Source organism: Pongo abelii, chromosome 13, assembly GCF_028885655.2.
Source record: "Pongo abelii isolate AG06213 chromosome 13, NHGRI_mPonAbe1-v2.0_pri, whole genome shotgun sequence".
NCBI lineage: Eukaryota > Metazoa > Chordata > Mammalia > Primates > Hominidae > Pongo > Pongo abelii.
In genome coordinates, this window is record NC_071998.2 from 2738246 (window position 1) to 2880499 (window position 142254).

Genomic DNA, 142254 nt, shown 5'->3' on the forward strand with positions numbered 1-142254 from the left:
CCTCTGGCCTTGGGCCTAGAGCATGATTTTTTGGTAGTTGCTGTTGGGGAAGAGGCCCTTGGGCTTTAACCTGCGGACAGCCTCCCTTAAATGCTTGGGCTGCAGCGGGGGCGTTTCTCCCCACATCTCACACACGTCCAGGGCCTCTTCCACCACCTCTCCAACAAAGACCTTGGCGATTCCAGCCATGGCAATGGCGGCGTTCTCAGACACCGAACTGCCGGTGATAGACTTCATCAGACCTGCAATGCGTGCTTTTGGGAAAGCTGACCGGCGACACACTTCGTAGCGGGCCAGCTGCTCCTCAGACATGGCAGACAGCAGGGCTGTCATCCTCTGAGCCTCCTCTGCATCCACGGTGGGCTTCCTCTCCTTCTTTCCTTTGGTATGTCTTTTCCGTCTTTTGGCGGCAGGAGGAGCTGAGGCTGAGGCCTCCTTGTCCCCTTCTGTGAGGTCCATGACATCCTCACTCCTGAGCTCACCTCCCTGATCCCTGGGTTCTTCCAAGTTCCCACCTAGGTCCTCAGGGATTCCATCCTTCTTGCTGCCCTTCAGACCTCGGGGCATGGCGAACATCTCAGCAGACACACCTGTTTGCCTGCCCGTCTCCACGGGTGAGATTCAAGTCTGCCCCGTGACAGCAGCTGTAGAGGCAGAAGTTCTGGCTGGGGTGGTTTGATTACGGATCTGCAGCGAGAACCTTTCGAAGATTTTAGCTGCCGTGTTTCTGCTGAGCCACTTTAGCCATAACTGGACACAGCTCCCTGCCTCCCCTTCCCACACACAAACACACACGCTGAATTTTCTCACTTCCACAATGTGAAGAAACTTGTGGATGGAGAGTATATTAGTTTTACATCAATGCAGAATAAATTCTCACAAATTTTGGACACTTAAAACAAACCCCAGCTCAGAGGTCAGAAGTTCTACCAGTCCAAGTGACTGCCACCTGCTCAGAGCCACACGAGGGACCTCCGGGATGGGTCTGGCTGTGTGGTCGCTGCCTTCACCTGAGAAGGGTCTGGCTTCGATCTGACTCGAGGTGGTGGCAGAATTCAATGCCTTCGGGTTGTGAGCCCCAGGCCCACTTGTCTGTTCTGCCTGCTGCCGTGAGGACGCTCTCGGCTCCTGCAAGTGTTGCCCAGGTCTGGGCTGTGAGGCTCCCTGGGTCTGCACGGCCAGTGCCGGGGAATCTCCCACAGGGCAATGTCATCTCAGGGAGCTCCAGTCCTCCCTTATAAAGAGCTCGGATGATTGAACTAGACCCAGCCCTTAGCAGCTATTGGCTCAGGATATCCCTAAGGAAATCAGGGATTTGGGCGGGCTCATCAATTCACGCTTCCGCCCACCCCCAAGGGAGGGGCAGACACAGGGCGAGTCTCCGAGGGGCGGAAAATGCAGGGGGTATTTCAGAATTCAGTCTTCCTCACAGAATCGCAAAGTTCACGTTTCACAACCATAAAGAAACTATTTACGCTAAAAATGAGACTTTTTATGAAGTTGCACTTAGAAAACTTCAATGTCTGAGAAAAAAATATCTCTAACGCACAGGGAAACTGGTGGTTTATCCAATACTCTGAAAATAAAATGGGCTGGGTGAGGGGAATATGAAAATATTATTTCAATTTCATCTCATTTTATTTATTTATGTACTTATTGATTTATTTTTGAGACAGAGTGTCCCTCTGTCCCTCAGGCTGGATTACAGGGTCCTGAGCTCAGCTCACTGCAGCCTCCGCATCCTGGGCTCAAGGCATTCTCCTGCCTCAGCCTCCAGAGTAGCTGGGACTAAATGAGCACGCCACCACGCCAGGCAAATTTTTGTCTTGTTTTTTAAAGTGTAGAGGAGGTTTCACCATTTGGGCCAGGGTGGTCTTCAACTGCCGACTTCAGGTGATCTGCCCCAACTTGCCTTCCCAAAGTGAAGGGACTATAGGCATGAGCCACTGCGCCCAGACTATGATAGTTTCACACTGAAGCCTGAAGCTGCTCTGCCTTAGGATTTTTCCTGAGTTTTACTTTCTTGTCATGATGAGTTGCTAGTTCATGTTTTCCCTTGTTTCTTTTCGAAAGGCATTACTGATGAGATTATGGCTTTCTCACAAAGAATACCACTTTGGTGAAACTATATTGAAATCAGGAGTACCTTATGTTTCCGATACTTATCAAGCACAATATTTGAACACGGCGTGGTAGGTGAAAGTGTAGGAAGCAGAATTTGGCAATCCCCATATTTTTTCAATTTCGACGGTTTCAGGTTTTTGGTTTCAGCCAAACTGAAGAATGTCCTTACGAGCTGTCAATTCACAGGCCGTTACAGACAATTTTTGAAACTACATCACGGTGTAATTTAAGGAGTACGATTCTAAAGAAATTTGAACAATCTGGTGGTATTGCTAACACCAAACAAGGTTGTTCAGCTCTTTCATCTTTAAAAGCAAACAAACAAAAACATGATGTGGAATTCTCTCATTTTACCAAACAGCCGTACGCTCCCTTGAATATGTGACTATGAAACCCAAGTAATTGGAAGAAGAAAAATAAAGGAAACACCTCATCAGTCTCATTAATAGTTTTGTTGAGAATAGTTTATTTTTGAAAAACTGCTGGCTATGTCTTGATATTTTTAGACACGGCTAAAGCTGAAATTGCATGAATCCTCTCTCTAACATTCATGCTACTAAAGAAACTTTTCCCAAGATTTGACTGCATTCATTTCATAAAAGCCCTGTCCTCTTCTCCCCTATATATCTATATTAGCACTCTGCCTTCTACCCTCTTCCATAGGAAACACAAATCCGTCAATTGATCACTTAAGCCTTTCCAGTTTGGGTACAACATTTTCTGTAGTTGTACTCCTGAGATTTGTCCTTTATACTTCTAAAGACTAGACCCTAGATAATACATGCTTGGGAATAGTGGAGCTAGCTTGCTTAAACTTTATTTAGGCGTATGCTAATTACTTGTGGGGGGCAAAGGCAGGCAGTGAGGATGTTAAGCTTATCCCAAAATAGTCAATTTTGGAAAAGACACAAGTACAGGCCGGGCGTGGTGGCTCAGACCTGTAATCCCAGCACCTTGGGAGGCCGAGGCGGCCGGTCACGAGGTCAGGAGATCGACACCACCCTGGCTAACACGGTGAAACCCCGTCTCTGCTAAACATGCACAAATTAGCCGGGCGTGGTGGCAGGCGCTTGTAGTCTCAGCTACTCGGGAGGCTGAGGCAGGAGAAGAGCACGAACCCGGGAGGCGGAGCTGGCAGTGAGCCGAGATTGCGCCACTGCACTCCGGCCTGGGCGGCAGAGTGGGATTCTGCCTCAAAACAGAAAGAAAAAAAACATCTTCATATATATGAATGTGTGTGTGTGTGTGTGTGTGTGTGTGTGTGTGTGTGTATAGTCAGGTACACTCACTTTACTTCTGAGTTATCTCGTCACCACTTAACCAGCACCAATCAGAGACCACATTTTTCTAGGCAGTCTCCAAATGTACATTACAAATAGTAACGTACATTAAGGATAGTAATGAAGCTCCGGGAAAAATTGCTTGTCTCCACCTCAGCAGACCAACCTGCCTGGGCCAGCTTCTCTTTTCCTCTACTCTTCAGAAAGTGCTAGACCTGCAACATCTGACAGAATACAGCTTCCATGACTCCTCAGTGCCATGGAAAAGGAACGAGCTGAGAGCAATCTAAAGACTGGGAGATATTAAGTCTCTTGGATCTTACTTCTTTTGGTTGCTCGAGCACTTTAATTCCCGAGAGAGCCCTCCCATCTCCATCAGTTCTTCCAGGAACCTGTACCCTCCTTGTGTCTCTAAGATACTCTGGTCTAACTTGTTACATGCCTTTACAAGAAAGTTGGTAAAAATAAAAGGAAAGCTGAACAACGTCACAATATGGAGGTATGAAACAGAATTTCCCCATACTTGGTAAAGTTTAGAAATTTGTGTAATACCCGAAGGCAGATTCTATGTACAATAAGTCCTAGTTTAAGAACAAGAGCTGAGGGTATGAGGAAATAAAACTATATTTTCCGGGAGTATCTCTGGCTTCAGGAAGAAAGAGCACATGTTACTCTCCATTCAATATTAGGGCTGAACTATGGGGTCTTTTCGATCCTTTTTGCTTACCCTCTGCGATTCAGGGGGCACATGGCAAAGGTAAACAGACTGAAACAGCACCGTGGATAGCTGTGAGCTGTGCTGGGAAGATTCACGGTGATTCCATAATAAATCTCAGGTCTTTATTCTGTAACAAAAAATTCCTCTTTTCCATCATCAAGGTAAAGCCGAGTATGTACAAGTAGAGTATGCGATAACTTTGTCACTCGTGACGAACCTAGTCGGTGCGATACTTTAACAACTTCTCCAATGTCTCTGCACTCAGGTTGGATATTCTGAGTGGGTCATCGGTAGAATGAATGAAATCAAGAATACTCTAAAGCAATGTTTGGAAGTCAATTTCAGTGTCTCCGGAAGCACTGGGAAAATCACCATGTGTAACGAACGTGAAGTATCCGCAGGCTCTCTGTGTGTCTTTGAAACTGCCCATGTGTTCATTAGAAACGGCGGCTTGAGGAAAGGTGGTTTTGGAATTGGTTTCCCTCTAGTCTTACGTGATGCATCTCTACTATATTGCATTATAATAAAGCAAGGGGTCACTTGCTGACATAAAGCACAGGAGGCAGGAATGGAAGAGTCAACTTAGAGAAAAAAAGTGCTTTTCGGTTTTATTTTCATTTCTTCAGTTTGGAAAACAGTTTAACAGTTTAACTGATTTTGTGGCGGCTCACAAAAATACATATGAGCGTTGAAAATGTACAGAAGAACAACAATTGGGAGACATTTCCGGAAGCTTCAGTTTCTGAAACCCAGACATGAGCCTACAAGCTAAGACACGGCTACACCAGGCTTCAGCGTGAAACCATACAACTCCTGGGAAGGGCTTCCCTCTCTGAACGCAGCTACCTGTCCACAGGATGCTCTAGGCCCAGGCACCTTTATTCTTCCAACTAGAGAGACATAGAAAGATGCCTCCATATCCCATGAAGATGCCCAAGCATTTGGCCAAGGCTCCTATGAAACAGTCTGCTGTCTTCATCCAGGTAAGGGCAACTTCACATTTTCAGACACTAAGGTCGTGGGTAAATCCAGGGTGGACTGAGAGGCGGAAGCTCCAGCAAACACAGTCCTGTGGCTGGAAGATGAATGCAGTACTTATTCCTGCACCAACAGACCCTTGCCTCTGGCCTTGGGCCTAGAGCATGATTTTTTGGTAGTTGCTGTTGGGGAAGAGGCCCTTGGGCTTTAACCTGCGGACAGCCTCCCTTAAATGCTTGGGCTGCAGCGGGGGCGTTTCTCCCCACATCTCACACACGTCCAGGGCCTCTTCCACCACCTCTCCAACAAAGACCTTGGCGATTCCAGCCATGGCAATGGCGGCGTTCTCAGACACCGAACTGCCGGTGATAGACTTCATCAGACCTGCAATGCGTGCTTTTGGGAAAGCTGACCGGCGACACACTTCGTAGCGGGCCAGCTGCTCCTCAGACATGGCAGACAGCAGGGCTGTCATCCTCTGAGCCTCCTCTGCATCCACGGTGGGCTTCCTCTCCTTCTTTCCTTTGGTATGTCTTTTCCGTCTTTTGGCGGCAGGAGGAGCTGAGGCTGAGGCCTCCTTGTCCCCTTCTGTGAGGTCCATGACATCCTCACTCCTGAGCTCACCTCCCTGATCCCTGGGTTCTTCCAAGTTCCCACCTAGGTCCTCAGGGATTCCATCCTTCTTGCTGCCCTTCAGACCTCGGGGCATGGCGAACATCTCAGCAGACACACCTGTTTGCCTGCCCGTCTCCACGGGTGAGATTCAAGTCTGCCCCGTGACAGCAGCTGTAGAGGCAGAAGTTCTGGCTGGGGTGGTTTGATTACGGATCTGCAGCGAGAACCTTTCGAAGATTTTAGCTGCCGTGTTTCTGCTGAGCCACTTTAGCCATAACTGGACACAGCTCCCTGCCTCCCCTTCCCACACACAAACACACACGCTGAATTTTCTCACTTCCACAATGTGAAGAAACTTGTGGATGGAGAGTATATTAGTTTTACATCAATGCAGAATAAATTCTCACAAATTTTGGACACTTAAAACAAACCCCAGCTCAGAGGTCAGAAGTTCTACCAGTCCAAGTGACTGCCACCTGCTCAGAGCCACACGAGGGACCTCCGGGATGGGTCTGGCTGTGTGGTCGCTGCCTTCACCTGAGAAGGGTCTGGCTTCGATCTGACTCGAGGTGGTGGCAGAATTCAATGCCTTCGGGTTGTGAGCCCCAGGCCCACTTGTCTGTTCTGCCTGCTGCCGTGAGGACGCTCTCGGCTCCTGCAAGTGTTGCCCAGGTCTGGGCTGTGAGGCTCCCTGGGTCTGCACGGCCAGTGCCGGGGAATCTCCCACAGGGCAATGTCATCTCAGGGAGCTCCAGTCCTCCCTTATAAAGAGCTCGGATGATTGAACTAGACCCAGCCCTTAGCAGCTATTGGCTCAGGATATCCCTAAGGAAATCAGGGATTTGGGCGGGCTCATCAATTCACGCTTCCGCCCACCCCCAAGGGAGGGGCAGACACAGGGCGAGCCTCCGAGGGGCGGAAAATGCAGGGGGTATTTCAGAATTCAGTCTTCCTCACAGAATCGCAAAGTTCACGTTTCACAACCATAAAGAAACTATTTACGCTAAAAATGAGACTTTTTATGAAGTTGCACTTAGAAAACTTCAATGTCTGAGAAAAAAATATCTCTAACGCACAGGGAAACTGGTGGTTTATCCAATACTCTGAAAATAAAATGGGCTGGGTGAGGGGAATATGAAAATATTATTTCAATTTCATCTCATTTTATTTATTTATGTACTTATTGATTTATTTTTGAGACAGAGTGTCCCTCTGTCCCTCAGGCTGGATTACAGGGTCCTGAGCTCAGCTCACTGCAGCCTCCGCATCCTGGGCTCAAGGCATTCTCCTGCCTCAGCCTCCAGAGTAGCTGGGACTAAATGAGCACGCCACCACGCCAGGCAAATTTTTGTCTTGTTTTTTAAAGTGTAGAGGAGGTTTCACCATTTGGGCCAGGGTGGTCTTCAACTGCCGACTTCAGGTGATCTGCCCCAACTTGCCTTCCCAAAGTGAAGGGACTATAGGCGTGAGCCACTGCGCCCAGACTATGATAGTTTCACACTGAAGCCTGAAGCTGCTCTGCCTTAGGATTTTTCCTGAGTTTTACTTTCTTGTCATGATGAGTTGCTAGTTCATGTTTTCCCTTGTTTCTTTTCGAAAGGCATTACTGATGAGATTATGGCTTTCTCACAAAGAATACCACTTTGGTGAAACTATATTGAAATCAGGAGTACCTTATGTTTCCGATACTTATCAAGCACAATATTTGAACACGGCGTGGTAGGTGAAAGTGTAGGAAGCAGAATTTGGCAATCCCCATATTTTTTCAATTTCGACGGTTTCAGGTTTTTGGTTTCAGCCAAACTGAAGAATGTCCTTACGAGCTGTCAATTCACAGGCCGTTACAGACAATTTTTGAAACTACATCACGGTGTAATTTAAGGAGTACGATTCTAAAGAAATTTGAACAATCTGGTGGTATTGCTAACACCAAAGAAGGTTGTTCAGCTCTTTCATCTTTAAAAACAAACAAACAAAAACATGATGTGGAATTCTCTCATTTTACCAAACAGCCGTACGCTCCCTTGAATATGTGACTATGAAACCCAAGTAATTGGAAGAAGAAAAATAAAGGAAACACCTCATCAGTCTCATTAATAGTTTTGTTGAGAATAGTTTATTTTTGAAAAACTGCTGGCTATGTCTTGATATTTTTAGACACGGCTAAAGCTGAAATTGCATGAATCCTCTCTCTAACATTCATGCTACTAAAGAAACTTTTCCCAAGATTTGACTGCATTCATTTCATAAAAGCCCTGTCCTCTTCTCCCCTATATATCTATATTAGCACTCTGCCTTCTACCCTCTTCCATAGGAAACACAAATCCGTCAATTGATCACTTAAGCCTTTCCAGTTTGGGTACAACATTTTCTGTAGTTGTACTCCTGAGATTTGTCCTTTATACTTCTAAAGACTAGACCCTAGATAATACATGCTTGGGAATAGTGGAGCTAGCTTGCTTAAACTTTATTTAGGCGTATGCTAATTACTTGTGGGGGGCAAAGGCAGGCAGTGAGGATGTTAAGCTTATCCCAAAATAGTCAATTTTGGAAAAGACACAAGTACAGGCCGGGCGTGGTGGCTCAGACCTGTAATCCCAGCACCTTGGGAGGCCGAGGCGGCCGGTCACGAGGTCAGGAGATCGACACCACCCTGGCTAACACGGTGAAACCCCGTCTCTGCTAAACATGCACAAATTAGCCGGGCGTGGTGGCAGGCGCTTGTAGTCTCAGCTACTCGGGAGGCTGAGGCAGGAGAAGAGCACGAACCCGGGAGGCGGAGCTGGCAGTGAGCCGAGATTGCGCCACTGCACTCCGGCCTGGGCGGCAGAGTGGGATTCTGCCTCAAAAAAGAAAGAAAAAAAACATCTTCATATATATGAATGTGTGTGTGTGTGTGTGTGTGTGTGTGTGTGTGTGTGTGTGTGTGTGTGTGTGTGTGTTTGTGTGTGTGTTGTGAGGTATGTGCTCCTCAAGAAAATGGAAATAAACCAACCAATGAGACAGACAGACAGACAGACAGACAGACAGACAGACAGACAGAGGTACACTTACCCAAGTGTTCTGTCCTGTCCTCTGAATCCGCTTCCAAGTCGCAAGACGCTGTAAGCTCCAAGTCCACGCAGAGCCCGCAAAACGCTCCGGCCGCTGCTCCGCTCTGCGAAGATCTGAGTACAGGCCCGCCAGGGTGGGTTTAAATAGCCTCGGGCGCAGCCTAGCAGCGGAAAGGGCGGAGCTTCGCTCCTCCTTTCCATCAGTCACCCCCAACTTTCCCAGGCTACACCTCCTAGGAAACTCTTCTCCTGATTTGATTTCATGCGCCACATTTGGGACAATCTAAGAACTTACAAGTTTTCTTGGCCAAATATATTATGAATTAAATGCACTGAAACACTGAAAACCAACTAGTGGTTCTGTGGTTCTCACCTTGTGGTTTTGACACCAGCAGCGTCCTTGCAACCCTCTAACCTCGGAGATCCACAGATCTGTGTTGTAACAAGCCCTCCCCCTGACCCTGATGCATGGCAGTTTAAGAATTACCCGTGGAAGCGAAAAGACTTTGAAGAAAACGTGGAGATACGCCTTGTATAAACATTCCTTTGCTCTGGAACCACGTAGAGACTTGGGAGCCAGTTGGGTGGAGCATTCGTTGGATGAGGGTGCTCGGGTTAGGAACATCAAGGTGTGGCTCCGGATAATTCAATCACCTAATTAAGTTTCCAGCTATGCTAATCTCTTTTAAAATTCCGTTCATGTAAATTCCTTTACTCAGACTGAGAATGGCAAAGCCTCAACCCCAATTTCCAGGGAGGATTGAGAGCCTCAGGTTGAGTTGCTCACCAATAGCCTATGGTTTAACCCATCATGCCTATAGAATGAGGTCTCCATAAAAACCCGAAAGGACTGAGTTTAGAGGGCTTCTGGATAACACTTCCAGGAAGGTAGTGAGCCCCTCCCCACATGCCGGGCCCAAAGTCTTTTTTCTGAACTTTTGGCAACATCCGCTATAATAACATGGTAAATGTAAGTGTTTCCCTGCGTGCTGTGAACTCTTCCAGCAAATTAATGCAACTAAAACTGCGAGTGGTGGAAACCCGATTTATAGCCAGTTGCTAAGAAGCAGAGGTAAAACAACGCTGGGCTTCCCATTGTTATTAGAGTGGGAGGCCAGTCTTGCGGGACTGAGCCCTTTGGAATCGAATGCTGTGTCCCGGTAGATAGCGTCATCCTTGAATTACAAGACACACATAGGTTGAGAATAACTTTTCTAGTCATTTGCTGTATGTCTTATTTACAATATGTAACCAAATTCTTTATCCTGACCTTATGGCACCTGGGTTGAGAACCATGATTTGAACCAAAGTGGGTCCGTCACATTCTGAGTTTGAAACTTTAGTTTGCCGCTAGCCTTTTGTTATTGTTTTTCCGTTTCGTTTCGTTTCGTTTCTAAGTTCTGGGGTATATGTGCAGGATGTGCAGATTTGTTACAAAGGTAAACGTGTGCCATGGTGGTTTGCTGCACCTGTCAACCCATCACCTAGTTATTAAGCCCGGCATGCATTAGCTGTTTTTCCTAATGCTCTGCCTCCCGACAGGCCCCAGTGTGTGTTGTTCCCCTTCCTGTGTCCATGTGATCTCATTTTTCAGCTCCCATGATAAGTGAGAATATGGTGTTTGGTTTTCTTTTCCGGATTACTTTGCTGAGGATAATGACTTCACATCACAAGTGCTTTTTTTTTATTTTAGAAAATCGTATTTTATTGAATAAGATTTATTCGCAGAAAAATAAGCTTTAATCTACAATGAATGCCAGACTCTACAGCAGAAAGTAATTTTCTCAGCTTTCCGCACACAAAGGTTCCTACTAAGTGAAAAAAGCCATAAAATTTCATTCACAAATGTACTACTCTGTCTCAAAACATTTCACATAATCATTCACCGCGCTAATACAATTAGATGAGATATTCAGTCAGGTTAAAGTATCCCTCTAATAACTGTTTTTTAAAATGCTATCAAAATCCACTCCGCAACAGTCTGCCACTGTTAATGGTGTACAGCATTATTGAATACAATGGAATTGATGAAGCCCATATCCACGGACAAACCGTGACTTATGATGGTTTGATTTATGATTTTTCAACTTTGTGATGGGTATATTGGGATATTAGATGAGTTTTTGAGTTACACAGTGATTTTGAGTATGTGATCCTGTACTCCAGAAATGGCTGTATAAAGAAAAACAGGCGTACCTAATTAAAATATACTTAGTGACTTGGGAAAAACCAATAGAGGTTTACAATTGATGGAGAATCATCAATGAGAGACAGCGGTAAATAGTAACAATAACACAATTTTCCGGAAACTGCCGAGGATTTCCCCAAAAAAACGCAGAATGTAGGATGCAGCTAAGGCCTATGAAGCAGAGAGGGCAGAAGGTGTAAGAGAGAAATAGGAGGAAGGAAGGAAGGAAGGAAGGAAGGAAGGAAGGAAGGAAGGAAGGAAGGAGAGAAGGAAGGAAGGAGAAAACACCCGGTGTTACTAAAACCAAAAAGAAAGAAAATGGTTTCCCACTGTGGGTATGGCTACAATGTGGATGAATGTTGAAAATATTGTGCTAAGTGTAAAGTCAGTCACAAAAGCTCACATATTGTGCCATTGTGTTTATATGAAATGCCCACAATATGGAAATCTATGGATATGGGGTTGATCGCTCTATGTAGTTGTTACCTAGGGCTGAGGGTCAGGGAGAGGGTTTGAGAGAGAATGAGGAGTGACCAATGTTTACAGGGTTTTTCTCTGGTCGGTGGTGATAAAATGTTCTAAAATGGATTGCGAATTAAAATGGAATGCGCACAACCAGAAATACAGTAAAAGCCACTCAATTCATGACTTTTAATGGGGGAATCTTATGTGGCACACTCTCATCGAGACCACGGCAGACAGAGTGAAAGAGGAAAAAGGTGAGTAAATATCTGAAACGGAGGCAGAAACAGAGAGAATGAATAGCCCTGTGAACGGAAGAGAGAGAGAAAAGGGGAAATGGCCTTATGTACAAATGACAGATCTGCAAGTGGGGCTCACATCAACAGTGTCACTGCCAGGGAGGAGGGTCATGCTAGCCATGTCACCGGTAGTGTCGCCCGCAGGGACGCCGACATGCTGGAGGTTCGTGTCCGCATGGGCTCTGGCAGCCACGTGGGCCAGCAGGAGGGTCCCGCTGCACAGCTGTGGGGTGAGGATAGCCTGGGTGGTGATATCGGCCAATACAGGGGCCTCTTCTGCTGGCAAGAGTGTGACAGTAGCAAGTAGATGGACAGGCCTGTGTGTGAGGACGGAATGCAGGAGAGGCTCTTCTGCGGCTGGGTGTGGGGCCCGCACCAGAAATGTGGAGAAATGGCCAGGTAACTGCGTCATGTTGGCTAGTAGATTGGCCAGGGCTTCGAACTGAAGGACAATAACGGGGAGTAGCTGTCAGGCCCTGGGAGTGTCTGAGTGTAAGTGGAGATGGGTTTGGGGTCACTGAGGGATAGGTGGGAGCCATCCCTGTATAGATACAGGTCATAGGGAGATCGTCTCGTGAGGCCTGTGAGTGTCTAGGGTTCTCCTGGGTGCCTGGGGCTGACTGCGGCAGAAATCTGGGGAAGGCTGGAGAGAAGCTGGGAGACGCAGGAGAGTCCCTGAAGGCTGGGAGTGAAGAGGTGAAGGAAATGGGGGAGGGATGCAGTAAGGTCCGTGAGTCTGCAGGTGATTCCTGGGTGTGGGAAGCTGACTCCAGGTGAAATCGGGAGATGGTTGGAGAGTAGCTGAGAGAGACAGAAGAGTCCCTGAGGGCTGGAGGTGACAACATGAGCGAGAATGGGGAGTAAGTCAGTGAAATTGGTGAGTTTGGTGTTGTGTCCTGGGTGCCTGGAACCGACTCCAGCTGGAATCCAGAGAACTTTTGAGAGTAGCTGAAAGAGACACAAGAGTCCCTGTGGGCTGAGGGCAAAGACCTGAGAGAGACCAGGGAGGATCTCAGTGAGGTCTGTGAGTCTGTAGGTGACTCCGGAATGCAGGAGGCTGACTCCCGCTGGAATCTGGGCGTGGCAGGAGAGTAGCTGGGACAGACAGGGGAGTCCCAGGGGGCTGGGGGTGAAGACATGAGAGAGACCGGGGAGTAACTCAGTGAAACTGGGGAGTGTGTAGGTGATCCCTGGGTGCCTGGAACTGACTCCCGCTGAAATCTGGGCGTGGTTGGAGAGTAGCGGGGACACACAGGAGAGTCCCTGAGGGCTGGGGGTGAAGACAGGAGAGAGACCGGGGAGTAACTCAGTGAAACTGGTGAGTTTGGTGGTGACTCCGGGGTGCCTGGAACTGATTCCAGCTGACATCTGGGCGTGGCTGGAGAGTAGCTGGGACAGGCAGGAGAGTCCCTGAGGGCTGGTGAAGACATGAGAGAGACTGGAGAGTAATTGAGTGAAAGTGGTGAGTTTGGTGGTGATTCCGGGGTGCCTGGAACTGACTCCCGCTGAAATGTGGGCGTGGTTTGAGAGTAGTTGGGACCCACAGGAGAGTCCCTGAGGGCTGGTGAAGACATGAGGGAGACTGGGGAGTAATTGAGTGAAATTGGTGAGTTTGGTGGTGATTCCGGGGTGCCTGGAAGTGACTCCCGCTGAAATGTGGGCGTGGTTGGAGAGTAGCTGGGACAGGCAGGAGAGTCCCTGTGGGATGGTGAAGACATGAGAGAGACTGGGGAGTAACGCAGTGAAATGGGTGAGTTTGGTGGTGATTTCTGGGTGCCTGCAACTGACTCTCGCTGAAATGTGGGCGTGGTTGGAGAGTAGCTGGGACAGACAGGAGAGTCCCTGAGGGTTGGGGATAAAGACGTGCTAGAGACTGGGGAGTAACTCAGTGAAAGTGGTGAGCTTGCTGGTGATCCCTGGGTTGCTGGAACTGACTCCCGCTGAAATGTGGGCGTGGTTGGATAGTAGTTGAGAGAGACAGGAGGGTCCGTAAGGGCTGGGGGTGAAGACGTGAGAGAGACTGGCGAGGATCTCACTGAAGTCTGTGAGTTTGTAGGTGCTTCTGGGGTGTGGGAGACCGACTCCCGCTGAAATCTGGGCGTAGTTGGAGAGTAGCTGGGACAGACAGGAGAGGCATTGACGGCTGGGGGTGAGCTGCTGGATGATGGCAGTAGGAACATATGGTATATTATTGATGAATGAGGTGACTGTGAAGAATCTCCGGAGGAGGACACGGGAGAGCACAATGACATGAGTGATTGTCCTGCTTGGTTAGGAAAGGGAAATGTAACGTTGTGAAATTCTGTTGATGATGGATGTGAGAGTGGTGAAGCCCTGTGGGATGATGTAGAGTACTTCCACATCCCTGGTGGGGAGCTGACCCTTGGGTCTGAGTTTCTGGGAGGGGAGAGGGAGAAGCTGGGTGAGGCGGGCATGAATCCTGAGGCGTCAGGGATGGGGGACCGCTCACAATCTCCCGAAACCTGTGAGTCTCTGGGGGACTCCTGGGTGCATGGGGCTGACTCCCGCAGAAACCTGGGGATGGCTGGAGAGTAAGTGGGAGACACGGGGGAGTCCCTGAGGCCTGGGGTTGAAGAGAGGAAAGACATAGGGGAGGAGCACCGTGAGGCCCGTGAGTTTGTAGGTGATTCCTGGGTGTGGGGGGCTGACTCCAGCTGAAATCTGGGGTTGTTTGGAGAGTAGCTGGGAGACGCAAGAGTCTCCCCGAGAGCTGGTTGTGAGCTGCTGGGTGATGGCAGTAAGAACATGTGGTATATTATTGATGAACCTGGTGACTCTAAAGAATCCCCAGAGGAGGACACGGGAGAGCCCAAAGGCTTCATTGATTGCCCATCACGGTGAGGAAAGGGAAATGGGAGCTTGTGGGATTCTGGTGATGACAGAGGTGAGTGTGGTGAAGCCCTAGGGGATGGTGAATGGTAGCTCCGGATCCCTGGTGAGGAGCTTCCTCTTAAGTCTGGGTTTCTGAGAGGGGAGAGGGAGAAGCTGGGTGAGGCTAGCATGGATCTTGGGGAGTCCGGGCTGGGGGACCGTTCATAAGAAGAGCCAGACAAGACCCTACCGTTCTTAGGTGCAGACATGACTAGGAAACCTGTAGCTCCCAGGGACCCCTACCAATTTTCTAACCCGCAGAATGAACGAGTGTGTGTGTGTGTGTGTGTGTGTGTGTGTGTGTGTGTGTGTTGTGAGGTATGTGCTCCTCAAGAAAATGGAAATAAACCAACCAATGAGACAGACACACAGACAGACAGACAGACAGACAGAGATACACTTACCCAAGTGTTCTGTCCTGTCCTCTGAATCCGCTTCCAAGTCGCAAGACGCTGTAAGCTCCAAGTCCACGCAGAGCCCGCAAAACGCTCCGGCCGCTGCTCCGCTCTGCGAAGATCTGAGTACAGGCCCGCCAGGGTGGGTTTAAATAGCCTCGGGCGCAGCCTAGCAGCGGAAAGGGCGGAGCTTCGCTCCTCCTTTCCATCAGTCACCCCCAACTTTCCCAGGCTACACCTCCTAGGAAACTCTTCTCCTGATTTGATTTCACGCGCCACATTTGGGACAATCTAAGAACTTACAAGTTTTCTTGGCCAAATAGATTATGAATTAAATGCACTGAAACACTGAAAACCAACTAGTGGTTCTGTGGTTCTCACCTTGTGGTTTTGACACCAGCAGCGTCCTTTCAACCCTCAAACCCCGGAGATCCACAGATCTGTGTTGTAACAAGCCCTCCCCCTGACCCTGATGCATGGCAGTTGAAGAATTACCCGTGGAAGCGAAAAGACTTTGAAGAAAACGTGGAGATATGCCTTGTATAAACATTCCTTTGCTCTGGAACCACGTAGAGACTTGGGAGCCAGTTGGGTGGAGCATTCGTTGGATGAGGGTGCTCGGGTTAGGAACATCAAGGTGTGGCTCCGGATAATTCAATCACCTAATTAAGTTTCCAGCTATGCTAATCTCTTTTAAAATTCCGTTCATGTAAATTCCTTTACCCAGACTGAGAATGGCAAAGCCTCAACCCCAATTTCCAGGGAGGGTTGAGAGCCTCAGGTTGAGTTGCTCACCAATAGCCTATGGTTTAACCCATCATGCCTATAGAATGAGGTCTCCATAAAAACCCGAAAGGACTGGGTTTAGAGGGCTTCTGGATAACACTTCCAGGAAGGTAGTGAGCCCCTCCCCACATGCCGGGCCCAAAGTCTTTTTTCTGAACTTTTGGCAACATCCGCTATAATAACATGGTAAATGTAAGTGTTTCCCTGCGTGCTGTGAACTCTTCCAGCAAATTAATGCAACTAAAACTGCGAGTGGTGGAAACCCGATTTATAGCCAGTTGCTAAGAAGCAGAGGTAAAACAACGCTGGGCTTCCCATTGTTATTAGAGTGGGAGGCCAGTCTTGCGGGACTGAGCCCTTTGGAATCGAATGCTGTGTCCCGGTAGATAGCGTCATCCTTGAATTACAAGACACACATAGGTTGAGAATAACTTTTCTAGTCATTTGCTGTATGTCTTATTTACAATATGTAACCAAATTCTTTATCCTGACCTTATGGCACCTGGGTTGAGAACCATGATTTGAACCAAAGTGGGTCCGTCACATTCTGAGTTTGAAACTTTAGTTTGCCGCTAGCCTTTTGTTATTGTTTTTCCGTTTCGTTTCGTTTCGTTTCTAAGTTCTGGGGTATATGTGCAGGATGTGCAGATTTGTTACAAAGGTAAACGTGTGCCATGGTGGTTTGCTGCACCTGTCAACCCATCACCTAGTTATTAAGCCCGGCATGCATTAGCTGTTTTTCCTAATGCTCTGCCTCCCGACAGGCCCCAGTGTGTGTTGTTCCCCTTCCTGTGTCCATGTGATCTCATTTTTCAGCTCCCATGATAAGTGAGAATATGGTGTTTGGTTTTCTTTTCCGGATTACTTTGCTGAGGATAATGACTTCACATCACAAGTGCTTTTTTTTTATTTTAGAAAATCGTATTTTATTGAATAAGATTTATTCGCAGAAAAATAAGCTTTAATCTACAATGAATGCCAGACTCTACAGCAGAAAGTAATTTTCTCAGCTTTCCGCACACAAAGGTTCCTACTAAGTGAAAAAAGCCATAAAATTTCATTCACAAATGTACTACTCTGTCTCAAAACATTTCACATAATCATTCACCGTGCTAATACAATTAGATCAGATATTCAGTCAGGTTAAAGTATCCCTCTAATAACTGTTTTTTAAAATGCTATCAAAATCCACTCCGCAACAGTCTGCCACTGTTAATGGTGTACAGCATTATTGAATACAATGGAATTGATGAAGCCCATATCCACGGACAAACCGTGACTTATGATGGTTTGATTTATGATTTTTCAACTTTGTGATGGGTATATTGGGATATTAGATGAGTTTTTGAGTTACACAGTGATTTTGAGTATGTGATCCTGTACTCCAGAAATGGCTGTATAAAGAAAAACAGGCGTACCTAATTAAAATATACTTAGTGACTTGGGAAAAACCAATAGAGGTTTACAATTGATGGAGAATCATCAATGAGAGACAGCGGTAAATAGTAACAATAACACAATTTTCCGGAAACTGCCGAGGATTTCCCCAAAAAAACGCAGAATGTAGGATGCAGCTAAGGCCTATGAAGCAGAGAGGGCAGAAGGTGTAAGAGAGAAATAGGAGGAAGGAAGGAAGGAAGGAAGGAAGGAAGGAAGGAAGGAAGGAAGGAGAGAAGGAAGGAAGGAGAAAACACCCGGTGTTACTAAAACCAAAAAGAAAGAAAATGGTTTCCCACTGTGGGTATGGCTACAATGTGGATGAATGTTGAAAATATTGTGCTAAGTGTAAAGTCAGTCACAAAAGCTCACATATTGTGCAATTGTGTTTATATGAAATGCCCACAATATGGAAATCTATGGATATGGGGTTGATCGCTCTATGTAGTTGTTACCTAGGGCTGAGGGTCAGGGAGAGGGTTTGAGAGAGAATGAGGAGTGACCAATGTTTACAGGGTTTTTCTCTGGTCGGTGGTGATAAAATGTTCTAAAATGGATTGCGAATTAAAATGGAATGCGCACAACCAGAAATACAGTAAAAGCCACTCAATTCATGACTTTTAATGGGGGAATCTTATGTGGCACACTCTCATCGAGACCACGGCAGACAGAGTGAAAGAGGAAAAAGGTGAGTAAATATCTGAAACGGAGGCAGAAACAGAGAGAATGAATAGCCCTGTGAACGGAAGAGAGAGAGAAAAGGGGAAATGGCCTTATGTACAAATGACAGATCTGCAAGTGGGGCTCACATCAACAGTGTCACTGCCAGGGAGGAGGGTCATGCTAGCCATGTCACCGGTAGTGTCGCCCGCAGGGACGCCGACATGCTGGAGGTTCGTGTCCGCATGGGCTCTGGCAGCCACGTGGGCCAGCAGGAGGGTCCCGCTGCACAGCTGTGGGGTGAGGATAGCCTGGGTGGTGATATCGGCCAATACAGGGGCCTCTTCTGCTGGCAAGAGTGTGACAGTAGCAAGTAGATGGACAGGCCTGTGTGTGAGGACGGAATGCAGGAGAGGCTCTTCTGCGGCTGGGTGTGGGGCCCGCACCAGAAATGTGGAGAAATGGCCAGGTAACTGCGTCATGTTGGCTAGTAGATTGGCCAGGGCTTCGAACTGAAGGACAATAACGGGGAGTAGCTGTCAGGCCCTGGGAGTGTCTGAGTGTAAGTGGAGATGGGTTTGGGGTCACTGAGGGATAGGTGGGAGCCATCCCTGTATAGATACAGGTCATAGGGAGATCGTCTCGTGAGGCCTGTGAGTGTCTAGGGTTCTCCTGGGTGCCTGGGGCTGACTGCGGCAGAAATCTGGGGAAGGCTGGAGAGAAGCTGGGAGACGCAGGAGAGTCCCTGAAGGCTGGGAGTGAAGAGGTGAAGGAAATGGGGGAGGGATGCAGTAAGGTCCGTGAGTCTGCAGGTGATTCCTGGGTGTGGGAAGCTGACTCCAGGTGAAATCGGGAGATGGTTGGAGAGTAGCTGAGAGAGACAGAAGAGTCCCTGAGGGCTGGAGGTGACAACATGAGCGAGAATGGGGAGTAAGTCAGTGAAATTGGTGAGTTTGGTGTTGTGTCCTGGGTGCCTGGAACCGACTCCAGCTGGAATCCAGAGAACTTTTGAGAGTAGCTGAAAGAGACACAAGAGTCCCTGTGGGCTGAGGGCAAAGACCTGAGAGAGACCAGGGAGGATCTCAGTGAGGTCTGTGAGTCTGTAGGTGACTCCGGAATGCAGGAGGCTGACTCCCGCTGGAATCTGGGCGTGGCAGGAGAGTAGCTGGGACAGACAGGGGAGTCCCAGGGGGCTGGGGGTGAAGACATGAGAGAGACCGGGGAGTAACTCAGTGAAACTGGGGAGTGTGTAGGTGATCCCTGGGTGCCTGGAACTGACTCCCGCTGAAATCTGGGCGTGGTTGGAGAGTAGCGGGGACACACAGGAGAGTCCCTGAGGGCTGGGGGTGAAGACAGGAGAGAGACCGGGGAGTAACTCAGTGAAACTGGTGAGTTTGGTGGTGACTCCGGGGTGCCTGGAACTGATTCCAGCTGACATCTGGGCGTGGCTGGAGAGTAGCTGGGACAGGCAGGAGAGTCCCTGAGGGCTGGTGAAGACATGAGAGAGACTGGAGAGTAATTGAGTGAAAGTGGTGAGTTTGGTGGTGATTCCGGGGTGCCTGGAACTGACTCCCGCTGAAATGTGGGCGTGGTTTGAGAGTAGTTGGGACCCACAGGAGAGTCCCTGAGGGCTGGTGAAGACATGAGGGAGACTGGGGAGTAATTGAGTGAAATTGGTGAGTTTGGTGGTGATTCCGGGGTGCCTGGAAGTGACTCCCGCTGAAATGTGGGCGTGGTTGGAGAGTAGCTGGGACAGGCAGGAGAGTCCCTGTGGGATGGTGAAGACATGAGAGAGACTGGGGAGTAACGCAGTGAAATGGGTGAGTTTGGTGGTGATTTCTGGGTGCCTGCAACTGACTCTCGCTGAAATGTGGGCGTGGTTGGAGAGTAGCTGGGACAGACAGGAGAGTCCCTGAGGGTTGGGGATAAAGACGTGCTAGAGACTGGGGAGTAACTCAGTGAAAGTGGTGAGCTTGCTGGTGATCCCTGGGTTGCTGGAACTGACTCCCGCTGAAATGTGGGCGTGGTTGGATAGTAGTTGAGAGAGACAGGAGGGTCCGTAAGGGCTGGGGGTGAAGACGTGAGAGAGACTGGCGAGGATCTCACTGAAGTCTGTGAGTTTGTAGGTGCTTCTGGGGTGTGGGAGACCGACTCCCGCTGAAATCTGGGCGTAGTTGGAGAGTAGCTGGGACAGACAGGAGAGGCATTGACGGCTGGGGGTGAGCTGCTGGATGATGGCAGTAGGAACATATGGTATATTATTGATGAATGAGGTGACTGTGAAGAATCTCCGGAGGAGGACACGGGAGAGCACAATGACATGAGTGATTGTCCTGCTTGGTTAGGAAAGGGAAATGTAACGTTGTGAAATTCTGTTGATGATGGATGTGAGAGTGGTGAAGCCCTGTGGGATGATGTAGAGTACTTCCACATCCCTGGTGGGGAGCTGACCCTTGGGTCTGAGTTTCTGGGAGGGGAGAGGGAGAAGCTGGGTGAGGCGGGCATGAATCCTGAGGCGTCAGGGATGGGGGACCGCTCACAATCTCCCGAAACCTGTGAGTCTCTGGGGGACTCCTGGGTGCATGGGGCTGACTCCCGCAGAAACCTGGGGATGGCTGGAGAGTAAGTGGGAGACACGGGGGAGTCCCTGAGGCCTGGGGTTGAAGAGAGGAAAGACATAGGGGAGGAGCACCGTGAGGCCCGTGAGTTTGTAGGTGATTCCTGGGTGTGGGGGGCTGACTCCAGCTGAAATCTGGGGTTGTTTGGAGAGTAGCTGGGAGACGCAAGAGTCTCCCCGAGAGCTGGTTGTGAGCTGCTGGGTGATGGCAGTAAGAACATGTGGTATATTATTGATGAACCTGGTGACTCTAAAGAATCCCCAGAGGAGGACACGGGAGAGCCCAAAGGCTTCATTGATTGCCCATCACGGTGAGGAAAGGGAAATGGGAGCTTGTGGGATTCTGGTGATGACAGAGGTGAGTGTGGTGAAGCCCTAGGGGATGGTGAATGGTAGCTCCGGATCCCTGGTGAGGAGCTTCCTCTTAAGTCTGGGTTTCTGAGAGGGGAGAGGGAGAAGCTGGGTGAGGCTAGCATGGATCTTGGGGAGTCCGGGCTGGGGGACCGTTCATAAGAAGAGCCAGACAAGACCCTACCGTTCTTAGGTGCAGACATGACTAGGAAACCTGTAGCTCCCAGGGACCCCTACCAATTTTCTAACCCGCAGAATGAACGAGTGTGTGTGTGTGTGTGTGTGTGTGTGTGTGTGTGTGTGTGTGTGTGTTGTGAGGTATGTGCTCCTCAAGAAAATGGAAATAAACCAACCAATGAGACAGACACACAGACAGACAGACAGACAGACAGAGATACACTTACCCAAGTGTTCTGTCCTGTCCTCTGAATCCGCTTCCAAGTCGCAAGACGCTGTAAGCTCCAAGTCCACGCAGAGCCCGCAAAACGCTCCGGCCGCTGCTCCGCTCTGCGAAGATCTGAGTACAGGCCCGCCAGGGTGGGTTTAAATAGCCTCGGGCGCAGCCTAGCAGCGGAAAGGGCGGAGCTTCGCTCCTCCTTTCCATCAGTCACCCCCAACTTTCCCAGGCTACACCTCCTAGGAAACTCTTCTCCTGATTTGATTTCACGCGCCACATTTGGGACAATCTAAGAACTTACAAGTTTTCTTGGCCAAATAGATTATGAATTAAATGCACTGAAACACTGAAAACCAACTAGTGGTTCTGTGGTTCTCACCTTGTGGTTTTGACACCAGCAGCGTCCTTTCAACCCTCAAACCCCGGAGATCCACAGATCTGTGTTGTAACAAGCCCTCCCCCTGACCCTGATGCATGGCAGTTGAAGAATTACCCGTGGAAGCGAAAAGACTTTGAAGAAAACGTGGAGATATGCCTTGTATAAACATTCCTTTGCTCTGGAACCACGTAGAGACTTGGGAGCCAGTTGGGTGGAGCATTCGTTGGATGAGGGTGCTCGGGTTAGGAACATCAAGGTGTGGCTCCGGATAATTCAATCACCTAATTAAGTTTCCAGCTATGCTAATCTCTTTTAAAATTCCGTTCATGTAAATTCCTTTACCCAGACTGAGAATGGCAAAGCCTCAACCCCAATTTCCAGGGAGGGTTGAGAGCCTCAGGTTGAGTTGCTCACCAATAGCCTATGGTTTAACCCATCATGCCTATAGAATGAGGTCTCCATAAAAACCCGAAAGGACTGGGTTTAGAGGGCTTCTGGATAACACTTCCAGGAAGGTAGTGAGCCCCTCCCCACATGCCGGGCCCAAAGTCTTTTTTCTGAACTTTTGGCAACATCCGCTATAATAACATGGTAAATGTAAGTGTTTCCCTGCGTGCTGTGAACTCTTCCAGCAAATTAATGCAACTAAAACTGCGAGTGGTGGAAACCCGATTTATAGCCAGTTGCTAAGAAGCAGAGGTAAAACAACGCTGGGCTTCCCATTGTTATTAGAGTGGGAGGCCAGTCTTGCGGGACTGAGCCCTTTGGAATCGAATGCTGTGTCCCGGTAGATAGCGTCATCCTTGAATTACAAGACACACATAGGTTGAGAATAACTTTTCTAGTCATTTGCTGTATGTCTTATTTACAATATGTAACCAAATTCTTTATCCTGACCTTATGGCACCTGGGTTGAGAACCATGATTTGAACCAAAGTGGGTCCGTCACATTCTGAGTTTGAAACTTTAGTTTGCCGCTAGCCTTTTGTTATTGTTTTTCCGTTTCGTTTCGTTTCGTTTCTAAGTTCTGGGGTATATGTGCAGGATGTGCAGATTTGTTACAAAGGTAAACGTGTGCCATGGTGGTTTGCTGCACCTGTCAACCCATCACCTAGTTATTAAGCCCGGCATGCATTAGCTGTTTTTCCTAATGCTCTGCCTCCCGACAGGCCCCAGTGTGTGTTGTTCCCCTTCCTGTGTCCATGTGATCTCATTTTTCAGCTCCCATGATAAGTGAGACTATGGTGTTTGGTTTTCTTTTCCGGATTACTTTGCTGAGGATAATGACTTCACAGCACAAGTGCTTTTCTTTTATTTTAGAAAATCGTATTTTATTGAATAAGATTTATTCGCAGAAAAATAAGCTTTAATCTACAATGAATGCCAGACTCTACAGCAGAAAGTAATTTTCTCAGCTTTCCGCACACAAAGGTTCCTACTAAGTGAAAAAAGCCATAAAATTTCATTCACAAATGTACTACTCTGTCTCAAAACATTTCACATAATCATTCACCGTGCTAATACAATTAGATCAGATATTCAGTCAGGTTAAAGTATCCCTCTAATAACTGTTTTTTAAAATGCTATCAAAATCCACTCCCCAACAGTCTGCCACTGTTAATGGTGTACAGCATTATTGAATACAATGGAATTGATGAAGCCCATATCCACGGACAAACCGTGACTTATGATGGTTTGATTTATGATTTTTCAACTTTGTGATGGGTATATTGGGATATTAGATGAGTTTTTGAGTTACACAGTGATTTTGAGTATGTGATCCTGTACTCCAGAAATGGCTGTATAAAGAAAAACAGGCGTACCTAATTAAAATATACTTAGTGACTTGGGAAAAACCAATAGAGGTTTACAATTGATGGAGAATCATCAATGAGAGACAGCGGTAAATAGTAACAATAACACAATTTTCCGGAAACTGCCGAGGATTTCCCCAAAAAAACGCAGAATGTAGGATGCAGCTAAGGCCTATGAAGCAGAGAGGGCAGAAGGTGTAAGAGAGAAATAGGAGGAAGGAAGGAAGGAAGGAAGGAAGGAAGGAAGGAAGGAAGGAAGGAGAGAAGGAAGGAAGGAGAAAACACCCGGTGTTACTAAAACCAAAAAGAAAGAAAATGGTTTCCCACTGTGGGTATGGCTACAATGTGGATGAATGTTGAAAATATTGTGCTAAGTGTAAAGTCAGTCACAAAAGCTCACATATTGTGCAATTGTGTTTATATGAAATGCCCACAATATGGAAATCTATGGATATGGGGTTGATCGCTCTATGTAGTTGTTACCTAGGGCTGAGGGTCAGGGAGAGGGTTTGAGAGAGAATGAGGAGTGACCAATGTTTACAGGGTTTTTCTCTGGTCGGTGGTGATAAAATGTTCTAAAATGGATTGCGAATTAAAATGGAATGCGCACAACCAGAAATACAGTAAAAGCCACTCAATTCATGACTTTTAATGGGGGAATCTTATGTGGCACACTCTCATCGAGACCACGGCAGACAGAGTGAAAGAGGAAAAAGGTGAGTAAATATCTGAAACGGAGGCAGAAACAGAGAGAATGAATAGCCCTGTGAACGGAAGAGAGAGAGAAAAGGGGAAATGGCCTTATGTACAAATGACAGATCTGCAAGTGGGGCTCACATCAACAGTGTCACTGCCAGGGAGGAGGGTCATGCTAGCCATGTCACCGGTAGTGTCGCCCGCAGGGACGCCGACATGCTGGAGGTTCGTGTCCGCATGGGCTCTGGCAGCCACGTGGGCCAGCAGGAGGGTCCCGCTGCACAGCTGTGGGGTGAGGATAGCCTGGGTGGTGATATCGGCCAATACAGGGGCCTCTTCTGCTGGCAAGAGTGTGACAGTAGCAAGTAGATGGACAGGCCTGTGTGTGAGGACGGAATGCAGGAGAGGCTCTTCTGCGGCTGGGTGTGGGGCCCGCACCAGAAATGTGGAGAAATGGCCAGGTAACTGCGTCATGTTGGCTAGTAGATTGGCCAGGGCTTCGAACTGAAGGACAATAACGGGGAGTAGCTGTCAGGCCCTGGGAGTGTCTGAGTGTAAGTGGAGATGGGTTTGGGGTCACTGAGGGATAGGTGGGAGCCATCCCTGTATAGATACAGGTCATAGGGAGATCGTCTCGTGAGGCCTGTGAGTGTCTAGGGTTCTCCTGGGTGCCTGGGGCTGACTGCGGCAGAAATCTGGGGAAGGCTGGAGAGAAGCTGGGAGACGCAGGAGAGTCCCTGAAGGCTGGGAGTGAAGAGGTGAAGGAAATGGGGGAGGGATGCAGTAAGGTCCGTGAGTCTGCAGGTGATTCCTGGGTGTGGGAAGCTGACTCCAGGTGAAATCGGGAGATGGTTGGAGAGTAGCTGAGAGAGACAGAAGAGTCCCTGAGGGCTGGAGGTGACAACATGAGCGAGAATGGGGAGTAAGTCAGTGAAATTGGTGAGTTTGGTGTTGTGTCCTGGGTGCCTGGAACCGACTCCAGCTGGAATCCAGAGAACTTTTGAGAGTAGCTGAAAGAGACACAAGAGTCCCTGTGGGCTGAGGGCAAAGACCTGAGAGAGACCAGGGAGGATCTCAGTGAGGTCTGTGAGTCTGTAGGTGACTCCGGAATGCAGGAGGCTGACTCCCGCTGGAATCTGGGCGTGGCAGGAGAGTAGCTGGGACAGACAGGGGAGTCCCAGGGGGCTGGGGGTGAAGACATGAGAGAGACCGGGGAGTAACTCAGTGAAACTGGGGAGTGTGTAGGTGATCCCTGGGTGCCTGGAACTGACTCCCGCTGAAATCTGGGCGTGGTTGGAGAGTAGCGGGGACACACAGGAGAGTCCCTGAGGGCTGGGGGTGAAGACAGGAGAGAGACCGGGGAGTAACTCAGTGAAACTGGTGAGTTTGGTGGTGACTCCGGGGTGCCTGGAACTGACTCCAGCTGACATCTGGGCGTGGCTGGAGAGTAGCTGGGACAGGCAGGAGAGTCCCTGAGGGCTGGTGAAGACATGAGAGAGACTGGAGAGTAATTGAGTGAAAGTGGTGAGTTTGGTGGTGATTCCGGGGTGCCTGGAACTGACTCCCGCTGAAATGTGGGCGTGGTTTGAGAGTAGTTGGGACCCACAGGAGAGTCCCTGAGGGCTGGTGAAGACATGAGGGAGACTGGGGAGTAATTGAGTGAAATTGGTGAGTTTGGTGGTGATTCCGGGGTGCCTGGAAGTGACTCCCGCTGAAATGTGGGCGTGGTTGGAGAGTAGCTGGGACAGGCAGGAGAGTCCCTGAGGGATGGTGAAGACATGAGAGAGACTGGGGAGTAACGCAGTGAAATGGGTGAGTTTGGTGGTGATTTCTGGGTGCCTGCAACTGACTCTCGCTGAAATGTGGGCGTGGTTGGAGAGTAGCTGGGACAGACAGGAGAGTCCCTGAGGGTTGGGGATAAAGACGTGCTAGAGACTGGGGAGTAACTCAGTGAAAGTGGTGAGCTTGCTGGTGATCCCTGGGTTGCTGGAACTGACTCCCGCTGAAATGTGGGCGTGGTTGGATAGTAGTTGAGAGAGACAGGAGGGTCCGTAAGGGCTGGGGGTGAAGACGTGAGAGAGACTGGCGAGGATCTCACTGAAGTCTGTGAGTTTGTAGGTGCTTCTGGGGTGTGGGAGACCGACTCCCGCTGAAATCTGGGCGTAGTTGGAGAGTAGCTGGGACAGACAGGAGAGGCATTGACGGCTGGGGGTGAGCTGCTGGATGATGGCAGTAGGAACATATGGTATATTATTGATGAATGAGGTGACTGTGAAGAATCTCCGGAGGAGGACACGGGAGAGCACAATGACATGAGTGATTGTCCTGCTTGGTTAGGAAAGGGAAATGTAACGTTGTGAAATTCTGTTGATGACGGATGTGAGAGTGGTGAAGCCCTGTGGGATGATGTAGAGTACTTCCACATCCCTGGTGGGGAGCTGACCCTTGGGTCTGAGTTTCTGGGAGGGGAGAGGGAGAAGCTGGGTGAGGCGGGCATGAATCCTGAGGCGTCAGGGATGGGGGACCGCTCACAATCTCCCGAAACCTGTGAGTCTCTGGGGGACTCCTGGGTGCATGGGGCTGACTCCCGCAGAAACCTGGGGATGGCTGGAGAGTAAGTGGGAGACACGGGGGAGTCCCTGAGGCCTGGGGTTGAAGAGAGGAAAGACATAGGGGAGGAGCACCGTGAGGCCCGTGAGTTTGTAGGTGATTCCTGGGTGTGGGGGGCTGACTCCAGCTGAAATCTGGGGTTGTTTGGAGAGTAGCTGGGAGACGCAAGAGTCTCCCCGAGAGCTGGTTGTGAGCTGCTGGGTGATGGCAGTAAGAACATGTGGTATATTATTGATGAACCTGGTGACTCTAAAGAATCCCCAGAGGAGGACACGGGAGAGCCCAAAGGCTTCATTGATTGCCCATCACGGTGAGGAAAGGGAAATGGGAGCTTGTGGGATTCTGGTGATGACAGAGGTGAGTGTGGTGAAGCCCTAGGGGATGGTGAATGGTAGCTCCGGATCCCTGGTGAGGAGCTTCCTCTTAAGTCTGGGTTTCTGAGAGGGGAGAGGGAGAAGCTGGGTGAGGCTAGCATGGATCTTGGGGAGTCCGGGCTGGGGGACCGTTCATAAGAAGAGCCAGACAAGACCCTACCGTTCTTAGGTGCAGACATGACTAGGAAACCTGTAGCTCCCAGGGACCCCTACCAATTTTCTAACCCGCAGAATGAACGAGTGTGTGTGTGTGTGTGTGTGTGTGTGTGTGTGTGTGTGTGTGTGTGTGTTGTGAGGTATGTGCTCCTCAAGAAAATGGAAATAAACCAACCAATGAGACAGACACACAGACAGACAGACAGACAGACAGAGATACACTTACCCAAGTGTTCTGTCCTGTCCTCTGAATCCGCTTCCAAGTCGCAAGACGCTGTAAGCTCCAAGTCCACGCAGAGCCCGCAAAACGCTCCGGCCGCTGCTCCGCTCTGCGAAGATCTGAGTACAGGCCCGCCAGGGTGGGTTTAAATAGCCTCGGGCGCAGCCTAGCAGCGGAAAGGGCGGAGCTTCGCTCCTCCTTTCCATCAGTCACCCCCAACTTTCCCAGGCTACACCTCCTAGGAAACTCTTCTCCTGATTTGATTTCACGCGCCACATTTGGGACAATCTAAGAACTTACAGGTTTTCTTGGCCAAATAGATTATGAATTAAATGCACTGAAACACTGAAAACCAACTAGTGGTTCTGTGGTTCTCACCTTGTGGTTTTGACACCAGCAGCGTCCTTTCAACCCTCAAACCCCGGAGATCCGCAGATCTGTGTTGTAACAAGCCCTCCCCCTGACCCTGATGCATGGCAGTTGAAGAATTACCCGTGGAAGCGAAAAGACTTTGAAGAAAACGTGGAGATATGCCTTGTATAAACATTCCTTTGCTCTGGAACCACGTAGAGACTTGGGAGCCAGTTGGGTGGAGCATTCGTTGGATGAGGGTGCTCGGGTTAGGAACATCAAGGTGTGGCTCCGGATAATTCAATCACCTAATTAAGTTTCCAGCTATGCTAATCTCTTTTAAAATTCCGTTCATGTAAATTCCTTTACTCAGACTGAGAATGGCAAAGCCTCAACCCCAATTTCCAGGGAGGGTTGAGAGCCTCAGGTTGAGTTGCTCACCAATAGCCTATGGTTTAACCCATCATGCCTATAGAATGAGGTCTCCATAAAAACCCGAAAGGACTGGGTTTAGAGGGCTTCTGGATAACACTTCCAGGAAGGTAGTGAGCCCCTCCCCACATGCCGGGCCCAAAGTCTTTTTTCTGAACTTTTGGCAACATCCGCTATAATAACATGGTAAATGTAAGTGTTTCCCTGCGTGCTGTGAACTCTTCCAGCAAATTAATGCAACTAAAACTGCGAGTGGTGGAAACCCGATTTATAGCCAGTTGCTAAGAAGCAGAGGTAAAACAACGCTGGGCTTCCCATTGTTATTAGAGTGGGAGGCCAGTCTTGCGGGACTGAGCCCTTTGGAATCGAATGCTGTGTCCCGGTAGATAGCGTCATCCTTGAATTACAAGACACACATAGGTTGAGAATAACTTTTCTAGTCATTTGCTGTATGTCTTATTTACAATATGTAACCAAATTCTTTATCCTGACCTTATGGCACCTGGGTTGAGAACCATGATTTGAACCAAAGTGGGTCCGTCACATTCTGAGTTTGAAACTTTAGTTTGCCGCTAGCCTTTTGTTATTGTTTTTCCGTTTCGTTTCGTTTCGTTTCTAAGTTCTGGGGTATATGTGCAGGATGTGCAGATTTGTTACAAAGGTAAACGTGTGCCATGGTGGTTTGCTGCACCTGTCAACCCATCACCTAGTTATTAAGCCCGGCATGCATTAGCTGTTTTTCCTAATGCTCTGCCTCCCGACAGGCCCCAGTGTGTGTTGTTCCCCTTCCTGTGTCCATGTGATCTCATTTTTCAGCTCCCATGATAAGTGAGACTATGGTGTTTGGTTTTCTTTTCCGGATTACTTTGCTGAGGATAATGACTTCACAGCACAAGTGCTTTTCTTTTATTTTAGAAAATCGTATTTTATTGAATAAGATTTATTCGCAGAAAAATAAGCTTTAATCTACAATGAATGCCAGACTCTACAGCAGAAAGTAATTTTCTCAGCTTTCCGCACACAAAGGTTCCTACTAAGTGAAAAAAGCCATAAAATTTCATTCACAAATGTACTACTCTGTCTCAAAACATTTCACATAATCATTCACCGTGCTAATACAATTAGATGAGATATTCAGTCAGGTTAAAGTATCCCTCTAATAACTGTTTTTTAAAATGCTATCAAAATCCACTCCCCAACAGTCTGCCACTGTTAATGGTGTACAGCATTATTGAATACAATGGAATTGATGAAGCCCATATCCACGGACAAACCGTGACTTATGATGGTTTGATTTATGATTTTTCAACTTTGTGATGGGTATATTGGGATATTAGATGAGTTTTTGAGTTACACAGTGATTTTGAGTATGTGATCCTGTACTCCAGAAATGGCTGTATAAAGAAAAACAGGCGTACCTAATTAAAATATACTTAGTGACTTGGGAAAAACCAATAGAGGTTTACAATTGATGGAGAATCATGAATGAGAGACAGCGGTAAATAGTAACAATAACACAATTTTCCGGAAACTGCCGAGGATTTCCCCAAAAAAACGCAGAATGTAGGATGCAGCTAAGGCCTATGAAGCAGAGAGGGCAGAAGGTGTAAGAGAGAAATAGGAGGAAGGAAGGAAGGAAGGAAGGAAGGAAGGAAGGAAGGAAGGAAGGAGAGAAGGAAGGAAGGAGAAAACACCCGGTGTTACTAAAACCAAAAAGAAAGAAAATGGTTTCCCACTGTGGGTATGGCTACAATGTGGATGAATGTTGAAAATATTGTGCTAAGTGTAAAGTCAGTCACAAAAGCTCACATATTGTGCAATTGTGTTTATATGAAATGCCCACAATATGGAAATCTATGGATATGGGGTTGATCGCTCTATGTAGTTGTTACCTAGGGCTGAGGGTCAGGGAGAGGGTTTGAGAGAGAATGAGGAGTGACCAATGTTTACAGGGTTTTTCTCTGGTCGGTGGTGATAAAATGTTCTAAAATGGATTGCGAATTAAAATGGAATGCGCACAACCAGAAATACAGTAAAAGCCACTCAATTCATGACTTTTAATGGGGGAATCTTATGTGGCACACTCTCATCGAGACCACGGCAGACAGAGTGAAAGAGGAAAAAGGTGAGTAAATATCTGAAACGGAGGCAGAAACAGAGAGAATGAATAGCGCTGTGAACGGAAGAGAGAGAGAAAAGGGGAAATGGCCTTATGTACAAATGACAGATCTGCAAGTGGGGCTCACATCAACAGTGTCACTGCCAGGGAGGAGGGTCATGCTAGCCATGTCACCGGTAGTGTCGCCCGCAGGGACGCCGACATGCTGGAGGTTCGTGTCCGCATGGGCTCTGGCAGCCACGTGGGCCAGCAGGAGGGTCCCGCTGCACAGCTGTGGGGTGAGGATAGCCTGGGTGGTGATATCGGCCAATACAGGGGCCTCTTCTGCTGGCAAGAGTGTGACAGTAGCAAGTAGATGGACAGGCCTGTGTGTGAGGACGGAATGCAGGAGAGGCTCTTCTGCGGCTGGGTGTGGGGCCCGCACCAGAAATGTGGAGAAATGGCCAGGTAACTGCGTCATGTTGGCTAGTAGATTGGCCAGGGCTTCGAACTGAAGGACAATAACGGGGAGTAGCTGTCAGGCCCTGGGAGTGTCTGAGTGTAAGTGGAGATGGGTTTGGGGTCACTGAGGGATAGGTGGGAGCCATCCCTGTATAGATACAGGTCATAGGGAGATCGTCTCGTGAGGCCTGTGAGTGTCTAGGGTTCTCCTGGGTGCCTGGGGCTGACTGCGGCAGAAATCTGGGGAAGGCTGGAGAGAAGCTGGGAGACGCAGGAGAGTCCCTGAAGGCTGGGAGTGAAGAGGTGAAGGAAATGGGGGAGGGATGCAGTAAGGTCCGTGAGTCTGCAGGTGATTCCTGGGTGTGGGAAGCTGACTCCAGGTGAAATCGGGAGATGGTTGGAGAGTAGCTGAGAGAGACAGAAGAGTCCCTGAGGGCTGGAGGTGACAACATGAGCGAGAATGGGGAGTAAGTCAGTGAAATTGGTGAGTTTGGTGTTGTGTCCTGGGTGCCTGGAACCGACTCCAGCTGGAATCCAGAGAACTTTTGAGAGTAGCTGAAAGAGACACAAGAGTCCCTGTGGGCTGAGGGCAAAGACCTGAGAGAGACCAGGGAGGATCTCAGTGAGGTCTGTGAGTCTGTAGGTGACTCCGGAATGCAGGAGGCTGACTCCCGCTGGAATCTGGGCGTGGCAGGAGAGTAGCTGGGACAGACAGGGGAGTCTCAGGGGGCTGGGGGTGAAGACATGAGAGAGACCGGGGAGTAACTCAGTGAAACTGGGGAGTGTGTAGGTGATCCCTGGGTGCCTGGAACTGACTCCCGCTGAAATCTGGGCGTGGTTGGAGAGTAGCGGGGACACACAGGAGAGTCCCTGAGGGCTGGGGGTGAAGACAGGAGAGAGACCGGGGAGTAACTCAGTGAAACTGGTGAGTTTGGTGGTGACTCCGGGGTGCCTGGAACTGATTCCAGCTGACATCTGGGCGTGGCTGGAGAGTAGCTGGGACAGGCAGGAGAGTCCCTGAGGGCTGGTGAAGACATGAGAGAGACTGGAGAGTAATTGAGTGAAAGTGGTGAGTTTGGTGGTGATTCCGGGGTGCCTGGAACTGACTCCCGCTGAAATGTGGGCGTGGTTTGAGAGTAGTTGGGACCCACAGGAGAGTCCCTGAGGGCTGGTGAAGACATGAGGGAGACTGGGGAGTAATTGAGTGAAATTGGTGAGTTTGGTGGTGATTCCGGGGTGCCTGGAAGTGACTCCCGCTGAAATGTGGGCGTGGTTGGAGAGTAGCTGGGACAGGCAGGAGAGTCCCTGAGGGATGGTGAAGACATGAGAGAGACTGGGGAGTAACGCAGTGAAATGGGTGAGTTTGGTGGTGATTTCTGGGTGCCTGCAACTGACTCTCGCTGAAATGTGGGCGTGGTTGGAGAGTAGCTGGGACAGACAGGAGAGTCCCTGAGGGTTGGGGATAAAGACGTGCTAGAGACTGGGGAGTAACTCAGTGAAAGTGGTGAGCTTGCTGGTGATCCCTGGGTTGCTGGAACTGACTCCCGCTGAAATGTGGGCGTGGTTGGATAGTAGTTGAGAGAGACAGGAGGGTCCGTAAGGGCTGGGGGTGAAGACGTGAGAGAGACTGGCGAGGATCTCACTGAAGTCTGTGAGTTTGTAGGTGCTTCTGGGGTGTGGGAGACCGACTCCCGCTGAAATCTGGGCGTAGTTGGAGAGTAGCTGGGACAGACAGGAGAGGCATTGACGGCTGGGGGTGAGCTGCTGGATGATGGCAGTAGGAACATATGGTATATTATTGATGAATGAGGTGACTGTGAAGAATCTCCGGAGGAGGACACGGGAGAGCACAATGACATGAGTGATTGTCCTGCTTGGTTAGGAAAGGGAAATGTAACGTTGTGAAATTCTGTTGATGATGGATGTGAGAGTGGTGAAGCCCTGTGGGATGATGTAGAGTACTTCCACATCCCTGGTGGGGAGCTGACCCTTGGGTCTGAGTTTCTGGGAGGGGAGAGGGAGAAGCTGGGTGAGGCGGGCATGAATCCTGAGGCGTCAGGGATGGGGGACCGCTCACAATCTCCCGAAACCTGTGAGTCTCTCGGGGACTCCTGGGTGCATGGGGCTGACTCCCGCAGAAACCTGGGGATGGCTGGAGAGTAAGTGGGAGACACGGGGGAGTCCCTGAGGCCTGGGGTTGAAGAGAGGAAAGACATAGGGGAGGAGCACCGTGAGGCCCGTGAGTTTGTAGGTGATTCCTGGGTGTGGGGGGCTGACTCCAGCTGAAATCTGGGGTTGTTTGGAGAGTAGCTGGGAGACGCAAGAGTCTCCCCGAGAGCTGGTTGTGAGCTGCTGGGTGATGGCAGTAAGAACATGTGGTATATTATTGATGAACCTGGTGACTCTAAAGAATCCCCAGAGGAGGACACGGGAGAGCCCAAAGGCTTCATTGATTGCCCATCACGGTGAGGAAAGGGAAATGGGAGCTTGTGGGATTCTGGTGATGACAGAGGTGAGTGTGGTGAAGCCCTAGGGGATGGTGAATGGTAGCTCCGGATCCCTGGTGAGGAGCTTCCTCTTAAGTCTGGGTTTCTGAGAGGGGAGAGGGAGAAGCTGGGTGAGGCTAGCATGGATCTTGGGGAGTCCGGGCTGGGGGACCGTTCATAAGAAGAGCCAGACAAGACCCTACCGTTCTTAGGTGCAGACATGACTAGGAAACCTGTAGCTCCCAGGGACCCCTACCAATTTTCTAACCCGCAGAATGAACGAGTGTGTGTGTGTGTGTGTGTGTGTGTGTGTGTGTGTGTGTGTGTGTGTGTGTTGTGAGGTATGTGCTCCTCAAGAAAATGGAAATAAACCAACCAATGAGACAGACACACAGACAGACAGACAGACAGACAGAGATACACTTACCCAAGTGTTCTGTCCTGTCCTCTGAATCCGCTTCCAAGTCGCAAGACGCTGTAAGCTCCAAGTCCACGCAGAGCCCGCAAAACGCTCCGGCCGCTGCTCCGCTCTGCGAAGATCTGAGTACAGGCCCGCCAGGGTGGGTTTAAATAGCCTCGGGCGCAGCCTAGCAGCGGAAAGGGCGGAGCTTCGCTCCTCCTTTCCATCAGTCACCCCCAACTTTCCCAGGCTACACCTCCTAGGAAACTCTTCTCCTGATTTGATTTCACGCGCCACATTTGGGACAATCTAAGAACTTACAGGTTTTCTTGGCCAAATAGATTATGAATTAAATGCACTGAAACACTGAAAACCAACTAGTGGTTCTGTGGTTCTCACCTTGTGGTTTTGACACCAGCAGCGTCCTTTCAACCCTCAAACCCCGGAGATCCACAGATCTGTGTTGTAACAAGCCCTCCCCCTGACCCTGATGCATGGCAGTTGAAGAATTACCCGTGGAAGCGAAAAGACTTTGAAGAAAACGTGGAGATATGCCTTGTATAAACATTCCTTTGCTCTGGAACCACGTAGAGACTTGGGAGCCAGTTGGGTGGAGCATTCGTTGGATGAGGGTGCTCGGGTTAGGAACATCAAGGTGTGGCTCCGGATAATTCAATCACCTAATTAAGTTTCCAGCTATGCTAATCTCTTTTAAAATTCCGTTCATGTAAATTCCTTTACTCAGACTGAGAATGGCAAAGCCTCAACCCCAATTTCCAGGGAGGGTTGAGAGCCTCAGGTTGAGTTGCTCACCAATAGCCTATGGTTTAACCCATCATGCCTATAGAATGAGGTCTCCATAAAAACCCGAAAGGACTGGGTTTAGAGGGCTTCTGGATAACACTTCCAGGAAGGTAGTGAGCCCCTCCCCACATGCCGGGCCCAAAGTCTTTTTTCTGAACTTTTGGCAACATCCGCTATAATAACATGGTAAATGTAAGTGTTTCCCTGCGTGCTGTGAACTCTTCCAGCAAATTAATGCAACTAAAACTGCGAGTGGTGGAAACCCGATTTATAGCCAGTTGCTAAGAAGCAGAGGTAAAACAACGCTGGGCTTCCCATTGTTATTAGAGTGGGAGGCCAGTCTTGCGGGACTGAGCCCTTTGGAATCGAATGCTGTGTCCCGGTAGATAGCGTCATCCTTGAGTTACAAGACACACATAGGTTGAGAATAACTTTTCTAGTCATTTGCTGTATGTCTTATTTACAATATGTAACCAAATTCTTTATCCTGACCTTATGGCACCTGGGTTGAGAACCATGATTTGAACCAAAGTGGGTCCGTCACATTCTGAGTTTGAAACTTTAGTTTGCCGCTAGCCTTTTGTTATTGTTTTTCCGTTTCGTTTCGTTTCGTTTCTAAGTTCTGGGGTATATGTGCAGGATGTGCAGATTTGTTACAAAGGTAAACGTGTGCCATGGTGGTTTGCTGCACCTGTCAACCCATCACCTAGTTATTAAGCCCGGCATGCATTAGCTGTTTTTCCTAATGCTCTGCCTCCCGACAGGCCCCAGTGTGTGTTGTTCCCCTTCCTGTGTCCATGTGATCTCATTTTTCAGCTCCCATGATAAGTGAGACTATGGTGTTTGGTTTTCTTTTCCGGATTACTTTGCTGAGGATAATGACTTCACAGCACAAGTGCTTTTCTTTTATTTTAGAAAATCGTATTTTATTGAATAAGATTTATTCGCAGAAAAATAAGCTTTAATCTACAATGAATGCCAGACTCTACAGCAGAAAGTAATTTTCTCAGCTTTCCGCACACAAAGGTTCCTACTAAGTGAAAAAAGCCATAAAATTTCATTCACAAATGTACTACTCTGTCTCAAAACATTTCACATAATCATTCACCGTGCTAATACAATTAGATCAGATATTCAGTCAGGTTAAAGTATCCCTCTAATAACTGTTTTTTAAAATGCTATCAAAATCCACTCCGCAACAGTCTGCCACTGTTAATGGTGTACAGCATTATTGAATACAATGGAATTGATGAAGCCCATATCCACGGACAAACCGTGACTTATGATGGTTTGATTTATGATTTTTCAATTTTGTGATGGGTATATTGGGATATTAGATGAGTTTTTGAGTTACACAGTGATTTTGAGTATGTGACCCTGTACTCCAGAAATGGCTGTATAAAGAAAAACAGGCGTACCTAATTAAAATATACTTAGTGACTCGGGAAAAACCAATAGAGGTTTACAATTGAAGGAGAATCATGAATGAGAGACAGCGGTAAATAGTAACAATAACACAATTTTCCGGAAACTGCCGAGGATTTCCCAAAAAAAACGCAGAACGTAGGATGCAGCTAAGGCCTATGAAGCAGAGAGGGCAGAAGGTGTAAGAGAGAAATAGGAGGAAGGAAGGAAGGAAGGAAGGAAGGAAGGAAGGAAGGAAGGAAGGAAGGAAGGAAGGAAGGAAGGAGAGAAGGAAGGAAGGAGAAAACACCCGGTGTTACTAAAACCAAAAAGAAAGAAAATGGTTTCCCACTGTGGGTATGGCTAGAATGTGGATGAATCTTGAAAATATTGTGCTAAGTGTAAAGTCAGTCACAAAAGTTCACATATTGTGCAATTGTGTTTATATGAAATGCCCACAATATGGAAATCTATGGATATGGGGTTGATCGCTCTATGTAGTTGTTACCTAGGGCTGAGGGTCAGGGAGAGGGTTTGAGAGAGAATGAGGAGTGACCAATGTTTACAGGGTTTTTCTCTGGTCGGGGGTGATAAAATGTTCTAAAATGGATTGCGAATTAAAATGGAATGTGCACAACCAGAAATACAGTAAAAGCCACTCAATTCATGACTTTTAATGGGGGAATCTTATGTGGCACACTCTCATCGAGACCACGGCAGACATAGTGAAAGAGAAAAAGGTGAGTAAATATCTGAAACGGAGGCAGAAACAGAGAGAATGAATAGCCCTGTGAATGGAAGAGAGAGAGAAAAGGGGAAACGGCCTTATGTACAAATGACAGATCTGCGAGTGGGGCTGACATCAACAGTGTCACTGCCAGGGAGGAGGGTCATGCTAGCCATGTCACCGGTAGTGTCGCCCGCAGGGACGCCGACATGCTGGAGGCTCGTGTCCGCATGGGCTCTGGCAGCCAGGTGGGCCAGCAGCAGGGTCCCGCCGCACAGCTGTGGGGTGAGGATAGCCTGGGTGGTGATATCGGCCAATACAGGGGCCTCTTCTGCTGGCAAGAGTGTGACAGTAGCAAGTAGATGGACAGGCCTGTGTGTGAGGACGGAATGCAGGAGAGGCTCTTCTGCGGCTGGGTGTGGGGCCCGCACCAGAAATGTGGAGAAATGGCCAGGTAACTGCGTCATGTTGGCTAGTAGATTGGCCAGGGCTTCGAACTGAAGGACAATAAGGGGGAGTAGCTGTCAGGCCCTGGGAGTGTCTGAGTGTAAGTGGAGATGGGTTTGGGGTCACTGAGGGATAGGTGGGAGCCATCCCTGTATAGATACAGGTCATAGGGAGATGGTCTCGTGAGGCCTGTGAGTGTCTAGGGTTCTCCTGGGTGCCTGGGGCTGACTGCGGCAGAAATCTGGGGAAGGCTGGAGAGAAGCTGGGAGACGCAGGAGAGTCCCTGAGGGCTGGGAGCGAAGAGGTGAAGGGAATGGGGGAGGGATGCAGTAAGGTCCGTGAGTCTGCAGGTGACTCCTGGGTGTGGGAAGCTGACTCCAGGTGAAATCGGGAGATGGTTGGAGAGTAGCTGAGAGAGACAGAAGAGTCCCTGAGGGCTGGAGGTGACAACATGAGCGAGAATGGGGAGTAAGTCAGTGAAATTGGTGAGTTTGGTGTTGTGTCCTGGGTGCCTGGAACCGACTCCAGCTGGAATCTAGAGAACTTTTGAGAGTAGCTGAAAGAGACACAAGAGTCCCTGTGGGCTGAGGGCAAAGACCTGAGAGAGACCAGGGAGGATCTCAGTGAGGTCTGTGAGTCTGTAGGTGACTCCGGAATGCAGGAGGCTGACTCCCGCTGGAATCTGGGCGTGGCAGGAGAGTAGCTGGGACAGACAGGGGAGTCCCAGGGGGCTGGGGGTGAAGACATGAGAGAGACCGGGGAGTAACTCAGTGAAACTGGTGAGTTTGTAGGTGATCCCTGGGTGCCTGGAACTGACTCCCGCTGAAATCTGGGCGTGGTTGGAGAGTAACGGGGACACACAGGAGAGTCCCTGAGGGCTGGGGGTGAAGACATGAGAGAGACCGGGGAGTAACTCAGTGAAACTGGTGAGTTTGGTGGTGACTCCGGGGTGCCTGGAACTGACTCCAGCTGACATCTGGGCGTGGCTGGAGAGTAGCTGGGACAGGCAGGAGAGTCCCTGAGGGCTGGTGAAGACATGAGAGAGACTGGAGAGTAATTGAGTGAAACTGGTGAGTTTGGTGGTGATTCCGGGGTGCCTGGAACTGACTCCCGCTGAAATGTGGGCGTGGTTTGAGAGTAGTTGGGACCCACAGGAGAGTCCCTGAGGGCTGGTGAAGACATGAGGGAGACTGGGGAGTAATTGAGTGAAACTGGTGAGTTTGGTGGTGATTCCGGGGTGCCTGGAAGTGACTCCCGCTGAAATGTGGGCGTGGTTGGAGAGTAGCTGGGACAGGCAGGAGAGTCCCTGAGGGATGGTGAAGACATGAGAGAGACTGGGGAGTAACGCAGTGAAATTGGTGAGTTTGGTGGTGATTTCTGGGTGCCTGCAACTGACTCTCGCTGAAATGTGGGCGTGGTTGGAGAGTAGCTGGGACAGGCAGGAGAGTCCCTGAGGGATGGTGAAGACATGAGAGAGACTGGGGAGTAACGCAGTGAAATTGGTGAGTTTGGTGGTGATTTCTGGGTGCCTGCAACTGACTCTCGCTGAAATGTGGGCGTGGTTGGAGAGTAGCTGGGACAGACAGGAGAGTCCCTGAGGGTTGGGGATAAAGACGTGCTAGAGACTGGGGAGTAACTCAGTGAAAGTGGTGAGCTTGCTGGTGATCCCTGGGTTGCTGGAACTGACTCCCGCTGAAATGTGGGCGTGGTTGGATAGTAGTTGAGAGAGACAGGAGGGTCCGTAAGGGCTGGGGGTGAAGACGTGAGAGAGACTGGCGAGGATCTCACTGAAGTCTGTGAGTTTGTAGGTGCTTCTGGGGTGTGGGAGACCGACTCCCGCTGAAATCTGGGCGTAGTTGGAGAGTAGCTGGGACAGACAGGAGAGTCATTGACGGCTGGTGGTGAGCTGCTGGATGATGGCAGTAGGAACATATGGTATATTATTGATGAATGAGGTGACTGTGAAGAATCTCCGGAGGAGGACACGGGAGAGCACAATGACATGAGTGATTGTTCTGCTTGGTTAGGAAAGGGAAATGTAACGTTGTGAAATTCTGTTGATGATGGATGTGAGAGTGGTGAAGCCCTGCGGGATGATGTAGAGTACTTCCACATCCCTGGTGGGGAGCTGACCCTTGGGTCTGAGTTTCTGGGAGGGGAGAGGGAGAAGCTGGGTGAGGCGGGCATGAATCCTGAGGCGTCAGGGACGGGGGACCGCTCACAATCTCCCGAAACCTGTGAGTCTCTGGGGGACTCCTGGGTGCATGGGGCTGACTCCCGCAGAAACCTGGGGATGGCTGGAGAGCAAGTGTGAGACACGGGAGAGTCCCTGAGGCCTGGGGTTGAAGAGATGAAAGACATAGGGGAGGAGCACCGTGAGGCCCGTGAGTTTGTAGGTGATTCCTGGGTGTGGGGGGCTGACTCCAGCTGAAATCTGGGGTTGTTTGGAGAGTAGCCGGGAGACACAAGAGCCTCCCCGAGAGCTGGTTGTGAGCTGCTGGGTGATGGCAGTAAGAACATGTGGTATATTATTGATGAACCTGGTGACTCTAAAGAATCCCCAGAGGAGGACACGGGAGAGCCCAAAGGCTCCATTGATTGCCCATCACGGTGAGGAAAGGGAAATGGGAGCTTGTGGGATTCTGGTGATGACAGAGGTGAGTGTGGAGAAGCCCTAGGGGATGGTGAATGGTAGCTCCGGATCCCTGGTGAGGAGCTTCCTCTTAAGTCTGAGTTTCTGAGAGGGGAGAGGGAGAAGCTGGGTGAGGCTAGCATGGATCTTGGGGAGTCCGGGCTGGGGGACCTTTCATAAGAAGAGGCAGACAAGACCCTACTGTTCTTAGGTGCAGACATGACTAGGAAACCTGTAGCTCCCAGGGACCCCTACCAAATTTCTAACCCGCAGAATGAACGAGTGTGTGTGTGTGTGTGTGTGTGTTTGTGTGTGTTTGTGTGTGTGTTGTGAGGTATGTGCTCCTCAAGAAAATGGAAATAAACCAACCAATGAGACAGACACACAGACAGACAGACAGACAGACAGACAGACAGAGGTACACTTACCCAAGTGTTCTGTCCTGTCCTCTGAATCCGCTTCCAAGTCGCAAGACGCTGTAAGCTCCAAGTCCACGCAGAGCCCGCAAAACGCTCCGGCCGCTGCTCCGCTCTGCGAAGATCTGAGTACAGGCCCGCCAGGGTGGGTTTAAATAGCCTCGGGCGCAGCCTAGCAGCGGAAAGGGCGGAGCTTCGCTCCTCCTTTCCATCAGTCACCCCCAACTTTCCCAGGCTACACCTCCTAGGAAACTCTTCTCCTGATTTGATTTCATGCGCCACATTTGGGACAATCTAAGAACTTACAAGTTTTCTTGGCCAAATATAGTATGAATTAAATGCACTGAAACACTGAAAACCAACTAGTGGTTCTGTGGTTCTCACCTTGTGGTTTTGACACCAGCAGCGTCCTTGCAACCCTCAAACCCCGGAGATCCACAGATCTGTGTTGTAACAAGCCCTCCCCCTGACCCTGATGCATGGCAGTTGAAGAATTACCCGTGGAAGCGAAAAGACTTCGAAGAAAACGTGGAGATATGCCCTGTATAAACATTCCTTTGCTCTGGAACCACGTAGAGACTTGGGAGCCAGTTGGGTGGAGCATTCGTTGGATGAGGGTGCTCGGGTTAGGAACATCAAGGTGTGGCTCCGGATAATTCAATCACCTAATTAAGTTTCCAGCTATGCTAATCTCTTTTAAAATTCCGTTCATGTAAATTCCCTTACTCAGACTGAGAATGGGAAAGCCTCAACCCCAATTTCCAGGGAGGGTTGAGAGCCTCAGGTTGAGTTGCTCACCAATAGCCTATGGTTTAACCCATCATGCCTATAGAATGAGGTCTCCATAAAAACCCGAAAGGACTGGGTTTAGAGGGCTTCTGGATAACACTTCCTGGAAGGTAGTGCGCCCCTCCCCACATGCCGGGCCCAAAGTCTTTTTTCTGAATTTTTGGCAACATCCGCTATAATAAAATGGTAAATGTAAGTGTTTCCCTGCGTGCTGTGAACTCTTCCAGCAAATTAATGCAACTAAAACTGCGAGTGGTGGAAACCCGATTTATAGCCAGTTGCTAAGAAGCAGAGGTAAAACAACGCTGGGCTTCCCATTGTTATTAGAGTGGGAGGCCAGTCTTGCGGGACTGAGCCCTTTGGAATCTAATGCTGTGTCCCGGTAGATAGCGTCATCCTTGAATTACAAGACACACATATGTTGAGAATAACTTTTCTAGTCATTTGCTGTATGTCTTATTTACAATATGTAACCAAATTCTTTATCCTGACCTTATGGCACCTGGGTTGAGAACCATGATTTGAACCAAAGTGGGTCCGTCACATTCTGAGTTTGAAACTTTAGTTTGCCGCTAGCCTTTTGTTATTGTGTTTCCGTTTCGTTTCGTTTCGTTTCTAAGTTCTGGGGTATATGTGCAGGATGTGCAGATTTGTTACAAAGGTAAACGTGTGCCATGGTGGTTTGCTGCACCTGTCAACCCATCACCTAGGTATTAAGCCCGGCATGCATCAGCTGTTTTTCCTAATGCTCTGCCTCCCGACAGGCCCCAGTGTGTGTTGTTCCCCTTCCTGTGTCCATGTGATCCCATTTTTCAGCTCCCATGATAAGTGAGAATATGGTGTGTGGTTTTCCTTTCCGGATTACTTTGCTGAGGATAATGACTACACATCACAAGTGTTGTTCTTCTTTTTCTTTTAAAAAATAGTATTTTATTGAATAAGATTTATTCGCAGAAAAATAAGCTTTAATCTACAATGAATGCCAGACTCTACAGCAGAAAGTAATTTTCTCAGCTTTCCGCACACAAAGGTTCCTACTAAGTGAAAAAAGCCATAAAATTTCATTCACAAATGTACTACTCTGTCTCAAAACATTTCACATAATCATTCACCGTGCTAATACAATTAGATCAGATATTCAGTCAGGTTAAAGTATCCCTCTAATAACTGTTTTTTAAAATGCTATCAAAATCCACTCCGCAACAGTCTGCCACTGTTAATGGTGTACAGCATTATTGAATACAATGGAATTGATGAAGCCCATATCCACGGACAAACCGTGACTTATGATGGTTTGATTTATGATTTTTCAATTTTGTGATGGGTATATTGGGATATTAGATGAGTTTTTGAGTTACACAGTGTTTTTGAGTATGTGACCCTGTACTCCAGAAATGGCTGTATAAAGAAAAACAGGCGTACCTAATTAAAATATACTTAGTGACTCGGGAAAAACCAATAGAGGTTTACAATTGAAGGAGAATCATGAATGAGAGACAGCGGTAAATAGTAACAATAACACAATTTTCCGGAAACTGCCGAGGATTTCCCAAAAAAAACGCAGAACGTAGGATGCAGCTAAGGCCTATGAAGCAGAGAGGGCAGAAGGTGTAAGAGAGAAATAGGAGGAAGGAAGGAAGGAAGGAAGGAAGGAAGGAAGGAAGGAAGGAAGGAAGGAAGGAAGGAGAGAAGGAAGGAAGGAGAAAACACCCGGTGTTACTAAAACCAAAAAGAAAGAAAATGGTTTCCCACTGTGGGTATGGCTAGAATGTGGATGAATCTTGAAAATATTGTGCTAAGTGTAAAGTCAGTCACAAAAGTTCACATATTGTGCAATTGTGTTTATATGAAATGCCCACAATATGGAAATCTATGGATATGGGGTTGATCGCTCTATGTAGTTGTTACCTAGGGCTGAGGGTCAGGGAGAGGGTTTGAGAGAGAATGAGGAGTGACCAATGTTTACAGGGTTTTTCTCTGGTCGGGGGTGATAAAATGTTCTAAAATGGATTGCGAATTAAAATGGAATGTGCACAACCAGAAATACAGTAAAAGCCACTCAATTCATGACTTTTAATGGGGGAATCTTATGTGGCACACTCTCATCGAGACCACGGCAGACATAGTGAAAGAGAAAAAGGTGAGTAAATATCTGAAACGGAGGCAGAAACAGAGAGAATGAATAGCCCTGTGAATGGAAGAGAGAGAGAAAAGGGGAAACGGCCTTATGTACAAATGACAGATCTGCGAGTGGGGCTGACATCAACAGTGTCACTGCCAGGGAGGAGGGTCATGCTAGCCATGTCACCGGTAGTGTCGCCCGCAGGGACGCCGACATGCTGGAGGCTCGTGTCCGCATGGGCTCTGGCAGCCAGGTGGGCCAGCAGCAGGGTCCCGCCGCACAGCTGTGGGGTGAGGATAGCCTGGGTGGTGATATCGGCCAATACAGGGGCCTCTTCTGCTGGCAAGAGTGTGACAGTAGCAAGTAGATGGACAGGCCTGTGTGTGAGGACGGAATGCAGGAGAGGCTCTTCTGCGGCTGGGTGTGGGGCCCGCACCAGAAATGTGGAGAAATGGCCAGGTAACTGCGTCATGTTGGCTAGTAGATTGGCCAGGGCTTCGAACTGAAGGACAATAAGGGGGAGTAGCTGTCAGGCCCTGGGAGTGTCTGAGTGTAAGTGGAGATGGGTTTGGGGTCACTGAGGGATAGGTGGGAGCCATCCCTGTATAGATACAGGTCATAGGGAGATGGTCTCGTGAGGCCTGTGAGTGTCTAGGGTTCTCCTGGGTGCCTGGGGCTGACTGCGGCAGAAATCTGGGGAAGGCTGGAGAGAAGCTGGGAGACGCAGGAGAGTCCCTGAGGGCTGGGAGCGAAGAGGTGAAGGGAATGGGGGAGGGATGCAGTAAGGTCCGTGAGTCTGCAGGTGACTCCTGGGTGTGGGAAGCTGACTCCAGGTGAAATCGGGAGATGGTTGGAGAGTAGCTGAGAGAGACAGAAGAGTCCCTGAGGGCTGGAGGTGACAACATGAGCGAGAATGGGGAGTAAGTCAGTGAAATTGGTGAGTTTGGTGTTGTGTCCTGGGTGCCTGGAACCGACTCCAGCTGGAATCTAGAGAACTTTTGAGAGTAGCTGAAAGAGACACAAGAGTCCCTGTGGGCTGAGGGCAAAGACCTGAGAGAGACCAGGGAGGATCTCAGTGAGGTCTGTGAGTCTGTAGGTGACTCCGGAATGCAGGAGGCTGACTCCCGCTGGAATCTGGGCGTGGCAGGAGAGTAGCTGGGACAGACAGGGGAGTCCCAGGGGGCTGGGGGTGAAGACATGAGAGAGACCGGGGAGTAACTCAGTGAAACTGGTGAGTTTGTAGGTGATCCCTGGGTGCCTGGAACTGACTCCCGCTGAAATCTGGGCGTGGTTGGAGAGTAACGGGGACACACAGGAGAGTCCCTGAGGGCTGGGGGTGAAGACATGAGAGAGACCGGGGAGTAACTCAGTGAAACTGGTGAGTTTGGTGGTGACTCCGGGGTGCCTGGAACTGACTCCAGCTGACATCTGGGCGTGGCTGGAGAGTAGCTGGGACAGGCAGGAGAGTCCCTGAGGGCTGGTGAAGACATGAGAGAGACTGGAGAGTAATTGAGTGAAACTGGTGAGTTTGGTGGTGATTCCGGGGTGCCTGGAACTGACTCCCGCTGAAATGTGGGCGTGGTTTGAGAGTAGTTGGGACCCACAGGAGAGTCCCTGAGGGCTGGTGAAGACATGAGGGAGACTGGGGAGTAATTGAGTGAAACTGGTGAGTTTGGTGGTGATTCCGGGGTGCCTGGAAGTGACTCCCGCTGAAATGTGGGCGTGGTTGGAGAGTAGCTGGGACAGGCAGGAGAGTCCCTGAGGGATGGTGAAGACATGAGAGAGACTGGGGAGTAACGCAGTGAAATTGGTGAGTTTGGTGGTGATTTCTGGGTGCCTGCAACTGACTCTCGCTGAAATGTGGGCGTGGTTGGAGAGTAGCTGGGACAGACAGGAGAGTCCCTGAGGGTTGGGGATAAAGACGTGCTAGAGACTGGGGAGTAACTCAGTGAAAGTGGTGAGCTTGCTGGTGATCCCTGGGTTGCTGGAACTGACTCCCGCTGAAATGTGGGCGTGGTTGGATAGTAGTTGAGAGAGACAGGAGGGTCCGTAAGGGCTGGGGGTGAAGACGTGAGAGAGACTGGCGAGGATCTCACTGAAGTCTGTGAGTTTGTAGGTGCTTCTGGGGTGTGGGAGACCGACTCCCGCTGAAATCTGGGCGTAGTTGGAGAGTAGCTGGGACAGACAGGAGAGTCATTGACGGCTGGGGGTGAGCTGCTGGATGATGGCAGTAGGAACATATGGTATATTATTGATGAATGAGGTGACTGTGAAGAATCTCCGGAGGAGGACACGGGAGAGCACAATGACATGAGTGATTGTCCTGCTTGGTTAGGAAAGGGAAATGTAACGTTGTGAAATTCTGTTGATGATGGATGTGAGAGTGGTGAAGCCCTGCGGGATGATGTAGAGTACTTCCACATCCCTGGTGGGGAGCTGACCCTTGGGTCTGAGTTTCTGGGAGGGGAGAGGGAGAAGCTGGGTGAGGCGGGCATGAATCCTGAGGCGTCAGGGACGGGGGACCGCTCACAATCTCCCGAAACCTGTGAGTCTCTGGGGGACTCCTGGGTGCATGGGGCTGACTCCCGCAGAAACCTGGGGATGGCTGGAGAGCAAGTGTGAGACACGGGAGAGTCCCTGAGGCCTGGGGTTGAAGAGATGAAAGACATAGGGGAGGAGCACCGTGAGGCCCGTGAGTTTGTAGGTGATTCCTGGGTGTGGGGGGCTGACTCCAGCTGAAATCTGGGGTTGTTTGGAGAGTAGCCGGGAGACACAAGAGCCTCCCCGAGAGCTGGTTGTGAGCTGCTGGGTGATGGCAGTAAGAACATGTGGTATATTATTGATGAACCTGGTGACTCTAAAGAATCCCCAGAGGAGGACACGGGAGAGCCCAAAGGCTCCATTGATTGCCCATCACGGTGAGGAAAGGGAAATGGGAGCTTGTGGGATTCTGGTGATGACAGAGGTGAGTGTGGAGAAGCCCTAGGGGATGGTGAATGGTAGCTCCGGATCCCTGGTGAGGAGCTTCCTCTTAAGTCTGAGTTTCTGAGAGGGGAGAGGGAGAAGCTGGGTGAGGCTAGCATGGATCTTGGGGAGTCCGGGCTGGGGGACCTTTCATAAGAAGAGGCAGACAAGACCCTACTGTTCTTAGGTGCAGACATGACTAGGAAACCTGTAGCTCCCAGGGACCCCTACCAAATTTCTAACCCGCAGAATGAACGAGTGTGTGTGTGTGTGTGTGTGTGTGTGTGTGTTTGTGTGTGTGTTGTGAGGTATGTGCTCCTCAAGAAAATGGAAATAAACCAACCAATGAGACAGACAGACAGACAGACAGACAGACAGACAGACAGACAGACAGACAGAGGTACACTTACCCAAGTGTTCTGTCCTGTCCTCTGAATCCGCTTCCAAGTCGCAAGACGCTGTAAGCTCCAAGTCCACGCAGAGCCCGCAAAACGCTCCGGCCGCTGCTCCGCTCTGCGAAGATCTGAGTACAGGCCCGCCAGGGTGGGTTTAAATAGCCTCGGGCGCAGCCTAGCAGCGGAAAGGGCGGAGCTTCGCTCCTCCTTTCCATCAGTCACCCCCAACTTTCCCAGGCTACACCTCCTAGGAAACTCTTCTCCTGATTTGATTTCATGCGCCACATTTGGGACAATCTAAGAACTTACAAGTTTTCTTGGCCAAATATAGTATGAATTAAATGCACTGAAACACTGAAAACCAACTAGTGGTTCTGTGGTTCTCACCTTGTGGTTTTGACACCAGCAGCGTCCTTGCAACCCTCAAACCCCGGAGATCCACAGATCTGTGTTGTAACAAGCCCTCCCCCTGACCCTGATGCATGGCAGTTGAAGAATTACCCGTGGAAGCGAAAAGACTTCGAAGAAAACGTGGAGATATGCCCTGTATAAACATTCCTTTGCTCTGGAACCACGTAGAGACTTGGGAGCCAGTTGGGTGGAGCATTCGTTGGATGAGGGTGCTCGGGTTAGGAACATCAAGGTGTGGCTCCGGATAATTCAATCACCTAATTAAGTTTCCAGCTATGCTAATCTCTTTTAAAATTCCGTTCATGTAAATTCCCTTACTCAGACTGAGAATGGGAAAGCCTCAACCCCAATTTCCAGGGAGGGTTGAGAGCCTCAGGTTGAGTTGCTCACCAATAGCCTATGGTTTAACCCATCATGCCTATAGAATGAGGTCTCCATAAAAACCCGAAAGGACTGGGTTTAGAGGGCTTCTGGATAACACTTCCTGGAAGGTAGTGCGCCCCTCCCCACATGCCGGGCCCAAAGTCTTTTTTCTGAATTTTTGGCAACATCCGCTATAATAAAATGGTAAATGTAAGTGTTTCCCTGCGTGCTGTGAACTCTTCCAGCAAATTAACGCAACTAAAACTGCGAGTGCTGGAAACCCGATTTATAGCCAGTTGCTAAGAAGCAGAGGTAAAACAACGCTGGGCTTCCCATTGTTAATAGAGTGGGAGGCCAGTCTTGCGGGACTGAGCCCTTTGGAATCTAATGCTGTGTCCCGGTAGATAGCGTCATCCTTGAATTACAAGACACACATATGTTGAGAATAACTTTTCTAGTCATTTGCTGTATGTCTTATTTACAATATGTAACCAAATTCTTTATCCTGACCTTATGGCACCTGGGTTGAGAACCATGATTTGAACCAAAGTGGGTCCGTCACATTCTGAGTTTGAAACTTTAGTTTGCCGCTAGCCTTTTGTTATTGTGTTTCCGTTTCGTTTCGTTTCGTTTCTAAGTTCTGGGGTATATGTGCAGGATGTGCAGATTTGTTACAAAGGTAAACGTGTGCCATGGTGGTTTGCTGCACCTGTCAACCCATCACCTAGTTATTAAGCCCGGCATGCATTAGCTGTTTTTCCTAATGCTCTGCCTCCCGACAGGCCCCAGTGTGTGTTGTTCCCCTTCCTGTGTCCGTGTGATCCCATTTTTCAGATCCCATGATAAGTGAGAATATGGTGTTTGGTTTTCCTTTCCGGATTACGTTGCTGAGGATAATCACTACACATCACAAGTGTTTTTTTTCTTTTTCTTTTAAAAAATAGTATTTTATTGAATAAGATTTATTCGCAGAAAAATAAGCTTTAATCTACAGTGAATGCCAGACTCTACAGCAGAAAGTAATTTTCTCAGCTTTCCGCACACAAAGGTTCCTACTAAGTGAAAAAAGCCATAAAATTTCTTTCACAAATGTACTACTCTGTCTCAAAACATTTCACATAATCATTCACCGTGCTAATACAATTAGATCAGATATTCAGTCAGGTTAAAGTATCCCTCTAATAACTGTTTTTTAAAATGCTATCAAAATCCACTCCCCAACAGTCTGCCACTGTTAATGGTGTACAGCATTATTGAATACAATGGAATTGATGAAGCCCATATCCACGGACAAACCGTGACTTATGATGGTTTGATTTATGATTTTTCAATTTTGTGATGGGTATATTGGGATATTAGATGAGTTTTTGAGTTACACAGTGTTTTTGAGTATGTGACCCTGTACTCCAGAAATGGCTGTATAAAGAAAAACAGGCGTACCTAATTAAAATATACTTAGTGACTCGGGAAAAACCAATAGAGGTTTACAATTGAAGGAGAATCATGAATGAGAGACAGCGGTAAATAGTAACAATAACACAATTTTCCGGAAACTGCCGAGGATTTCCCAAAAAAAACGCAGAACGTAGGATGCAGCTAAGGCCTATGAAGCAGAGAGGGCAGAAGGTGTAAGAGAGAAATAGGAGGAAGGAAGGAAGGAAGGAAGGAAGGAAGGAAGGAAGGAAGGAAGGAAGGAAGGAGAGAAGGAAGGAAGGAGAAAACACCCGGTGTTACTAAAACCAAAAAGAAAGAAAATGGTTTCCCACTGTGGGTATGGCTAGAATGTGGATGAATCTTGAAAATATTGTGCTAAGTGTAAAGTCAGTCACAAAAGTTCACATATTGTGCAATTGTGTTTATATGAAATGCCCACAATATGGAAATCTATGGATATGGGGTTGATCGCTCTATGTAGTTGTTACCTAGGGCTGAGGGTCAGGGAGAGGGTTTGAGAGAGAATGAGGAGTGACCAATGTTTACAGGGTTTTTCTCTGGTCGGTGGTGATAAAATGTTCTAAAATGGATTGCGAATTAAAATGGAATGTGCACAACCAGAAATACAGTAAAAGCCACTCAATTCATGACTTTTAATGGGGGAATCTTATGTGGCACACTCTCATCGAGACCACGGCAGACATAGTGAAAGAGAAAAAGGTGAGTAAATATCTGAAACGGAGGCAGAAACAGAGAGAATGAATAGCCCTGTGAATGGAAGAGAGAGAGAAAAGGGGAAACGGCCTTATGTACAAATGACAGATCTGCGAGTGGGGCTGACATCAACAGTGTCACTGCCAGGGAGGAGGGTCATGCTAGCCATGTCACCGGTAGTGTCGCCCGCAGGGACGCCGACATGCTGGAGTCTCGTGTCCACATGGGCTCTGGCAGCCAGGTGGGCCAGCAGGAGGGTCCCGCTGCACAGCTGTGGGGTGAGGATAGCCTGGGTGGTGATATCGGCCAATACAGGGGCCTCTTCTGCTGGCAAGAGTGTGACAGTAGCAAGGAGATGGACAGGCCTGTGTGTGAGGACGGAATGCAGGAGAGGCTCTTCTGCGGCTGGGTGTGGGGCCCGCACCAGAAATGTGGAGAAATGGCCAGGTAACTGCGTCATGTTGGCTAGTAGATTGGCCAGGGCTTCGAACTGAAGGACAATAAGGGGGAGTAGCTGTCAGGCCCTGGGAGTGTCTGAGTGTAAGTGGAGATGGGTTTGGGGTCACTGAGGGATAGGTGGGAGCCATCCCTGTATAGATACAGGTCATAGGGAGATAGTCTCGTGAGGCCTGTGAGTGTCTAGGGTTCTCCTGGGTGCCTGGGGCTGACTGCGGCAGAAATCTGGGGAAGGCTGGAGAGAAGCTGGGAGACGCAGGAGAGTCCCTGAGGGCTGGGAGTGAAGAGGTGAAGGAAATGGGGGAGGGATGCAGTAATGTCCGTGAGTCTGCAGGTGATTCCTGGGTGTGGGAAGCTGACTCCAGGTGAAATCGGGAGATGGTTGGAGAGTAGCTGAGAGAGACAGAAGAGTATCTGAGGGCTGGAGGTGACAACGTGAGCGAGAATGGGGAGTAAGTCAGTGAAATTGGTGAGTTTGGTGTTGTGTCCTGGGTGCCTGGAACCGACTCCAGCTGGAATCTAGAGAACTTTTGAGAGTAGCTGAAAGAGACACAAGAGTCCCTGTGGGCTGAGGGCAAAGACCTGAGAGAGACCAGGGAGGATCTCAGTGAGGTCTGTGAGTCTGTAGGTGACTCCGGAATGCAGGAGGCTGACTCCCGCTGGAATCTGGGCGTGGCAGGAGAGTAGCTGGGACAGACAGGGGAGTCCCAGGGGGCTGGGGGTGAAGACATGAGAGAGACCGGGGAGTAACTCAGTGAAACTGGTGAGTTTGTAGGTGATCCCTGGGTGCCTGGAACTGACTCCCGCTGAAATCTGGGCGTGGTTGGAGAGTAGCGGGGACACACAGGAGAGTCCCTGAGGGCTGGGGGTGAAGACATGAGAGAGACCGGGGAGTAACTCAGTGAAACTGGTGAGTTTGGTGGTGACTCCGGGGTGCCTGGAACTGACTCCAGCTGACATCTGGGCGTGGCTGGAGAGTAGCTGGGACAGGCAGGAGAGTCCCTGAGGGCTGGTGAAGACATGAGAGAGACTGGAGAGTAATTGAGTGAAACTGGTGAGTTTGGTGGTGATTCCGGGGTGCCTGGAACTGACTCCCGCTGAAATGAGGGCGTGGTTTGAGAGTAGTTGGGACCCACAGGAGAGTCCCTGAGGGCTGGTGAAGACATGAGGGAGACTGGGGAGTAATTGAGTGAAATTGGTGAGTTTCGTGGTGATTCCGGGGTGCCTGGAAGTGACTCCCGCTGAAATGTGGGCGTGGTTGGAGAGTAGCTGGGACAGGCAGGAGAGTCCCTGAGGGATGGTGAAGACATGAGAGAGACTGGGGAGTAACGCAGTGAAATTGGTGAGTTTGGTGGTGATTTCTGGGTGCCTGCAACTGACTCTCGCTGAATTGTGGGCGTGGTTGGAGAGTAGCTGGGACAGACAGGAGAGTCCCTGAGGGATGGTGAAGACATGAGAGAGACTGGGGAGTAACGCAGTGAAATTGGTGAGTTTGGTGGTGATTTCTGGGTGCCTGCAACTGACTCTCGCTGAAATGTGGGCGTGGTTGGAGAGTAGCTGGGACAGACAGGAGAGTCCCTGAGGGTTGGGGATAAAGACGTGCTAGAGACTGGGGAGTAACTCAGTGAAAGTGGTGAGCTTGCTGGTGATCCCTGGGTTGCTGGAACTGACTCCCGCTGAAATGTGGGCGTGGTTGGATAGTAGTTGAGAGAGACAGGAGGGTCCGTAAGGGCTGGGGGTGAAGACGTGAGAGAGACTGGCGAGGATCTCACTGAAGTCTGTGAGCTTGTAGGTGCTTCTGGGGTGTGGGAGACCGACTCCCGCTGAAATCTGGGCGTTGTTGGAGAGTAGCTGGGACAGACAGGAAAGTCATTGACGGCTGGGGGTGAGCTGCTGGATGATGGCAGTAGGAACATATGGTATATTATTGATGAATGAGGTGACTGTGAAGAATCTCCGGAGGAGGACACGGGAGAGCACAATGACATGAGTGATTGTCCTGCTTGGTTAGGAAAGGGAAATGTAACGTTGTGAAATTCTGTTGATGATGGATGTGAGAGTGGTGAAGCCCTGCGGGATGATGTAGAGTACTTCCACATCCCTGGTGGGGAGCTGACCCTTGGGTCTGAGTTTCTGGGAGGGGAGAGGGAGAAGCTGGGTGAGGCGGGCATGAATCCTGAGGCGTCAGGGACGGGGGACCGCTCACAATCTCCCGAAACCTGTGAGTCTCTGGGGGACTCCTGGGTGCATGGGGCTGACTCCCGCAGAAACCTGGGAATGGCTGGAGAGTAAGTGTGAGACACGGGAGAGTCCCTGAGGCCTGGGGTTGAAGAGATGAAAGACATAGGGGGGGAGCACCGTGAGGCCCGTGAGTTTGTAGGTGATTCCTGGGTGTGGGGGGCTGACTCCAGCTGAAATCTGGGGTTGTTTGGAGAGTAGCCGGGAGACACAAGAGTCTCCCCGAGAGCTGGTTGTGAGCTGCTGGGTGATGGCAGTAAGAACATGTGGTATATTATTGATGAACCTGGTGACTCTAAAGAATCCCCAGAGGAGGACACGGGAGAGCCCAAAGGCTTCATTGATTGCCCATCACGGTGAGGAAAGGGAAATGGGAGCTTGTGGGATTCTGGTGATGACAGAGGTGAGTGTGGTGAAGCCCTAGGGGATGGTGAATGGTAGCTCCGGATCCCTGGTGAGGAGCTTCCTCTTAAGTCTGAGTTTCTGAGAGGGGAGAGGGAGAAGCTGGGTGAGGCTAGCATGGATCTTGGGGAGTCCGGGCTGGGGGACCTTTCATAAGAAGAGGCAGACAAGACCCTACTGTTCTTAGGTGCAGACATGACTAGGAAACCTGTAGCTCCCAGGGACCCCTACCAATTTTCTAACCCGCGGAATGAACGAGTGTGTGTGTGTGTGTGTGTGTGTGTGTGTGTGTGTGTGTGTGTCTGTGTGTGTTGTGAGGTATGTGCTCCTCAAGAAAATGGAAATAAACCAACCAATGAGACAGACAGACAGACAGACAGACAGACAGAGATACACTTACCCAAGTGTTCTGTCCTGTCCTCTGAATCCGCTTCCAAGTCGCAAGACGCTGTAATCTCCAAGTCCACGCAGAGACCGTAAAACGCTCCGGCGGCTGCTCTGCTCTGTGAAGATCTGAGTACAGGCCCGCCAGTGTGGGTTTAAATAGCCTCGGGCGCAGCCTAGCAGCGGAAAGGGCGGAGCTTCGCTCCTCCTTTCCATCAGTCACCCCCAAGTTTCCCAGGCTACACCTCCTAGGAAACTCTTCTCCTGAGTTCATTTCATGCGCCACATTTGGGACCATCTAAGAACTTACAAGTTTTCTTGGCCAAATATATTACGAATTAAATGCACTCAAACACTGAAAACCAACTAGTGGTTCTGTGGTTCTCACATTGTGGTTTTGATACCAGCAGTATCCTTGCAACCCTCAAACCCGGAGATCCACAGATCTGTGTTTTAACAATCCCTCTCCCTAACCCTGATGCATGGCAGCTTAAGAATTACCCTTGTAATTGAAAAGGCTTTGAAGAAATATTGGAGATATACATTGTATAAACATTCTTGTACTCTGGATCCCCGTAGAGACTCCGGTGCCAGTTGGGTGGAGCATTCATTGGATGAGTGTGCTCGGGTTAGGAATATCATAGTGTGGCTTCTGATAATTCAATCATCTATTTAAGTTTTCAGTTATGGTAATTTGTTTTAAAATTCAGTTTGTGTAAATTCTTTTACTCAGGCTGAGAATGGCAATTCCTCAACCCCAATTTCCAGGTAGGGTTGAGATCCTCAGCGTGAGTTGTTCACCAATAGCCTATGGTTTAACTCTTGATGCCTGTATAATGAAATCTCCATAATAACTGAAAAGGACTGGCTTTTGAGAGCTTCTAGGTAAAACTTCCTGGAATGTAGTGCGCCCCTTCCCCCATGCCGAGCCCCATGAATCTTTTTTCTGAAATTTTTGCCATTTCCGCTATAATAAAATGGTAAATGTAAGTGTTTTCCTGCTTGCTGTGAGGTGTTCGAGGAAATTAGTGCAGCTAAATCAGGAGTGGTGGAAACCTGATTTATAGCCTGTTGGTCAGAAGCACAGGTAAAACAAACTAGGACTTGCCGGTTGTATTAGAGTGGGTGGCCAGTCTTGTGGAACCGAGCCCTAGGGAATCTAACGCTATGTCCAGGTAGATAGCCTCATAATTGGATTAGAAGACACCCAACTGATGTCGAGAGCAGAATGCATTGTGTGCTTGACTGACCGAGAGAAATCCCCGGACCTGTTGACACAGAAATCTTCTTTGTTAATTGTTGTGATATGAGAGTGGAGGAAATACAGTTTTTGTTTTTTTCACTCAGCCTAAAATGTAAACGGGTCTATTTTCTCACACTATTGAGGTTCACTTGATTTACAATAAAAATGTTTAATCTTTGATATATAAAACGGATTTTTTTTTCATTTTATTGCTAACAATCAAGTTGATCATATTTGATGTCTTTTTCTCATTTTTCTTTTCACTGCCTTGTCACGTCTTTCACCCACTTTTTAATTATTTAATTTTTAATTAAAAAAATCTTTTGTGCCGGGCGCACTGGCTCACACCTGCAATCCCAGCACTTTGGGAGGCCGAGACGGGCGGATCACGAGGTGAAGATATCGAGACCATCCTGGCCAACATTGCGAAACCCCGTCTCTACTAAAAATTCAAAAATTACCTGCGTGGTAGCTTGCGCCTTTTGTCCCAAGTACTCAAGTGGCTGAGGCAGAAGAATAGCTTGAACCTGGTAGGCAGAGGTTGGAGGGAACCGAGATGGCGGAATTGCACTCCAGCCTGGCTACAAAGCTTGACTCCGTCTCAAAAAGAAACAAAAAATTAGAGACAAGGTCTTGCTGTGTCATCCACGCTGAACTGTAGTGGTCCAATCACAGCTTACTATAGCCTCCAATCCCTGGGCTCAAAAAATTCCCCTGCAACAGCCTCTTGAGTAGCTGGGACCACAGGCACCCACCACCAGACCTAGCTGTTCGTCCATTTTCAAGTGTTCATTGTCCCCCATTCATTGTTTTATGACCATTTCCTCTTAAGGAAATTAGCTACTAACCGTCATATGTGTTGAGAATAATTTTTCTAGTCATTTGCTGTATGTCTTAATTGCAATATGTAATCAAATTCTTTGTCTTTACTTTATGACACCTGGGTTGAAAACCATTATTTGAACCAAAAATTGGTCTGTCGCTTTTTCATTTTGAGACTTTATTTTACCACTAGCGTTTTGTTTTATTTTTAAGTTCTGAGGTACATGGGCAGGATGTGCAGATTTGTTACATAGGTAAACGTGTGCCATGGTGGTTTGCTGCACCTGTCAGCCCATCACCTAGGTATTAAGCCCAGCATGCATGAGCTATTTTTCTTAAAGCTCTCCCTCCCCCAACTTCACCCCATGACAGGCCCCAATGTGTGTTGTTCCCTTTCCTGTGTCCATGTGTTCTCATTTTTAAGCTCCCACTATAAGTGAGAACGTGGTGTTTGGTTTTCTGTTCCTGGATTTCTTTGCTGAGGATAATGACTTCACATCAGTAGTGTTTTCTTAAATGTCGGCATATTTCTGGGACTTCATTTCTCTTTTTGCTAATGCAAATTACATGCATGTTTAAGATAATAATTGCTTATGTTTTAATTTTTTTAAGTTAAAATGAATGTCCCCATTGCTATATCAACCTCTTCTATCTTGTTACTTTCTTTTTCCTCCCAAAATCACCGTTATTAACAATTTCACCTCAGTTGTTTCAGATCGGTTTCTATATATTTACACACATATTTGTGTATAGTTAGGAATAGAGCTTGGGGTTTGTGTGTTTGTTTTTGCTTAAGTGGTGGACGCCTGTCATCCCAGCTACTTGGGAGACTGGGGCAGTAGAATTGCCTCAACCTGGGAGGTTGAAGTTGCAGTGAGCCAAGATCACATGCCACTGCACTCTAGCCTGGGTGACAGAGCAAGACTCCATCTCAAAACAAAAACAAACAAACAAAAAAACCTGGCTTTTATTAATCCTTTTAGTCTTTTTCCATCAAGCGAACAATTATGGCATTACGTTATGTTAATTTTTCCAGGTAGGAGATATTGGCCATCCTCTTATTTTTTGAGACAGGATCTCACCCTGTCTCCCAGGCTTGACTACAATGATACAATTGGAGCCTCAGGCGATCCTCAGTCTCTTGAGTAACTAGAACTACAGGTGTGCACCACTGCACCTGATAATTTTCTTTTAAATTTTTTGTAGAGTCGAGGTCTCACTATGTTGCCCAGGCTTGTCTCAAACTCCTGGGCTCAAGCTCTCCTCCTGCCTTGGACTTTCAAAGTGCTGGGATTACAGGTGTGATTCATCTCTCCCTGCCTCTTCATCCTCTTATAAGCTTATTCCTTTGTATTCCCCTTGCTATTTACTCCTTGTTTCTTTCTGTTTAGGTATTCATCTTATTTATGAACTCTTTGTGTGTATTTTTTTCTAGGTTTTGATCTTTTTTCTTCTGTTATATGTATTAACAAGAAATTTACTTTTTACCTGTTGATTGACATTTGTTTCCATGGTGATATGTTTTAGAAAGTAATATTTCTTAATAAGATGAATTATATTGCTAAATGAAGTAATGATGAATTTCCATGCATTACTGTTGTACTGTAATAATTTTAATATGTTGATGGATTTTGTTTGCTGCTTTTCATAAAATTTTTCAGTTCTATTCATTGAGACATTTTCCTTTAGTTTTCTGGCTTTTTTTTTTTGTTGTTGTTGTTATTGTTGTTTTTGTTGTTGCTCTGTTAGGGTATAATTTGCTTATCAAGATTATACTAGGATTTGTGGAAGTAATATAATAAGTTAAGAAGCTCCTAACACGTTCTGCTCTCTGGAAAAATTTATTCTAATAATCACCTCTTTGTAGGTTTGTGTTATTTATCTCTTAGAGCATTCAGAATGGATTTCCTATTTGGGGATGAACCTTAGGTTTCTTCTGAGGTTGTTGTTTTATTTAGCCTTTATACTGATTCTTAAATATATTTGCATTCTCTATATATTCTCTGAGTATTATATTCTTCATTTCACCTCTGTTTCTTCTGTATTATCTGCTTTCCACTTTCTCTGGTTTTGTTTTGCTGCTGTATATCTGAGACATAGACAGTTCTGTGTTAAGAGCATGGGGCCAGATGCAGTGGCTCATGCCTCTAATCCCAGCACTTTGGGAGGCCGAGGCAGGTGGATCACGTGAGATCAGGAGTTCAAGACCAGCCTGACGACCTTGGTGAAACCCCATCTCTACTAAAATCAAAAAATTAGCGGGGCGTGGTGGCTCAGGCCTATAATCACAGCTAATTGGGAGGCTGAGGAAGGAGAATCGCTTGAACCCAGGAGGCAAAGGTTGCAGTGAGCTGAGATAGTGCCATTGCACTCCAGCCTGGGCAAAAAGATCAAAACTCTGTCAAAAAAAAAAAAGCTTGAGCTCTGGAAACTTCCTCTCAGTTTGTTATACTAGATTGTTTAGTAATTGGTCTGTCTTTTACTAGACATGCTGTTCTCTGTACCTCAGTGTCCTCATCGATAACCTAGCAATATAAAAGTGCCCATTTTATAGCGTGACATGAGAATTAAATGAAGTAATACACATGAAAGACTTAGAACACACAAACCCTCAATGCATATCAGCTACCACTGTTATTACCACTTTCTTGAAGTGGAAGTTAAGTTAATTTATTTTCACTCTTGTGTTTCATAAATTTAACCAATGTTACAAGTTTTCCTCCGAGTATGATTTTAAGCTATTTTCCATTGTTTTGGATATGTACTTCTTTTGTTTTTATTTATTTTCAATAGTATGTGACTATTATTTTGATCTCCTCTTTAATCCAAGCCTGCATTTAAAGAGTGTCCTCAGGTTCCTTTCAATCTTGAGGTGAATAAATAACTTACAGACCACTCTTTATGTCCTTTTGTGAATTTAATTGCATTATGATCAATGAATGTGACCTACATGGTTTCTGTTCTGGGACATATGTTATCTATTGCATTCAAAAACTACCATTTGAGCCAGGCGAGTTGGCTCAGGCCTTTAATCCCAGCAGTTTGGGAACTTAGGCAGTGGAGGACGAGACCGGTCTGGGAAACATGGCAAAACCCTGTCTCTACAAAAAATACAAAAATTAGCTGCATATGGTGGCATGCATCTGTAATCCCAGCCACTTAGGAGGCTGAGACAAGAGATTCCTTGTCTCAAAAACAAACAAACAAACAAAAAACAAAACCTACTATGTGTTTAACTCATGATTCTATAAATCAGTAGTTTGAGTGTGCCTCAGCCAGGCTCACGCATGCATCTGAGTCAACTTCTAAGTTAACACTGCATAAAATAGAACTCACGCATCCTTGTCAACTGCACCAGCTGGGTCCTGGGATGGGGTGGGGCCCTCAACTGGGATCTCTGCCCCACTTGGTCTTATTCTCCAGCAGGTTACATGCTCACGAAGTCATAGCAGTCACAATGGCCCAAGAGACTGAACAGAGGTGTGCATTCTGTCAGATAAAGCAAGTCACAATGCCAGCTTTCAAGGGATAGGGGAATAGACTTTAGCTCTTGAAGAAATAAGGGGCTACAATGTCACATTGTCAAGAGTGAAGGATTTCTTCACTTCTGCAATCTCCCACAGAAAATAACTCTTGAGCTGTCATATGTAGTCTATATTTTGTTCTTCATCTTAGTTTCTCAGTGCTTTTTAATGCATGTTTGAAAACTATATTAGTTTCCTCAGGCTGCTGTAACAAAGTACCAGAAACTGGGTGGCTTCAAACACAGGGATTAATTCTCTCACAGTTCTGGAGAATAGAAATCTGAAATCAAGATGTCAGCAGGGCCATGCTCTCCCTAAAAGCTCTAGAGAAGAATTCTTCCCTGTCTCTTCCTAGCCTCAGTTTCCAGCAATCTTTGGCATCCCCTGGCTTGTATCACTGCAGTTTTTGCCTCCATCTTAAAGTGGCAGTTTTCCCTCTGGGTGTGTCTGTGTCCAAAGTTTCTTCTGTTTTTTAGGACAGAAATCATTACATTAAGGTCCACCCTAAGCTAATGTGGTCTCATCTTAACTTGATTATATCTGCAAAGATCCTGTTGGTCAATAAAGTCATGTTCATAGGTACTGGGTGTCAGGACTTGAACATATTTTTGGGATGGGAGGGCACACGATTCAACCCACAACAAAAGCCATACATTTTTTTCTGGTCTTTGTGATATAAAAATTACATATACATGAATATTTACAGCATTTTGTATTTCAAAACCTTTGTATCTTTTCATTTTATGTCAATGTCTCTGTCACTTTTGGAAAGCAAATGATGTTCTTCATTCTATCGCATTCATCCTACTCCACGGCCATTCACTAGTCCTTATTTTAAAAATAAATCAAAACCTCAGTTTCCATGATCAATCTGCAACACCATCCCTGAAGTTTATGCATCCTTCCCTCTAGTATCCCAACTCCAGCAATACCTTGTTCTGAGGGAAACTTCAATTCATAAACCCATGAATTTCTATGACTTTATCACACACCTCATGTTCACATTTTTTTCTCCATACCCAATCCATAGTGCAATATAACCACAACCTTTTATATATCCTGAGTTTTGTTTCCATTATCTCTGTTGCTCTTGTCGCAAAACTCTTATCCTTATTAAATGCAAATTTTTATCACAAACTTGTTGGACATGGTGGCTCATGCCTGTAATCCCAGCACTTCTGGAGGCTGAGGTGGGTGGATCTCCTGAGATCAGGAGTTCGAGAACAGCCTGGCCAAAATGGTGAAATCCCATCTCTACTAAAAATACAAAAATTAGCGGGGCATGGTGGTGGGCACCTGTAACCCCAGCTCCTCAGTAGGCTGAGACAGGAGAATCGCTTGAACCCAGGAGGCAGAGCTTGCAGTGAGCTGAGATCACAGCATTGCACTCCAGCGTGGGCAACAAGAGCAAAACTCTGTCTCAAAAAATCAAAATAAACTATAACAGCAAGAAAATGTATCACAAGCTTACCTGAGAAGTGGCCGGAGAAAAAAACACACAATTGTGCTACCTGGTCTTCCTCTAAATTTCAGGCCACAGACAATGAGCCAGTGCTCACTGCTTCCAGGCAATCTCCCTTCTAGCTCATGACCTTGCTTCTCCTTTCACTGAGAAAGTAAAATCAATCAGGAAAAATATTCCACCTTCTACCAAGAAATCTAGCAAATTTCTTGCACTGAATCCCCATATGCCTTCATGTCACCATGGCTGGGCTGTGCCTCCTTCTAACTGTAATCCCCTCAGCTTGTGCCCAATATCCTATCTCTTCTTGCCTGCTCAAGTACTCTGTTCCTGCTGCTGCCCCTTCGATTCTCCAGCATCAACAGCTTCACTCTCTTTCAGTGCATTTCCATCAACTTAGGAACTTGGTTAACATCTCCAGTCTTGGTAGGCATGGAATGGTATTTGATTCCATTAGCCTTCCTAGCTACCCTCCCTCCTTTCACTGCTGTTCTTGACCACAAGTTGTCAAGAGACACTGCCTCAGCTTCTCTCATCCAATTCTTTTAAAACTCACTCCATTCGTGCTTCCCACAACCTCCGCATCATCTTATCTGGCACACACATTTCCCCATAGCTGCTCTAGTTAAGATTACATCGCCAAATCCAGCAGTCAGTTTTCAGAGTCTCTCATCTTACTTCACCTACGAGTAGCATATGACACCACTTGTATCATTAGTGTGGATGATTGTCTTCATTAGTATAATGCAGCATTGTCTCAATCAGTATAATTATATTAATATGCATTAATATAAATTCTATTAATATTATTCACTATAAAACCATGTGGGAGGTTATGATTCTACTACCACTCATACAGTTTTTGTTTTCCTGGTGTTTCTAAATGCTTTTTGGTACATTATATATACTTATTATTTCTCCGAGTTTTCAGTGTTTCAAATATGCTCTATAATGTATGGAGTCTACTTTTTCCAGATTCCACCTTCCTGGATCCCCCCATCTTTATCCTTCCTTGAGGGCTGATTACCATCTTGGCCTGATTACTGTCTGGTTCAGTCTCCTGGGACTTCCTTTCGCTGTGATCCAGCAAACAATCCAGGGTCGAATTTCCCACTCCCTAGATGCTAAGTCTTCCTCTTTATTAAATTATTACCTCATTTGCTGCAGCACATAATCAAGTAACAGCATGAGGGTTACTTCTCCTAAGAGTACATAAAGAGTACATAGGAAGTACATTTTCTGAATCCCAGTATTTTTCCATTTAGGCAATTTATAGTTTGCATAACTATTACTGGGTCTAAGTTGACAATCATTTTATTTCAGAATTTTAAAGAAAAATATGAATTGATGGGCAGAATAATGGATGCATATTGCTGAAGGTGCAAATTAGTGAGCTGGAAGATTAGGCAAGGGATTATTCCAGAGAGTAATGCAAGAAGATGGCACATTAGTATATATGATGGGTATACGATGGATATAAGGAGACATGAAAAAAGGAACCAACATATTGATAATTAGAGTATCACAAAGGTAGCGAATATACAATAATGGGGAGGAAAACCTCAAAAGAAAAAATAAAATAAAATATCCCATAGCTGGAGGAGAGATTTGAGATTCTTATTGAAATTTCGTGCTGAGTGCTTAACAGGAAGAAGCAAAAACCTCATCAAATTAAATTATGGTAAAATTTCAGCTGATAAAGAAAAAAATCCTAAATGCCTCAAGAAAAAAAGTAAAACCCAAATATTACCTATTAGAGATTGAAGAATTAATTTGGTATCATAGTATTCATCAGTAATAAAAACTAAAAGAGAGAGAGATAATGTTTCAAAGTTATGAAGAACTGTAACTTGTGTCTAACTATTATATGCCCAGGCAAGCCAACATTTGCTGTGAGGGAAGAATGAAGACATAAGACAAAAGGACGCAATGAACTTACCAACTTCAAACTGTCTGAAAAAACTTCTTAAGAATACTGTCCAGAAAAATAAATAAATCCAAGTTAGAGGAAGATGTACAGTATGTACAACAAGCAAGAATACACAGTAAATCTTAAGGTTAAATCTAAATAATTGTTATATGTGAGGAAAAAAGAAAATTTAGTGTTAAGATTCTAGGAGACATAAATATGGGAGATGAGAGGGGAAGAAAGGAAGAAACCTTATTAAAAATAATTTTCTGGGCCAGGCCTGGTGGCTCACACCTGTAATCGCAGCACTTTCTGAGGAGAAGGTGGGCGGATCACGGGGTCAGGAGATTGAGACCATCCTAGCTAACACGGTGAAAACCCATCTCTACTAAAAATACAAAAAATTAGCCGGGCGTGGTGGCAGGCACCTGTAGTCCCAGCTACTCGGGAGGCTGAGACAGGAGAATGGCGTGATCCTGGGAGTCGGAGCTTGCAGTGAGCCAAGATCGTGCAATTGCACTCCAGCCTGGGCAAAAGAGCAAGAGACTCTGTCTCAAAAAAAAAAAAAAAAAAAAAGAAAGAAAGAAAAAAATAAGGAAAAACATTTCTGGCCAGACAGGATGGCTTGTGCCTGTAATGTCAACATTTTTTCAGTCTAAGGTGGGAGGATAGTTTGAACACAGATGTTTCAGACCAGCCTAGGCAACACAGTGAGACTCTGTAAGAAAATTTTTAAAAATCAATTAGGCATGGTGGTGCACACCTGTAGTTCCAGTTACCTGGGTCACTGAGGTGAGAGGATTACTCATGCCCAGGAAGCTGAGGCTGCAGTAAGCAAAAGAGCAAGACCATGCATCAAAACAAACAAACAAAAACCAAAACAACGAACAGAAAACATTTTTTTTTAATTTGGAAAGATGATATCAACACTGATGAACTCTAATAAACTTTTAATTGAGGAATTTTATCACTTATATTTATAAAACATCATATTATGTTGCTATAAACGTGTGTGCAGCTATCTTTTTCATATAATGACTTCTTTTCCTCTGGGTAGATACCCAGTAGTGGGATTGTAGAATCAAATGGTAGTTCTACTTTTAGTTCGTTAAGGAATTACCACACTGTTTTCCATAGTGGTTGCAGTAGTTTACAATCCCAGCAGAAATGTAAAAGTGATCCCTTTTCAGCACATCCCAACTAACATCTATTATTTTTTAAATTTTTTATTATGGCCATTCTTGCAGCTGTAAGGTGGTATTGCATTGTGTTTCTCATTTGCATTTCCTTGATCATTCGTGATGTTGAGCATTTTTTTCATATGTTTGTAGGCATTTGTATATTTTCTTTGTAGAATTGTCTATTCATGTCCTTAGACCATTTTTTGATGGGATTCTTCATATTTTTCTTGCTAATTTGTTTGAGTTCCTTCTAGATTCTGGATATTCATCCTTTTCAGAGGTATGGATGGTGAAGATTTTCTCCCCCTTTGTGGGTTGTCAGTTTAATATGCTCAGTGTTTCTTTTGCTGTGCAGAAACTTTTTACTTAAATTAAGTCTCACCTATTTATCATTTTTTCTATTGAATTTGCTTTTAGGTTATTGGTCAACAAGTCTTTGCCTAAGCTAATGTTTTGAAGGGTTTTTCTGATGTTATCTTCTAGAATTTTTATGGTTTCAAGTTTTAAGTTTTTGTTCCATCTTGAGTTGATTTTTGTATAAGGTGAGAGATGAGGATCCATTCACATTCTTCTACATGTGGCTTGCCAATTACACCAGCAACATTTGTTTGAATAGGGGGCCTTTTTTTTTTTTTTTTTTGAGACGGAGTCTCGCTCTGTCACCCAGGCTGGAGTTCAGTGGTGGGATCTCGGCTCACTGCAGGCTCTGCCTCCTTGGTTCAATCCATTCTCCTGCCTCAGCCTCCCGAGTAGCTGGGACTACAGTCCCACGCCACCACGCCAGTCTAATTTTTTGTATTTTTAGTAGAGACGGGGTTTCACCGTGTTAGCCAGGATGGTCTCCATCTCCTGACCTTGTGATCCACCCACCTCGGCCTTCCAAAGTGCTGAGATTACAGGCCTGAGCTACTGCACACGGCCTGAATAGGGGGTCTTTTCCTTACTTTATGTTTTTGTTTGTTTTGTCAAATATCAGTTGGCTGTAAGTATTTGAATTTATTTCTTGGTTCCGTATTCTGTTCCATTGGTCTTTGGTCTATTTTTATGCCAGTACCATGCTGTTCTTGTGACTATAGCCTTATGGTATAGTTTGAAGTCAGGTAATGTGATGCCTCCAGATTTGTTCTTTTTGCTTATTCTTGCTTTGGCTCTGTGGGCTTTTCTTTGGTTCCATACGAATTTTAGAATTGTCTTTTCTAGTTCTGGGAAAAATGATGGTGTTATTTTGATGGAACTTGCATTGAATTTGTAAACAGCTTTTGGCAGTATGGTCATTTTTACAATGTTGATTTACCCATTCATGAACATGGGATGTGTTTCCATTTGTTTGTGTCATCTGTGATTTCTTTCAACAGTGTTTTATGGTTTTCCTTGTAGAGGCCTTTCACCTCCTTGGTTAGAAATATTCCTAAGTATTTTTTTTTTTTTGCAGCTATTGTAAAAGGCATTGAGTTCTTGATTTCATTCTTAGCTTGGTTGCTGTTGGTGTACAGCAGAGGTATGATTTGTGTACATTAATTTTGTATGCTGAAACTTTGCTGAATTCATTTATGAGTTCTAGAAGCTTTTTGAAGGAGTCTTTAGGGTTTTCTAGGTATACGATCATATCATCAGCAAACAGCAGCAGTTTGACTTTCTCTTTACTGATTCGATCATTTCTTTCCCTCCTTTTATTTGACTGAGGTTGTTGTTTTTCATTTTCTTTCCTTTAGAGCAATGATTTTCAAGGGGTTACTGTTGGGTGTTCTGAATGGATGACTTCTTTGTTGAGAGAATTAATTTACAGATGCAATATGTTTAGCATTCCTTACCTCTGCATACTAAACTCATATCCCAGTCACTGGAGCAAGCAAAGATCACTCACACAATTCAAAGGAGTCTTAGGGAGGCTATTTCCTTCCTCTTTGAGGGTCACTGTCCTACTTTTTCATTTTCTTTTTCTTTTTTTAGACATAAAATCTCATGCTGTCACCCAAGCTGGAGTACAGTGGCACCATCATAGCCCACTGCACCCTGAACCTTCCAGGCTCAAGCCATCCTCCCACCTCAGCTGCTTGATTAGTTAGGATTACAGGCCAGAGTCGCTGTTCTATAGTTGGGAAATAGGAGAAGCTCCTAGATCAATTATACAAGCACTTTCTCTTTTGTTCCTAACACACCCATTTAAGTGTGTATTTTCAGACTAAAGACAAGCTCTTAGATTAGGTAAAAGTAACATTTAAAAATAACTATAATAATAAAGAGTATATAAATAACAAGGTAAAAAATGCTAATTTTAGGACAAAGTGAAAAATAAATACTAGATGAAATCTAATGAAAAGAAAGCACGTACAGTCAGCAATGAAAAGTAAACTCAAGGTGAAAATAAAAAGTACTTAAAATTTTAATGAAATTTTTGGTCCATCAAGAAGATATGACCATTATGAAACTTACACAGGGTCAGCATCACTAAATTTAAAAATCCAAAATATTCCACAATCTGAAACTTTTGAAATGTGAACATGACACCTAAAGAGGAAATTTCCACACCTGAAATATTTGCTTTCTTCCTCTTCTTTTCATTAATTGATTTTTCTTTGATCATACGATGAAGGCAATCTTTGCTTCTGATGGTTCAATGGACACAAAGATTGTATACAAACCTTGTGAACAAAATTAATCAAATAATTCTATAAAATTAATTTCAGGGAAAGTGTATAAGGTGTATAGGAAACACAAATGAATTTTGCTTTAGACTTGGGTCTCATCCTCAAGATATCTCATTGAGCATATGCAAATATTGCAAAATCTGAAAAAAAAAAAATCTGAAACTCTTCTTGTCCCAAGTGTTGCAGATAAGGAACAGGCCACTTCCATACCTAATAACACGACTTTTGAAAAGTAAAGCCGCTTGTATACGTAATAACACGACTTTTGAAAAATGAAGTAGGCTGTGTGCGGTGGCTCAAGCCTGTAATCCCAGCACTTTGGGAGGCAGAGGCGGGCAGATCACAAGGAGATTGAGACCATCCTGACTAACACGGTGAAACCCTGCCTCTACTAAAAATACAAAAAAATTAGCCGGGCATGGTGGCGGGCGCCTGTAGTCCCAGCTACTCGGGAGGCTGAGGCAGGAGAATGGCGTGAACCTGGGAGGTGGAGCTTGCAGTGAGTTGAGATGGCGCCACTGCACTCCAGCCTGGGTAACAGAGCAATACTCAGTCTCAAAAAAAAAATTAAATAAATAAAGCAAATTCTATAGAGAGGAAAATGACAAATTTACCATTATAGACTTTATTTCTTTTTCTTTTTCTTTATTCCTTTTTTTTTTTTTTGAGACAGAGTCTCGCTCTGTCGCCGAGGCTGGAGTGCAGTGGCATGATCTCGGCTCACTGAAACCTCCGCCTCCTGGGTTCACGCGGTTCTCTTGTCTCAGCCTCCCAAGTAGCTGAGACTACATGTGCTTGCCAACATGCCTGGCTAATTTTTGTACTTTGAGTAGAGACAGGGTTTCACCATCCTGGCCAGGGTAGTCTTGAATTCCTCACTGCATGGTCTACCTGCTTCAGCCTCCCAATCTACTGGGATTACAGGCTTGAGCCACCACGCCCAGCCTGGGTGCCTTTTTGACATGAACTTCTCAATCATTGACAGATGCATAATGAAAAAATCTAAGTAAGCACAAATAAGCACGTAGGAAATTTAAATAGAAACAATTAACAAGTCTGGTGAAAATATAAATGTATGCATATCCCTCTGATAGAGAACACACATTGTTTTCCAATAGACACAGATGTCACAAAAATTAAGCTTGTATTATGTCAAAAATAAAAATGTTCCTGAACTCGTTTTTTAAAATTCAAGTATGTCAAATTAAATCAAGTAATCCTTCAACTTAGAGCAATATATAAGAACATCAAACATGTAAACATCAAAAGACAGAGATAAACCAAAAGAATGGCACTGTCCCTTTATGGGCCCTAAGTTGCAATGTCAAGCTATAGTTGGATATTATTCAACCATTTCCTGCCCATTGCCTAGAGGTGGGGGTCTTCACTTCCCTGTCTATTCTAGGACTGGAACTGCCTCACGACCCCTACAGCTTAAGGATGAGTGGAAAACGGAATGCCAGCCAGATATTCCAAGCAGAGCCTCTGCCAGCAGGACCAGGTGACCATTCCTAGGACTGAGATTGTTCTCACCCATTATCAAGGCTTTCCTCCAGGCTAAAACTGTGGGTCTCTAATGGAATTCTTATTCAATTTTCTTACCCCATTAGGGTACCCAAAATTTTCTTTAATAGAAATCTTAAATTTTTAAAATTTTATTATTATTATACTTTAAGTTGTAGGGTACATGTGCACAACGTGCAGGTTTGTTACATATGTATACATGTGCCATGTTGGTGTGCTGCACGCATTTAGCATTAAGTATATCTCCTAATGCTTTCCCTCCCCCTTCCCCCCACCCCACAATATACCCCGCTGTGTTATGGTCCCCTTCCTGTGTCCATGTGTTCTCATTGTTCAATTCCCACCTATGAGTGAGAACATTTGGTGTTTGGTTTTTTGTCCTTGCTATAGTTTGCTGAGAATGATGGTTTACAGCTTCATCCATGCCCCTAAAAAGGGACATGAACTCATCATTTGTTATGGCTGCATTGTATTCCATGGTGCATATGTGCCACATTTTCTTAATCCAGTCTATCGTTGTTGGACATTTGGGTTGGTTCCAAGTCTTTGCCATTGTGAATACTGCCGCAATGAACATACGTGTGCATGTGTCTTTATAGCAGCATGATTCATAATACTTTGGGTATATACCCAGTAATGGAATTGCTGGGTCAAATGGTATTTCTAGTTCTAGATCCCTGAGAAATCGCCACACTGACTTCCACAATGGTTGAACTAGTTTACAGTCCCACCAACAGTGTAAAAGTGTTCCTATTTGTCCACATCCTCTCCAGCTCCTGTTGTTTCCTGACTTTTTAATGATCTTAAATCTTAAATGCAATAACATAAAGTAAAATAAAGCCTAAGTCCCAACAAGGGGAAACTTTCAAAAACAATCTGAAAACTTCCCGCGTTTTCTTGTTATGTTGTAACGAGTACTCCTGTAATTCCCCTATTAAGGATTCAGACAATGGTGGTTAATTCATTCTGCTTCTTCTGAGACTAGGAAACAAATTACAGGGTATGTTATATTGCAAGTGTAGATTATGCAGTCTTCATCAACAGAAACAAAACATGATGGGGGGCGGGGATGGAAATATTTAAGTGAATTTTAATTGAAAACTTTCGTGGTTTTAACATTAAAAGACATGCCTATAAAATAAGAACCTATAAAAGTCTTCATTAAAATGGTAAAGTGCTCATTTCCAAGTAGTAAAATATTGAAACTTTTTCTTTTCATCGTTGATAGTGATTTATTTAACATTTCAATAGTTTATCGTTATTATGATTGTCATTATTTTAGACGAATGCACGGAAGTCAAAGGACTTCCAAATGCACGGAAGTCAAAGGCTACCTTCACCCTGGTAGCCTTGCGAATGTCCACTGCTGCGCGCGGGGCTTTCTGGGGATTGTAGTCCATAGGCCTCCTTGTGCATGCGCCATGGTACCAGACGCTAGTTGCGGGCGACATTGTTTGGGATGCTGGGGTGAGTCCCGCGTGGACCGCGCCCCTCTCGGAAGCGTAGCCAGGAATAGGGCTGCAGGATATGCAGCTGTGACCCGTCCCTGTGGACTGAAGTAGGAGGAGTGGAAGAGGGGACTGGTGACCAATGATAAGGCCTCGTGGGTGGGGTAGGCTGGGGAAGTTCAGCGGCCCCTACCTAGCCGGGGTGGGATGGGAAGCGCGTGGGCTCGGTTTGGGGAGCAGCCCTGGGTTTGACAAAACGTGCATCTTCACGTTTCGTGACAGCAACTTGCGCTGTGCCACCTTGGGTCGAGGCTTAGGGTCCAGTCTTGGAATGTGCATCTCTGGATGAGGGCAGTGGGGCGCTGGCTCAGAGTTTGGGAGTAATGGCTGGGGCTGTGCCTCCCTGAATGGGATGAGGGATTTGCTTAAGCAGCTTTTCTCTGGAGATAGAGGATGGGTTGGGCTATTCTCGCTCAGTTTGGCGCGTGCGATTCTGGCTCAGCACCCCTAGGTTCTTGGATGGGGAGTTGTCTTGGGTCTGAACTCTGGATTTTAGCAGCTCTGACTCCATTGGGGCATTTCTGACTTCAGGGCAGAGGTTCCGGCTTCTGGCAATAAGGAAACAACTCAGACTGTAATAACTCAGGAGTTTAATATCACCGCATACATTTTGAAAAGAACGGTCCCAGGCCTGGCGCGGTGCCTCCCTCCTGTAATCCCAGCACTTTGGGTGGATCACGAGGTCAAGAGATCGAGACCATCCTGGCTAACACGGTGAAACCCTGTCTCTACTAAAAAAAAAAAAATTACAAAAAATTTGCCGGGCGTGGTGGCAGGCGCCTGTAGTCCCAGCTACTCCGGAGGCTGAGGTTGGAGATGCATGGGCAGCATATACATGACCATATTCTAAATGTCACTGGTCTCGTTCAATAAGTAACAAGATTTGAATGGGTATGTATTAGTCAGAGTTCAACCAGCAAGGCGGAAGCACTAAGAGATATATATTAAGCGATTTATCATAAGTAATTGACTTATATGATTACGGGGTCTAACTAGGCAAGTCCAAAATCCACAGGGCAGTCCCTCAGGAAGGATGGCCAGAACTCTTAGACACAGACTGAAGCCGCTGTCTATGGGTGGAATTTCTCCACCTCCCAGGGAAGCCTCAGCTCTGCTCATAAGACCTTTCAGTTTTTTGAATCAGACATACTCAGATTATTTAGAATAATCTCCCTTAAAGTAAACTGATTATGGACTTTAATCACATCTACAATTTATCTTCATAGCAATACCTAGATTAGTGTTTGATTCAATAACTGAGGACTGTAGCTTAGCCAAGTTGTCACATTAAAAACACCATCACAGTGTGGAGGAAGGATTTTCTTTTAATCATGAAAAAAATTAATTATGGAAGTACACAAAAAGAACAAATGGTATTATGAGCCTCCATTTGCAGTACCCATCATGCAGTTTCAATGATTAACTTTTTGCAAAAAGAGATTTGCTTAATCTCTTTTTCATTTTTTTCTTTCCCAGAGTACTTTAAAGAGGCATGTTATTTTACACTGTATTTGTTTTTCTCTGAGCACATCACTTTTGTATAGTACTTTATTATATATGCAACTAAAATGAATGAGCTCACACTTTTATCTTTCTGCCTGGAAACCATCTTGCCCAAGTCCAAGATTCATTAGGTAAATTTTCTATCTTCTAAATTACAGCAACAGTTTACCAAATGTTCACCACTACATCCAGGTCACCATTTTTCCAACCTCCTATAACAGTGTCCTCAATGGTTACGGCCTGGACCTAAAGCCGATGCCATGAATATTTGGTAGCACTCTGCTGGTTTTGGTTAGCTTGGGTGTGCCCTCATAGTGAAGAGAGAGGGAAAAGAGAGCAAGTGAACGCGTGAGATCTGTCAAGGCCCAGGTTAGAACTGGCACATTTTCACTTCTGCTTCATTTTGATAGCCAGAGTAAGTTACATTGCCAAGTCAAAACTAAGTGGTAAGAAAACACACTCTGGTCCTTTAGTGGGATTAGTGAGTATGGAAGAGGATATTTCTAAACAGCAATCTAATTTACCACATTCTCTATGTATTTCAGTATATATTTCCTAAAATATTGACTAATGAGATAATCAATAATTATTTGGTATTATCTAATACCCAGACAATAACCAAATTTTCCTGATTATCTCAAAAATTTTTTTAACAGTTGGTTTGTTCAAATGGGATCTTACCAAGGTCTATACTATCATATAGTTGGCTGTTGTGTCTCATAATCTCTTTTAATCTAGAGAAATTTGCCCCTCTACTTTATTCTCTCCTGCTATTCACTTGTTGTAGAAACCAAGTTTGGTGTTCTGTGTTCTTTCCTATGTTTGGAATGCATTTGTTTGTTTCCTTTTCTTATCTTTCAATGTGTTATCTATTCACAGTATTTCTTGTAAGTGGAAGCACCAGATGCTTAAATAGATTCAGGTTCAAGGTTTTACAAGAATACTTCATAGATGGTTATACAAGAATACTTAAGACAGGAAAAGATTTATAGATTTTTGCAAGTGTTTATTCGTTGATAAATTTGGTTTCTTAATATTTGGGGGCTCTCCTTGTATCTGCATCTTATGACAATCGCTGCCTAGGCTTCCTACAAGGCATCCATCCAGCTACAAGGGTGGTGGAGAAATGAGTGTTTTGTTTTCCCAGGCCCTATAGTTGAGGCAGAGAAGGGAGAATGGGGCGTAGGCTGGGTGAACCTCTATCCCTAACCCCTTCTCCCTACATTTGAACACCCCAAGTAGACTTCAGGGTATCTGTATTTCCTGAATGATTAACTCAAATTCGATTTTGTTGCCTCCCACAGAAGAAGGTATACAGTAGTGTTACTGAGAGAGTGATGCTATTAGGACAGCCGTGCTGACTCCCTTAGATTTTGATTTTAATCATTGTCAGATTTGGGTAATTGGACAATTGTTAGGAACATATTCTTCGTGACGTCCTTTGTAATGGCTTACAACTTTCGTTTGAAAGCTCTGCATTATTTAGAGATGCAGAGTCTATTGAGAGAACATATCTGTAAATACATAACTCTGAGCAGTGTGATATATGCAGTGATAGAAATATTTTATGTAAAAATTGGTTTCTTGATTAGGAGATGGTTATTAATATCAGATTATTCCCCACATCCTTTTATTTTGAGAAATTTCAATTTATCAGGAAAATGAAAGAATAGCATAATGTGTAATATTCACCTAGATTCACCAATTGTTGACAATCACCCACAAACATATGCATAATATACGTATATACACACATATCTATATTGTATTTTGGTGACCCAGTTGGGGATAAATTGCAGGCATTATTATAATTCATCCCTAAATATTTCAGCTTGTATCTCCTAAGAGTAAGAGCATTTTCCTACATTTCCACATTACTGCTAACATACTCAAGAAATTTCACATTGATCCCACTATTTTTTAATACCGAGTTGATATCCAAGTGTTCTTAGTTATCCTAATAATCTCCCTTTTCTCTATTGTGTTTTTTGAATCTAGGAGCCAGGCTTTTAGTTACCCTGTCTTCTTAGTTCCTTTTAACATGATAAAAATACATTAATCTGCCATGAAAAAGTGAAAATACCAAATCTTGGTGTGTGATGAGAAATGAAATCATGGAACAGTACTAGACTTGTGTTTCGCACAACACCTTGGTATAGATTTATCTGTGCCTATTTCCTGGGCTGTATTTAATAATTTGATTAATATTGTCCTTTGGGAAGCCCTGATCCAATAGGATTAATGTCCTTATGAGAGAACCTCAATAGAGCTTGCTCTCATTCTCTCTCTGCCATGTAAGGACACAGTGAGAGGACAGCTGTCTACAAGCCAAGAGAAGAAACCTGAATGAAACCTATCTTGGTGGTACTTGATCTTAGACTTTCCAACCTCCAGAACAGTAAGAAGATAGTTTATTTTGTTTAACCTAATCAGACTGTGGTATTTTATTAAGGCAGCCCAAACAGACTAAGACCAGTCATTTGCGTGGATGATTGACGTGGCATGTGGTTGATGTTTTAGGAAAGGGTGACATTCAAGGACATGGCTGTTGTCTTCACCACGGAAGAGCTTGCTCTATTGGATAAAACCCAGATAAACCTGTACCAAGATGTGATGCTGGAAAACTTCAGGAACCTCATCTCCGTGGGTGAGTAACTGAGCATCAGACCACTGGACCTGTGTCCTGAAATCGTCATTTCATACCAGATAGAAAACTCCAGTTAGATCACAAAGAGAAACTTTGACCACTGGAAAGAAAACTACTAAGAGATGCATGTGCAGGTTAGAACCCTGCAGTTAATGAGTTTTTACAGATCAGTGTGAGGATCTGGCCCCTTGTGATGGATTTGTGAGGGAGCTCTCCCCAAATCTCATACCCCTGGCCTGTGGGCATTCAATGCAGTTAGTAATCACTCCCTCCCCTAATCACACATGTAGGCTCTCATTCTTTCCTCGTATTTCTCAGAATGAGACTTATAAAATTCACACATCACCAAGAGCCTTGATCTATGGGTTGCTTCTGCAGAAAAATCAATGTTTATCCAATGTTTTGGATAAACCAGTGTTAAAGGAACCAAGGGAAAACTTTGGTTTGGTTGGCAGTTACAATAGCCAACACTTATTTGTTCGTAGTAAGTGTAATCTAAGTGTTGGCTTATTTGATTACTTTTTGATAAATATCTAACCTCGTTTTCATTTCTCAGAGGTTCATATACAGTTATGTGTTACCTAAGTTTAGTTTATGAGATAGAGATACGGTTTGGCTATATCCCTACCCAAGTCTCATCTTGAATTTTAGCTCCCATAATTCCCACATGTTGTAGGAGGGGCCTGGTAGGAGGTAACTGAATCATGGGGCACGGTTCTTTCTCGTGCTGTTCTTATGAGAGTGACTACGTCTCATGAGATTTGATGGTTTTATAAATTGGTGTTCCCCTGCACAGGCTTTCTGTTTGCCTGCCGCCATGTAGGATGTCCCTTTGCTCTTCCTTCACCTTCTGCCATGATTGTGAGGCCTCCACAGCCACATGGAACTATGAGTCAATTAAAACTCTTTCCTTTATAAATTATCCAGTCTTGGGTATGTCTTTATTAGCAACATGAGAATGGACTAATACAGATAGTTACTGTTATTATCCCCCTTTTATGGACGTATTACTCTGTTTTCACACTGCTGATAAAGACATACAGGAGACTGGGCAATTTACAAAAGACAGAGAAGTATTAGACTTACAGTTCCACATCCCTGGGGAGGCCTCATAGTCATGGTGCAAGGTGAAAGGCACGTCTCACATGGTGGTAGACAAGAGAAGAGAGTTTGTGCAGGGAAACTACCCCCCCGCTTTTTTTTTTTTTTTGAGTCTGGCTCTGTAGCCAGGCTGCAGTACAGTGATGCTATCTTGGCTCACTGCAACCTCCAACTACCAAGTTCAGGCAATTCTCCTGCCTTAGCCAACCCAGTATCTGGGAATACAGGCATGCGCCACCATGCCCAGATAATTTTTGTATTTTTTAGTAGAGACGGGGTTTCACCATGTTGGCCAGGATTGTCTCAATCTCTTGACCTCCTGATCAACCCACTTTGCCTCCCAAAGTGCTGGGATTACAGGTGTGAGCCACTGCGCCCATTCAGAATCTCCCTTTTAAAAACCATCAGATCTCATGAGACTCATTCACTATCATGAGAATAACACAGGAAAGACCCGCCCCCATAATTCAATCACCTCCTACTGGGTTCTTCCCATGACACATGGGAATTGTGGGAGTTACAATTCAAGATGAGATTTGAGTGGGGACACAGACAAACCATATTATCCCACCCCAGCCCCTCCCAAATCTTATGTCCTTACATTTCAAACAAATCGTGCCTCCCAACAGTCCCACAAAGTCTTAACTCATTTCAACATTAACTCAAAAGTCCACAGTCCAGTGTCTCATCTGAGACAAGCCAAGTCTCTTCCATCTATGAGCCTGTAAAATAAAAAAACAATGTATTTACTTCCTAGATACAGTGCAGGTACAGGCATTGTGTAAATGCAGCTGTTCCAAATGGGAGAACTTGGCCAAAACAAAGGGGCTACAGGCCCCATGCAAGTCTGAAATCCAACGGGGCAGTCAAATCTTAAAGCTCGATAGTGATCTCCTTTGACTCCATGTCTTGCATCCTGATCACGCTGATGTAAGAGATAGGTTTCCATGGTCTTGGGCAGCTCCATCCCTGTGGCTCTGCAGAGTATAGTCTCCCTTCCGGCTGCTTTTGTGGGCTGGTGTTGAGTGTTTGTGGCTTTTCCAGGCACAGGGTGCAAGCTGTCGGATCTAGCATTCTGTTTTCTGAAGGACAGTGGCCCTCGTCTCACAGCTCCACTAGGTAGTGCCCTGGTAGGGACTCTGTGTGGGGGCTGTGACATGTGGGAATTATGGGACATGACACCTGGGAATTATGGGAGTTACAATTCAAGACGAGATTTGGGTGGGGACACAGCCAAACCATATCAATGGATGAAACAACTGAGTCACGGAATTCATAACTTGCCCATGATCACACAGCTTATAAGAAGAACTAGGACTTGAGCCTTCCTAATCTTGCCCTAGGTCCTGTGTTTTTAATAAATAACCTCGTGAAACCAAAGTGTAATCTGTAAACACAGGACCTTCTACATAAATCTGCATATCCCTGCAGTTGTTTCTCAGACTGCAGGATAAAACCCTCTTGGTGAGTCCTGAAATCAAATTACTGTGTCATAACTAGCAATTTTTAAAAAGCAAAATAGATTAATAGAACAGAAAACAAAAGAATTTATCAAAGTTCATTGCACATTGTATGTAAGTATCAGCTGATAAAACTTCTGTTTTAGTGAGCAGTCTGTGTTGATGTTCATGCCTATTCCTACTGGATCACAGTGCTGATTTTATTGTGGGTTACGATCAGAACAATTTGGAAACCACTGCTTAAAGCCCATTTGGGGCTGCTCATGGTCTCCCTTTCCCTGATACTATCTTATAAACTAAAGTCACTTTCAATAAAACAACCCAGAAAGGACCTTAAACCAGAAGCAGTATCCAATGGGACTTGACCATGATATTCATGCCATTTTGAAACCCATCGTAGGGTCCCAAAAATATGATCATCCTCTTCTGCCTCAGCCCCCCGTTTGTTATATACCACAATCTTGCTTCCCTGGGTGCCAGGCCTTTGACAATCCACACTATCTGTTCCCCATTCTCATAGTCATGGCTGTTTGAGATTCTGCAATAACTTAAAAGGTAAGAACTTAAGGAAATGGATTATGGGATCTGAGTGGTCTCTATCTTTTCACGAAGACAAAGAACCTCGGGGAACATAAAAAGGCTGTCTCTTAGAGCTTGTCTCAGAGGTTTACATATGCATCCCCGCACAATGCCAGGACCATGTTTCACAATGTTTATCCCTATTTCAATCCCCATTGCCTTTTTATCCCCATCCCCTTAAGGCTCACCATGTACAGTTGTGCAGGTTGTACACAAACATACATGATAGTCCTCCATATGACAGTGATGTGAAGGAAGGGAAGCCATCAGGAGATAGAACCTGTTTGTTTCTGAAACCTCTTGTGACCCTTTGTGTCCCTTACTCTGCCCAACATATGAAAAACACTCCATCAATATGTATTATTTCTATACACACATACACTACATAAAATGGGAGCCTTTCCCATACCTTTTGTAGCAAGATTATTAAAGGCTTTTTATTGACTACTCTTATAGCGGGGAGGTGAATTTCTTCCTTCATAAATTTTTCCTAAGATTTCCTTTTATTCTTTTTTGCTGTGTGGGGGTTGAAAGGTCTTGCCGTTTCACCCAGGCTGGAATACAGTGGCACAATCTTGGATCACTGCAGCCTCTGCATCACAGGATCAAGCAATCTTCCAACCTCAGATTTCCAAGTAGCTGGGATCATAGGCAAAACCGAGACAATTTTTAATTTTTTTATAGAGATGCGATCTCACCGTACTGCCCAGCCTGGTCTTAATCTCCTGAACTTGAGTGACCCTCCCACCTCAGCCTCTGAAAGTGTTGCTATGACAAGCATAAGCCACTGCACCTGGCCAAGATTTCTGTTAATTTCCCTACAATACTTGATTTCTAATTGGCAGCTCACAGGTTAGAATTATTGTTGCTCTAACTGTTTCACATGTCAATGGAAGCCAGGGACAACTTCCCACCCCATCATATTTCATTTTCTCAAAACCTCTGGACAGGTGATTCACAAATTCTCTTTCTTCTCATGGGAGACGGGATTAAAAAAACATTTTGAATCTTCAGGAAAAGGGGTTAAATTACCTTTCTCAAGAAGTGCTTCATTGCTGGCAGATTTGGAAACAAATGATCCGGGATTTAAGTGTGAGTCAGGATTATATCATGAACCTTCAAGAACAGTGTTCCCCACATTTAGAAGATGTTTACCTCTGTGAAGAGTGGGCAGGCATGTCTCTTCAGATTTCTGAAAACAAAAACTATGTAGTAAATGCCATTATCAAAAATCGAGATATCACAGCATGTCAAAGCCTGACACAGGTTCTTACCGCAGAATCTTGGAAGAAAGCCAACATAATAAACGAGCCCCAGAAATCTCAGGGAAGATATAAGGGAATTTATGTGGAAAAGAAATTGTACAGACGTGCTTGGCATGATGACAGCCTCAATTGGACCTCACGTGATCATCATGAGTCCCAAGAATGTAAAGGAGAGGACCCTGGTAGACACCCAACTGTGGGAAAAACTTGATTATGAAATCAACAGTTGAACAACATGATGCGGCCCATGCTTTACCACAGCCTTTCACATGTAATAACTGTGGGGTGGCCTTTGCAGATGATACAGATCCTCGTGTCCATCACAGCACTCACCTAGGAGAAAAATCTTATAAATGTGACCAGTATGGAAAGAACTTAAGTCAGAGCCAATATCTTATCATTCATTGTAAAACCCACTCAGAAGAGACTCCCTATGAATTCCACGAATGGCCTACAGGCTGCTAACAGAGCTCAGACTTTCCCAGATGTCAGAAAGTCCCCTCAGGAGACAATCCCTACAAATGTAAAGAATATGGCAAGGGCTTCAGGTGCAACTCCTCCCTTCACAACAATCATCGAGTCCACAAAGGGGAGATGCCCTACAAATGCGACTTATGTGGTAAAGCGTTTGGATTTAGGTCACTTCTTTGTATTCATCAGGGAGTACACACAGGGAAAAAGCCCAACAAATGGTGAAGAGTGTGGGAAGGGCTTTGAACAGTACTCCAACCTTCTTATCCATCAGAGAGTCCACACTGGAGAGAAGCCCTACACATCCAGTGAGTGTGGCAAGTGTTTTAGTTCAAGCTCCGTTCTTCAAGTCCACTGGAGGTTTCACACAGGGGAGAAACCTTATAGGTGTGGTGAGTGTGGAAAGGGCTTCAGCCAAAGTACACAGCTTCACATTCACCAGAGAGTCCACACAGGGGAGAAACCATACAAATGCAATGTTTGTGGAAAGGATTTTGCTTATAGCTCTGTTCTTCACACTCATCAGAGAGTTCATACTGGAGAAAAACCATATAAATGTGAAGTGTGTGGAAAGTGCTTTAGTTACAGTTCATATTTTCACTTCCATCAGAGTGATCACACCAGACAGAAATTATATAAATGTGATGAGTGTGGTAAAGGCTTCAGCCGGAATTCAGATCTTCATGTTCATCTCAGATTCCACACAGGACAGAGACCCTATAAGTGTAAGGCATGTGGTAAGGGCTTCAGTCGTAATTCACACCTCCTTGCCCAACAGAGAGTGCATATATATGAGACACAGTACACACATTGTGAGCATGGCAAAGACCTTCTGACTCATCAAAGACTACATGAGCAGAGAGAAACATTATAAACGTAGTAAGTCAGGGCTAAATTAGGAAAACAGAAGCCACACTGTATTCCAGATAATAGAAGCTTACTCAGCCTGTGGGAGGGCTGGGGGAGCAAAAGACAGGGACACTGCCATCGACAATGTCAGCCCGCAGCACTGGGGTGTGCCAGGCAAGTATTGTGGATTTCAAGAACTTCTGTATGCTACAATGGCAAAGTAGGTTACTCTTGACAAATGGGTGGTTTGTGGTAGTGTTTGTAGTTAGAGGTCAAATTTCCATTAAAGGGTGTATCCAGGAAAAAAATTCTAATTGGGATGATTATGGTAAGTTCTTCAGTTTAGCCAAAGTCCCTAGATATTTTTTAGTCCCCAACGGAAAAATACTCTCTGTATGAAGAACATTCAAAAGTGTGCTCGGAAATGAAACCAATGCTCTTACTATGAAAGAATATTAGTACTCAGGTTTTCCATGAGATTCTCTGCACAGGCAAGAAGCTCTGCAGAAGTGACATTTGAAGGATGCGGCAAAGGTAGTGCTGTATTAATCACACTGGTTCCATTTCCTTGCAAATAAGAAGACTCTATTCCTCAGTAACTCTTGCAGTTAAGAGTGTGCCTATGTTTGAGTTCTAGCCAATGGAGTGTGAGCAAAAGTGATACAAGCCACTTTCAGGTCTAGCCTTTATAAACATCCTCAGGCTTCTCTATCCCTGCCAAGGTGACCCTGGAGGCTGCTTATTCCAGACTGGGTCGATAGAAGTTCGCTATCTGATCTGTGTTGGCTTTCTTTTTAGAGTAAGAAATAAAAATTCATTGTGTCTCACCACTGAGATTTTTAGTGGTTTATTTGTTACTGCAGCATTGCCTAGGCCATCCTGACTAGCATGGAGGGATTTTATAGCAATATGTTTCATTGTCATTGGAGTCCACATACAGAAGCAACATTGTAATTCAGAGTTCAAAGCTTTTAAGTCTTTAAGGCTTGATGTGGCAGTGCAACCATCTAAAATGGTATGGATGGGACTTCTCCAGTGATAACCTTCATTCTTTGGTGTGTACACCAAAAAGAAATGTTCAAGATGATATAGCTGTGGTAAAACTTTACTGAAAAGTACAACCCACAGATGTAAGAAATCTCATACAATAGAGAAACTCTGTAGGGTGGGAGCTGAATAAATTTGTCAGCTCACACATTAAATGCGATTAAAAATTAACTAGAATAGGTGTTCTGTGGTTAGTCTTAATAAAATTAATTGAATAAAGCTAACATTTACTAAAGTGAGCAATAACATGTAAAAAACCAACAGTGTTCATTTCAGACTGATGCAGTCTTCTTCTCAGCAGACTTGTATAATAAGGGGTTTTTAAAGGATGCTTTTTCTGTCAGCTTCCTCCCAAAATTGTCATTTAATTGGGGATAACAGATGAAATCGAGAGGCGATCTCTTTGCTCTTTTTTTTTTTTTTTTTGGAAACAGGGTATTGCTCTGTCACCCAGGTGGCTGGAGTGCAGTGGCCTGATCATGGCTCACTGCTGAAGCCTTGAACTCCTGGGCTCAAGTGATCCTCCTGCCTCAGCCTCCTGAGTAGCTGGGACTACAGGCATATACCACCATGTTCAGCTAATGTTTTCTTTAAAAAATTTACTTGTAGAGATGGGGTCTTGCTTTATTTCCCAGGTTAGTCTCATTCTGGTTTCAAGTGATCTTCCTACCTCAGCTTCCCAAAGTGCAGGGATTACAAGTGTGGGCCACTGCACTCAGCCCACAATGTCTTTTATTTTTTCTTCAAAAACAATGTCCTTTTTTGTTTTAATTGACTTATAGGTTTCTTCATTTGGATCATGGTTTATTCCTAGTTTTTCCTTCATTACATTTTCCTGCCAGTTATAGTTTGTAAATAGAATAGCCAGTCAAGTGCAAATAAAACCGTCCCTGAAGTGTCATTTTCTTACTGATCAGGTGGATAAGAGTGAAGTATTTTAAAAATTCTATGTCAGTAGAAATGAGGAAATGAGTGTTCTTACATAAGTTGGTGGGGAAAAAAAACAGGTACAAAGTTGCTGGAGAGGATCTTGTCTATATATATCATATGTACAATTTGCATTGTCTTTGAGCCAATGATCCTCCTTCTCAGAATGTATTTTTAGGATGTAATTACATGAGTGGAAAAATATGGTTTCAGAAAGAAATATATTCTAAGAATTTTGCAATGAGAAGACCGTAAACAATCTGAAGCTTCATGTGTAAGAATTAAGTAAATTAAGGCATCCCATATAATGGAATAACATGGCTCCATCAACAATGATCTAGATCTATAAACATGTCCACATATTATTGTCCATGTCCACTACATACTCCAGTCTTCCTACGCAAACAGTAGGTTAGAGAAAAAATCTGGGATACACATTATCCCAGGAAGCTTTTGGGGTTTACAATGGGTGCTACATTCCCTCATGACCGACTCAGCCCTCAGCCTTGGTGGAGGTGTCCCAGGCAATCCTCCAGTTTGGTCAGGAGCAGCCCTTGCATATCACATTAAGGTTTTTAAATATATGATGCTAACAGGATTGTCTCCCTACTTCATATCATTGTTTGCTTTTCCTCTTGTAACAAAGTAGCATGGAAAAAGCAGAAATTAGTCTAGCACCCAATCAGTGGGAGCCAATCTCATTTACAAATGTAGATGCAGAGATCCTAAATAAATATGAGCATGTCAAATCCAATGATTTGATAAAAGCATAACAGACTCTGCTCATGTATAATTTATCCTAAATATGCTTATCAGCTTCTGCCTCATAACACACACAAGAACTGAGTAGCTCTAAATACAAATTTATTTAGCTCATGATGTGTGAGCTGGCAAGTTCAGTTGGCCTTAGCTGAGCAGTTCTGTTGTGGGACATGCTAGATTACCTTAACTGGGCTTTGTGCATGCATCTGCATTCAGCTGATGGCTCATCTGGGCCTGGCTGTTTTATGATGGTCATAGATGAGACAATGAAGTTCTCTCTGTCATCATGGTCTCTCATCCTCCAGAAGACCAATCTAGGGTTGGTCCCATAGTGCCTGGGTTTCAAGAGCAAAAACTGTGATCTCTTAAGGCCTCATCAGAGAACAGGCTCAATGATACTTCCACCACATTCTAATGATTAAAGCAAGTCACAACACTGGCCCAGATTCATGCGGTGGGATTAAGACGAGATAAAAAATGTTGAGACATAATCATTGGAAGGAAAACGAAGGAACTATTTTTATGTTAGAGAATAATGTTATTTACTCATAAAATTCAAATTCACCTGTAAAATTTGACCAGTTGAAGTCTGTTTTAAAATTATCAGGTCAAAAAATTGGTTTCACACGAAATTGGCACATGAAAATTCATAGCATCACTATGTAAGTGTCTTTTATAAAATGCAGCCAAAATGTTTCATTCACAATAACAATTGTGTGCAAAGACCAGAATTGTCCAAAGGTAATTCTGGGAGTTCCCTTTGGGATGCGTAGGTGAGGAGCTATCTGGAGCCTCCGACTCCCACATTCTTCAGTGGGAAGGGCTTTACATGAGCTCAACTTCCCAGCGGCTTTCTCTTTCTGATGGGAGGTGTTAGAACCTGGCTTTCTCATGCAACTTCTGTGAAGCTCTGACAACTAAAGCCAGATTGTCTGTTTTAGTCAATATGTTGGATCAGTTAGTCATTTGATCTGACAACTAAAGCCAGATTTTCTGCCTTAATTAAGTAGTCCAGATTACCTTCATAGTCAATTTGTTCCCCCACCAACATAGATGCCTTCACAATTGCTCTTTAAGAAGGATAAAAGCATAGGGGTGAGGTGTGGTCTATCTCCTCCTTCACCCAGGCCCTGGTGATTCTTCAAGTGGTGAGAGAAATTGTGGTCCTGTGCGTTCTCTTCCAGATCCTTAGCTTATGTGTTTTCCCTATAAAACTTCGTCCTAATCCCAGCACTTTGGGAGGCCGAGGTGGGTGAATCAAGAGATCAGGAGTTTAAGACCAGCCTGGCCAACATAGTGAAACCCCGTCTCTACTAAAAATACAAAAAATTAGCTGGTCATAGTGGCAGGCACCTGTAATCCCAGCTACTCAGGAGGCTGAGGCTTGAGCCCAGGAGGTGGAGGTTGCAATGAGCCAAGATCGCACCACTGCACTCCAGCCCAGGCGACAGGGAGAGACTCTGTCTCAAAAAAAAAAAAAGAAGTCCCTTATGTGTGATGATAAAATTTGATGAAGAGCAACATTGGTGGACTTACACTACAAGAGATCAACATTTATTATAAATTTTCTGTAATTAATACAGTGTAGTATTAGCTCAGGAGAGAAAAAAATAGATCAATGGAAAAGAATAGGGAGTCCAAAAACAGATCCACATGTATACAGTAAGTCAGTTTATCAGCCTTGAATATGTTGGAGAAATAATAGTCATTTTAATAACTGATGCTGGGTTCACTGGCTACTTAACACTAGTTCTTCATAAAATTGCAGGTAATAAATACAAATAACATGCAGCTGGAAGACTGGGATCAGTGGCTGTGCCTCCACTAGACTGCCCATAGAAACACATAGTAACAGCTACCAAAGGTGTCTGATCTGTCTTGTCATTTTTTTAACCCATTTTGTTCAGGTATAATTTACATAAAGTGCAGATTTTAACTACATTTGTTTTAAAAATGTACATATCCTTGTTAATAATGCACATTCAACATGTTAAACATTTTCTTTACCCCAAAAAGTTCCCTTGTGCCCCTTTCCCTTCATTTCTTTCCAAAAAAGGATATAATCACTGTTTTGGTTTCTATCACCATATGTTGGATTTGTCTGTTCTTGAACTTTATATAAATTAAGTCATACTGTAATATACTCTTGTATTTGGCTTTTTTTCATTCAACATGGTTTTCTAAATTAGTAATTTATAATAAAGAGTGTTGCATATTTTCTATTGTTTATAAATTTTGTTCCAAAAACATTCTATGTTAGTAAAATTTATAGTAAACTTCTATAATGTACATACTTTTCTTTCTGGAGAGCCATTTATTAAACATTTATTAGCATACCACTAACAGAGGAGATGTAACCCCAGAATTGGCCTTTTTCTTCTGAAGTCAACTGGCTTTGAATTAGAATGTAGCATTAGTTATTATTCCTCATTCCCCACTCATTCTCTGTATCTACTTCCCTTATTATTTTCTTTTATTTTTCTGCAGACACTATGGTTACTTAGGTGTCTACTTCTCTTTTTCTGCATGGCTTTGAGTGGAGACACTGGTCACTTTTGTTCCCCACTGCCTTTTCAAAGGTGCATGTTAGGGAACAAAAATATAGTGTCTCCCTCTAGAGCAGTAGATTTGTTTATGGCCCACTCTAGTGAAGACAGTGTCTCCCTCTAGGGTGAAGGGCAGTGGTTTTGTTCCCATGGGCTATCATAAAAGATTCAGGTTTCCTAAGCTTAGGGTTCTATTCCTACAATGTAGCCTGCAAGGCCTGCAGCACCTGGCTTTCCATGTCACTCTATGGGATTAGAATGCCAAAAGTCATTGCAAAGAATGACACTCTGGCTACTGCTGTGGTTGTGACTAAATAAAGTCCTTTGTCTCAGAGCCAGGAGTCTCTCGTCTTGTGCCAGCATCTGTGAGACTGTCAGGCTAACTTGTGAGCTCATAAATTGGTTACTTTCAGATCCTTGGTTTTTGATGGAAATAAATGTCTCTTAATCTTAGATGCAAACTAGAGCTGCCTGGAATGCTTTCAGCTTTTTACAATTTTTTACTGGTGAAATATACATAACATGAAATTTACCATCTTCAACATTTTTTTTTTTTTACACTGAAAAAAAAGTTTTTATTTTTTTATTTTTTTATTTTTTCTTTTATTATTATTATTATTATTATCATTATTATACTTTAGGTTTTATGGTACATGTGCGCAATGTGCAGGTAAGTTACATATGTATACATGTGCCATGCTGGTGCGCTACACCCACCAACTTGTCATCTAGCATTAGGTATATCTCCCAATGCTATCCCTCCCCCCTCCCCCCACCCCACAACAGTCCCCGAAGTGTGATGTTCCCCTTCCTGTGTCCATGTGTTCTCATTGTTCAATTCCCACCTATGAGTGAGAATATGCGGTGTTTGGTTTTTTGTTCTTGCGATAGTTTACTGAGAATGATGATTTCCAGTTTCATCCATGTCCCTACAAAGGACGGGAACTCATCATTTTTTATGGCTGCATAGCATTCCATGGTGTATATGTGCCACATTTTCTTAATCCAGTCTATCATTGTTGGACATTTGGGTTGGTTCCAAGTCTTTGCTATTGTGAATAATGCGGCAATAAACATACGTGTGCATGTGTCTTTATAGCAGCATGATTTATAGTCCCTTGGGTATATACCCAGTAATGGGATGGCTGGGTCGAATGGAATTTCTAATTCTAGATCCCTGAGGAATCGCCACACTGACTTCCACAAGGGTTGAACTAGTTTACAGTCCCACCAACAGTGTAAAAGTGTTCCTATTTCTCCACATCCTCTCCAGCACCTGTTGTTTCCTGACTTTTTAATGATTGCCATTCTAACTGGTGTGAGATGGTATCTCATTGTGGTTTTGATTTGCATTTCTCTGATGGCCAGTGATGGTGAGCATTTTTTCATGTGTTTTTTGGCTGCATAAATGTCTTCTTTTGAGAAGTGTCTGTTCATGTCCTTCGCCCACTTTTTGATGGGGTTGTTTGTTTTTTTCTTGTAAATTTGTTGGAGTTCATTGTAGATTCTGGATATTAGCCCTTTGTCAGATGAGTTGGTTGCGAAAATGTTCTCCCATTTTGTAGGTTGCCTGTTCACTCTGATGGTAGTTTCCTTTGCTGTGCAGAAACTCTTTAGTTTAATTAGATCCCATTTGTCAATTTTGGCTTTTGTTGCCATTGCTTTTGGTGTTTTAGACATGAAGTCCTTGCCCATGCCTATGTCCTGAATGGTAATGCCTAGGTTTTCTTCTAGGGTTTTTATGGTTTTAGGTCTAACATTTAAGTCTTTAATCCATCTTGAATTGATTTTTGTATAAGGTGTAAGGAAGGGATCCAGTTTCAGCTTTCTACATATGGCTAGCCAGTTTTCCCAGCACCATTTATTAAATAGGGAATCCTTTCCCCATTTCTTGTTTTTGTCAGGTTTGTCAAAGATCAGATACTTGTAGATATGTGGCATTATTTCTGACGGCTCTGTTCTGTTCCATTGATGTATATCTCTGTTTTGGTACCAGTACCATGCTGTTTTGGTTACTGTAGCCTTGTAGTATAGTTTGAAGTCAGGTAGTGTGATGCCTCCAGCTTTGTTCTTTTGGCTTAGGATTGACTTGGCGAACCCGGAAGAAGTTGAATCTCTGAATAGACCAATAACAGGAGCTGAAATTGTGGCAATAATCAATAGCTTACCAACCAAAAAAAGTCCAGGACCAGATGGGTTCACAGCCGAATTCTACCAGAGGTACAAGGAGGAACTGGTACCATTCCTTCTGAAACTATTCCAATCAATAGAAAAAGAGGGAATCCTCCCTAACTCATTTTATGAGGCCAGCATCATCCTGATACCAAAGCCTGGCAGAGACACAACAAAAAAAGAGAATTTTAGACCAATATCCTTGATGAACATTGATGCAAAAATCCTCAATAAGATACTGGCAAACAGAATCCAGCAGCACATCAAAAAGCTTATCCACCATGATCAAGTGGGCTTCATCCCTGGGATGCAAGGCTGGTTCAATATACGCAAATCAATAAATGTAATCCAGCATATAAACAGAACCAAAGACAAAAACCACATGATTATCTCAATAGATGCAGAAAAGGCCTTTGACAAAATTCAACAACCCTTCATGCTAAAAACTCTCAATAAATTAGGAATTGATGGGACGTATCTCAAAATAATAAGAGCTATTTATGACAAACCCACAGCCAATATCGTACTGAATGGGCAAAAACTGGAAGCATTCCCTTTGAAAACTGGCACAAGACAGGGATGCCCTCTCTCACCACTTCTATTCAACATAGTGTTGGAAGTTCTGGCCGGGGCAATTAGGCAGGAGAAGGAAATAAAGGGTATTCAATTAGGAAAAGAGGAAGTCAAATTGTCCTTGTTTGCAGATGACATGATAGTATATCTAGAAAACCCCATTGTCTCAGCCCAAAATCTCCTTAAGCTGATAAGCAACTTCAGCAAAGTCTCAGGATACAAAATCAATGTGCAAAAATCACAAGCATTCTTATACATCAATAACAGACAAACAGAGAGCCAAATCATGAGTGAACTCCCATTCACAATTGCTTCAAAGAGAATAAAATACCTAGGAATCCAACTTACAAGGGATGTGAAAGACCTCTTCAAGGAGAACTACAAACCACTGCTCAAGGAAATAAAAGAGGATACAAACAAATGGAAGAACATTCCATGCTCATGGGTAGGAAGAATCAATATCATGAAAATGGCCATCCTTCCCAAGGTAATTTACAGATTCAATGCCATCCCCATCAAGCTACCAATGACTTTCTTCACAGAATTGGAAAAACTACTTTAAAGTTCATATGGAACCATCTTCAACATTTTTAAGTGTATAGCTTAGTAGTGTTAAGTACATTTACATTGTTGTACAACCAATCTCCAAAACCCATTTTATCTTGCAAAACTAAAACTCTATCCCATTCAACAGCAACCCTCAATTTTCCCCTGCTCCCAGCCATTGGCAACCACTATACTTTGTGTCTCTATGCATTTGACTTCTGAGTCACATAAATGGAATCATACAGTATTTGACTTTTTTTTTTTCTTTTGAAATGGAGTCTCGCTCTGTCACCCAGGCTGGAGTGCAGTGGTTCCATCTTGGCTCACTGCAAGCTCCGCCTCCAGGGCTCATGCACGCCATCTTCCTGCCTCAGCCTCCTGAGTATCTGGGACTACAGGCACATTCCGCCACGCCTGGCTAATTTTTTGTATTTTTAATAGAGATGGGGTTTCCCCATGTTAGCCAGGATTGTCTCGATCTCCTGACCTTGTGATCCACCCACCTCGGCCCCCCAAAGTGCTGGGATTACAGGCGTGAGCCACCACACCTGGCCCAGTATTTGCCTTTTTGTGACTGGCTTATTTAACTTACCATAGTGTCCTTAAGATTTATTTGTGTTGTAGAATATGTCAGAATTTTCTTCCTTTGTACACTTGGGTTTCTTCCAATTTTGGCTACTGTGAATAATGCTATTATGAACATAGGAGTACAAATATCTCTTCAAGACCTTGCTTTCAATTCTTTTGAACACACACCCCGAAGTGGAATTACTGGATCATATGGTAATTGTATTTTCAATTTTTTCAGGATCTGCCGTTCTGTTTTCAATAGAAGCTGCCTCCATTTAACATAATGTTTTTAACTTCATTTATACTATTATGCTTGTCAGTCTTCATTTTATGTTCAGAGTAATCAGGAAATTACCACAGTTTTCTCATTCTCACGTTGGTGAACATTTGTTTCCAGGTTTTGGAAATTTTGAATTAAGCTACTAAGAATATACTTGTATTGGCGTTTTTGCAGACATATGCTTTGATTTCTCTTGGGTAAATACCTAAGAGTTGAATTGCTGTCATAGGCTAAGTGTATGTTATCTTTATGAAGAATTGCCTGTCCTTGTCTATTAACATAAAGAATGAGGTACTTTACTGTTCACTTAAATTCTTTATGTGGTTGGGCTGTGTGAGGCGGCACATACCTGTAACATACCTGTAGTCTCAACTACTGGGGAGGCAGAAGGATGACTTGAGGGCAGGAGTTTGAGGCTATTGGGTGCTACAATCGTGCCTGTGAATAGCCACTGCACTCTAGCCTGGGCAACTTAGCTAAAAAAATTTATGTGCTTAAAATTTCAATATGTTTATGAAATTTTTGTATAATGATTTTGTAAAAGAAAACTTTCCCATACTCCTAGGCACTAATTATTTTCAAAACATGAAGAATATATTTTAAATGGTGTCAGGCACAAGTCTAATTTTAATTTTTTCCAATTGGATAGTCAAGGCTTTCAACATTTATTGATGAGTCCCTTTTTTATTTACTGATCTTAAAGGTCACATTTATACTACACTAGGTATATCCATTCCTAGAGTCTCCTATCTTCCATGTTTATTACTGAAATCTCTGACTTTTTTTTTTTTTTTTTTGAGATAGAATCTTGCTCTGTCACCAGGCTGGAATGCAGTGGCACGATCTTGGCTCACTGCAACTTCCGCTTCCTGGGTTCAAGTGATTCTCCTGCCTCAGCCTCCTGAGTAGCTGGCATTACAGGTGCCCGCCAACATGCCCAGCTAATTTTTGTATTTTTAGTAGAGAGGAGGTTTCATCATGCTGGCCAAGATGTTCTCCTGACCTCATCATCCACCCACCTCGGCATCCCAAAGTGCTGGGATTACAAGCATGAGCCACCATACCCAGCCAATTTTTGTTTATTCTCAAACCACTATCTCACATCTTTAAGAATTATACTTTTGGTACAAGGCAAATAACAGTGAATATGCTAAGTGTCTGTTTAACTTTACCATTTCTAAAAGTGACTATACCACTTTATACTTCCATTAGCAATCAAAGAAAGATCAGTTGTTCTACATGCTAACCAACACTTGGGATTTTTAGTCATTGGGATTATTTGTAGTGTTATCTCACTGTGGTTTAATTAGCATTTCCCTGATAAGTAATGATGTGGTTATCAGTCATTTTATCATGTGCTGATTGGTCATTTTATATCTTCTTTGGAAAAGAACTTTTGAAAGTTTTGCTTGTTTTTTGTTGGTTTGTTTCCTTAATGTTGGGTTGTAAGATTTCTTAATATAGCTTAGATACCAATTATTTCTCAGATAAATACATTATGAATATTTTTCCTAGTCTTGGGTTGCCTCTTCATTTTGTTAATGATGTCTTTAAGAGAGGAAGTTAATTTGATGAAGTTCTGGTTTATCGTTTTAAATTAGATTTTGTGCTCTTTTTTGCCTACCTTTGAAATCTTTTTTTGCCTATCCCAAGGTTTTAAAAATTTTCTCTTATATTTTCTTGTAAAATTTGTAGTTTTAGCTTTTCATTTAGGTCCGTTACCTATTTTGAGTTTTTTTGTGTATGATGTGAGGTAAGTGTTGAGGTTCATAATTTTCGAATAGATATCCAGGTGTTCTGTGCTATTTTTTGAAACAACTTTCCCTCATCGAATTATCTTTGTGGCTGCACCGAAAATAAACTGATCATATGTACTTGGCTCTATTTTCTGCAATCACTTCTGTTCCACTGATTTATATAAATATTATTAAGCTATTACTATGTTTTGACTACCGAAGCTTTAGAATAAGTTTTGAAATCTGATACTGTTATTCCTCTAATGATGTTCTTCCTTTTCGAAACAATTTTGAATATTCTAGTTTTTTTAGTTGGCTGTTTTTTGCATTTCAATGTAAATCTTAATATTATTTTCTGCAAAAACCTGCTGTAAATTTGATTGATATTGTGTTGACTTTATAGATCAATTTTGAATTCTGGTTCTGGGTAAGATGGAGTCAGCCAGTGGCTGGGAAATTCTGGCCTAATGGTTAATATGGTATACTGACTGTTTTTGCATACCCCCATGAAATAATAATGGCTTTTGCATTTTTTATTGAGACAGGATCTCACTCCATCGCCCAGACTGGAGTGCAGTGGCATGATATTGGCTCACTGCAGCATCAACCTCCTGGGATCAAAAAATCCTCTTATCTTAACTTCCTGAGTAGCTGGGAGTATAAGCATGCACCACCACGTCCAGCTAATTTTTTGCATTTTTGTAGCGATGGGGTTTTACCATGTTGCTCAGGCTGGTCTCAAACTCCTGAGCTCAAGCATTCGGCCCTCCTCGGCCTGCCAAAGTGCTGGGATTACAGGTGTGAGCTACCATACCCAGCCTACACTTTTAAATACTCAAAAAATCAAAAGAAGAATATTTTATGACATATTATAAGTATATAAAGTTCAAATTTCAAAATTCATAAATTTTGGTTGAAACACAGTCATGCTTATTGGTTTACATATTGTCTGTTACTGTTTTCATATTATATTGGTACAGTTGTGTACTTATGATAGAGACAATATATAATGCTCTCATCACTTCATACTGCTACTCAGTGTATCATAAATCACAGTAACACAGTTATTACAAGTTAACAGATTTTTGAGTGCCATATGTATCACTCTACTATGATATTTTATTTATTTTGCATATTCATCATGTCAAAACAAGAAGAGAAAATCAAATTTTGAATGTTATGCTTTTAAGGTATAGTAAAGTGTAGATTATTTTGTTATAGAATCAGACGGCTGACTATTGTGTTTGTTATGCAGTGACAGCTGCACAAGAAGAAAAATTATAACATTAATACTGCCAGATTAAAACTTTATCCCAATATTTCCAAATCACAGATAATTATGGCCAAAAATAAAAAAATTAAAATGGAATATCTTATGAAAGCAGAATTACTTTTATAAAATAACAAATGAAAATGAGGGTATAACTAAAGTAAGTTTTAGGGCGGCTAATCTGTTAATCAAGAAAAGTTATTTACTGATGATGAGTTAGTTGAATTATATTTTTCAGCAGCTGAATAAATGTGTCATATAAATTTGTCTAAGACTATAAGCCTTTTGACAAGGATAGTTCTGAAAAAGTTGAGAACATTGGGAGCAGCACTGATAGTCACTTTAAAAAGAAGATCATAAAAAATTCCCAATTATTGTTGCCAATGGTGAAAATTTGTCAGCCATAAGTGAACACAAAACAAAACAAAAATGAAAGACAAACTTAGAAGAAAATTAAAATGAGAAAAACAGAGGATCAACAAATTTCTATTGCCACTTTGTATTTACCTCTGGGAGCCAAGAGACAATGCAACTGGGCTTAAGACCATCACTGAGGTGTACTTTTCTGGTGACAAACATCACCTGGATTTGTTACATCTATCTATTTGGCATCTCTGTGGGACCCCCAAAACTGTTAACAAAATAATTTTCAAAAAATAAAATCATAACTCTTACACAGGTATGAAAAGACCAGCTAGGGAGTGATAGACTATTTGCAAATCATATATGTGTAAAACTCGTGTATAGAGAACATATAAAGAACTCTCAAAACTCAATAAGAAAACAATCCAATTTTTTAAGCTAAAAGATTTAAACAAACACTTCACTGAAAAAGATATACGTATGACAAAGGGGCACATGCAAAGATAATCAACATCATTAGTCATTAGGGAAATATAAATCAAGACCACAAGGAAATATCACTACACATCTATTAGAACAGCTAAAATTAAAAATAGCAACAATGTCAAACTCTGGCAAGGACGTAAAGAGACTGGAAGTCTCATAAGTTTCTGTTGGGAATGTAAAGTAGTAGAGCCACTCCGGAAAACAATTTAGAGTTCCTTAAAAAATTAAACATATCCTTACCATAGAACTCCATAACTTCAATACTGGACATGTACTCCAGAGAAATGAAAACTTACATACACAAACAAATGTACACAAACCTGTACATGAATGTTCATAGTAGCTTTATTCATAATGGCAAAAGACTGGAAACAACCAAAATGTTCCCTAATAGGTAAATGTTAAACAAATCGTGGTACATCCATACCGTGGAATACTACTCAGCAATAAAAAGGAATGGACTATTGATACACACACAACTTAGAGGGATCTTAAGATAATTATGCTAAGTGAAAAATGTGAATCTATTTTATGGTTCTAGTTGTATAACACTCTTGAAATGACCAAATTATAGAGATAGAAAGCAGATTAGTTGTTTCTAGATATCAGGAATGGTGGAAGGGAGGGGAGTGGGTGTGACTATCAAGATGTAGCAAGAAGGAGGGCTTTGCAGTGATGGAATAGTTATTTATCTTGATTGTGGTAGTAGCTATATCAGTCTACAAGTGATAATATACAACTACACATATTCATGGTATCAATATAATTCCCTGGTTTTGATATTGTATTTTAATTAAGGACAGTATAATCATTGGGTGAAACTGGGTGAAGGGTACATGGGACCTCTTTCTACTATCTTTTCAATTTCATATGAATCTGTGATTATTTTAAAATTAAAGGTTAAAAAAATTGGATGCTTAGGATCTCTATAGAGGATTTTATTTATTTCTGCCAGATTTACAAGCAATACAGGGTCAGGGATTGAGTTGACTTGGATTTGGATTTGAATACCTGCCAGGTTGGGCCTACTTCCCATTCAACTTTACTCCTACGATGCAGCCCTTTGGTGCTCCATACACAAAACCCAAGTGATTTTTTTTTTTTTTTTTTTTGAGACGGAGTCACCCTCTGTAGCCCAGTCTGGAGTGCAGTAGTACGATCTCAGCTCACTGCAACCTCTGCTTCCCGGGTTCAAGTGATTCTCCTGCCTCAGCCTCCTGAGTAGCTGGGACTACAGGTGTGTGCCAACACAACCGGCTAATTTTTGTATTTTTAGTAGAGACAGTGTTTCACCGTGTTAGCCAGCATGGTCTCAATCTTCTGACCTCGTGATCTGCCCACCTTGGCCTCTCAAAGTGCTGGTATTACAGGCGTGAGCCACCGCACCCCAAGTGATTTTTTAAACCATGGTTATCCACTCCATCTTTGGCAGCTCCTAGAATCCAACTATCAGCTTCTCAGGTTTTTACCTTAAGGAATTGGCAAATTCCACCTCAAACTTTTTTTGAGATAAAAGTGGTCTCAAATACCTAGCTTACCTTAATGGATTTTTTGCAGAGACAAGGTTTCACAGTATTGCCCAGGCTGGTGTCAAACTCCTTGGCTCAAGCAATCCTCCCACCTCAGCCTCCCAAAATGCTGGAGATTACAGGTATGAGCCATTGTACTCAGTCTAGAATCTGATTTCTTATGATGGTTTCCATATTTTAATCTGTCTCTTTTTGCATATTTGCTGTTATTTATTTTTGTCTTTCTCTTCAGAGGGAAACTTGCTGAGGATTTGCATTGACTTTAGTTGGAGAGAATATGGTTTCTGTTTCAAATATTTCCAGTCCCTTCTATGAAGTATTGCAAAAACCAGTAACTTGTATTTTATCTAGACTTTACATCAAATTTCTACTTTACAGAACATTTAAAAGAGCAGAGGAGAAAATATGGGGATGCCTTTAGACAAATCCAGAATTTAGACACCTAATTTGACATTTTTATTTCCCCAACAGTTCAAGGAAATAAAAAATGGTGGTGGTGGTGCAGTGTGTGTGTGGGTCGGGGTGGGGGCATAGTTTTAGAGTAAATGACTTCCTGGTGAGATAAAAATCAAATACAATGGATCAAAATATTCGGATAATGACTGGAATAAACCAGCTGTAAAAGTATTTCTTCCCCAAAAAAACAGGATTCAAATTGGGATGCATATTAGATAACACTAAGAATTGCTAATTTTATTTCATAAGGTAACGATTTTGTGGTTATGTTAAAACATCATTATTTTTAAGTGATACAGATAGTATTGGGAAGGGACAAGGCCAGGGATCTGCTTTAAAATATTTCAGTAACAAAATTCAATAGTCATAGATATTGCCTGTATGGCAAAATGCTGGGAAGTGTTCAATTTAGGGAAGGCGTATTTGGTGTTTCATGTTATCATTTTCTTTTTTTTCTTTTTCTTTTTTGTTTTTGAGATGGAGTCTCCTCTGTCGCCCAGGCTGAAGTGCAGTGGCGCGATCTCAGCTCACTGCAAGCTCTGCCTTTTTGTGTTAATATCGAAAGTTTCATTAAAAAATTTTTTTTCCTGCCCAGAAGGAAAGTGGTAAGCACATATTTCCTGTAGGTTGACTTCTTATAGTTATCTGGAGTCCGTCTCCCATCTCAACCTACCCACCTCTTCCTGAATAACAATAAATTCACATGGCTTAAACAGATTTGTAGAAAAGATACATTCATGTTAAATATATGAGGTCAACAGGCAACAGAGGAATAGCCAATTCCAAGCCTGATTTGAACGCGAAAAATTTCAAGACAGGAGCCATTTTCCATATCATATTTTCTAAATTTCCTGCCGGTACAGCTTCCTTCATTTTTCAGATACAACTTGCTCTTTCTGTGCTTGATTTCAAGACTGATTTGTCCTCGGAATTCATTGTGGATTCTTGACATCTTGAAATAAATTGTCCATGCCAGATAGCATAAGCAGAGGTCTAGATGACTACAGGCACATATAAAGAGGCAACGGAGTTAAACCACGTCTGAGATTCCGTATTCCTTAAGATTATGTCCAGTGGACAGCCCAACTCCCTTTTAGAATCTTGTTTTTTTCTCATACTCATCACTTTTCCGCTAAACTGTGTTTCCTTTCATACTAAAACCTTCACTTTTATCCCCAAATAGTTATATTTTCTTTATATTTTCACATATTCATTTTTTCTTGAGAAAAAAAAATTACAAAAATAAAAAGCCCAAGGGCTAATCGCGATGCAGCAGTGACCTTCAGTTTGAACGCACTTAACCAACAGAATGAGCTGTAGGAAAGCAGAAACACTAGAGTGCTGGGTGTTCTGGGAACTGTAGTCGGAAGTATTTTCGCCCAGGCTGGTGGAGTCCTTGTCGTCGTCCTGCTTAAACATTCTGGGAAGTGTGGGTCAGACATTTCATATAGTCGACAACACTTCCTCTTCGGGAGTACAGGGTGTGGCCCTCTCGTGTGACTCCGGACTCTGGGAAGTGAGTTGCAGGAACTTCCGCTCCAGGGAAAGTTGCGGCCATCATGCTGCATGCGAGACTTGGGCCCCAGCGAGGCTTCTGCGCTTCCTCAGCCTGGGTGAGGGACCAAAGATGGTCAAGACCCTCTGTCTTGAGGAGGAAAAGTGGCAGCCGACGGAGGATTAGGATTGGAAGTGTTTGCATTTCCCTCAACTCAGTAGAGCTTTCTAGTGTTAGGGGAGGTTCCTGAGTCCCGGTTTGGGGAATGAGGCAGGGTCTTGCATCATTGGGTTTGATGGTCTCTTGGGTCCTGTACTCCCGTAGCCCTTGTGTTGGACCCACCAATCAGCATTGCTGCTTCCTAGGGAAGTTTTTGAGGCGTTGGAAATATTCTGTAACTTGATTGTGTTGGTAGTTACCTGTCTGTACATATTTCTTAAAACTCATTGAACTATATACTTAACAGTAGTAGACTTTATAATGTATGTATATTGCACTTCAATAAATGTGACTTTTTAAAAGTGTCTGGAACTTTATTTTTTTTAAGTGGCAGGACCTCATTACAAGTAAGTTCAGAAGTAAGTTAGGACTTACTATAATCCTACTAGCACCACCCTCATGTAAACATTTTCATTTTGGTTTATTTTATACTTATGTACATATTTGCTTTTTATTAAATGTGTAAATTTTAAATTAGTATTTCAGTTAGTAATATACAATAAGTTAATTTTGCTGTTTCCCACATTCTTCATAAAGTTCATCTTTAATGATTGTGTTATATTCTATTGAGTGAATGTGCACTTGTTAAACCTGGACATCTGGGATGTGTTTAAAAATTATTCTCATAATTTTATGTATATATGAAATGTTTTACAATTTAAGAGATACATGCTGACTTCCATGCCTCTGGTCATCTTTTTTGTCTATCCTACTTGGGGTACTCATTTCCATGGTCATACTATAGGCCTTAAATTAGCAATAGCTGCAATCCCTCCATAGTCTCCATTTAAGGCATTACACTCTGCCCTACATATTCTCTTGCCAGATCTTCCTATGGTTTACTGTGATATTGACCTCATCAATTTCTACAATTCATTGATCCTATTGCATTTTCAATATCCCTTATCCATCTCATATCCTCAATACCAACCAAATCTTTTCTCTTCTTTCTAGTATAAACAGAAGACTTACACTTACACCTAATTGTTCAAAATATTGTCCCATGACAAACGTAGACTTAAGGAACATTAAAAAAGTATTTTGATTTTCCCCCCTGATTTTATAGAAGAGACATGCAGGGTCAAAGGGATTATGAATGGATGCTCTGTGAGCCAGTCAATAGCATATCTCCCAAAGGCTACAAGTTAAATATATTACCTGGCCCAGCAGCTTTAAAATCATCTTTGGGTCTCCTACTCTAGACAGCAAACCAGTTCAGGTGCCGGTGATGCTATTATGTGAGGAATATTGACTTGCCTCTGTTTTTGTTTTTGAATAACATCAGATTTAGTATCAGTTATCACTTAAAAGTTATTTGTGAGACACTTTCTCAGTGTATGTGACCTTGGCTGGGAAGCATTGCTTTATAGGTACAGAGATCAGAGATCGGATAACTTTGATAAGTCGGTATGTGCAATGGTAGAAGTATTTTAAACATGCCATGCAAGGAGATATTTCAATTCATAGCATCTATTTTTGGGGAAAAGGTTCCCAAATACTATTGGCTCAGTCAATCATGTCACTTGTTTGGGGATAAGGTTGGTAATATGACTCTATGCACTATGCATACTCTTAGATTCAAGGGTCCCCATTCAAGGAATTATATTATGGTAACACTCATTTAAAGATCAAAAACAAATGGACATGGGTGTTCACTAAAGCATACTTTTGTGAACGCTAAAGTATGTGAGACAGGTCTCAATCAATTTAGAACATTTAGTTTGCCAAGGTTAAGTACGCACCTGTGACACAGACTTAGGAGGTTCTGACGATATGTGCCAAAAGTGTTCAGGGCACAGCTTGATTTTATACCTTTTAGGAGAAATCAGGCAACAAACAGTATGTGCAAGTTATACATTGCTTAAGTCCAGAAAGGCAGGACAATCTCGAATGGGAGTGGGAGCATCTACATCATAGGTAGATAAGAGAGAAACTGTGGCATTATTTTGAGGCTCTGATTAGCCTTTTACTGAATACAAAACTCACACGTGAGAGGTGGGTAGACGAATAGTGACTTAGATCTTAATGTTGCTTAGTGAATATGCATTATTACAGAAAAAATAGGGAAGAGGAAGCAATCAGATATGCGTTTGTTTCAGGTGAACAGAGGAATGACTTTTTCTGTCTGTCCTTTGTCCCACACCTGTGAATATAAGCTATCAATTTACATTACCAGTGTGAAATTCAACAGAAATGCTTTTGGATAAAGACGTTCAGGCCCACAAGGAATTTCCTTGTCGACAAATTGTGAAGGAGGTATGTAGCTTTTTCTTCTTTATAGCTTTCTTATTAAGTAATAAAATGGAAGGTTTGCCTGACACAGTTCCTAGCTTGACTTTTCCCTCTGGCTTAGTGATTTGGGGATTCTGAGATTTATTTTTCTTTCACACTTTGCAAGACTATGGATGCTTAATAGGATGAGATTAGCAATTGGAAGAGAAAACATTTTGATTCTTAAAATCTTCACCTTTTCCCTCAAAGTCTTTGAATCTTGTTCTTCTTGTAATGGACATTTGTGTGCATGATTGAGGTGTAGTATCTTAGGTGCTGTAGGAAACAGTAATATTGAAGAATGTGGTGTGATCTGCACTAAGGAGAAGGTGATGCTACTGAACAAGGACAGAATAAACCTACCTATGGGGAAGTGTTCTTGCCGAAAACAATGAACCTTAATCTCATCTTCTCTCTAAATCTAAATTGTAGTTTACCAGAGCCACAGGAGATATTCAAGAAAATGTTAACTGGCAGCATAATGAAACATTTTTAAAAATCCAGAATTTGGGACATCTTACTTGACAACTGACCTGATGTCTTCTATAGGCCAAAAGCATGAATTTAAAGAGGATCAAAGGGGAGATACTCTTCCAGATTGAAAGAGACTCAAGAGAGAAAGCAGTCACATGCAAAGAATGGGTAATTTTGAGATGACTGGAAATTTTGAAGTTTTGTTTTGTACGGTATAAAATAAAACTAAGGAATTATTAACTTTCTTCAGTGTGATAGTTGTATTTTTGTTATATTAGAAAATGTAATTCTTTGAAGTATGCATGGGAGTGTTTAGGGGGAAAATAATACAGTGTCATGATTTTGTTTTAAAATTACAATAACAAAAAGGGCAGAAAGACAATATTGATAGATAAAGGAAGTGTGCTGCCACTTGAAAATTGCTGAATCTGGGTGATGAGGTGATGGAATACTTCACTCTTTACTTCTATCAATGTTTGAAATTTTTCATAATATAAAGGTATGGAAATGTTTAGTTCTTGTCCAGAAGAAAAGTGTTAAGCAGACCCTTCGGGTATTTTTATTTGTTGGATTTTCTGGATTTGCGTCCAACTCTCAATCGACTCACTTGAATGAAATAGTTATTATTGTATTTATGATAATAAGAATAGGCTGGAAGTGGGTGATGTGATATTTGAACTTGAACAAAAAGAAATTTTAAATTTTTATATATTTATCTCTTTTCATATAATAATTCCTCCACATGAACACACCTCCTTTCATTTGCCTCATGAGCCATGTTTTACAATGAACAATTAAACTCAAGGAACACCCAAAAGCTTTTGCTGCTTCTGCTTTATACTTTAATAAACTTTGCATGACCTTCTTGTGGGTTCTTGTATCATGGAATGAATAGCTGATATCAGATAACACCGCCAAGAGTTCTAGATGCATCCAACACACATGAATGAAAGTAGAAAATCCAGTCAAAGTAGGTTTCAGATCGTGTGTTCCTTACCTTCGTGCCCAGTTTCTAAGTTCTGCATTTTTAGCTCACACATATCTTCCCTTTTATAATTTATGCCTCCTTTTCATTTTAAACTGTGTTCTCTACTAAAGGGAAATGGGTGGGGGACAGGGTGGGAGGGGCGTTCAAATACATTTGTTTTGTCACCTGTGAAAGAAAAAAAAATGAGAATAAGGAAAAAGAATGCTGAGCTTGACCAGTGAGATAGAATGATTCGGACTGAACCTAGTTATTCAAAATAAAAAGGGAAACGCTGGTGAGAAGCGCTACCTGAAGAGGATTCTGGGAAATGGTCCAAAGGTTTCACGGCGTCAAAAACACTTTTGTTCCAGGAAAGGTAGCTTTAATGATTGGGCTTCTGGGGGAAATATTAAATAAAAATTAGAATCCTGTTTTTGGGGACATTTTGGTTCAAAGAGGACAGTGCTGACTTTGCATTCTGCTCTAGAATTGTATGACATACATTCCAAATTCAAAGAGTAGTAGCCAGCCTTCCACCAGAGAAAGGCAACGACATTGCCAATTCTTTGCGAGGATTCTGGGAGCAGTAACCTTGGAGCTCTGTGTAGGCAGCCGGGCTTCCTCTACAGGAGGGCGTGGCTGTGACGATTATCTCATTGGGAATTCTGAGGTTATAATCCAGGAATTGTGGGTAACTACAGTCACTTCTGCTCCATGAAAGTGAGGTCAGCATTCCTTTCAGGAAGTTGAGTGAGTCCTGAGACAGCAATGTTTTCTTTAGCCTGGCGGTGGCCCTCCTTGTCTTCAAGAAGAGCATCCGTGGCTAGCAGTGGAAGATGGGGTTAGGCCCCAGGTGAGTGCGCCTTTGTCGAGTTTGCAGCATTTGGTCTTGGTGGGTTGAGGATCTCTTGTATTTTGTGCGCTGTCTTCCTACTCCAGGACTGACCAGGAAGTTCTGCCACCTTCTAGGGGTGTGAAATTGGGAAGTAATTCAAACTGTATGTGCCTAGCATTCCTTTTATGTAACATGAGGGGAATAGAAGTATCAAACCAACGCAGTTCAGTGGAGAATTAAATGAGATAGTCACAAGTAAAAGGTGGTAAGTGTGGTTCATTTTATTAATTTTTTTTTAATTTCCCGAGAAGCCCCAGTTACCTGAAAGCTTCTGTGAGCCTGGGAAGGGATCAGAGTTCCACCTGCAGTGCTATTTTGCCCCTTCTTTCTGACCCCTACAGGAAGCAGGACGATTCCTGGATTCCCTTTTTAAAAAAGTGGTGGTGGGGATGGGGGTGCGGGGGTGGGGCGGGAATCACTCCAGGCTATTGTATGGGGATGTCCTCTGTGATTCATGCAGGAGGGAGACACAGTTCTGATTTCTCGCAGATGGTCACAGGAATGAGGAAAGAATGACTCTTCAGCTCCTAGCAGCAGAACCTTAACTGAGTATGACTTAGCATCCTTCTTCTTGCCGTGTCATCTCTCTTCTCAGGGCAGAAGATATTTACTAATTAGCACATTCTGCTGGAACATCTGTGGGAAAATGTAGGAAGGAAGGAGGGAGGGTGGGAAGGAGGAAAGAAGATCCACTCCTTATACTAGAAAAAAGGAGCAATATACATTTCCTCAAAATGAGAAGTCAAGCCCAAAAGAATTCTGTACAGACCACCTTAAAATAACATCTTTCAAGCCTGTCCACATGATTTAGTTGCTTCTTTAAAAAAAATTCATTTATTTTTATTTTGTAGAGATGCGATCTTACTGTGTTGCCCAGGATGGTCTCAAACTCCTGGCTACAGGCTATCCTCCTGCCTCTGTCTCCCAAAGTGCTGGGATTACAAGCATGAGCCACCAGGCCCGGCCTAATTGCTTCTTAACAACTTACTATTCTTTGTTCACTACAGTGTATACAAAACTGACTGTTTCTTTGGAGCTTCATTTTGTAATGAAGGCTCTGATCACATGTAAAACTTGTATTAAATAAATTTGCCTGCTATTGTCCTGTTAATCTGTGTTATGTTAATTTAATTCTTGAGCCCAGCTGGGTCCTGGGTCCTGGAGAGGATACAGTGAAGTTTTGTGGCAGCTACACAAGTCAATGAAATTGGAATCACAAAAACAATCTCTAAAAATCAACAAAATCATAACCTTATTCTTTGAGAAGGTCAATATAGTTTATAAACCTTTCAACTGACTCACCCACAGGGAAAAGAAGAAAACAAAAATCAGGAGGGAGGGAACGTTATTACAGATTTTGCAGATATTAAAAGGATTATAAGGGAACATTACAAACAACACTTTGTCCATAAATTCATCAATTTACATGGCATAGAATATTACTCGAAAGGCACAAACTACCAAAGCTCTCTCAGAATGGATAATCTAGATAGTTGCATGTATGTATGGGTGTGTACATACAATTTTTACACACACACATATATATATATATGCGCAGTTAATTTTTTCTATATTTTGTAGAGATGGGTTTTTACCATGTTGCCTGGGCTGGTCTTGAACTCCTGGGCTCAAGTGCTCTGCCCACCTTGGTCTCCCAATGTGCTGGGATTACAGGCTTGAGACACTGCACCTGCCTGGCCTGATATATATTTCAAAACTGATTTAATAGATAAAGCCTTCCGACAACAACAGCAATACTGAGACTAATTCATTGGTGGATTCCACTAAACATTTAAAGAGTAAAGATGTGAATTTTAAATAAACCCAGAAACAAAAAGAGAAGGGAACACCTACCCACCCCCAGCTTGTCTCATGAGGCCAGCATTAATCTGATAATACCAAACAAGACAAAGAAATTATAAGGAAAGAAAACTACAGATGAATATCCTTCATGAACCAGGTGAAAAAATCCTGAATACATTTGTCCCTTGGTATCGGTGGAGAATTGATTCAGGGACCCTTATGGAAATGAAAATCCTTGGATGCTCAAGTCTGTTATGTAAAATGGCCATAATATTCTCATGTAACCTTTTCATATCACCCTGCATACTTCAAATTATTTCTATCCCTGTACAATAAACATGCCCTGTAAATAGTTGTCATACTGTATTTCGTTTTTCATTTGTGTTATTTTTATTGTTGTGTTGCTAATTTGTATTTTTTCCTGAATATTTTTGATCCCTTTTTCATTGAATCTGTGGATGCTTCTGTAGTATCCACTGGCATGAAGATCTAGACGACAGAGATTGAGGTAACCACAGGACCTGGAAAGTGAGGGAATAAATCCTGAGAACAAGATGTCAAGCAAAGAATTGCCCCTTATTCTACATTAAACTCTGCCCAAATTTCAGACTGACTGACACCCAGAATATATAAAGACTTGTACAATAAAATATTAAAGAGCCCAACATCTCAATTATAATGGGCAAAATTTGAACAGTTACTTTACAAAGGAAGACATACAAATTGTTAATATAGCCCGTGAAGAAGTGTAACATTATTGCTCATCAGGAAAAAGCAAATGAAAACTGCAGACAGATACAACTACACAACCACCAGAATGGCAGATATTAAAAATACTGATAACAGGCCAGGCGCAGTGGCTCACACCTGTAATCCCAGTATTTTGGGAGGCCAAGGTGGGCAGATCATCCAAGGTCAGGAGTTCGAGACAAGCCTGGCCAACGTGGAGAAACCCCATCTCTACTAAAAATACAAAAATTAGCCAGCCAGGCATGGTGGCAGGTGCCTGTAATCCCAGCTACTCAGGAGGCTGAGGCAGGAGGATCGTTTGAACCCAGGAGGCAGAGGTGGCAGTGAGTCAAGATCATGCCACTGCACTCCAGCCTGCATGACAAGAGTGAAACTCTGTCTCAAAAAAGAAATACTAATAACAGCAAAAGCTTCTTAGGATTCAAAACAATCAGAAATTGCATATATTTTGGGAGACAGTGTAAAATTAATCTTTTGGGAGATGATCTGGTGTTTTCTTAAGCAGTTAAACACATCAAGCAATTCTAATCATAGATATTTATTCCAGAGAAAAGAAAGCGTATGCCCACAAAAAGACTTTTATAAGTATGCTGCAGGATCTTTATTCATAAAAATATTTAGACAATTAAAATGTGAGCAAGTTGCCAAAGACATATATTCATGCAATAGAACATCACTCAGTAATAAAAAGGATCAAATGACTGATATGTGCATCAACATGGATGGATCAGAAAAACACTATATTCAAAGAATTGTAATGCAGAAGAGTTCTTACCATATGGTTCCATATATTTCATATTCTAAAATTAGTAAAATTTATGGTGAAAAAGTGGAACAGTGGTTGCCACTGGGAGAAGGGGTCAGAGACTGACTGGTAAGTGTCATGAGGGAATCTGTTGGGTAATGCTAATGTTCTGATGGATAAGTAATAAGTAAGATATCTAGATGGATAACTAAGACATAAATGCTGCTAATTTTAGCATCTAAGCTGAGAATATATGGTTGACTACTGTATAATTCTTCCAACTCTTCTTTATGTCATAAAATTTCAGAGCTAGGTACAGTGGCTCCTGCCTATAATGCCAGCACATTTGGAGGCCAAGGTGGGAGGATCACTTGAGGCCAGGAGTTTGAGACCAGCGTGGGCAACATAATGGGACTCTATCTTAGGAAAAAAACAAAAATCCAGGTGTGGTTGGGCACACCTATAGTCCCAGCTACTTTGGAGGCTGAGGTGGGAAGATGGCTTGAGCCCAGGTGGTCAAGACTGCAGTGAACTGTGATCATGCCACTGCACTCTAGCCTAGGTGACAAGGTAAGACCCTGTTTCAAAAAAAATATTTTTTCGTAAAATATTGAGAAAAACATTGCTTTGAGTGACAAATTTTAACAGTCTTATAACACAAGGTATATATATGCATCCGAAATTCCACACACTTTGCCAAAAAGACATACCAACAACAGGCACACATTAAACAGATCGACCTGGCTACTGATGCTACAGGAGAGAAATTGAGAGTGGGTAGTGGGGGATATAAAGGAACAAATAAATAATGTTTTTTTTTCTTTTTAATATGTATGCCCTCAAACATTCCCGTATTCAAATAAATATTTTTATGTTCACATTTTATTCAGTATTTCTATGTAATAAACTAGGAAGATGGTCTGTGGAAGCTTTATCTGTGTTGTTGCCAAAGGCCTGTAATACGTCTTGAAGAATATTTTCCAGAAAGAATTTAGAAGTGATTCGCCACTGAATCTTGTATGCCAAGAATAGTAGACATGAACAAAACATTCTCTGACCATAGAAGGATCAATCTTTTCATCTCAAAATCCCATAGATTATTTTTATATTTTATTACTGCTTTTAATGTTGCAGACAATAATTCAAATGAAAAGCTTATTTTTTCATTCGTTTGAAATTGACTCAATTCTTTAGTCTTCGGCCTTACCATTAAAAAAATTTCTCAGTGTCTACAAGTGCATCTCTAGGAGTCTCTTCCTTCTTTTTCTCTTACTCTTCCTCCTCCTACTTCTCCTCCTACACACCCTGGCCTTCCACCCACTTCTCCTCCATCTTCTTCTCCTCCTTCCAATATGCGATTTTGCCCATTTGGATAAATTGTTTATTCTCTCTTAATGATTTATTTATTACAATCTGCTTCTTTCTCTAATCCTTATTTTTTCTCATTAGCTTATAAGATACACCTGATCAATATGTTCCTATTCATTACAGAGTTCCTTATTATTTTTAGCCCTTCCCTCTAAGTTCTGAATAAATGTCTATGCCATATATTCAGTTTCCTTTGAAATATATCATTGATTTTTTAAAATAGACTTTATTTTAAGAGCTGTTTTAGGGTTACAGAAAAAATTCTAGAGAAAATATTAATATTTCCCATATACTCTCCTTTCCCTTGCCCAGTTTCTCCAATTGTTTGCATCTTGCATGTGTGTGGCATATTTGTTACAACTAATGAACCAATATCGATACATTATTATTAACTAAAGTCTGTGGTTGACATTAGGGCTTACTCTTTGTGTTGTACATTCCATGGGTTTTGACAAAGCATAACTTCATATATCCACCATACCGTATCATACAGAATAGTGTCACTGCTCAAAAATACCCTGTGCTCTGCCAATTAATCTCCCTGAACCTCTAACAACCACTGATCACTTTACTGACCTTTAGTTTTGCCTTTTCCAGATTATCATATAGTTGAATTACAGTATGTAGCTCTGACAGACTGGCTTCTTTCCATTAACAATATGAATTTAAGGTTATTCTATGTGTTTTCATAACTTCATATCTCATTTCTTTTTATGGTTGAATAATACTCTATTGTATTGATGTACCACAGTTTGTTTGTCATATATCATTGATTTTTACGGATTGAAATATCACTTACATTCAGAAAAGTGTCCAAATCATAAATATACATGTGAGAGTATGAACATAAAATGAACAGCTGTATAATCACCACCCACAACCAAAAATGGAGCATGGTAGAATTGCACACACCCCACTCTCACAGCATCATGATGCTTTCTTCCCCATGAAAAGAGACCACTACCCTAAGTTTTAAGGTTCCCCTGCTTTTCTTTATATTTTTACTATTTAAGTGTCCAAAATCCTCCTACTGATGAATTTTGCATGTCTAATGAACTTGGTACAAGTGGAATCACTCTGCATCTACTGGGTTTGTCTAGTTATTTTGCTCAACATATTTATGGGAGTCATCATGGTATTGCATGTACAGCTAAAGTTTGTTCAATGTCCTTGCTCTTACCTTGTGTAAATAACAAAAAATATTTATCCATACTATCATCGATAGACATCTGGAGTATTCTCAGCATGTCATTGTGATGAATGATCCTGCTATGAACATTCTTATATGTGTATTTTGGTACACATTTCTTATGGGTTTATATACTGAGTAGATTTAAGTGTCATAAGAAATGCTTTTCAAATTGGGCTCTACAATACACCAGCCTTAGATTGTTGCATATAGTGGCAGGTATAGGTCAATTTCAGTTTTATTTCACAATACTCAATTTAACAGCAACATGTATTGAATATTTGCCGTGTTCCTATGGTGCTGCAGTGCCACATTTGTTGCAGATCTGCAGTCAACATGAGCATGCATATAAAATTCAAAAGATCTACACATAAAATATAAAAATTAATTAGATTAGTTGGCAAGATTGCAGGATAAAGGAGCAAATGTGGTATTTAGTAGAAATGGTTGGAGTGGACATCATTATTTTGTTACCCATCGTAGAGGAAATGTTTTCAATATTTCACTATTCCTTTTGATATTTGTTGCCATTTTTGTAGATCTTTACTATCGCTTAGTTGCCTAAATTTTCTTATGACAAATGGGTGATTAAGTAAACTTTCTTTTTCTGTTTCTGATACCTAGATCATGATGTGTTGCCCTTTTATATATCATTGGCAACATTTTGTTTAGTATTTTTGAAAGTATATTTATGACGAGATAGACCTGTCATTTTCTTTTCCTTTCTTTTTTCTTTTCTTTTATTTTCTTGAGATGGAGTCGCACTCTGTCACCCAGGCTGGAGAGCAGAGGCACGATCTCAGCTCACTGCAATCTCCATCTCCCAGGTTCAAGCGATTCTCCTGCCTCAGCCTCCCAAGTAGCTGGGAATACAGGCGCGTGCCTCCACACCTGGCTTTTTTTTTTTTTTTTTGTATTTTTAGTAGAAACGGGGTTTCACTGTGTTAGCCAGAATGGTCTGGATCTCCTGATCTCATGATCTGCTCGCCTTAGCTCCCCAAAGTGCTGGGATTACAGGCATGAGCCACCATGCCCAGCCAGACCTGTCATTTTCTATTCTAATGAAGCCTCTCACAAATTTTGTCAGTGTTATTATAGTGGCCTCATGAAGTTAGTTGGAAAGTGCTTCCTACTTTGTTATTCTAAGGAATAATTTTGAGACTAACATGATTTCTTCTTTAAATATTTGGTAGAATTCACTGATGACACCAAATTTCAATGCCATACTTTTTATCTATGGATTACTTAAAAGTGGTTTGATTAATTTCCAAACACGTTTATAATTTAGGATCCACTGAAACCTTACCAATTATTTGAAAAGAAAAATTAGCATATTGTAGAGTTGGTAGCTAGATTTCTGAAAGAGCAGAAAAAGAACTCTAGGCCAGATGCAGTGGCTCACGCCTGTAATCCCAGCACTTTCGGAGGCTGAGGTAGGTGGATCAAGAGGTCAGGAGTTCAAGAGCAGCCTGGCCAACATGGTGAAACCTCATCTCTACTGATAATACAAAAATTAGTTGGGCGTGGTTGTGCATGTCTGTAATCCCAGCTACTTGGGAGGCTGAGGCAGGAGAATTGCTTGGAGCCGAGATGCAGGGGTTGCAGTGAGCCAAGATGGCACCACTGCACTTCAGCCTGGGGAACTGAGTGACCCCCTGTCAAAAAAAAGAAAACCTCTAATATATGATGGAAGTAACAACTGCAGGAAGTAGCAACTGCAGCAAGCAGCAACCACCTGAGGTCTGAGGAAACAAAAAGTGAAGAGACAGGAATTACTAAAACTTAGAAGCTTGGAGGAAGGTCATGCTCACCTGAAACTCAGATCTCTAAGGAGAGGCCAGTGTTCAGCTGGTTCTGCTGTCTCTGAGCTCAGAAACAGGGCCCTGCAGTTTTAGGACTTAGACATCTAAGGGTCAGTCTTTGGGAAGTTGTTTAAAAATGTTTATAAAGGGCCATGATGAAATAGGTATTTAAGTGTTAGAAAAACTGAAAATTAGGGAGTTGCTACAAGGAAAAGTACTGCTGGCTGGAAGGCACAGGATATAGTATATCTCCCTGCCCCCACCACCCCTATACTCTTCAGCTAATAGTTGCCGAACACAGAACCAGATTGGGGGTGTGGAGGTCGGGAAAGATTGGCTGCAGATTCCCCCATTCCAGCCCCATGAAGCAGAGTGAAGAATGGTGAGTTTGGAGATGAGACAATATTTATTAAATGCACACATGAATCATTTAGTTGTATTTTTATTGATTTCTAGCCAAATTTCACTGTATTCGAAAACATAGTATTTCAGTATTTTGAAATCCCATATCATTTTACTCATTTGTACAAATCTTATGTGCGCTTGAAAAGATGTGCATTTTAGTTTTTGCTAGAATCTTTTGTTCCCCCAGCTTCATATAGGTGTCAAAAGCGCTGCAGAACTTCTAGGCTTTTCAGATCCTAGACTAGACCAGCATCCCCAGGAGAAAAGTAGCCCCAAATGCATGACCCTCTCAACCGTTTCTGAATTTTGGCCCACCATTTCTCCATTATCTTGTCTTTTGATGACTTTTGACATTTTAAAAGTTTGCTCACCTTTCCTCTGCTAGATGTTTGTTCCAAATCACTCATTTTATTATTACTGGAAGTGGAAGTATACAAAGTATTATTCTGTCACTTTTATTTTCAAATTTTCCTTTCATTTTATCAAAAAAATCACCTATTATCAGATTGATCCTCTTTAATATGTAAACCGTGTGGATTTTCAAAAACATTTCCTTGGAAAGGAGTTAAATAAAGAATCAAATAGTCTCATCTCTTAATACTCTCTTAAGCCACTGAGCATTTTCACAGATTGGTCGTTATGTCTTTTTATTCTCCTCTTCCTTTTCTGGATTGAGTCAACCCATTCACCGTCCTCCCTGAATCATCCTCCATAAGACAACGTACAATATTTGCTATATCAAGAGCAGGGTGAAAATAGGTGATAGATTTTTCTCAAAGAAGAAAAAAAATTCAAGGTTTTACAAGGGACTTATCCCTTCCCATAATAATAACATTTTGTCTGTATCAGTACAGCCCTACTATTTGCCTTATTAAAGCAGAGAAAACGTGGGAAACACTTGCTGTTTCTGCTTATGGCCTTATCAATGGTTGCATCTGTTTTTTTGTGGATTCTTGGCATCCACGTTCTTGTGGATCTTGCAACACACACATTATGGTAGGTAGCAGCAGCACTATCAGTTTCAGACGCGTCCACACCAAAATGGAATAAAAAAGCAATCCAGTCAAAGAAAGGTTGAGGTCCTGTATTCCTCAAATTCGGTGTCCAGTACAAATCAGCCCAATTTCCTTTAAGTGCCTGCATTTTTAGCACACACATCGCTTCCATTCTGTAATTCTTTTTTTTTTCTTCCTGTATTGCAAGCTTCTCCGTTCTCTCCTTTATGGGATATTTTCTTGGTAGGTAGGTAGGAAGGTAGGTAAAGTCCGCTTTGGTTGAGTTTATTTGGTTTTCTGTAGCCTTTGAAGAAAAATAAATTCAAACTCTAGGGAGAAGGTAGTAGAGCTGGACTAGCAGTATAAAATTAGAGGGCTAACCAAAAGAGAATAGTGACTATACAAATACTGACTATCCAAACGAGAAAGAGACGACTTAAGGGGAAGTGCTGCCCTGCAAGAAATTCCGGGAATTGTCCAGAAGATCTAGAGGGTCAGAGACACACGCGCCAGGAAAGGCGCCTTTCATGCACGATCCTCTGGGGAAAACAGAGAAATATATATAGGGGCTCTCTGTCTTTGGAAGCATTTCGGTTCCAGGAAGGGGGAGTTAAGGAATTCCTTTGGGACCGGCACATGTGAAATATGATCCAGGCTCTCAGCTTGGCACCAGGAACTTGCGTCCTAGGCAGGCAGAGAAGTGAACAGTTTTCCTAGGAATTCTGGGAAGTGTAGTTTGGGAGCCCCATGTAGTCGGGTAACTTCCGCTCTAGGAGGCTGAGGCCGTCTCCCTGATCCCGTCGGGAATTCTGGGAAGCGTAGTCCAGGAGGTCTCTGTAGGCAGAGCCACTTCCACCCAAGATACGCTAGGCCACGGCCTTCTTTCCTCCCAGAATGGTGACCCTCCCCGCTCTGCGTCCTGCTCCTTCCGTCCATACTGATATTCGTTTTGCTGGGGGCCAGTAGCAACTGGGCAGTAGCTCTAGGGGAGGAGAATCCACTTGCGGCGAAGGGTGGGATTTGTTTTCTTTGAATGAGCCTTCTGCAGTGTGGGGCAGCTGGCCCAACCCCACTTAGAGCCAGGGGTCCAGGATCCTACATCGCAGGGACTGGGGATCTCCTGGGTTCTGTACACCCCCAACCCTTTCCCCTGACCATCAGCCAGCTCTGCGATTTCCTAGCAGTATAATAAAAGGCGAGTATCTTAATCTCTCTGCCTATGTTTCTTTTTCTTTAAAATGGTGCTAGTATCTATCTAATGGAGTTCTTTTGAGAGTTAAATAAAAAGATTTGGAACAGAGCCTGACAGGTGGTAGAAGATGGACCTCTTGTTTTTAGCAGTTTTTAATTTTCTGAGAAGGACTCAGTTCCCTGAAAGCTTCTGTGAACCCAGGATGGGGTCAGAGCTCCAGCTGGAGAGTATCCCTGGCCCTTTTCTGATCACTGAGAGATTTTTCTTTAGGAGAGGATCACTCCGGGCTGTCTGGGCAGTCCACTGTAATTCATGCAGGAGTTCTGATTTCTTCCATCCTCCTTTCCTTCTTTAGCCTTGACTTCTTGTAAAAGGCTGCAGGGAGAAGGAGGGAATGACCCTTTGGCACTTGGCAGTGGAGTCTCACTTGAGTAGTACTTATCATCCTTTCTTCCCAGGGGAGACGATATTTCCTTCATTCATTAGCAAATTCTGCTCGAAGATACCCTGATATTTGTTCAATAAATGCAGAAATGGATGAGGGAGTACTTGGGCATGAGTAATAACGATAGTATTTAAACATTGAGTGCTGTTCATTCTAAGCGTTTGATATTAATTAACATATTTAATCCTCACAAGAGCCCTTTGAGGCTGGGTTGGGTGCCACCATTCCCATCTTAAAGATAATCAAACAGTCACACAGCATAGGTGGTTTACCTTTAGGTCACCCAGGTGGTAAGAGCCTGAGCTGGGATTTGAATTCAGATAGTTTCCATCCATTGCCTTAGTTCTTGATGTGTTTAGTGTCAGCTTCAGAAGACATGTTTGGATTTTTCTAGAGGACAGTAAAAGCGAGATTAATGAGCTTTGAATTTTTTATTTTTTTTTTAGTTATCTGTAATTTAATTTTATTTGAAATATTTACAGTTCATATTCTGATTATATAAATGATTGCATATTGTAAAAGATTAAGGAAGTATAGAAAGATTAAAAGAAAAAATTTAATTATGCTAACCACAAGATATAACAATAACAATATTAATTCAATATTTTCCTCTTCCAGTAGACTTCTTTTTGGATTTTTACCCGTGTTTAACCAAATAGGCTTCATAGCTTTTATTTTTCCCTTAAGTTTTTACTATGGAAATGTATAAGCATAGCCAAATGTAATATGACTAAAATAATTCTGTGGAAGCATCTCCCAGCTTCAAGCTTTGTTAATATTTGCCAGTCTCTGATCAACTCTCTGCCCCTTTTTTTTGTTTCAGTATTTTAAACCAAATCTCTAACATTGACTTAGAATAATATTGTTTGACTGATTGTCATAATTGTCAAACATTGATGATCATAAATTGCTTGTATCCAAGACCGTGAAAGGGAAATGCCAGCAGCTACTCTAAGGTTTTCATTCGTTGCAGCTTACAGAATGGTCCTTACTTGAGGACGCTAGGGGACGCAAGAGAGTTTTACCTTGGAGAAGGATGGTGATGAATTTTTTGTTCCAGTGTAGAGTTTGCCTTGCTTAAGTTTTATAGCTCCTTGTTTCTTATTTCTCTTTATCTAAATTCATACTCTGAAAGTTCTTCTATTTCTGGGACCATGTCATATTTTTCTCTATGTGTCCAGCACATCGTACAAAGTTGTTAAGTGTTTATGGTTAGAGTAGCTACTCAACAGACAGCTGGCATCAAGGATTTGCAGTGTAGAATTGGAGCTAGGTATCAAAATAGAATAGAAATAACCCCTGGATAGATTCCTTAATCTCACTTAATATTGGTAGGTTATATAATCCACCAACTATTTCAGAATATTGAAGAGTTGAAGAGCAATGATTGGTTATGTTTTGATAATCTAAAAAAGATTCCTAAGAAACAAGTTGTTAGAAATGATAGCAACATTGATAGACCATGCCTTATAACTGAGATTCTGATTCCAGGTTTTTAAAACAGGTTTTTAAAAATTGTTTCCACAGTAAAATTGACTATTTTGTTATTTTTGGGGTACAATTCTTTACAACACAGGCATAGTTTGTGTAACGACTATGATAGTCAGAAAAAGAACATTTCCATTACCCCAAAAACTCTGCTCATGTCTTCCCTCATAATTACCCCTCACCATACCTGTAACCACTGGCAACTACCATAAGCACTAAAACTCTATAGCTTTGTCTTTTCGAGAATGTCATATAAATGGACTGACGCTATATGTAAGATTGAGACCGGATTCTTTTACATAGCAAATTGCTCTTGACATTCATCCAAGTTGTTATACGTATCAATGCTTCATTTCTGTTTACTTCTGGTTAACAGAAGTATCCAGTTTATGGATATATCATAGTTCATCTACTCACTGGCTGATCGACATTTTCCCCCACTTTTTGGCATTTCTGAATAGAGCTGATATAAACATTCATGTAAGGTTTTTTTTGCTTATTTCTGTAGGATACGAAGCCAGGAGTAGGGTTACTGGGTCATATGGGAAATGCATGTTTAACTTTATAAGAAACTGCCAAACTCTAGTAACTGTACCATTTTGCATTCTCACCAATGATGTAGAAAGTTCCAGTTTATTTACATCTTCATCAGCACTTAGTATTTTCCTTATTTTTTTATTTTAGCCATTCTAAGCATTGTGAGTTTAATTTACATTTCCCTAATGGCTAATGGTGGTCAGCAGATATTACTTTTTTGTTGTTGTTTCTTTGCCATCCTTATATCTTCCTTGCGGAAGTGTCTGTATGCATGCTTTGCCCAGTTTTACAATGGGTTATATTTTTCCCATTGTTGATTTTTGAGAGCTATTTATATATTCTGACTATAAGTCCTTTGTTGGATGAGTGATTTGCAAATGTTTCTTCTCAGCCTGCAGCTTTTCTTTTCATTCTCTTAATAGTGTATTTTGCAGAACAAAATTTCTAATTTTAATGACATCTGATTTATCAATGTTATCTTTTTTGAATTGTGCTTTTGATGTCATATCTAAGAAGTCTGCCTAGCCCCAGGTCATGAAGATTTTCTCTTGTTCTTGCAGTTTTATGGTTTTACACTTAAATCTGTGATCCATTGTGAGTTAACATTTTAACAATATGCGATGGTTAAGTTGGGGTTTATTTCTTTACATATGAATGACCAACCATCCCAACACTACTTATTTGGGTTTATTTTTGTACCAAGTTCTGCTAAATTGATCTATGTGTGTCTCTCTTCACCACTACCAAGATATCATTTTTACTGTAGCTTGATAGTAAATCTTAAGAAAGGATAGTTTGATTCCTCCAAATTTATTCTTTTTTTTCCAAAATTGTTTTTAGCTATTCTGGTTCCTTTGCCTTTCCATATGCATATTAGAATCGGCTTATTTATATCTACCAAAAATTCAGCTGGCATTTTCATTGACATTATGTTAAATCAGTAGATCTGTCTTTATCTCATTGAGTTTTCCAGTTCATTAATATAACAAGTCCCTTCATTTAAGTGTTCTTTATTTTCCTGCAATAGTGTTTCATGATTTTCTGCATACAGATTTATACATGTCTTGTTTAAGTATAGTCAGCCAACTGATCTTCGACAAAGTAAACAAAAACGTAAAGTGGGGAACGGACACCCTTTTCAACACATGATGTAGGGATAATTGGCGAGCCACATGTAGGGGAATAAAACTGCATTCTCATCTCTTACCTTATACAAAAATCTACTCAAGGTAGATTAAGAACTTAAACCCAATTCCTGAACTATAAAAATTCTAGAAGATAACACGGGATAAACCCTTCTAGACATTGGCATAGGAAAGGATTTCAAGACCAAGAACCCAAATGCAAATGTAATAAAAACAAAGATAAATAACTGGGACTTAATAAAACTAAAGAGCTCTTGCATGGCAAAGGGAGCAGTCAGCAGAGTAAATAGCCAACCCACAGAGTGGGACCCCTGACCCTGACCCCTAATCACTGACCCTAACCCTAACCCCTATCCCTAACCCTTAACCCTAACACCTAACCACAACCCTTATCCTCACCCTAACCTAACCCTAACTCCTAATCCCTAACCCCTAACCTCTCTTAACCCCTAACTCTAAACGTTGACTCCTAACCCCTAACTCTGACCCCAACCCCTATCTCCAACCCCTAACCCTAAACTTAACCCCTAACCCCTAACCCTAACACCAACTTTAACCCTAGGTTCGTTACTACGTTTGTATTGACTATGTCAATGTTGATTATTATGATTGCTGTCTTAGGACTGCACGGCAGCGAGGGAATTGCGGATCTTATATTAATATTTTCGTATTGAGGCAGTGCATTAGCATTACAGGTGCTTGTTACATGAGCAATGGGGGTGTCATATTTTGGGTGTCATGTCTGCATTAAGAATGCTGCATTTGTCTTCCGAGGCAGCGGTGTGGATCTCGCACTGCGGCCGCCTCGCCTTGGCTGGGGAGAATCTCGGTGGGCAGGATTCAGAGGGGCTTTTGGTTTCCCGTTTTCCATACTGAACCCTTCTAACTGGTCTCTGACGCTGATTATTCAGGGCTACAAACAAGAAGGGTTTTATTCACCGTCGATGCGGCCCCGAGTTGTCCCAAAGCGAGGCAGTGCCCCCAAGGTCTGTGCTGAGCAGAACGCAGCTCCGCCCTCGCGGTGCCCCCGGCCCGCCCGCCCATATCTGTGCTGAGGAGAACACCGCTCCGCCTTCGCTGTATCTCCCAAGTATGTGCAGAGGAGAACTCCGCTCCGCCCTCGCGATGTTCTCCAGGTCTGTGCTGAGAAGAAAGCAGCTCCGCCCTCGCGAAGACCCAGCGCCGGCGCAGGTGCAGGGAGGCGCCCAGCAGCGGGGCAGGTGGCACCACCAGGGGGGTCCTCAGTCCTGGAGCGTACGCATTCCAGAGGCCACCCAGACCATTCCCCGCCGCCTGGGCGCCCAAGCAGCAGTCGCTCTCTGTGTGCAGGCAGCAGCTGCCTGACAACCCCCGAGCCGGCTCGCGCTCCCAGCATCGCAGAACCAGGGCCAGGTGTCCCAGTGGCTGCGACCAAACCAGGCATTCTGCCCAGCGGCAGCGGCTGCACAGGAGCGAGAACTGAGAACCCGCCGCTCAACTCCGCATGGGGTGACTGCCGGGTGCCCGTGCCAGCGGCCCCGATTTCCCTCAGGTGGAGGAGTGGGCGAGAGGCACGGCCTTGGGGCCCTCAGGCTGGGTGCGCTGGCGATCAAAATTAGATTTTGATTAAATCTAATTTACATGTATTTTATTTTGTTATCTGTGCTTTTCTGTCATATTTCAAAATACATTTAAAACTCAAAGGTCATAAAGGTTAACCTTGTGTTTTCTTCTAAGAGTTACATATTTTTAGTCCTTACATTTAAGTCTTTTATTAATTTAAAATTAATTTTTGTATATACTGCAAGGTAGGGGTCTAACTTCTCTCTTGTGCACTGACATCCAGCTGTTGAAGAGACTGTTCTTTCCTCCCTTGACTAGATTTGGCCACCTTGTTGAACAGTCATTGACCGTATATGTGAGGACTAATTTGTAGAATCTCAAATCTGTTCTATTCTATTGGTCTAAAAGTCTATTGGTCTCATGCCAGTACCACACTCTCCTAACTACTGTAGATTTGTAGTAGGCTGTGAAACTGAAAAATGTAAGTTTTCCAATACTCTTTTTCAAGACTGTTTTGTCTGTCAGATCCTTTGAATTTTTGTATGATTTTAGAATGAGTTTCTTTGTTTCTGCAAAAATGCCTTTGGAATTTTGATGGTATTACATTGAATCTGTAGATTACTTTCGATGGTTTTGTAATTTTAACAATATTGTCTTACAACCCGTGAACATAGAATGTCTTTCGAGTTATTTCCATTCTCTTTTCCTCATTTGCCTATGTTTGTTTTGCATCCTGCCTCTTTTATTAGTTATAATCGGTTTTGTGTTTTGTTTGGAGCTTTATACACATAAGATCATGTGTAGATATAATTTTACTCCTATTTTTTATTTCTAATTTAGATGCTTTTTATTTCTTTGTCTTGCCTAATTACTCTGGCTAGAACTGCCAGTGCTACGTTGAATACAGGTGGCAAATGCACCATCCTCATCTTGTTCTAGATGTTAGGAAAACAGCTTTCAGTGTTTCATCATTGATCATGATATTAACTGTTGGTTTTTTATACATCCCATCGTCATGTTGCAGAAGTTCCCTTCTATGCCTAGTTTATTGAGTATTTTTATTATAGAAAGGTGTTGTATTTCATCAATGTTTTTTCTGCATCAATTGAAATAATAACGTGCTTATTCATTTTACTGTTACAGTATATTACTCTGATTGATTTTTTATATGTTGAGCCACCCTTGCATTTTGGGGATAGATCTCCTAGGGTGATAGTTTACAATCCTTTGATTACATAGTATTGCTGCTAGTATTTTGCTGGTATTGCTAGTATTTTGCTGAGATTTTTGCTTATATATTCATAAGGGATATTGTGCTGTAGTTCTCTCTTTTGTGCTCTCTTTGGCTTTGGTATAAGGATAATGCTGTTATCAAAAAATGAATTAGCAAGTATTCCTTCTTCATATATTTTGTCAGAAGAGTTTGAGAAGAAATGGGATTAATTCTTCTTTTAATGTTAGGTTGACTCACCAGTTAATGCAGCCATTTGGTCATAAATATTTCTTTGTTAATCCCTTTCAATTACTAATTCAATCTCATAGATTATAGGTCTATTCAGATTTTCTCTTTCTTCTTGAGCCACTTTGGTAGATTGTGTCTTTCTAGCGATTCGTCCATTTCATCCAGGGCACCTAATTTGTTGTTAGACATTTATTCACAGTATACTCCTGTAATCCTTTTGTATTTCTGTAAAGTTGATAGTAATGGCTCAGCTTTCATTTATTATTTTAATAATTAGTCTTCCATCTTTTTCTAAGTCAATATAGTGAAAGGCTTGATCTTTCAAAGAATGTTTCTTGGGTCAAACAAATGTATACCTTTTGTGTATTGATTTATGTATTTCCCTATAATTTCTCCCTCTCTAAAATGGAAAATCAACTGTAATTCAACTGCTGTGCATGCAATTTCTCAGGACTCCTTAAACCTGTGATTCACTGGGCCACAGTAATTCATGTAAGCTCAAAATAAACCTCTTAAAATCCCTCAAAGGGTTTGGTTTTTCTTCTAAAATTTTGTAATGTAAATTATATGTAAATCTTGATAGTTGGCATTTTCCCACGCATCAGTAAGTTGTCTCATAGTGACCAAATGCAACTTGCAGAAAATAATTTGATATTATCTTCAAAATAATAGCAATCTCACTTCAGATGTTCTTTATCCAACGTAGATTTAATACCTAAGAGATAACCTATAACATAAAGACTCATTATTTATGTCATCTTCTCCACCATTACCCATGATGATCACATACTTTGGAACTTATTCTATGGAGAATAGCCTAAAGTGAAGTCATAATAGTGATCACATTGATATGCATTATCTGTCTTCTTCTTCTTTTTTTTTTTTTTTTTTTTGAGACGGAATCTTGCTCTTGTTGCCCAGGCTGGAGTGCAATGGTGTGATCTCAGCTCACTGCAACCTCTGCCTCTGGTGTTCAAGTGATTCTCCTGCCTCAGCCTCTCAAGTAGCTGGGATTGCAGGTGCACATCACCATACCTGGCTAATTTTTATATTTTTAGTAGAGACGTGGTTTTGCCATGTTGGCCAGGCTGGTCTCGAATGCATTATGTGTCTTTTGAGAGTGGTCAGGGGATTCACTCTAGCTTAATTGTCACTTCTTACAGTGAGTGCTGAGGTTTGTATTCAGATTTTACATTTTGAATGTATGTATTAGGACCTGATTACACTCTTTTACACTCTGACCAAACTATATGAATTCTATAAATTTTAATTCTATATCACTTCTCCTGGTACATATCATATTTTCCAAGACCCATGATTATTTTCATGGTGGATCTACAAGATTCAGCAAATAGTCATATAGAATATACTTAAGTTCAAGATTTTGAAAAAAGTAATAATTTTCTATTATGAAAATTCAGCAAATAGTCATATAGAATATACTTAAGTTCAAGATTTTGACAAAAGTAATAATTTTCTATTATGATATCTGCATACTTGTATGCAATATGTTTATGCAATACTTTAAATGTAAATACACTGAATTTTATCTATTATTTATCTCAAGTTCAAATTTAATTGTGTCTTTTGTTATCTCTCAACTCCAATCCATGGGAACCTTGGTGCTCTTCTGTCCAAGATTAGCTCCAACTACCTCCAGAGACCCATTGGAGAAACACACTAATTTTTGACCCAACTACTACAATTCTTATAATGTGGATACCATTGTGTTTTAAAGTTAATTTTTTTCTTACTATTCTTGTGTCCAAAATGACAGAAAACACAAACAATATGACTGTGCCGATACGTGTTGGTGGCACCAATTAATTATTTGGTTCTGGCACTGAAGATAAATATGTGTATTTAAGAGATTAATCTTTTAGCTCGAGAATAACAACCACTTAATAAAATATACAATTTTCCTTTTCTAAACTCAAATTTAGATTAAATTTTTTTTCAAGTTGATGGATTAGAGACTTTAAGCATGCTTCAGCCACATGGATGTAGCACAATAGTGCATAAATGTCAACTCTCTGAGCTTTAATTTAAGAAGAAGAATAGGAATCCACCAGAATCATGAAGGAGACACCAGATCCCGGGAAGGAGAATGGAGGCAAACTGCCCCCATGATGGCATCCAGCTAATAAAAGTGAGTGAAGCACCAGTAAGTAAAATATATTTTGATATATTCTAAATATATATGCAATATATATATACATTCTAAATATATATGCAGCCAACATTGGAGCACACAGATTGGAACACACCCCAATGACAGTGTTAGACAGATCATTGATGCAGAAAACTAATAAATAAATTCCGCATTTAAATTCAATGCTTGACCATTTGGAATTATAATACACTTCACTCATCAACCACAGAACATACACTGGAGTATCATCTGCGTGTAGATGAGTATACTGCTCAAAGCGGTTTACAGATTCAATGCTTTTCCTATCCAACTACTAATGTCATTTTTCACAAAATAGAGAACATCTAAAATTTATATGGAACCTAAAAGGAGTCTGAATAGCCAAGCCAAAGCAATACTAAGGCTAGAGACATAGGCTAGAGACATAATATTACATGACTTCAAACTATAATAGAAGATTATAGTAATCAAAACAACATGGTACTGGTAGAAAAACAGACACATAGACCAATGGAACAGACTAGAGTACTAGAAACTAAGTCCCCATGACTGCAACCATCACATCTTTAACAAAGTTGAAAAAGCAAGCAATGGGAAAAAGACTTTTTATTTAATAAATAATGCGAGGATAACTGGCTACTCATATGCAGAAGAATAAATCTAGACTCCCATATTTCACCAAATACAAAAATTAACTTAAGATGGATAAAAGAGTTAAATGTAAAATCTCAAGCTATAAAAAACCTAGGGAATACTTTTCTTGATAATGGCCTTGGCAAATAATTTATGTCTAAGTCCTCAAAAGCAATTGCAACTAAAACAAAAATTGGCAAGTGGGATTTAATTAAACTGAAAAACTTTTGTACAACAAGAGAAACTATCAAGATAGTAAAGAGATAACCCACAGAATGAAAGAAAATATTCACAAACTATGCATCTAACAGAGGTCTTTAATTCAGAACCTATAAGGAACTTAAACAAACCAACAAACAAGCAGCAAGTAACTCCATTAAAAAGTGGGCAACAGGACATAAACAGGCACTTCTCAAAAGAAGACATAACCACAAGCACCCAACAAACATATGTAAAAGTGCTCATCATCATTATTTATTAAAGAAATGCAAATCAAAACCGAAATGAAATACCATTTCACACCAGTCAGAATGGCTTTTTTTGAAAAGTCAAAAGAAAAACACATATCGGTGAAGATTTAAAGAATAGAGAACACTCATACACTTTATGAAGGAATGTAAATTAGTTCAGCCACTGTGGAAAGCAGGTTGGGGATTTCTTAAAGAACTGAGAGTTGAACTACCATTCAACCAAGTAACCCCATTAGTGGGTATATACCCGAAAGAAAATAAATATCCTACCAAAAAGACACATATAGCCATATTTTTATCACAGCAGTATTCACAATCACAAAGACATTGACTTAACCCAGGCGTCCATCAGTGGTGGTCTGGATAAAGATTCATGGAATACTATACAGCCATAAAAAAACTCAAAATTATGCCATTTGAAGCAACATGGATGCATTGTTTCCAGCAAACAAATGAAAAGCAAAAAACAAAATACCGCATGTTCTTTCTCATAAGTGGGAGCTAAATGCTGGGTACACATGGTCATAATGTAGAGGGGCGGGAGGGGCCGGGACTGGTGGCTCACTCCTGTAATGCCAACATTTTGGGAGGCCAAGGTGAGCGGATCACCCGAGGTCAGGAGTTTGAGACTAGCCTGGTCAACGTGGGGAAACCCCGCCTCTAATGAAAACACAAAAATTAACTGGGCATGGTGGCTGGCGCCTGTTGTCCCAGCTACACGCGGGTCTGAGGCAGAGAGTCGCTTGAACCCGGGGGGGCGGAGGTTGTAGTGAGTCAAGATCGCGTCACATCACTCCAGCATGGGCGACTGAGCAAAACTCTGTCTCAAAAACAAACAAATAAACAAAAATACAAAGAGGGAGGAGGGAGGGAACACAGATTTATTAAAACTACCGATTGGTTAGTGTCCTCTCTACCTTCGTAATGAATTCATTCATTTAATTCATAGTTAATTCATTCAATTCATAATTCAGTTCCCCCTGAGAAAAAAATATTCACTTGTCATTAAAATCTCTCTGCATCTTATGGTTTTCAGATAGAAGTTAAATTTCACCTTAATAATAGAAACAAGAGAACTACTTAAACTGACAAAAACTAATAAAAGTTTGCTCAAATTTACTGACAGAGTCATGGGTACTTCATATAATAGTAACATTCTACCAGTTTTAAGTAAAATAAATAAGGAAACAATCTTAATTCCATCGCCTACCGGGAGGGACGTGTCCCCGCTCCCAGGTGAGTGGGACCTTGCGCTCTGGGCGGGTTACGCCGCAGCCTCTGGCACCTCTTGTTGGCAGCCTCGCCATTGCAGGCACAGGGCAGGCATTGGGGGGCGGGAAGCTGGCCAGGCCCAGGCGATTCCTTTGCCAGGGGCTGGGCAGGTGCGGAGAGGGGCGGAGCGGTGCTGCCCTGGGCGAGGGAGCCTCCCACTCTGGACGGTTCGCCGCCCCTGCCTCAGGAGGGCGCTGCAGGAGCTGGGTGGGGAAGCGGAGTGACGAGGGGACGCAGGCCAGGCCAGGTGGCCCCTTAGACCTGGTGATGCAGGAGGGGCTGTGGGAGACCAGAGAGGACCCGGAGCAGAAACCGGGAACTGATACCTCTGGCTGAATATTTGTCCTCTTGCGGAAGTTTGAAAGTCAGTTATTTCATTAAAGTTTAATTTTATTATAAACATAACAACTATTAAAAATTCCCTGTAGTCACTGGAATGATGAATTTTGGTACAGTTTCAGCATAACAATCTTTGGAGATTTTAGATATTCTAATTATTCAAATTGCGGCCATGCTTCAAAATATATGCCGTATATTTTTATGGCATCCACTCCTGTGTCCCTGTGTCCCGCATCTGCCTCTGTGTCCCTGCTGGCTCAGGAAACGAGCTTCTTCCTCCTTCCGCAGACTCGGATCAAGCTGTCCTCCCTCCGGCGCCTGAGGCGGTCATGGGGACAGCCTGCCCTCCAATAGCCCGAGAAAGCCCGGCCTGTGCCCTGTGCTCGGCGTGCTGTCCTGGCTCGTGCCCCTCAGAGCCCCGCACAAAGCAGTGTGACAGGTGGGGAAGGACCCAGCACCAGGCAGCGGTGAGCGGATGGATGATCCAGGGATGTGGGGCTGCTGGCAGCCAAGAACCCAATGCCAAATTCCATGGCATAATTTTGGATATTTTTCCCTTAAATTTTTGTGTAAGGCTTTCAGACTTACACATTTTGAGTTTTTAAAAAAATATAGTATAAACTACAATTCTGACTTCTATATTTTACCTGTTGATAGCAAGTCTTCATACAGTTTTTTTGTTAAAGGGGGCTATTCCCTCTCCATAGGTTGGCCTTTGCACCCTTGTTGAAGATCATTTTGACCATATATACAAGGCTTTTGTGGAGAGAGGTGTCTCTATTATTTACTATGTCCACATGTCTTGATTTAATACATTTCTTTTTAGATTTTCTCCTTTTTACTTTTTGAGACAGGTTCTCTGTCATCCATGCTGGGGTGCACTGGTGCGACCATGGCTCACTGCAGCCTTGCTCTCCCAGGCTTAAACAATCCTCTCACCTCAGCCTCTGGAATAGCTGAGACTACAGGGTCATGTCACATTGCCAGGTTAATTTTAATTTTTTTTTATAGCGATGGGTGTTCACACTATGATGCCCAGTGTGGTTTGAACTCCTGGGTTCAAGGAATCCTCCTACCTCAGCCTCACAAAGTGCTGAGGTTACACGTGTAAGTCATAGAACCTGGCCTCAAAATACCACATTTGAAAAGAGTTCACCAGCACTGCAATTAGTTTTTGATTTAAAAATTTTCAGGGCTCCCCACTTGACATTATTTTACAAGTTTAATTGGCTATTTTCAGTCATGAGATTTCATAGGTTTTAGAATTTTGTATTTCTGCAAGTAAATATTGTTATGATTTATATAGCTATTGCATTTAATCTGTTGTTGATTTCATTAGTATAGACTAAAAAAATTGTTTTCTAATTTATGAATATGGGATATCTTTTCAATTGTCTAATCTATAAATATAGAATATCTTCCCCATTGTTTGTGACTTTTCTTCAGCAACATCTTGTAACTTCTAGTATACTAGTCTTACATCTCTTTGCTTGTTTATTCCAAAGTATATTCTTCTTAATGCTGTTTTCAAAGGAATTTTAAAAACATGGATTGTACATTGTAATAAAGAGAAACACACTTAATTTTGTATTCTGCAATTTTGCTAAATGCAACTATTAGTTCTAACAGGTATTGTTTTCAGCATATAGGATTTTTTGTATCTAACATCATATCATAAGTAACAGGTAATTTTACTTCTTCCTTTATAATGTGGATCTTTTCTTTCTTTCATTGCCTGGTTGTTTTGCCAGGACCTTCACTGCTATTTTTGAATATATGTGGCAACAGTGAATATCTTGCCTTATTATTAATCTTAGAGGATAAACTTTCCACACTTCAGAATTCAGTATAATATTAGTGATGATTTTTTTTGTTTTGTTTTTGTTGTTGTTTTGGTTTTTTTGAGATAGGATCTTCCTCTGTTACCCAGGCTGGAGTGCAGTGGCATGATCTGGGCTCACTGCAACCTCCACCTCCTGAGTTCAAGCTGTTCTCATGCCTCAGCCTCCCTGATAGCTGGGACTGCAGGCCTACACCACAACGTCCAGCTAATGTTAACATTTTTTGTAGATACAGGGATTCACCATGTTGGTCAGGCTGGTCTGGAACTCCTGACCTAAAATCATCCACCCACCTCAGCCACCCAAACTGTTGGGACTATAGGCATGAGCTGTTGAACCCAGTTGCTGATGAGTTATTTATATATCTTTTGTTATGTTAGTTTCCTTTTATTTCTAGTATATTGAGTGTTTTTTTATCTTGAAAAGATGGTTAATATTGTCAATTGACTTTTATGCATTGTTTGAGATGATTGTGTGGTTTATATCTTTTACTCTGTTAATATGATATATTAAATTGATTGATTTAAACTCTCATTCGAATATGGCCAAATAGGAAGAGCTCTGGTCTGCAGCTCCCAGTGTGATCAATGGAAGATGGGTGATTTCTGCATTTCCAACTGAGGTACCTGATTCATCTCATTGGGACTGATTGGACAGTGAGTTCATCCCATGGAGGGTGAGCTGAAGCAGGAGAGGGCATCAACTCACCCAGGAAGTGCAAGGGGTTTGGGGGATTTTCCTTTCCTAGCCAAGGGAAGGCATGACAGACTGTACCTGGAAAACCAGGACACTCTCACCCAAATACTGCACTTTTCACACAGTCTTAGCACCTGGCAGACCAGGAGATTCCCTCCTGTGCCTGGTTCATTGGGTCCCACACCCATGGAACCTTGCTCACTGCTAGCACAGCAGTCTGAGTTTAACCTTCATGCTGCAGCTGAGCATGTGGAGCTGAATTCGCAATTTTTGAGGTTTCAGTAGGTAAACAAAGTGGCCAGGAAGCTTGAACAGGGTAGAGCCACTCACAGCTCAGCAAAGCGTACTGCCTTTATAAACTCCACCTCTGTGGGCAGGGCATAGCTGAATAAAAGGCAGCAGAAACTTCTGCAGACTTAAACATCCCATCTGACAGCTCTGAAGAGAGCAGTGGTTCTCCTGGCATGGTGTTTGAGCTCTGAGAATGGACATACTGCCTCCTCAATTGGGTCCCTGAACCCCATGTAACCTAACTGGGAGACACCTCCTACTAAGGGCCAAAAGACACCTCATACAGGTGGGAAATCCTCTTCGATGAAACTTCCAGGGAAGGATCAAGCAGCAATATTTGCTGTTCTGCAGCCTCCTCTGTTGATACCCAGGCAAACAGGTCTGGAGTGGACCTCCAGCAAACTCCAACAGACCTGCAGCTGAGGGACCTCACTGTTAGAAGGAAAACTAACTAACAGAAAGGAATAGCATCAGCATAAACAAAAAGGACTTCCACATCAAAACCCCATCTGTAGGTTACCAACATCAAAGACCAAAAGTAGATGAAACCACAAAGATGGGAAGAAACCAGAACAGAAAAGTGGAAAATCCTAAAAACCAGAGCACTTCTTTTCCTCCAAAGGATTGCAGCTCCTCACCAGCAACGGAACAAAGCTGGAGGGTGAATGACTTTGACGAGTTGACAGAAGGAGGCTTCAGAAGGCTGGTAATAACAAACTTCTCCGAGCTAAAGTAGCATGTTCGAACACATCGCAAGGAAGCTAAAAACCTTGAAAAAAGGTCAGACAATGGCTAACTAGAATAAGCAGTGTAGAGAATACCTTAAATGACCTTATGGAGCTCATAACCATGGCACAAGAACTGTGTGACACATGCACAATCTTCAATAGCTAATTCAATCCAGTGGAAGAAAGGATATCAGTGATTGAAGATCAAATTAATAAAATAAAGTGAGAGGAAAAGTTTAGAGTAAAAAGAGTGAAAAGAAATGAACAAAGCCTCCAGGAAAAATGGGACTGTGTGAAAACACCAAATCTAAGTTTTCTTGGTGTACCTAAATGTGACAGAGAGAATAGAACCAGCTGGAAAGCACTCCTTAGGATATTACTCAGGAGAATTTTCCCAACGTAGCAAGGCAGGCCAACCTTCAAATTCAGGAAATACAGAGAACACCACAAAGATACTTCTGGATAAGAGCAACCCCAAGATATTAATCGTTAGATTCACCAGGGTTGAAATGAAGGAAAAAAAGTTAAGGGCAGCCAGAGAGAAAGGTCGGGTTACCCACAAGTGGACACTCATCAGACTAACAGCAGATCTCTCAGCAGAAACCCTAGAAGCCAGAAGAAAGTGGGGACCAATATTCAACATTCTTAAAGAAAAGAATTTTCAGCCCAGAATTTCATATCCAGCTAAACTAAGCTTCATAAGTGAAGGAGAAATAAAATCCTTTACAGACAAGCAAGTTCTGAGAGATTTTTGACACCACCTGGCCTGCCTTAAAAGAGCTCCTGGAGGAAGCACTAAGCATGGAAAGGAACTACTGGTACCAGCCACTGCAAAAAATATGCCAAATTGTAAAGACCGTCGATACTATGAAAAAGCTGCATCAATTAACGGGAAAAACAGTGAGCTAACATAACAATGACAGGATCAAATTCACACATAACAATATTGACATTAAATGTAAATGGTCTAAATGCCTCAATAAAAAGACATAGACTATCAAATTGGATAAAGAGTCAAGACCCATCAGAGTGCTGTATTCAGGAGACCCATCTCACATGCAGAGACACACATAGGCTCAAAATAAAGGGATGGAGGAAGATCGACCAAGCAAATGGAAAGCAAAACAAATTAAAAATTTTAAAAAAGCAGGGATTGCAATCCTAGTCTCTGATAAAACAGAATTTAAACCAACAAAGATCAAAAGACGCAAAGAAGGCCATCACATAGTGGTGAAAGGATCAATTCAGCAAGAAGAGCTAACTACCCTAAATATATATGCACCCAGTATAGGAGCACCCAGATTCATAAAGTAAGTCCTTAGATACCTACAAACAGACTTAGACTCCCACACAATAATAATGGGAGACTTTAACACTCCACTGTCAATATTAGATAGATCAACAAGACAGAAGGTTAACAAGGATATCCAGGACTTGAACTCAGCTCTGCAACAAGCTGACCTAATAGAAATCTACAGAACTCTCCACCCCATATCAACAGAATAAACATTCTTCTCAGCACCACATCGCACTTATTCTAAAATTGATCACATAATTGGAAGTAAGCCCTCCTCATCAAATCTAAAAGAATAGATGTCACAACAAACTGTCTCTCAGATCACAGTGCAATGAAAATAGAACTGATGATTAAGAAACTCACTCAAAATGGCACAAATACATGGAAACAGAACAACCTGCTCCTGAATGGCTACTGGGTAAATAAGGAAATGAAGACAAAAATAAAGATGTTCTTTGAAACCAGTGAGAACAAAGACAAAAAAACACCAGAATCTCTGGGACACATGTAAAGCAGTGTGTAGAGGGAAATTTATAGCACTAAATGCCAACAAGAGAAAGGAGGAATGATCTAAAATCGACAGCCCCACATCACAATTAAAAGAACTAGAGAAACAAGAGCAAACACACTCAAAAGTAAGCAAAAGGCAAGAAAGATCAGAGCAGAACTAAAGGAGATAGAGACACAAAAAACCCTTTAAAAAAATCAATGAATGTAGGAGCTGATTTTTTGAAAATATCAACAAAATTGATAGACCACTAGCAAGAATAATAAAGAGGAGAAAAGACAAGAATCAAATAGACACAATAAAAAAAAGATAAATGGTATATCATCACTGATCCCACAGAAATACAAACTACCATCAGAGAATACAATAAACTCCTCTACACAAATAAACTAGAAAATCTAGAAGAAATGGATAAATTCCTGGACACATACACCCTCCTAAGACTAAACCAGGAAGAAGTTGAATCTCTGAATAGACCAATAACAGGTTCTGAAACTGAGGCAATAATTAATAGCATACCAACAAAAAAATATCCAGGACCAGATGGATTCACAGCTGAATCCTACCAGAGGTACAAAAAGGAGCTGGTACCATACCATTCCTTCTGAAACTATTCCAATCATTAGAAAAATAGGAAATCCTCCCAGTTCATTTTATGGGACCAGTATCATCCTGACACCAAACCCTGGCAGAGACAAAACAAAAAAAGAGAATTTTAGACCAATATCCTTGATGAACATCAATGTGAAAATCCTCAATAAAATGCTGGCAAATGGAATCCAGCAACACATCAAAAAGCTTATCCACCATGATCAAGTAGTCTTCATCCCTGGAATGCAAAGCTGGTGCAACATACAGAAATTAATAAATTTAATTCATCACACAAACAGAATCAATGACAAAAACCACATGAGTATCTCCATAGATATAGAAAAGTCCTTTGACAAAATTCAACAGTCTTTCCTGCTAAAAACTCTCAATAAACTACATATTGATGAAATGTATCTCAAAATAAAAACTATTTATGACAAACCCATAGCCAATATCATACTACATCAGTAAAACTGGAACCATTCTCTTTCAAAAATGACAGAAGACAAGAATGCCCTCTCTCATCTCTCCTATTCAAAATAGTGTTGGAAATTCTGGCCAGGGCAATCAAGCAAGAGAAAGAAACAGAGGTATTCAATTAGGAAGTCAAATTATCTCTGTTTGCAGATGACATGATTGTATATTTAGAAAACCTCATCATCTCAGCCCAAAATCTCCTTAAGCTGATAAGTGACTTTAGCAAAGTCTCAAGATAAGAAAACAATATGCAAAAATCACAAGCATTTCTATACACCAATAACAGACAAACAGAGAGGCAAATCATGAGTGAACTCCCATTCACAATTGCTACAAAGAGAATAAAATAACTTGGAATATATCTTACAAGGGATGTGAAGGACCTCTTCAAGGAAAACTACAAATCACTGCTCAACGAAATAAAAGAGGACACAAACAAACGGAAGAACACTCCATGCTCATGGATGGGAAGAATCAATATTGTGAAAATGGTCATACTGCCCTAGGTAATTTACAGATTCAATGCCATCCCCATCAAGCTACCAATGACTTTCTTCACAGAATTAGAAAATACTACTTTAAAGTTCATATGGAACCAAAAAAGAGCCCATATCGCCAAGACAATCTGAGCAAAAAGAACAAAGCTGGAGGCATCATACTACCTGACTTCAATCTATACTTCAAGGCTACAGTAAACAAATAGCATGGTACTGATATCAAAACAGATATATAGACCAATGGAACAGAACAGAGGCCTCAGAAATAACACCAAACATCTACAACCATCTGATCTTTAACAAACCTGACAAAAACAAGCAACGGAGAAAGGACTCCCTATTTAATAAATGGTGCTGGGAAAACTGGCTAGCCATATGTAGAAAGCTGAAACTGGATTCCTTCCTTACACCTTATACACAAATTAATTCAACAGGGATTAAAGCATTAAATGTTAGGCCTAAAACCATAAAAACCCTAGAATAAATCCTAGGCTACACCATTCAGGACACAGACATGGGCAAAGACTTCATGACTAAAACACCAAAAGCAATGGCAACAAAAGCCAGAATAGACAAATCAGATCTAATTAAACTAAAGCGCTTCTGCACAGCAAGAGAAACTACCAAGAGCGTGAACAGACAACCTACAGAATGGGAGAAAATTGTTGGCAATCTATCCATCTGACAAAGGGCTAATATCCAGAATCTTCAAAAAACTTAAACAAATTTACAAGAAAAAAACACCATCAAAAAGTGGGCAAAGGATATGGACAGATAATTCTAAAAAAAGACATCTATGCAGCCAACAAACACATGAGAAAATGCTCATCATCACTGGTCATCAGAGAAATGCAAATCAAAACTACAATGAGATGCAATCTCATGCCAGTTAGAATGGCGATTATTTGAAAGTCAGGAAACAACAGACGCTGGAGAGGATGTGGAAAAATAGGAAGGCTTTTACACTGTTGGTGGGATTGTAAATTAGTTCCACCATTGTGGAAGAGAGTGTTGCCATTCCTCCAGGATCTAGAACTAGGAATACCATCTGACCCAGCGATCTCATCACTGGGTATATACCCAAAGGATTATAAATCATGCCACTATAAAGACACATGCACACGTATGTTTATTGCAGCACTATTTACAATAGCAAATACTTGGAACCAACCCAAATGTCCATCAATGATAGAACTGATTAAGAAAATGCAGCAAGTATATACCATGGAATAGTACGCAGCCATAAAAACGGATGAGTTTTTGTCCTTTGCGGGGACTTGGATGAAGCCGGAAACCATCATTTTCAGCAAACTATCACAAGGACAGATAACCAAACACCACATGTTCTCACTCATAGATGGGAATTTACCAATGAGAACACTTGGACACAAGGCAGGTAACATCACACAACGGGGCCTGTCAGGGGCTGGAAGGGCTAGAAGAGAGATAGCAGTAGGAGAAATATCTAATGTAAATGATGAGTTGATGGGTGCAGCAAAACAACATGGCACATGTAAACCTATGTAACAAACCCGCACGTTGTCCACATGTACCCTAGAACTTAAAGTATAATAAAAATAAAAAACAATTAGATTGATTTACATGTGTTGAACAATACTTACATTGGAGAGATAACTCCTTCTTCGTCACGGTGTATAATCCTCGCAATATGTTATTGAATTTGGTGTTCTAATGTTCTGAGGAGAATTTTTACATCAATAGTCAACAGGAAAATTGATTTGTAGTTGTATTTTTTTTTTCCTTAGTGTCTTTGTGGGGTTCGGTGTTGTGTTAATGCTGGGCTCATAAAATAAGTTGGAAATTGTTTTGTCTTTTTCATTTTTCTGAAGTAGTTTAAGAAGAGTTGGTGTTAAACCTGCTTTAACATTTTGAAAAAAAAAAATTTAATGAAGTGATCCGGGCCTGGGCTTTTTGAGGGGAGGTTGTTGTTACTACTTATATGCCTATTCAGATCTTTTTATGGTTTATTTTTAGTATAATCTATATTTCTAAACACTTGTCTATATCTCTTAGCTTATCACATTTTTTGGCGTATAGTTGGAATTAAACTTTTATAATCTCTTCTTTTCCTACTTTTGTGGCATCAGTAGAAATAGCTACTCTTTTATTTCTGAATTTAATTAATTGAGATATCTTCTTTTTTCTTTTAATCTAACTGTTTGTCAGTTTTCTTAATCTTTTCAATAAAACCAAATTTTAATTGATTTTTCTATGGCTTTTAATTGTTATTTATAACTGCTGAAATTTTTATTCTTTACTTATGTTTGGTTATATTTACTGGTTGATTTAGACAGATTTTTTTAATGTACACATTTACTACTACAATTGAATACAAGCTTTAGATGCATTCAATAATTTTGTTATGCTTTGTCTCCAGTTATGTTGAAATTTTCACTGTGATTTCTTCTTTAACCCATAATGTTGTTTAGGAGCATGTTACTTGATTTTTATGTATTTGCAAATTTTAAAATTTTTCTTCTGGTATTCACTTCTAGTTCCATTCCATTTTAGTCGTAAATGATATTTTGTATGATTTTAATTTTCTTGAATTGATTTCTTTGTGGTCCGATTTGTGATATAGTCTCAAGAATGTTCCATGTGCGCAGCAGAAGCATGTTCATTCTGTTGTTGAGAAGACCCTTTCTAAAAGTCTGTTGGATTTGGTTGAATCACTCCCTGCTCAATCCTCTGTCTTCATTTGGTCTGCCAGGTTGTCCTCTCCGTTATTAAAATCTCCTATCATTTTGGTGGTGGTCTCTATTCCTCCCTTTATTTTTATTTATAATTTTGTTTTTTACACAGACGAAGTGTTGCTATCTTGTCCAGGTTAGTCTCAACTCCTGGGCTCAAGCCATCCTCCTGCCTCAGCCCCCGCCAAGAGGCAGGGATTACAAGCAGGCGTGAGCCACTGTACTCAGGCTATTTCTCCTTTTAATTCTGTAATTATTTGTGTTATGTGTTTGGAATAGTTGCTGATACATGTGCATATTTTAATTATGATATCTTCTTCGAGATTTATTTTTATTATATAATGTCCTTGTTTGTCTTTATGACAGTTTTTTGCTTAAAGTCTAATCATCTAATGTAAGTGTGACCAACTTTTTTCTATTTTGGTTGCTATTTAGGATGATTTGGTTACCATATAGAATATAATTTTCCATCCCTGCATTTTCAATCCATGTTTATGCTTAACTAAACAGAATTTATTTGATTTTATATTTTTAGTTTTAGAAACAGTTTATAAACAGAATTTATTTGATTTTATATTTTTAATTTTTCAGTGACCTTGTGTCTGTTATTGGAGAATTTAACATTGTTACCTATAAGGTTATTATTTGCAGTTAAGGAGTTACTACCACCATTTTGTTAATTGTATTGTGTTTCTTTTGTAGTTCTTTTATTTATTTATTTTATTTCTTGCTGTCTTCCTTTTTGTCTAGTTAATTTTTGTACTAATATGTTTTTATTTCTTTTTCTTTTGTATACATTCTACATGTATTATCTTTGTGATTACTATACAGATTACATGAAACGTCTCAAAGTTATAACAATCTAGTTTAATCTGATGTTATCTCCAGTAGCATATAAAAACTCCTGTCTTTTACATGACTGTCTTTCCCAACACACACGTTGTTCTTGATGTCATAAATTAGGCCTTTTTATATGATGTATTCTTTAACATACATACAAAATATTTTTGTGTATTTTGTGTCAAATTCCATAAGGGAATTAAAATTACTTACCAACATCACAATAATACAGGATGCTATATTTCTCTATATATTTGCTTTACAATAGAGTTTTATACTATTGTATGGCTTTTTTGGTACTCTCATTTTTTAATCTTAAAGGACTTTCTGGCATTTCTTGAAGAACAAACTTAGTGGTCATAAACTCCTTCGGCTTCAGTTTATCTGAAAAAATCTTAATTTCACCTTCATGTTTCAATGAGAGTTTTCCCATATATAATGTTCCTGGTTGGTAATTTTTCTCTTTTTTTTTTTGAACTTGAATATATCATCCCACACTCTGAACTGCAAAATATCTTTAAATACATCTGTTGATAGTATTAGTGGGCCTAAATTTTATGTGTTTAATCTTTTTTCTCTTGAAATTTTTGAAGTTTTTTCTATGAGATATTTAAGTTTTATATTGTGTCTCACTTTGGTTTTCTTTAAATTTTATGCTGGTCAAAGTCCACTAAAGTTCTTGAGTGTGTTTGTCCATTTCTTTTTTCAAATTTGAGCAGTTTTTGTCCGTTAATTTTGTTTGTTTATTTATTTATTTTGAGATGGATTCTCACTCTGTTGCCCAGACTAGAGTTCAGTGGTGTGATCTCAGCTCATTGCCACCCGGGCTAGAGTGATTCTCTTGCCTCAGCCTCCCAAGTAGCTGGGACCAAAAGTGAGTGCTACCAGGCTTGGCTAATTTTTGTATTTTTGTATTTTTTTTAGTAGAGATGGGGTTTCACCATCTTGCCAGGTGGATTTGAACTCTTGACCTCAAGTGATCCACCTGCCTTGGCCTCCCAAACTGCTGGGATTACAGGTATGAGATACCGTGCATGGCCTGTCTTCTTTTTTTAAATAACACACTTGGGACTTATTATTTATTTCTTCTTGCCTATTTCTCCCTTTTGAAACAGCAATGTCTGTCCTTTGCCTTTCCCACTTTTGTATTTCAAAAACACATAACATGTTAGATTTCATAGATCCACAGCTAAAGAAAATCTTGCATTAGAATGAATTATACCTTGACTTTCACCCATATGAGGTTTGGACAAGACTTTGAAGTTAGATTTTAAAGTTGAATCTGGAGTGACTTTAGAATTATAGAGTCTAGTAGATGGAATGATTGTATTTTGTGTGGAATTAAAAATGAATTGGGGACATGAGGCATGGTTTTCATGTTTTTGTTTCCCTTAAAACTTTATGTTGAAAATTAATCCCCAAAGCAGCAGTATTGGGAGGTGTGGTCTTTCGGGATGTGTTTAGGTCAGGAGTGCTCTATCCTCATAAATAGATTACTGCTCTTATTAAAACGTTTGATGAAGAAAGTTTGGTCAATTACACATTACAAATTCTCTCCACCTCATATTAATTCGTAGAGTGAAAAAAAATGACCCATGGATTGTCTACTTATCTCCAGTCATTCACCTTTTTATAAAATTTAACCTAACACTGTACCAAGTGTGCAGATACAAATGTTCATATGTCATTGTCCATGATCTTGTGTAATTTAACAGAAGATATAAAAATAAACTAAAAAATTCCAGGAAACATGGTACTTATAACTGTTCAGGAAATGTGAAGATAATAAAAGCACAAAAGGAGGGGGCTTCAGTGGCATCATTGCATATTTGATGTTTATGGGAAGTGAAGGAAAGAGCAGGCTAGGAGAATGGTTCACATGGGATTGCTAGGGATGACTCAGGACTTTTTGATTGAGGTAACCATGATGGTCGGCACTGAGGAGAGTGGTGGTCTTGGTTGACATAATCACAGAGATTTTCTAAGAAGAGACTTTGTTGTCCTGTTTGTTTTTCCAGATATGCATTTACTTTTCTGATAAAGGACACATCTTCAAATAATAGTGCCATAAAAGTGCTTTTTATTCCATAGAATTGGAATCTCTGTCATGTTCCTTCCTGTCTTCTGGATTTTTGCCTCCTTTTTGGGTTGCAGGCCCAGGTCCTGTGACCAGAGCATCCGTAACTAGGCCTTCATCTACATAGTGATGCTCCTACCATGACAAACTTGTTCTCTACAGACATAGATTGGCAAGATGGTCTCTAGAGTGGCCTCAAATAGAAGCCTACTGTCTATCTTAACATGACAATGAGCAGCTTCTTCCCATGCACCACCTACTCTTTGAGCATACTACAAGCCATTGCCATTAATCCCAGAACGTACTGGTTGGTGAATTTCAAACTCACTCATTTTAGTTATACACTATGTGTTGTCTTTCTCTCACGGATTCTCAACTTCTGTATTAGTAGTGACTGGCTCTACCCCACTAAAGCTAAACCAAATGTAACCTGCGCAAGAATTATTTTTCTTATTTACTCATTTATTACCAAATTTACTCTTTTATTTAATATAACACTTGGGATAATATTTTCTTTTATTCTTCCATAAATGTGCTTCATATGGATATATCACACATTGTGTATAGTTTGACACAGTGTTAATATAGTTTCGATCTATTTGGATATTTGTACATTTATTTTATCTCAATATTTGTTCTCAGGAAGAGTATTTTTCTTCATAATCTGAAGTTTCAATAAATTTTAAATGCATTTTACTGAGGTAAATATACTCAGTTTACATTGCTTTTTTGTATTAAGGCACATTTTTCCTCAATCCTGAAAATAACTTTTGAAATATATGTAATTTTAAATTTACATGTCTTTCCCTCAGAACTTTGAAGACCATAATCAACTGGATTCTTGATCTTATTCACATATTGAGAAATAGGTTTGTTTTCATTGCTTTATAATTAATTTGAATTTTATCTTAGATGGCTTTATGTGATTTTCTCTATTTTGTTATTATGCTTTTAACTATTGTATTTCTTTTAATAGTTATGCCTTTAAGCTATTGTAATTAATTATTTTAATAATTACATATTTTTATTCTCTATTTGACATTCACTCCATTTTTTTTATTTAAACTGGGACTTAAACTACATGACTTATTCTAGATTTTTATGTATTTCAATTTTTCATATTGTTTATTTGTTTTAACCCTATTCGGACTTCTAAATATTCACTTCATCCTACATTCTAATTCATAATTCATTTTTTCATTTATGCAATTTTTCTATTTATTCTATCCTTTACATTGAAAATTTTTTTACATCTAACATTTTTACCGAATTATTTTCATAATCTACTTTATTTTTTTCTTACTTTTAAACTTTTCCTCTACTATATTTAATCATTATAACTACTTATGTTATTTCTACACTATATATGCAGTTTGGGGATTTATTAAGAGCTAATTGTACAGCCGTGTTTGGATTAGTATTTTGTTTCTGAATAACTTTGGTCTTGATGACTCTTACTTGGTATATTTTAAAAAGAATAGTAGATTTCATTTTATTATAAATGACTGACCTCAAGTGATGGGGTCATTGAAGATTCTTGGTCGAGGTATTTTATTCCAGTGAAAAGATATCTGTAATGTGAACAATGTTCCCTTTGCAGACACCTGAAATGATTAAGTCAATGTATTTATCTAAATTGTCCTGATTAAAACACAGAGTGTACATATGAACTAGAAACTAATATGAGGATTGGTGTTAATTCCCAAATCAACCAAAGAAGAGAGATACCACCTCCACTAACTACTCTAACCTATTTTTTCTAAACTTTTGAAAATGTAAGGATTCTACCTTTAGATAGCATAGTCAGATCCAAATACTCCTGCATCTATGCTGCTGTGACATGATATTCACCAATCAGACATGTTCAATTCTAACAACCTGTGCTTCCATTATTAGCAATTCTGAAAGGTAGCATCAACTTCTAGTCTAATTTTTATTCTACAGCTGTGCTTCTTTATTCTTTCCTGAAAAATTAATTGTGGAGGTACCTGCCTTTGAAGTTTCTCTGCATATATGGTTATTTGAGTTTGAAAAGATAAGATTATCTAAATTTTTGCCAGAAATTCTGATACCCACATTATATCTTTGAAATCATTGGTTGTCACACTCCTGCTGACATGTGCATTTAGGAGAACTATATAAATGTCAGTGCTTTGCAGTCTCTGCGGGGTTGAAATAAACAATATCAGCCATCTTGGCCACTGAGGCTCGCATGTAGCTTTTCATTCCCAGTCCAGGCATCTAGATTCAGGGGCACCTTGCTGAGGGGCTTTTGGTCGAGGCCTTCTTCAGAAACTTTTGTTCAGATCCCTGTTTCTGGAGAAGAAATGGAGCTTTGATAATGAATTTTATACATTCTTATTAATACTCCATGCTTTTTACTCTTGCTCATATCATACATTCTCCTCTACGCACTCCTGCCCCCTTTTGTACAAAATTGCAGGCCTGTTTTTAATGAGGGGGCCACCTCGGCAGTGAGACAGTGCCATGTTTGTGCTGATCCATCTGACCCTTTCCTGGTGCTTTTCCATGAGGAAAAAATGGAACAATGAGGAGTCGGTGCTTCATCTGATTTTGCCTGTTGCTTACCACAATCACAGAAAGGAAGACAAAAGGGCTTAACTATTACTTTGATGTGGGTCACTTGCTTTAATTTCCAACTCTGAAATCAAGCAGTTTAGCTCTTCCCAGCTCAGCTCAACCCTTGAAATTTCAAGGAAGAAATTCTGTTTTTATTGGTCAAAATTTTGTGTCATTTATATAGAAAAAAGGTAATAAAATTGCATCATATATTTAAAAATTGAATGCCTTCTGTTTGGCTATTTTACTGAAGAGAAAACTTGTGTAGCCTATTGGAATTACTCACGGTGAAGCTCCAAGTACTAATATTCAGAAAAATTAAGGAATCAAAATATAACTATTTCTCATAGCATTTCTTTTTTTATAAACTTTCTATTTTATTGTTTGTAATTTAAAAACTTTGTAGAAAATAGTATAAAATTTTCAAAGTTAATACAAATTTAGTTTTAGAATTTCTGTTTGCATAAGTGTTGTAAGTAGCTAATTTTAATTAATTGTAATCATCAACTATTATCTAAGCTGTACATTAAAAAATGTGTTAATATTTGCTACTGCCTAAAATATAATACATATTTACATAATCTAAGTTACTAAAAATAATATAATTTTGCATAGTAACATACACACAGATAAATAATCAACATACACAGGTCTTTTTAAATTTTATTATTATTATACTTTAAGTTTTAGGGTACATGTGCACATTGTGCAGGATTTTTACATATATATACATGTGCCATTTAGCATTAGGTATATCTCCTAAAGCTAACCCTGCCCACTATCCCCACCCCACAGCAGGCCCCAGAGTGTGATGTTCCCCTTCCTGTGTCCATGTGTTCTCGTTGGTCAATTCCCATCTATAAGTGAGAATATACGGTGTTTGGTTTTTTGTTCTTGTGATAGTTTACTGAGAATGATGATTTCCAACTTCACAAATGTCCCTACAAAGGACATGAACTCATCACATAGTATTCCATGGTGTATATGTGTCACATTTTCTTAATCCAGTCTATCATTGTTGGACATTTGGGTTGGTTCCAAGTCTTTGCTATTGTGGATAGTGCCACAATAAACATACGTGTGCATGTGTCTTTATAGCAGCATGATTTATAGTCCTTTGGGTATATACCCAGTAACGGGACAGCTGGGTCAAATGGTGTTTCTAGTTCTAGATCCCTGAGGAATCGCCACACTGACTTTCACAATGGTTGAACTAGTTTACAGTCCTACCAACAGTGTAAAAGTGTTCCTATTTCTCCACATCCTCTCCAGCACCTGTTGTTTCCTGACATTTTAATGATCGCCATTATAACTGGTGTGAGATGGTATCTCATTGTGGTTTTGATTTGCATTTCTCTGAAGGCCAGTGATGATGAGCATTTTTACATGTTTTTTTGGCTACATAAATGTCTTCTTTTGAGAAGCGTCTGTTCATGTCCTTTGCTTACTTTTTGATGGGGTTGTTTGTTTTTTTCTTGTAAATTTGTTGGAGTTCATTGTAGATTCTTGATATTGGCCCTTTGTCAGATGAGTAGGTTGTGAAAATTTTCTCCCATTTTGTAGGTTGCCTGTTCACTCTGACGGTAGCTTCTTTTGCTGTGCGGAAGCTCTTTAGTTTAATGAGATCCCATTTGTCAATTCTGGCTTTTGATGCCATTGCTTTTGGTGTTTTAGACATGAAGTCCTTGCCCATGCCTATGTCCTGAATGGTAATGCCTAGGTTTTCTTCTAGGGTTTTTATGGTTTTAGGTCTAAAGTTTAGGTCTTTAATCAATCTTGAATTAATTTTTGTATAAGGTGTAAGGAAGGGATCCAGTTTCAGCTTTCTACATATGACTAGTAGGTGTTCCCAGCACCATTTATTGAATAGGGAATCCTTTCCCCATTTCTTGTTTTTCTCAGGTTTGTCAAAGATCAGATAGTTGTAGATATGTGGCATTATTTCTAAGGGCTCTGTTCTGTTCCATTGATCTATATCTCTGTTTTGGTACCAGTACCATGCTGTTTTGGTTACTGTAGCATTGTAGTATAGTTTGAAGTCAGGTAGCGTGATGCCTCCAGCTTTGCTCTTTTGGCTTAGGATTGACTTGGCGATGCAGGCTCTTTTTTGGTTCCATATGAACTTTAAAGTAGTTTTTTCCAATTCTGTGAAGAAAGCCATTGGTAGCTTGATGGGGATGGCAATGAATGTCTAAATTACCTTGGGCAGTATGGCCATTTTCACGATATTGATTCTTCTTACCCACGAGCATGGAATGTTCTTCCATTTCTTTGTATCCTCTTTTATTTCATTGAACAGTGGTTTGTAGATCTTTTTGAAGAGGTCCTTCACATCCCTTGTAAATTGGATTCCTAGGTTTTTTATACTCTTTGAAGCAATTGTGAATGGGAGTTCACTCATGATTTGGCTCTCTGTTTGTCTGTTATTGGTGTATGAGAATGCTTGTGATTTTTTACATTGATTTTGTATCCTGAGACCTTGCTGAAGTTGCTTATCAGATTAAGGAGATTTTGGGCTAAGACCGTGGTTTTTCCAGATATACAATCATGTCCTCTGCAAACAGGGATAATTTGACTTCCTCTTTTCCTACTTGAATACCCTTTATTTCCTTCTCCTGCCTAATTGCCCTGGCCAGAATTTCCAACACTATGTTGAATAGGAGTGGTGAGAGAGGGCATCCCTGTCTTGTGCCAGTTTTCAAAGGGAATGCTTCCAGTTTTTGCCCATTCAGTATGATATTGGCTGTGGGTTTATGATAGATAGCTCTTATTAATTTGTGATACGTCCCATCAATACCTAACTTATTGAGAATTTTAGCATGAAGCATTGTTGAATTTTGTCAAAGGTCTTTTCTGCATCGGTTGAAATAATCATGTGGTTTTTGTCTTTGGTTCTGTTTTTATGCTATATTACATTTATTGATTTGCGTATATTGAACCATCCTTGCATCCCAGGAATGAAGCATACTTGATCATGGTGGATAAGCTTTTTGATGTGCTGCTGGATTTGGTTTGCCAGTATTTTATTGAGGATTTTTGTATCAATGTTCATCAAAGGTATTAGTCTAAAGTTCTCTTTTTTGGTTGTGTCTCTGTCCGGCTTTGGTATCAGGATGATGCTGGCCTCATAAAATGAATTAGAGAGGATGCACTCTTTTTCTATTGATTGGAATAATTTCAGAAGGAAGGGTACCAGTTCCTCCTTGTACCTCTGGTAGAATTCGGCTATGAATCCATCTGGTCCTGTACTCTTTTTCATTGGTTAGGAATTGATTATTGCCACAATTCCAAAGCTTGTTATTGGTCTATTCAGAGACAAAACTTCTTCCTGGTTTAGTCTTGGCAGAGTGTATGTGTCGAGGAATTTATCCATTTTTTCTAGATTTTCTAGTTTATTTGCATAGAGCTGTTTGTATTATTCTCTGTTGGTAGTTTGTATTTCTGTGCGTTCGGTGGTGATATCCCCTTTATCATTTTTTATTGCGTCTATTCGATTCTTCTCTGTTTTCTTCTTTTTCAGTCTTGCTAGCGGTCTATCAATTTTGTTGATCCTTTCAAAAAACCAGCTCCTGGATTCATTAATTTTTTGAAGGGTTTTTTGTGTCTCTATTTCCTTCAGTTCTGCTCTGATTTTAGTTATTTTTTGCCTTCTGCTAGCTTTTGAATGTGTTTGCTCTTGCTTTTCTAGTTCTTTTAATTGTGATGTTAGGTTGTCAATTTTGGATCTTTCTTGCTTTTTCTTGTAGGCATTTAGTGCTATAAATTTCCCTATACACACCGCTTTGAGTGTGTCCCAGAGATTCTGTTATGTTGTGTATTTTTTTTTTTAAGGCAGAGTCTTGCTCTGTCACCCAGTCTTGAGTACAGTGGCTCGATCTCAGTTCACTGCAAACTCCACTTCCCTGGTTCAGGTGATTCTCCTGCCTCAGCCTCCGGATTAGCTGGAATTACAGGCGCCTGCTACCACACCCAGCTAATTTTTGTATTTTTAGTAGAGATGAGGTTTCACCATGTTGGCCAGGCTTGTCTCAAACTCCTGACCTCAAGTGATCCACCCGTCTCAGCCTCCCAAAATGCTGGGATTACAGTTGTGAGCCACCGTGCCCTGCCTCTTTCTTGTATTTGATGATGAAAATCTGTTATTGACAGGCACCTGGCCTGTTTCTTGTATTTTATAATGAAAATCTGTTATTGACAGTAAGAGGATGGGGGCTCAGGTTAACAACAGGGTGTTAGAAAAGCAGCAGTAAAATTTGGTTCTCAAAACATTTGATGTCTTATTCCTTTATTTGAACATGGGTTTTGCTAATAAAAGGCCAGCCATTTTGAAACTTTCATTTTATTGTCATGTTTTCATTTTGAAATTCATCTTGTTGTTTGTACGAATTGGCAGCCGTATGAGGGAAATTTCAGTTTTGCATATTTTAAAATTATTTTCATTTTTACATCAGAGATTTTGAACAGATGCTATACAAAAGCATTCATTTATTTTTTCAACAAAATTTTGTGCTGGTTATGTTGGAAGCACTTAGTGAACTTCATGCTGTACGTGCCTCAGATACTTTTGTGAATGTAATGGCAACATCAAAAACTTTGCCCTTATACATCTTATAAACCTTTAATTTCAAGGCATGTTGATGAGTGGACATCTGCTGTAACATACTTTCATCGTTATTTAATTAACCATTATTTGGGTATACCTTTTATTATAACTGAATTTTAAAAACTGGAAAATATTTAACACATCTTCATCTTGCCTTTTTCCTTAACATATGTAGATCAAGGGAGTCACTGAGAATCAGTTTTAGGGATAGTTATAAAAATCTTAACTTTGCAACTGTAACTTTGTCCTCAATGTAATCACTGGAAAAATAATTTACGTTTCAAAGGCTTTAATCTTTGTATTTCTTTGAAAAGGAAACTTCACCGAGGTTCTTTAAAAATTCTTGTTCTGTCCTAGAGACTGATAGACTCATGGATATGGTCCTCTAATGGATCTGTACCACCTCAGTTCTCTGAGTGTCGCCCTCCTGTGGTGAAAATTAAAGCTTATTTTCATTTCATGTCTAGGATGTAGTATGTTCTTGTTGGGAAATAATGATGTTTCTTGAGAAATAAGTGCCTTCAGTATCACTGTGTGTCACTTAATAAATATGACTAATATCTACTTTCACCAGTTGCTGCAATTTGATCCTTAAGCAGCCATCTTTAAATTATACTTTTTCTTTGGTTAAAGTAATTATAATAGACATTGATTATTTTTACATACTTTTC

At 42.4% G+C, this 142254-nt stretch overlaps 1 pseudogene; it reads left to right on the plus strand.

The window, feature by feature from the left end:
* Window positions 1-49554: 49554 nt before the first annotated feature.
* On the plus strand, window positions 49555-81103 carry LOC129056140 (zinc finger protein 285-like; annotated as a pseudogene).
* The last annotated feature ends 61151 nt before the right edge of the window (window positions 81104-142254 follow it).